The following is a 144,179-nucleotide window of genomic DNA, read 5'->3' as shown; positions in this document are numbered from 1 at the left end:
CTTTACAACAGACACTGAAAGAGGAATTCACCTTTCAGCAGGACAATAACCTACAACACAAGGCCAAATCTACATTGGAGTTGCTTTCCAAGAACACAGTGAATGTTCCTGAGTGTCTAAGTTACAGTTTTGACATAAATTTACTTGAAAATCCATGGCCAGACGTTTGCTGTCTAGCCATGATCCCCAACACCTTGACAGAGCTTGAAGAATTTTGAAAACAATAATAGGCAAAAATTGCACAAACCCAGGTGTGCAAAGACTTACCCAGAAAGAATCACAGCTGTAATCACTGCCAAAAGGAGTTTCTAATATGTATTGACTCAAGGGTGAATACTTATCTAATGAAGGTATGTATATATATTTTTTTTTAAACAATTCTATATATATAGTATTTTGTGTAGATCATAAAAACAACTATCATTAAATCCTGGTTAATCCCACTTTGTAACACAATACATTGGGAAGAAATCCAATGGGGTGAACTCTTATGATACCCACTGTTCCTACTGTATATATTCATTATGCAGTTGTGTTTGTGTGTTCTTGTCCTATTAAGATGGGACAGGAACTTCTAATGTTTGTACAATTGAAAGCCCTCACTACCAAACCTTCACCCCACCACACACACACACACGCACACCAACATTCCACTAGAGAAGCATTCTACAGCTGTCACAGGATTCCCCAATGGCACAGCCAATCAAGTCAAGTCGTCATATCATCTAGGACTCTTGGGCCACCAGCGAAGGCATTGCTCAAATCATTAGAAAGCTACACAGCGTCTCCACGGGATTTCTATCTTGTCTCTTCTCTCTCCTCCACTCTCTTGAGATTCACATTCTCTCTCTCTCTCTCTCTCTCTCTCTCTCTCTCTCTCTCTCTCTCACTCTCACTCTCACTCTCACTCTCTCTCTCACACACACACATTGTTCCTCTTGATATCTGTCCCCTCTTCAAGATCCAGTTGTCATTGGTATGGACTAAGGTGTCACCTCAGTCACCTGTCCAACAGCAAAGCTAAGTAGTTGCAGACTAGGTGAGAAAGTTCACCTTCTCTTTACTCGGCCACAAAAACACACTTCCAAAAGTCAACCTCTGTTCTATTATCACTTTTGAATTCATTAACGGTATATTCATTAACGGAATGAAACGAATGTAATAATATACTACAACACTTCATGACAAATAATCACAGGACAGAATACACCTTTTTGTTGTAAATATTTTGCAGTGTCAGGGGGTCCTATTACTTGGCATGAATATTATTATTTAAGACGATCTGAGGTGGTATGTGAAGTGTGATCCATTTCTCACTTTGCAGCCATAGAAATGTCTACACGCTTCTTCATCCCACTTGAATAAGGGTCAAACAAGACCTCTATTCAGCTCGTTGTAAAAACTCAGCATAGCAATATTTTAGTCCAGGCTCTGCAATAACATGCTATTTCTATATTTGCCTGCAGCAATGGCCTGCCCTACAACATCGAGCAGTCCCCCCCCCACACCACGTTCACTTCAAAAGATGCAATTTTCATTACTCGGGTACACCAAGCTTTTCTTCCTGGAAATCTATGGAAACCTCCACACAGATCTGTACAATGCGTTTCAATGCCACTTTTAGTCTGGCAGACCCTGGAAGATGAGCAGTGTGCAGTTCAAGGGTATGGGTCCACACAAATACATGAAGAGTATATACATTCAAAAGGGCTAGGGAACAAAGAGGCTCTCCATTGCTTGATCACAAATGAAGCTATCCCTGTGGTTTTATTTGGTGTGCTGTATGTAGGCTATTTCATGTAGCCTGTAATGTATGGCCGTGTTCAAGCACAGCAGAAGGGCCCTCTGCATATTGTATGTCCCCAATACTTCAACAGTCTTGTCATTGATAAATTAAATGTATTTCAAGCCTAAGCAAGCTGTACATGTTTTATACACTGAGTGTACAGAACATTAAGAACACATTCCTGATGTTGATTTGCACCCCCCCACCCCCTTTTGCCCTCTGAACAGCCTACATTCGTCAGGGCATGGACTCTACAAGGTGTCAAAAGCATTCCACAGGGATGCTGGCCCATGTTGACTCCAATGCTTCCCACAGTTGTGTCAAGTTGGCTGGATGTCCTTTGGGTGGTGAACAATTCTTGATACACACTGGGAAAACCCAGCAGCGTTGCAGTTCTTGACACAAACCAGTTCTACTGGCACCTACAACCCTGTTCAAAGGCACTTTAAATATTTTGTCTTGCCCATTCACTCTATGAATTGCACACATAACACAATCAATTCCTCAATTTTCTCAAAGCTTAAAAATCTTTCTTTAAATCCACTTCAATCAGTGTAGATGAAGCGGAGGAGACAGGTTAACAGATAACATCAATAAGGAATCATAGCTTTCACCTGGATTCACCAGGTCAGTCTGTCATGGAAAGAACAGGTGTTCATAATGTTTAGTCTACTCATTGTATACGGTAGATACTGTATTCATGACTGATGACACTCAATGTACAGTTGTGCTCATATGTTGGCACCCTTGTACTTTGCAGTGGAGTGCAATGGAGCAGAATGTTCTGTTTAATATTTTCAAAACAGGTTGAATGGCTATTTTTACCCTAAAGGCACCTGCAACTTATATAGTAAACGACAATCAGCTGCTTCCAACCAAATGTATTTAAAATTATTTTGAATTATGAATCATTTAGTCCAGTCCATTTTCTTTTACTTTGAAGTGAAACATCTACATTTCAGTTTACATTTTGGAAATCAAACAAATTCACGTGAACACGAAATTTGTTTTTAATTTCAACTTATTTTAGACAAAATTGTTAATTATATAAAGAAGTGCAAGGGTGTCAACATATTTGAGCTCAACTGTAATCGTCTTGATCCACTTAAGTTATCTACAGCAGGACAAAAGCATGAAAATGAAATGCAGTTTGGTTACAGCAATACCAAGAAAAAGTATAGAACTGCAATGCTTCAAAGAAGTAAAATTACCAATGAAATAGCAATGAAAGGAATTGGATGAAAAAAATCAAAGGTCAAACCGATGGTCAAGTTTGATGACGACAACAGTAGTAGGCCTGATTACCAACAACGATGAGAGGAGGTGAGAGCCCTGGCGGAGTGGGGCCAGGAAAATAGCCTCTCCCTCAACGTCAACAAAACAAAGGAGCTGATCGTGGACTTCAGTAGACAGAAGAGGGAGCACGCCCCTTTCCACATCGATGGGGACGAGTGAAGAGGGTCAAAAGCTTCAAGTTCCTCTGTGTGCACATCACTGACAACCTGAAATGGTCCCTTCACATAGACAGCATGGTAAAGAAGGCACAACAATGCCTCTTCAACCTCAGGAGGCTGAATAAATTTGGCCTGGCCCCTAAGACCCTCACAAACTTATACATATGCTCCATTGACAGCATTCTGTTGGGCTGTATCACCGCCAGAGGGTGATGCGGTCAGCCCAACTCATCACCGGGGGTACACTGCCTGCCCTCCAGGACATCTACAGCACCCGGTGTCACAGGAAGGCCAAGAATATCATCAAAGACCTCAGCCACCCGAGCCACAGCCTGTTCACCCTGCCACCATATAGAAGACAGAAACCGTACAGGTGCATCAAACCTGGGACTGAGAAACAGCTTCTATCTCCAGATCATCAGACTGTTAAACAGTCACCACTAGCCGGCCTCTGCCAAGTACCCTGCCCTGAATCTTAGTCACTGTTCTAGCCGGCTACCACCCGGTAGTACACCCTGCACCTAGAGACCGCTGCCCTATGTACATAGTTATTGAACACTGGTAACTTTAATAATGTGTTTAACCCACTTTATATGTATATACTGTATTCTGGTCAGGGGTAATCCTATATAACTACTTCTATACACACCTTTTCTATTCACATACTGTCCATACCGTCTTTACACACAATTTTATATATATATATACTCATTCAAGGGTTTTTCTTTATTTTGACTATTTTCTACATTGTAGAATAATAGTGAAGACATCAAAACTATGAAATAACACATTTGGAATTATGTAGATAGCAAAAAAGTGTTAATCAATTCAAAATATATTTTTGATTCTTCAAAGCAGCCACCCTTTGCCTTGATGACAGCTTTGCAAACGCTTGGCATTCTCTCAACCAGCTTCACCTGGAATGCTTTTCCAACAGTCGTGAAGGAGTTCCCGCATATGCTGAGCACTTGTTGGCTGCTTTTGCTTCACTCTGCGGTCCGACTCATCCCAAACCATCTCAATTAGGTTGAGGTCGGGTGATTGTGGAGGCCAGGTAATTTGATGTAGCACTCCATCACTCTCCTTCTTGGTCAAATAGCCCTTACACACCCTGGAGGTGTGTTTTGGGTCATTGTCCTGTTGAAAAACAAATGATAGTCCCACTAAGTGCAAACCAGATGGGATAGCGTATCTCTGCAGAATGCTGTGGTAGCTATGCTGGTTAAGTGTGCCTTGAATTCTAAATAAATCACAGACAGTGTCATCAGCAAAGCAACCCCACACCATCACACCTCCTCCTCCATGCTTCACTGTAGGAACCACACATGCAGAGATCATCCGTTCACGTACTCTGCGCCTCACAAAGACACGGTGGTTGGAATCAAAAATCACAAATTTGGACTCATCAGACCAAAGGACAGATTTCCACCAGTCTAATATCTATTGTTCGTGTTTCTTGGCCCAAGCAAGTTTCTTCTTCTTGGTGTCCTTTAGTAGTGGTTTCTTTGCAGCAATTTGACCATGAAGGCCTGATTCACACAGTTGTTTATTTTATTTTTTATTTCACCTTTATTTAACCAGGTAGGCCAGTTGAGAACAAGTTCTCATTTACAACTGCGACCTGGCCAAGATAAAGCAAAGCAGTGCGACAAAAAACAACAACATAGAGTTAAACACAGGGGATAAACAAAAGAACAGTCAATAACAATAGAAAAATATATATACAGTGTGTGCAAACGGAGTAAGGAGGTAAGGCAATAAATAGGCCAAAGTAGGGAAGTAATTACAATTTAGCAAATTAACACTGGAGTGATAGATGTGCAGATGATAATGTGGAAGTAGAAATACTGGTGTGCAAAAGAGCAAAAACAGTAAATAAAAACAATATGGGGATGAGGTAGGTAGTTCAATGGGCTATTTACAGATGGGCTGCGTACAGCTGCAGCGATTGGTGAGCTGCTCAGACAGCTGATGCTTAAAGTTAGTGAGGGAGATATAAGTCTCCAACTTCAGCGATTTTTGCAATTCGTTCCAATTCGTTCCAGTCACTGTAAAGTGGGACTATTCGATGCTAGTTCAGTACGGCACAGGATGTTTTTGTGCTGGTCGAGGGCAGTCAGGTCTGGAGTGAACCAAGGGCTATATCTGTTCTTAGTTCTACATTTTTTGAAAAAGGCATGCTTATTTAAGATGGTGAGGAAATTACTTTTAAAGAACCAGGCATCTTCTACTGACGGGATGAGGTTAATATCCTTCCAGGATACCCGGGCCAGGTCGATTAGAAAGGCCTGTTCACAGAACTGTTTTAGGGAGTGTTTGACAGTGATGAGAGGTGGTCGTTTGACCGCGGACCCATAACGGATGGAGGCAATGAGGCAGTGATTGCTGAGATCCTGATTGAAAACAGCAGAGGTGTATTTGGAGGGAAAGTTGGTCAGGATAATATCTATGAGGGTGCCCATGTTTATGGATTTAGGGTTGTACCTGGTGGGTTCCTTGATAATTTGTGTGAGATTGAGGGCATGTAGCTTAGATTGTAGGACGGCCGGGGTGTTAAGCATATCCCAGTTTAGGTCACCTAGCAGAACGAACTCTGAAGATAGATCGGGGGCAATCAATTTACATATGGTGTCCAGGGCACAGCTGGGAGCTGAGAGGGGTTTATGATAGGCGGCAACAGTGAGAGACTTATTTCTGGAGAGATTCATTTAAAAAATTAGAAGCTCAAACTGTTTGGGCATAGACCTGGAAAGTATGACAGAACTTTGCAGGCTATCTCTGCAGTAGATTGCAACTCCTCCCCCTTTAGTAGTTCTATCTTGACAGAAAATGTTGTAGTTGGGGATGCAAATCTCAGAATTTTTGGTGGCCTTCCTAAGCCAGGATTCAGACACGGCAAGGAAATCAGGGTTGGCGGAGTGTGCTTAAGCAGTGAGTAAAACAAACTTAGGGAGGAGGCTTCTGATGTTAACATGAATGAAACCAAGGCTTTTACGGTTACAGAAGTCAACAAATGAGAGCGCCTGGGGACACACAGGGTCTGGGTTAAACTCTACATCACCCGAGGAACAGAGGAGGAGTAGGATGAGGGTATGACTAAAGGTTATCACAACTGGTCGTCTTGTGCGTTGGAGACAGAGAATAAAAGGAGCAGGTTTCTGGGTTTGGTAGAATAGATTCAGGGCATAATGTACAGACAGGGGTATGGTAGGCTGCGGGTACAGTGGAGGTAAACCTAGGCATTGAGTGACGATGAGAGAGGTTGCATCTCTGGAGGCACTAGTTATGCTAGGTGAGGTCACCACATGTGTGGGAGGTGGGACAAAAGTGGTATCTGAGGCATGTTGAGTGGGGACTAGGGGCTCCGCAGTAAAATAAAACAATGATAACTACCCTAAACAACAGCATACAAGGCATATTGCCATTAGAAAGAGACATAAAGCGAGGCATAAAGCAATCACAGGTGTTGATTGGAAGAGCTAGCTAAGACAACAACAGCTAATCGGCTAAGACAACAACAACAGATAAAATGGCGCTGAATGGGCAGAGAGGGTCAGTTAACTACACACAGGGCCTGAGTTCGAGGCTGGGGCCAACAGATAAACAAAATGGAGTACCGTGATTAATGAACAGTCCAGCAGGCATCAGCTATGTAGCCAGGTGATCATAGGGTCCAGTGAACAGCAATGGATGAAACAGGGAAGCCGTTAGGTAGTTGTTACTACGCTAACAAGCAGGAGACACGACGTTCATAAAGACTGCAGGCCAGGGATAGCAGAAGCGCCTTCACCGACGTCCGGCAAGGGCCGGTTGAGGGCACAACGGACGGAATTACGTCGGCAGACCAGTCGTGATGGATCGGCGGGGCTCCGTGTCGACAAAGGGTCCAGGCCAATTGGCAAAAGAGGTATTGTAGCTGGAGTAATTTCATTTGCTAGCGCCAAGCTCAAGGCTAACTGGTGCTAGCTTCGGGACAAGGGAAGTATACACTATAGCCACTCGGTAGCAGCTAGCTAGCTGCGATGATCCGATGCAAAGGTCCAGAGCTTACGGCAGGAATCCGGTGATGTAGTGGCTTCTAGTCGTGTTAGTGAAGAGTCCGGGAGGCATCAGCTGTGTAGCCGAGTGATCATAGGGTCCACTGAGCCGGCCAGGAGATGGGCCAGGCTCAAGGCTAGCTTCGGGGATGGGCCACTCGGTAGCAGCTAGCTAGTTGATATTGAGATGTGTCTGTTACTTGAACTCTGTGAAGCATTTATTTTGGCTGCAATCTAAGGTGCAGTTAACTCTAATAAACGTATCCTCCGCAGCAGAGGTAACTCTGGGTCTTCCCAATATCTATTACTTGTGTTTCCTGGCCCAAGCAAGTCTCTTCTTCTTGGTGTCCTTTAGTAGTGGTTTCTTTGCAGCAATTCGACCATGAAGGCCTGATTCACGCAGTCTCCTTTGAACAGTTGATGTTGAGATGTGTCTGTTACTTGAACTCTGTGAAGCATTTATTTGGGCTGCAATCTAAGGTGCAGTTAACTCTAATAAACTTTTCCTCTGCAGCAGAGGTAACTCTGGGTCTTCCTTTCATGTGGCGGTGCTCATGAGAGCCAGTTTCATCATAGCGCTTGATGGTTTTTGCGACTGTACTTGAAGAAACTTTCAACGTTTTTGAAATGTTACGTATTGACTGACTTTCATGTCTTAAAGTAATGATGGAATGTCATTTCTCTTTGCTTATTTGAGCTGTTCTTGCCATAATATGGACTTGGTCTTTTTCAAATAGAGCTATCTTCTGTATAGCGCTTGATGGTTTTTGAGACTGCACTTGAAGAAACTTTAAAAGTTGTTGAAAAATCCGTATTGACTGACCGTCATGTCTTAAATTAATTATGGACTGTCATTTGTCTTTGCTTATTTGAGCTGTTCTTGCCATAATATGAACTTGGTCTTTTTCAAATGGGGCTATCTTCTGTATACCACCCCTACCTTGTCCCAACACAAATGATTGGCTGAAGCGCATTAAGATGGAAAAAGATCAACAGATTAAATTTTAACAAGGCACACCTGTTAATTGAAATGCATTTCAGGTGACTATCTCATGAAGCTGGTTGAGAGAATGCCAAGAGCGTGCAAAGCTGTCAGCAAGGGTAAGGGTGGCTACTTTGAAGAATCTCAAATATAAATTGCACCTTTTTGGTTACTACATGATTCCATATGTGTTACTTCATAGTTTTGATGTCTTCACTATTACTCTACATTGTAGAATATAGTAAAAATAAAGAAAAACCCTGGAATGAGTAGGTGTGTCCAAACTTTTGACCAGTACTGTATATAAACTCAGCAAAAAAAGAAACGTCCTCTCACTGTCAACTGTGTTTATTTTCAGCAAAACTTATTGTGTAAATATTTGTATGAACATAACAAGATTCAACAACTGAGACATAAACGGAACAAGTTCCACAGACATGTGACTAACAGAAATGGAATAATGTGTCCCTGAACAAATGCGGGGTCAATATCAAAAGTACCAGTCAGTATCCTGTGTGGCCACCAGCTGAATTAAGTACTGCAGTGCATCTCCTCCTCATGGACTGCACCAGATTAGCCAGTTCTTGATGTTAGATGTTACCCCACTCTTCAACCAAGGCACCTGCAAGTTCCCGGACATTTCTGGGGGGAATGGCCCTAGCCCTCACCCTCCGATCCAACAGGTCCCAGACGTGCTTAATGGGATTGAGATCCGGGCTCTTTGCTGGCCATGGCAGAACACTGACATTCCTGTCTTGAAGAAAATCATCACAGAATGAGCAGTATGGCTGGTGGCATTGTCATGCTGGAGGGTCATGTAAGGATGAGCCTGCAGGAAGGGCACCACATGAGGGGGGAGGATGTCTTCCCTGTAATGCACAGTGTTAAGATTGCCTGTAATGACAACAAGCTCAGTCCGATGATGCTGTGACACACTGCCCCAGACCATGACGGACCCTCCACCTCCAAATCGACCCCGCTCCAGAGTACAGGCCTCGGTGTAAGGCTAAATCCTTTGACGATAAATGCGAATCTGACCATCACCCCTGGTTAGACAAAACCATGAAGAGCACTTTTTGCCAGTCCTGTCTGGTCCAGCGACGGTAGGTTTGTGACCATAGGCGACGTTGTTGCCGGTGATGTCTGGTGAGGACCTGCCTTACAACAGGCTTACAAGCCCTCAGTCCAGCCTCTCTCAGCCTATTGTGGATAGTCTGAGCACTAATGGAGGGATTGTGCATTCCTAGTGTAACTCGGGCAGTTGTTGTTGCCATCCTGTACCTGTCCTGCAGGCAGGTGTGATGTTCGGATGTACCGATCCTGTGCAGGTGTTGTTACACGTGGTCTGCCACTGCGAGGACAATCAGCTGTCCGTCCTGTCTCCCATTTAAACTGAGTTTTTCACAATTCTTGACATTTAATCTGAGTAAAAATTCCCTGTCTTATGTCAGTTAGGAGCACCACTTTATTTTAAGAATGTGAAGTGTCAGAATAATAGTGGAGAGAATGTTTTATTTCAGCTTTTATTTCTTTCATCACATTCCCAGTTGGTCAGAAGTTTACATGCACACAATTAGTATTTGGTAGCATTGCCTTTAAATTGTTTAACTTGGGTCAAACATTTTGGGTTGCCTTCCACAAGCTTCCCACAATAAGTTGTGTGAATTTTGGCCCATTCCTCCTGACACAGCTGGTGTAACTGAGTCAGGTTTGTAGGACTCCTTGCTTGCACACGGTTTTTCAGTTCTGCCCACACATTTTCTATAGGATTGAGGTCAGGGCTTTGTGATGGTCACTCCAATACCTTGACTTTGTTGTCCTTAAGCCATTTTGTCACAACATTGGAAGTATGCTTGGAGTCAATGTCCATTTAGAAGACCCATTTGCGACCAAGCTTTAACTTCTTGACTGATGTCATGAGATGTAGCTCACATAATTTTCATTCTTAGTGATGCCATCTATTTTTGCACCAGTCCCTCCTGCAGCAAAGCACCCCACAACATGATGCTGCCACCCCCGTGCTTCACGGTTGGGATGGTGTTCTTCGGCTTGCAAGCCTCCCCCTTTTTCCTCCAAACATAACGATGGTCATTATGGCCAAACAGTTCTATTTTTGTTTCATCAGACCAGAGGACATTTCTCCAAAAAGTACGATCTTTGTCCCCATGTGCAGTTGCAAACTGTAGTCTGTCTTTTTTTATGGCGGTTTTGAAGCAGTGGCTTCTTCCTTGCTGAGCAGCCTTTCAGGTCATGTCGATATAGGATTCGTTTTACTGTGGATATAGACATGTTTCCTCCAGCATCTTCACAAGGTCTGTTGCTGTTGTTCTGGGATTGATTTGCACTTTTCGAAACAAAGTACGCTCAGCTCTAAGAGACAGAACGCGTCTTCTTCCTGAGCGGTATGATGGCTGCGTGGTCCCATGGTGTTTATACTTGCGTACTATTGTTTGTACAGATGAATGTGGTACCTTCAGGCGTTTGGAAATTGCTCCCAAGGATGAACCAGACTTGTGGAGGTCTACAATTGTTTTTCTGAGGTCTTGGCTGATTTCTTTAGATTTTCTCATGATGTCAAGCAAAGAGGCACTGAGTTTGAAGGTAGGCCTCGAAATACATCCACAGGTACACCTCCAATTGACTCAAATTATGTCAATTAGCCTATCAGAAGCTCCTAAAGCCATGACATCCTTTTCTGGAATTTTCCAAGCTGTTTAAAGGCACAATCAACTTAGTGTATGTGAACTTCTGACCCACTGGAATTGTGGTACAGTGAATTATGAGTGAAATAATCTGTCTGTAAACAATTGCTGGAAAAATTACTTGTGTCATGCACAAAGTAGATGTCCTAACATACTTGCCAAAACTAAAACTATGTATTGTACTGGCCTGTGGCTCAGTTGGTAGAGCATGGTGTTTGCAACGCCAGCATGGTGTGTGTAACGCCAGGGTTGTGGCTTCGATTCCCACGGGGGGCCAGTACAAGAAAAAACAAAATGCATGAAATGAAATGTGTGCATTCATTACTGTAAGTCGCTCTGGATAAGAGCGTCTGCTAAGTGACTAAAATGTAAAATGTATAGTTTGTTAACAAGAAATTTGTGGAGTGGTTGAAAAACGAGTTTTAATGACTCCAACCTAAGTGTATGTAGAATTCCGACTTCAACTGTATGTATATATGCCTTTGGAACGTATTCAGACCCCACATTTTGTTTAGTTACAGCCTTATTCTAAAATTATAAAATCAAAATTGTTCCTCAACAATCTACACACAATTCCCCATAATCAAAGCGAAAACAGGTTTTTTGGATTTTTTGCAAATGTATTAAAGATAAAAACAGAAATACCTTATTTACATAAGTATTCAGACCCTTTGCTATGAGCTCAGGTGCATCCTGTTTCCCTTGATCATCCTTGAGATGTTCCTAGAACTTGATTGGAGTCCACCTGTGGTACATTCAATTGATTGGACATGATTTGGAAAGGCACACATTTGTCTATATAAAGTCCCACTGTTGACTGTGCATGTCAGAGCAAAAACCAAGCCATGAGGTCAAAGGAATTGTCCATAGAGCTCAGAGACAGCAATGTGTCGAGGCACAGATCTGGGGAAGGGTAGCAAAACATTTCTGCAGCATTGAGTCTCACCAAGAACACAGAGGCCTCCATCATTCTTAAATGTAAGAAGTTTGGAACCACCAAGACTCTTCCTCGAGCTGGCAGCCTGGCCAAACTGAGCAATCGGGGGAGAAGGGCCTTGGTCAGGGAGGTGACCAAGAACCCTATGGTCATTCTGACAGAGCTCTAGAGTTCCTCTGTGGAGATGGGAGACATTTCCAGAAGAACAACTACCTCTAGAGCACTCCACCAATCAGGCCTTCATGGTAGAGTGGCCAGACGGAAGCCGCTCCTCAGTAAAAGACACATGACAGCCCGCTTGTAGTTTGCCAAAAGGCACCTAAAGACTTTCAGACCATGAGAAACAAGATTCTCTGGTCTGATGAAACCAAAATTGAACTCTTTGGCTTGGATGCCAAGCGTCACGTCTGGAGGAAACCTGGCACCATCCCTACGGTGAAGCATGGTGGTGGCAGCATCATGATGTGGGGATATTTTTCAGCGGCAGGGACTGGGGGACTAGTCAAGATCGAGGCGAAGCGGATGAACGGAGCGAAGTACAAAATGTGGAAAACATCATGGGGCCGGAATACTTTCCGAATGCACTGTATATATATTGCTCAAAAAAATAAAGGTAACACTTAAACAACACATCCTAGATCTGAATGAAAGAAATAATCTTATTAAATACTTTTTTGTTTACATAGTTGAATGTGCTGACAACAAAATCACACAAAAATAATCAATGGAAATCCAATTTATCAAACCATTGAGGTCTGGATTTGGAGTCACACTCAAAATTAAAGTGGAAAACCACACTACAGGCTGATCCAACTTTGATGTAATGTCCTTAAAACAAGTCAAAATGAGGCTCAGTAGTGTGTGTGGCCTCCACGTGCCTGTACGACCTCCCTACAACACCTGGGCATGCTCCTGATGAGGTGGCGGATGGTCTCCTGAGGGATCTCCTCCCAGACCTGGACTAAAGCATCCGCCAACTCCTGGACAGTCTGTGGTGCAACGTGGCGTTGGTGGATGGAGCGAGACATGATGTCCCAGATGTGCTCAATTGGATTCAGGTCTGGGGAACGGGCGGGCCAGTCCATAGCATCAATGCCTTCCTCTTGCAGGAACTGCTGACACACTCCAGCCACATGAGGTCTAGCATTGTCTTGCATTAGGAGGAACCCAGGGCCAACCGCACCAGCATATGGTCTCACAAGGGGTCTGAGGATCTCATCTCGGTACCTAATGGCAGTCAGGCTACCTCTGGCGAGCACATGGAGGGCTGTGCGGCCCCCCAAATAAATGCCACCCCACACCATGACTGACCCACCGCCAAACCGGTCATGCTGGAGGATGTTGCAGGCAGCAGAACGTTCTCCACGGCGTCTCCAGACTCTGTCACGTCTGTCACATGTGCTCAGTGTGAACCTGCTTTCATCTGTGAAGAGCACAGGGCGCCAGTGGCGAATTTGCCAATCTTGGTGTTCTCTGGCAAATGCCAAACGTCCTGCACGGTGTTGGACTGTAAGTACAACCCCCACCTGTGGACGTCGGGCCCTCATACCACCCTCATGGAGTCTGTTTCTGACCGTTTGAGCAGACACATGCACATTTGTGGCCTGCTGGAGGTCATTTTGCAGGGCTCTGGCAGTGCTCCTCCTGCTCCTCCTTGCACAAAGGCGGAGGTAGCGGTCCTGCTGCTGGGTTGTTGCCCTCCTACGGCCTCCTCCACGTCTCCTGGTGTACTGGCCTGTCTCCTGGTAGCACCTCCATGCTCTGGACACTACGCTGACAGACACAGCAAACCTTCTTGCCACAGCTCGCATTGATGTGCCATCCTGGATGAGCTGCACTACCTGAGCCACTTGTGTGGGTTGTAGACTCCGTCTCATGCTACCACTAGAGTGAAAGCACCACCAGCATTCAAAAGTGACCAAAACATCAGCCAGGAAGCATAGGAACTGAGAAGTGGTCTGTGGTCCCCACCTGCAGAACCACTCCTTTATTGGGTGTGTCTTGCTAATTGCCTATAGTTTCCACCTGTTGTCTATTCCATTTATACAACAGCATGTGACATTTATTGTAAATCAGTGTTGCTTCCTAAGTGGACAGTTTGATTTCACAGAAGTGTGATTGACTTGGAGTTACATTGTGTTGTTTAAGTGTTCCCTTTATTTTTTTGAGCAGTGTATGACATTGCTCATTCTGATATATATATTTTTTTACTGCACGGTTGGAGCTAAAAACACAAGCATTTCGCTGCACCTGCGATAACATCTGCAAATCTGTGTACGCGACCAATAAACATTCATTTGATTTAGTTCCCTCAAGGTCAAGAGTGTGCATCAAGAAGAATTCTGAACGGAATGTGAATATACATGTAAAGTGTATGTATGTGCAGAGGGACATGCTATGATGCCTAGCAGTATTCAGCACATTGTAAAAACTTTGAGGGCTAGATGGGCTGACAACACCCACCCACAACTCACTGGGTTCTTTCACTTGAATACTCCTGCCCACCCGAGCCTTTACTTACCCATCAAATCAATACAATTTTCCCATGGATCAATTTCCAAAATCGGAGAACTCTGTTTTTGGAACTCAGTTGGGTCTAAACTTACTGTTGAGAGTTAGAATAGTACAACAAGGTGTCATTTCTAAATGTGGTTGTGCTTCAGCAGATTTTCTCTTGTTAGTCAGCTAAGAATTTTTTGATTGGTCAGTTAGTCTTTTTATTTTATTATTATTTATTTTTTTACACATTTTTCTCCCCAATTTCATGGTATCCAACTGGTAGTTACAGTCTTGTCCCATCGCTGCAACTCCTGTACGGACTCAGGAGAGGTGAAGGTCGAGAGCCGCGCGTCCTCCGAAACACAACCCAGCCACTCCTTCTTGACACAATGCCCACTTAACCTGGAAGCCAGTCGCACCAATGTATCGGAGGAAACACAGCGTGCATTGTGTCAGGCCCGCCACACGTGTCACTAGTGCATGACGGGACAAGAACATCCCTGCCGGCCAAACCCTCCCCTAACACGGACGACACTGGGCCAATTGTGCGCCACCCATGGGTCTCCCGTTAGCGGCCGGCTGCGACAGAGCCTGGACTCGAAACAGGATCTCTAGTGGCACAGCTAGCACTGCAATGCAGTGCCTTAGACCACTGCGCCACTCGGGAGGCCAGGTAAGTTAGTCTAGCTAGCTATCTAAACGTAGTAATTATGGCAGAATGCCAACCAGGCACGCAGGGCACGTGCCCAGAGGCCCTGACCTGCAGGGGCCCCCAATGATTTTGTTAGTCACTCTCACTTAAATATCATATTAACATGGCATAAGTAATGTCAAAATGTGTAGAATAGCAGGAAATTTGCTTTAAAACTGCAAGAATTTCTCTCCACCCAATGGCAAAATTGTAACGTGTATGCTGGGAGTCGGGAAGCAGGTTTAGGGAGTGTATTTAATGAATAAATGAACATAGAACAAAACAAGAACCACAGGTAGCGTACAGACATGAAACAATGGAGCATTAAAGCCTAGGGAAAGAACCAAAGGGAGTGACATATATAGGCAAGGTAATCAGACAGGTGGTGGAGTCCAGGTGAGTCTGATGAGGTGCTGGTGTGAGTAACGATTGTGACAGGTGTGTGTAATAATGAGCAACCTGGTAACCTCGCGCACCAGAGAGGGAGTATATGTGACAAAAATTTGTAGAATTGCATGAAATTTGCTGACAAATTTCAAAATTTTCTCTCCGCTCCATGACAAAATATGTAGAATTGCAGGAAATACATTTTAAACACTGCATCCCCTCATGAGTAGGGCTGTTGCGGTGACCGTATTACCGTGACACCGGCAATCACGAGTCATGAAGGCAGTCAAATTCCAGAGTGATGGCCTCTACTAAAAAGAGGAGGATCAGCTTTCTATAGACTAGGCCTACTATATTTATTTTTAAACTTTTCTAATATTAAGCACATTGCTTATGTTTACAACAGGAGTATAGCCTACCTGGCTGGCATGAAAATAAACCACGGGGAAAAGCGTCCTCCATTCGCTATTTAAGTGCAGGTTTCAATGCAGGTGCATGATAATGGTCCATTCTAAATCAAAACAAATTTCACACATATTATTTAGTATATGTAGAGACAAGATTAAATCAAGAATAGTCTGATGGGTGACAATATTAGCCTATCGCTTGAATTATATAGCTCATTCTGTTCACCAGCTCTGGAGGTCTACCTCACCGGCCTTCTAGGCGTCACTGAACTGGATTCATTACCACCAAACCTGGACTGTCTAGTCTCATTACGCACACCTGGTTCCCATTTCCCCTGATTAGTATGTTATATATGTGCCTTCTGTTCCCCATTGTCCTTGTTGGTTATTGTTACCATGTCCGTTAGTCTTGTGTGTACCTGTGCTGTTGTATCGGCTTCCATGCTATGTGTATTTGTGCACTTATTTTATGGGTCTCGCCCCGTGTACTATTTAGAGGTTTACACCTCGCTCTCATGTTTGGGTGGAGACAGTAAACCCCCTATTACGTATTCCTGCACCTGTCTCCAATCATTAGACAACGTGACAATGATGTCCATCATAAGAAACAATGGCTTTTTATTGCAACTTTTTAGAATCATAGTCGCACACCTCATGTAGCCTAGCCAATAGGCATATATGTTTTAACCTGTCTGGGCTAGGGGGCAGTATTTTCACGGCCGGATGAAAAACGTACCCAATTTAAACAGGTTACTACTCTGGCCCAGAAACTAGAATATGCATATTATTAGGTGATTTGGATAGAAAACACTCTGAAGTTTCTAAAACTGTTTGAATGGTGTCTGTGAGTATAACAGAACTCATATGGCAGGCAAAAACCTGAGAAAAAGTCAACCAGGAAGTGGAGGATCTGAGAATTGTAGTTCTTCTTTCTAGTCCCTTTCGAAACTACAGTATCCGTGGGGTTACGTTGCACTTCCTAAGGCTTCCATTGGCTGTCTAAAGCCTTCAGAAAGTGGTTTGAGCATTTTCCTGTCACTGGGCAGATAATAGGAGCTCAGTTACTGAGTGGTCTGCCTGGCAACAAAGGGATTGAATATGCACGGTCATGCGAGCACACCGTTCCTTCTTTTTCTTCTTGAATGAATATGCTATTGTCCGGTTGGAATATTATCGCAATGTTACGTTAATAAGGTTTGCATCACAACTACAGTTGTACACCCCTTTTAATCCACTTTACATTTACATTTACATTTACATTTAAGTCATTTAGCAGACGCTCTTATCCAGAGCGACTTACAAAATGGTGCATTCACCTTATGATATCCAGTGGAACAACCACTTTACAATAGTGCATCTAAATATTTTAAGGGGGGGGGGGGGGGGGGGGGGGGTTAGAAGGATTACTTTATCCTATCCTAGGTATTTCTTAAAGAGGTGGGGTTTCAGGTGTCTCCGGAAGGTGGTGATTGACTCCGCTGTCCTGGCGTCGTGAGGGAGCTTGTTCCACCATTGGGGTGCCAGAGCAGCGAACAGTTTTGACTGGGCTGAGCGGGAACTGTGCTTCCTCAGAGGTAGGGGGGTGGATGAACGCAGTGCCCTTGTTTGGGTGTAGGGCCTGATCAGAGCCTGAAGGTATGGAGGTGCCGTTCCCTTCACAGCTCCGTAGGCAATCACCATGGTCTTGTAGCGGATGCGAGCTTCAACTGGAAGCCAGTGGAGAGAGCGGAGGAGCGGGGTGACGTGAGAGAACTTGGGAAGGTTGAACACCAGACGGGCTGCGGCGTTCTGGATGAGTTGTAGGGGTTTAATGGCACAGGCAGGGAGCCCAGCCAACAGCGAGTTGCAGTAATCCAGACGGGAGATGACAAGTGCCTGGATTAGGACCTGCGCCGCTTCCTGTGTGAGGCAGGGTCGTACTCTGCGAATGTTGTAGAGCATGAACCTACAGGATCGGGTCACCGCCTTGATGTTAGTGGAGAACGACAGGGTGTTGTCCAGGATCACGCCAAGGTTCTTAGCACTCTGGGAGGAGGACACAAGGGAGTTGTCAACCGTGATGGCGAGATCATGGAACGGGCAGTCCTTCCCCGGGAGGAAGAGCAGCTCCGTCTTGCCGAGGTTCAGCTTGAGCTGGTGATCCGTCATCCACACTGATATGTCTGACAGACATGCAGAGATGCGATTCGCCGCCTGGTTATCAGAAGGGGGAAAGGAGAAGATTAATTGTGTGTCGTCTGCATAGCAATGATAGGAGAGACCATGTGAGGATATGACAGAGCCAAGTGACTTGGTGTATAGCGAGAATAGGAGAGGGCCTAGAACAGAGCCCTGGGGGACACCAGTGGTGAGAGCGCATGGTGCGGAGACAGATTCTCGCCACGCCACCTGGTAGGAGCGACCTGTCAGGTAGGACGCAATCCAAGCGTGGGCCGCGCCGGAGATGCCCAACTCGGAGAGGGTGGAGAGGAGGATCTGATGGTTCACAGTATCAAAGGCAGCAGATAGGTCTAGAAGTATGAGAGCAGAGGAGAGAGAGTTAGCTTTAGCAGTGCGGAGAGCCTCCGTGACACAGAGAAGAGCAGTCTCAGTTGAATGCCCAGTCTTGAAACCTGACTGATTAGGATCAAGAAGGTCATTCTGAGAGAGATAGCAGGAGAGCTGGCCAAGGACGGCACGTTCAAGAGTTTTGGAGAGAAAAGAAAGAAGGGATACTGGTCTGTAGTTGTTGACATCGGAGGGATCGAGTGTAGGTTTTTTCAGAAGGGGTGCAACTCTCGCTCTCTTGAAGACGGAAGGGACGTAGCCAGCGGTCAAGGATGAGTTGATGAGCGAGGTGAGGAAGGGGAGAAGGTCTCCGGAAATGGTCTGGAGAAGAGAGGAGGGGATAGGGTCAAGTGGGCAGGTTGTTGGGCGGCCGGCCGTCACAAGACGCGAGATTTCATCTGGAGAGAGAGGGGAGAAAGAGGTCAAAGCACAGGGTAGGGCAGTGTGAGCAGGACCAGCGGTGTCGTTTGACTTAGCAAACGAGGATCGGATATCGTCAACCTTCTTTTCAAAATGGTTGACGAAGTCATCCGCAGAGAGGGAGGAGGGGGGGGGAGGGGGAGGAGGATTCAGGAGGGAGGAGAAGGTAGCAAAGAGCTTCCTAGGGTTAGAGGCAGATGCTTGGAATTTAGAGTGGTAGAAAGTGGCTTTAGCAGCAGAGACAGAAGAGGAGAATGTAGAGAGGAGTGAGTGAAAGGATGCCAGGTCCGCAGGGAGGCGAGTTTTCCTCCATTTCCGCTCGGCTGCCCGGAGCCCTGTTCTGTGAGCTCGTAGTGAGTCGTCGAGCCACGGAGCAGGAGGGGAGGACCGAGCCGGCCTGGAGGATAGGGGACAGAGAAAATCAAAGGATGCAGAAAGGGAGGAGAGGAGGGTTGAGGAGGCAGAATCAGGAGATAGGTTGGAGAAGGTTTGAGCAGAGGGAAGAGATGATAGGATGGAAGAGGAGAGAGTAGCGGGAGAGAGAGAGCGAAGGTTGGGACGGCGCAATACCATCCGAGTAGGGGCAGAGTGAGAAGTGTTGGATGAGAGCAAGAGGGAAAAGGATACAAGGTAGTGGTCGGAGATTTGGAGGGGAGTTGCAATGAGATTAGTGGAAGAACAGCATCTAGTAAAGATGAGGTCAAGCGTATTGCCTGCCTTGTGAGTAGGGGGGGAAGGTGAGAGGGTGAGGTCAAAAGAGGAGAGGAGTGGAAAGAAGGAGGCAGAGAGGAATGAGTCAAAGGTAGACGTGGGGAGGTTAAAGTCACCCAGAACTGTGAGAGGTGAGCCATCCTCAGGAAAGGAACTTATCAAGGCGTCAAGCTCATTGATGAACTCTCCAAGGGAACCTGGAGGGCGATAAATGATAAGGATGTTAAGCTTGAAAGGGCTGGTAACTGTGACAGCATGGAATTCAAATGAGGAGATAGACAGATGGGTCAGGGGAGAAAGAGAGAATGTCCACTTGGGAGAGATGAGGATTCCAGTGCCACCACCCCGCTGGCTCGATGCTCTCGGGGTATGCGAGAACACGTGGGCAGACGAAGAGAGAGCAGTAGGAGTAGCAGTGTTATCTGTGGTAATCCATGTTTCCGTCAGCGCCAGGAAGTCTAGGGACTGGAGGGTAGCATAGGCTGAGATGAACTCAGCCTTGCTGGCTGCAGACCGGCAGTTCCAGAGGCTGCCGGAGACCTGGAACTCCACGTGGGTCGTGCGCGCTGGGACCACCAGGTTGGAGTGGCAGCAGCCACGCGGTGTGAAGCGTTTGTATGGCCTGTGCAGAGAGGAGAGAACAGGGATAGACAGACACATAGTTGACAAGCTACAGAAGTGTTGTTTCTTGTAGTATTGTCTCCTGTGTCTTTAGAGAACTGTTTCACTTTGATATCCTTTTTCTTCTGTCCTGATTTTCTCTTTCTTCTTCTTTCTTTACAAGGGGTGTAGAGCCTAACTGGCATACATAAGCAACATGTGAATTTTAAGTTTGGGGGAGATAATTTTCACCATAAAAATGCACCTTTTATAATAAAAGCATTACATGCATAATTGCATTTGCGTCACTTTTGATAATGGTGTTTTCTGCAAATGGAACATTTGCGCTTATAGTCTACTGCCATGTGCGCATTGCTGCGCTTATAATGTGAAGAAATAGACTAATAGTTGATCAACATTTTAAGCTAAATTATCTGTTGCGTCAGCCACATTGCGTAAAAAAGTTTTTTTGAGGTTAGTGGTTGAATTAATTTGGGATCTATCGCATCCCACAACTGTCCCAGACTATGTTTGGAATATTTATTTCTCGCACAGAATAGAATAGGTTGACCTTTGTACTATGGGGGATAGTAGAGTGTCCCCGATGTGTCTGACCCGATCATATGATGGAGCGCACACCAATATGGGAGAAGGGAACAAGGGCCAGTGGCCACAAAAGGCATGGATATTTTTTTGAGTTCATTACGGCCACACAAAGGGGATGTCGCAGTGAAATTCTAGACATTATCAAGTGCTTGTCAAATTGTGAATGAGTGATTGATGTAGTGTGTACAGTATGCCCAAAAAACAAAGCAGAGCTCATGTCGCATCATGCAGCCTTACAATGTATTAAAATCAAAACATATAGCCCAATGTTTGTAGAACAACTAAAGTTACAAAATAACTCTAAATTAAGCCTATAGGAATACCTTTTTTTTGCTAACCGCTCAACCCAGAATAGCCCCATGAGTGCACTCCCTCAAATCGTTCGGAGAAAATATCCTTTCTATTTTATTCAGCTTTTATCAATTGTATTCTTCATACTATAAAATAATACCTCAGAACTCTAAGCAAATCTTGTCTACTAAATGAACTAGTGTAGCTCACAGCCATTTGGCACAGATCAGGACCTAACACAAGGACAACTCAGAGTATGCTATTCTGTTCTTCTGAAATAGACTACATTTTCTTCATATCATGCTTTAGACCTGGATTTATTGTGAAAGTGTAGGCTATATTACATGGATTATTAGACTTTTTAGAATGTAGATGTTCCAAAAGTCAGCATCAGTGGCTTGTAGGCTATGTGTGGATGCGAGGAGATGCTAAATGTGTTTATGTTAATTATCAGCCAATTACCATGAGACCGACAGTTATTAGCTTGACAGTCACCGGCTGATGAAATTTAGTGACAGTCACAGCCCTAATCATGAGTTCCGATTTTTTGGTCCCCCCCTCCCGCTCCCCACCCCTATCAAAGTTGCCCATCCCTGAAATAGAGCAAAAGATTCAGTGAATACAGTACTATATCGTCATTAATGTAGGCCTAGACATAACTTGCTGTTACACACTGGAAGGAAGAGAGCAAGAGTTGAATGATAAGGAAATTGACAAAAGAGATAAATAAGAGAAACATAACAATATACTGTAGACCGCTCTTCCTGTCAGTCATGGTGTGATGCCTGACGGTATCAAACATATGGAAACTACACGTTTAACTCTGTTCCATTTATTCCATTCCAGCTGTTACAATGGGCCTGTCCTCCTATAGTTCCTCCCACCAGCCTCCACTGGTTGTGTATGGGTTCCTAACAAATATGTGCTCTTTAAAAATGGACCATACAGTTCAAACTTGTTTGTTGTGTCTTCGTAGCCATCACTGAATAAAGCCACTTCCCGAGACTTGGAGAAGGAGAGAATCTTCGGTGAAAATGTTATTTCATCAAAACAAGATTTTTCTTTGTTGTCATTTCAAACTGAGCTGTGGGAGTTATTGTCCTTGACCCATCGTGTCGTGGTAAAGTCAAGGGTGGTAATGAGCCTTTTTAGGCGGTTTCATCCAATGCCAAGTCGTTGATGTATTTTATTGTGTTTTTAAACACATTTCCTCGCAAACACTTCTAAAAAGCATATATATATATAAAAATATTTGGGTTTATTGTGTGCCACAGCACATCGCCGGCTCTTGTGAAGGAGGAACACAATGGAGCTGTGTAGAGAACAATGGAGGACTATTGATGCACACGGCTTTGGGAGAGAAGCGCTCAGCGGCGCCGACAAACACTGTTATCGCCGAGTCTCTTCTGACCTCTGCTTACACGTCTGAGACATCTAAGATGACCTTTTATTTAATCATTGGAGCGCTGTATATTTTCAATAAGTATACATAGGATGGATCACAAAGAACATCCTATTTGTCAGAAATCAGGCCCCTTCGACTAAACAAAGTTCTTATTAACTTCAGGTAAAAACATTGAATTTGAGATTAGAGTATATCATGGTTAGAAGGTGGATTTTATTATTCTTTGTTGACCTTTACCACCAAACTCAGGTAAGCAAGAAAGATCATGTCCTGATATGACTTTATTTACATTGACTTTTGTATTTTTACAGTGGAAATTGTGGCCACCATGTCCTATATGAAGAAGACAAAGGACAAAACTGACAACACCTCTCTGTGACTACTCCTTATCCCCCATGAGGCAATTCTTCTTCTTGCCATCTTTATTGTAGCTAACTGATGAACTACAGATGTAGGATCTTAATTTGATCACCCTGTTGCAGGATAACTGCCCTGCAATGCAGGACATTTTAAACTTTCAGTGTATTTGAAGTTTAAAAAGGCTTCTGAAATTTGTAATTTCCATTTAGAAATTGCAGACTTGATTTTACTTTAAGAAAAATATATCAACCCCTACAAAAAAAACATTAATTATAATCCACATAATTCACATTTCCTGTTGCTGCAGGATCATTTTCCTGCTGTAGCAAACTGCCTCAAATTTAGATCCTACATCTGTACAGTATAACCCTCTGAAATCAAATGGATGTATTTAATTTAGCGTCTCTAGGTTGCCTTTAATGAAGCAATGCATACAATGTCAATTATTTCCGATCACTATTTACAAATATCTGCTATGTTTACACTGATCTTAAAGAGAGCCATATCCCACATTGACTAAAGTGAAAACAGATGAGAGGGGCTGTTTATGATGACACAGGAGGGAACCCAACTCCTCTAAAGGTGGGTTTGGGTCAGTTTCACAAAGATTATTCATCACTATTCATCCTCTGCATTTATCAGTGCCAACCTTCTTTAACTCAAATATATTATCCATTTATATTGAACTCTACTTGCTTTTTGTTTGATAAAGAGAAATGCAAGGGTGCAACTCATTTTCATTGTACTTCTTTCAAAATCAAATAGTATTTCCTTGGAAGTAGCAAAGATGATCCTTGCTTTGGTGGTATTTTGAATAGTATATCATTTTTTCCCCCTGCCAAACACGTAGCTACTGATGCATACCCTTAACGTCAGTTTCCCAGACACAGATTAAGCTTAGTCCTGGACTAAAAAGCTATTTCAATAGATTCTCCATTGATTTTGACAATACTTTTTAGTCCAGGACTATGCTTAATCCATGTTTGGGGAAACCTGCTTTTAGTACCTTTACACTAGTGCAATCTTTCATCGAGTTGCTGCACTCACATATTCGATCACAAAAGTTAGACACAGATTGATCTGCACATACTAAGTCGCTTTTATTAATACAGAACTGCATGCTACAGAGACTGTACAGCATAAACATTGATTCATTACAAAAACATGGTTTTGGAACCATTTAAAATAACAGAAAAAAAAGGGAAAAAAATAAAATAAAAATAAGAGCATAAAATAGAACAGGAACATCACAGCCGTTAAGGAAACATTCAAAACTTTTCATCATTAGCATCTTATTAAACCAGAGAAGAAATCGACAGGTTACAGTCGTGTCATGTCAACTACAATGGTACCGAGTGGATGATTCTCTTGTAGCTTTTTTTTACGCCTCTTGCAACATCAACATGCCTATTTTTTCTATCTACCTATTTGTAGTAGTGTACTTAAAAGTGGCAGTTTGTGTATTTTTTTGTAGTTATTTCATAGTTTTTTATGAACCTCCTAATAATATACAGAATTTGGCCCATGTGGGTTTATACAGTATAATGTCTGTCTTTTTATCAGTTGAAATTTAAATTTGTATATTTGACAATTTGCTACCAAACACATTTGTTATAGCAACATTTATACTACATACATAGCAATCTATGTAACGTCACAGCAAAGTATGTAAAAAAAAATAAGAAAATAAAATAAAATAAACAAACACAACTGAAACCCCTACAGCGTGATTAGAGGCAGGAGAGAAAATTATCACAAAATTTGGCACGGAAAATCTGTACACAAATCTACAGTCCGGTAGAGATGGGACTGTGCAATAAAAAAGAAGGGCTTTAGACACTTCCCCAAACTACTGAAGACACGGTACCCACTGTCCCTTGGTGTTTCAAGTTTATTTTCTTCTTTTGTAAAATGGCTTATAGACGCATTTCTTGAAATGAAGTTGTGCATACCTCTGTGAAATCTACACAGTACATTGGGTGGAATCCAGGTTTTCAGTGAAGAAAAAAATGAAGTTTTTATATAGTTGCTTACGTTAAGAAAAAAATATTTATACAATGTATTATGAAAAAGAACAGATTTTAAAATGGACAACATACAAGATACAACAAGCAATCTCTAAAGCAATAAATACTACTGGTCCTAGCGTTGTGACATTTTGTATTGAATACCGTAACCCCCCACCCACCCCAATAGACCCCACCGTCTCCCTTCCAACCCCCCACCCACCCCACCTGACTCCACCCCCAAAGGTAAACAAAAAAAATAAAAAAGACAACGCAATGGAACGATGCACATTAACACAGTAACCCCGCCCCCCCAACCCACCCACCAAATAGTTCTGTACATTTAAAGAAGAACAAGTAACATCACAATTAAAGTTGTTCCTCAGTAAGAGAGGTGTCTCCACGATCCTCATACCCTCCAATGATTGGTTCGCAAGCTCGTATTTAATACAAATAATGAAGGAGAACCAACTCTTTCAAGAAAAGGGGTCATTGAATAGTCATCTAATCTACAATTTTTTATATCTGTCATTGAAACACGTTTAAGTGGAACTAAATAACAATTTTCTGTTTAACACTACAAAATAAAGAGAAGAACAGAAGTTCAGAAGAATTTTGGCAGATTCACAAAGCCATACTCTACAGCTCATTGGATTATTATTTCATTATAATATTTATATTTTTTTTCGATAATGATGGGTCAAATATTGACCAATGAACTTTGATAAAACAGTAACACATTTTCAAAGCCTTATGGCACAGAAACAGAAAAAAAGTTTGAACGAAACAAAGAGAAAAGAATGAAGGGTGCAGAGCTAGAAAAAGGGGAAGGAAGGAGGGAGTGAATGAGGAGGGATCTACTCTATAGACTTGGTAACGAGCGACAGAGGCTGAGGGGCCGTGGAGTTGGGGTGTAGCGAGTGGGAATGACACAGCGATGCTGCCAAGGGCCTGGCCAGGGCGGCGCCCGAGGAGCCCGGCTGCCGCGAGGACGAGACGTCGCCGTGCGCTCCGTTGTGCACTGCGCCAGGAGTTTTGCCCGCTGCAGCAGCAGAGTTTTCCAGCAGAACCAAAGATGGCGGAGGAGGATGCCCAGCCAGGAGGTGCCGGTGCGGGTAGTGGAGAGGCTGGTGGGCCGGTTTCATAGTCAGTGAGAGAGGTTGCATTTGTTCAGTCTGAGGTCTGGACTCTTTCGAGGAGGGGGAGGGGGCCACCGAGGAGGGGGAGGATGGGGGGGAGTCTAGTAAGCTGCCGTCCGAAGAGGGAGGACTGGCACAACTACCTTCACCTTGGATGTAGCGAATGCACTTTTTTTTTCTCCTGGAGATGGGGGACAGAGAAAGACAGTTTTTGTTTAGCATGACATCCCAGAACTGACAACAATCTGCTGGGCAATAGCCGAGCCTTAGCACTCAACGTAAATGCACCATCTTGTTTCACTGGCATTATGCATACCGTCGATGTCTTAAAGATAACATCTAAAACCTATTTCTGGGCGTTACATTATTGTTATTTTCTGGTGCATTTAAGTGGTTGCCAACACTACAGCCTGGCTGAGGATCAAGGCTACATGTGGCCTGCTCAGATTCCCAGGACATACACACAGTACACCAAACAGACAGACAGGATGATGAACGAGGAGAGGCAGCAGGAGGATGAAAATGATGGATGAGAAATGGATGAAGAATAAAGAAGAATGAAGAATGATTTTAGTGGCGAATCTCAAAACAACTCCCTTTATTGTTGCTATTTTCCCTCATCTTTTAAACGTTTCCTCACAGAGTTCTGATCTTTACTCAACCAAAGAGCTGGCCGTGGTGAAGAGCTACTGCCAGGATCAACCTGCTCTTCTGAGATACTAGTCCTCCCTCTCTCTCCCCTCCCTCCTCACTTCCCTCCACTATCCTGACTTCTCTCTCTCCCCTCCCTCCTCACTTCCCTCCACTATCCTGACTTCTCTCTCTCCTCCCTCTCCTCTACTATCCTGACTTATCTCTCTCTCGCTCCTCCACTATCCTGACTTATCTCTCTCTCTCTCCTCCACTATCCTGACTTCTCTCTCTCTCCTCCACTATCCTGACTTCTTTCTCTCTCTCCTCCCTCTCCTCTACTATCCTGACTTCTCTCTCTCTCTCTCCTCCACTATCCTGACTTCTCTCTCTCTCTCTCTCTCTATCCTCCTTCTCCTCCATTACCTGACTTCTCTCTCTCTCCTCCCTCTCCTCTACTACCCTGACTTCTCTCTCTCCTCCACTATCCTGACCTCTCTCTCCTCCCTCTCCTCTACTATACTGACTTCTCTCTCTCTCTCCTCCACTATCCTGACTTCTCTCTCCTCCCTCTCCTCTACTATCCTGACTTCTCTCTCTCTCTCTCCTCCACTATCCTTACTTCTCTCTCTCCTCCCTCTCCTCCACTATCCTGACTTCTCTCTCCTCCCTCTCCTCTACTATCCTGACTTCTCTCTCTCTCCTCCCTCTCCTCTACTACCCTGACTTCTCTCTCTCCTCCACTATCCTGACTTCTCTCTCTCCTCCCTCTCCTCTACTATCCTGACTTCTCTCTCTCCTCCACTATCCTGACTTCTCTCTCCTCCCTCTCCTCTACTATCCTGACTTCTCTCTCTCTCTCTCCTCCACTATCCTTACTTCTCTCTCTCTCCTCCCTCTCCTCCACTATCCTGACTTCTCTCTCCTCCCTCTCCTCTACTATCCTGACTTCTCTCTCCTCCCTCTTCTCTACTATCCTGACTTCTCTCTCCTCCACTATCCTGACTTCTCTCTCCTCCCTCTCCTCCACTATCCTGACTTCTCTCTCCTCCCTCTCCTCCACTATCCTGACCTCTCTCTCCTCCACTATCCTGACTTCTCTCTCTCCTCCACTATCCTGACTTCTCTCTCTTCCCTCTCCTCTACTATCCTGACTTCTCTCTCTCTCTCCTCCACTATCCTTACTTCTCTCTCTCTCCTCCCTCTCCTCCACTATCCTGACTTCTCTCTCCTCCCTCTCCTCTACTATCCTGACTTCTCTCTCCTCCCTCTCCTCTACTATCCTGACTTCTCTCTCCTCCCTCTCCTCTACTATCCTGACTTCTCTCTCCTCCCTCTCCTCTACTATCCTGACTTCTCTCTCCTCCACTATCCTGACTTCTCTCTCCTCCCTCTCCTCCACTATCCTGACTTCTCTCTCTCTTCCACTATCCTGACTTCTCTCTCTCCTCCACTATCCTGACTTCTCTCTCTCCTCCCTCTCCTCCACTATCCTGACTTCTCTCTCTCCTCCCTCTCCTCTACTATCCTAACTTCTCTCTCCTCCCTCTCCTCCACTATCCTGACTTCTCTCTCCTCCCTCTCCTCCACTATCCTGACTTCTCTCTCCTCCACTATCCTGACTTCTCTCTCTCCTCCACTATCCTGACTTCTCTCTCTCCTCCCTCTCCTCCACTATCCTGACTTCTCTCTCCTCCCTCTCCTCCACTATCCTGACTTCTCTCTCCTCCCTCTCCTCCACTATCCTGACTTCTCTCTCTCCTCCACTATCCTGACTTCTCTCTCTCCTCCACTATCCTGACTTCTCTCTCTCCACCCTCTCCTCCACTATCCTTCCTTCTCTCTCTGTCTCTCCTTTGCTTAGAGGGGAGAGTTTGGATGCTGAGGTAAGAGGTTAGGGGGATCCCCACTACGCTGCACCTGCCCCTAAGACATGTGTGTATGAAGGTCACGTTATAATGGTTGCATTTCTGCTCGGGTCATGATTCTCCCCTGTCTGGCACGCCTGCAGCCAACCCATCTCGCTCTGTGGAACGGCCCACAATGCAACTGCACTGAGCTATCACTCAAGGGGGGGGGGGGCTGTGCACGTGCTATGTTCATATGGGGTGCAGGGAGGCAAGGATGGACAGAGGGGGGAGCCTCTGTCCACCTCGATTCACCCTGACATCAACAACTCCTTATCACAAGGTCTGTGCATGCCTCGAGGGCAAATACACTGTGGTTCAGACTGTGTTGCTAGCTCACAGGGACAATGAGCAAGAAGGAGAAAGAACAGAATTGGGAGGTGGGGAGGGAGGGAGGCGGGCAGAAGTGAGTGATAGAAACGATGCTTTGGTTCAGCTAGCCTTCACTGTTCTATCGTTCAATCAAGGGTAAGGCCTGTTTGTCAAGTCATACCCTGCCTGTACTCCTTCAGGTAAAGGGTTCACACAAATACTGTGAGAGAGAATGAGATGGGAAAAAAGAGGGGGGGGGGGTCGATCAGTGAGAACTGATAAGAGGAATGAAGAGAAAGGGAGAGTGCGGAAGAAAAATATATATTTGGACAACCACACATACTTTACACTGATGGCATGCTGGACAAAAAGGCATGCACTTGTGAGATTTAACAATTAAACAAAGAGAACAAGCACACAACATTGACCCACGAGAAAGAGTAAAACCACAGGGAAATGTCAACTGAAAAGCAAGGGAAAGGGAGTTGAGATGTCTGCTTGGCTGTCGAAGACCCTGTATGAGTATTGTGTGGTACTATTATTACTGCCAGTGCCAGCCTGTATCTCTTCCTCTGCCAGTGCCAGCCTGTATCTCTTCCTCTGCCAGTGCCAGCCTGTATCTCTTCCTCTGCCAGTGCCAGCCTGTATCTCTTCCTCTGCCAGTGCCAGCCTGTATCTCTTCCTCTGCCAGTGCTGAAGTGATAACTGCCTGTCAAACCGCTTCAAATGAGCTAATATAATTTTTTCTTTAACAGACATATCGATTGATAGTATGTGCCTGTGTAACATATTGATTTCCCCGTCTCCAGGGGAATTACGCCAGATGCATCTTTCAGGAAATGGAGCCCGGTGGGGTCTGTTAACCTCTCGGCTCCTTAAACGAAGCAGGATTTATCCCTGGCTATTTCCAAGCCCGGCCCACTGACACCCCGCTGCTGCCCTACTCATCATCTACCCGTTACGTTCATAGACTAGATCAGGAAGTATGTCATCCCGATATCAATGTGATCAACTGTTTACGCCTTATTTTCAATCTGGAACAGCACTACTGTAGAAACTGAGTGTGGAGTATTGCTAAGTGAGTTCAGCAGGCCTTGTGGATGACTTTAATTGGATGTTGAATTCAACTGGACACCATATGAAATCAACCTTTAGAATTGGTGACTTGGTAAGATAACTCAATATCTTATGAGCTGTTTTCTTTGAGGCAATGACAAAATGCCAGATAGACTTTCTGTAGTAATAACCACAGCTCAATATTGATAACAAAAAGGAGAAAAATGAAATGTATTGATAGGTCGCATGCCCTGGGTTGACCATGGTGATGCAGAGTATCAAATGGAGCGTCACAATGGTCAGGGTAGAGGTGGGGACACAGTGCAAACCAGACACGGAGAAGGGTATTACTTAACAGAAACAGATACCTACCATGAAAATATTCCCAATTCAAAGACTGCTTGTGTCAGAACAGAAAGACAACAGGTAGGGACTAATTAAGGGTTATTAGAGAGGAGTTTGGAGGAAGAAGAAGAGGAGGAGGTGGAGGAGGAGGAGGAGGAAGAGGGCATAGAAGAAAGTCACTCTGGTGCCCTCTGAGAAGCAGGGCAAACCTTAGCACGACAAGGTTATCAAGAAGGCCAATTCAGACAGACACTTAAAACAGTTAGAATGTCAGGCACTTAAAATACAGCCTGGATAGAAAATGGATTTCAACCTTTCAACTTGCCAGAAGAATAGTATCATAAACCATAAACGTATTCCTTTTTAAAATTACATTACAACAAAAAGGCCCAAAGTTCTCCTAAATTTGATTGTGTACCATGTTGCAACAAGGATCTTCCCTTACAATGTTATAATTGCGGAGGTAGAGTACAAATGACGCTAGTAAATCCATTTTCTGCGACTGGGCTTCTAGTTTTCAACGAAAATAAGTGAAATGACCTGCTAGAAGAAGTTCTAGCAGAAAATCACCGATTCAGGAAAAGGAACAGGTAGAATGACGGTGTCATCAATTAACACATTGAAGGAAACATAACACACATCTGTTTTAGACGGACGTCTTGAGAAGACGTAAGAGAAGGAAGTGATTGTCATTACGGTTGTCCTCCCGTAGATACTACAGGGGTATACCTGCATGGTTTGCACCAGAAACTCAGCTGGTCAAGCCCGAACAAGGCACGACACTTCTTTGGGGCATTTGCGTCTGTTAGCCACACACAAACGATACAAAAACATAGAAAATGGACACGTCATTGGACAGACAACATATAGCCAAGGCTTAGGTTTGGGCTGCCAACACTGGGACCTCCTCCACACAGACCAGGCCATCGCATCTCCAACTCCTCTCAGACCCAGTCTGATGAGTCCTGTCCCTCATTATGAGAATATGCCCTATAGGACCCACCCAACCCCACATCTATATGCTGCAATTTAGACTTGGGTACAGACAAACACCACTCACACCAACACACACACACACACACACACACACACACACACACACACACACACACACACACACACACACACACACACACACACACACACACACACACACACACACACACACACACCCTGTTAGCCCTGTTCCCAAACACCAACACAACTAGAGGCAGGCCAGACTAGCAGGGCTGGGTTGGAGGAAGAGTTGGGAGGTGGCGACAACCTGGCGAAGGAAGGAGAGTGGGAGGCGGGGAGGGAAGGAGGAAGTCCCAGCTCAGAGAGCAGCCGTCACCTGGCCCCCGGCGTTCACGCCAGCACACACCATACACACCTGCACGGGCCACACCAGTTATTCTGCTGATCGAGCCCAAAGCGCGCTCGACACTTCTTAGGAGCGCTCAGGTCTGATGCCACAACAGGGAGGGAAGCCAGCAGACAGGAGGAAGAATAACCAAAAGGGGGGGAAGACAAAGAGGAGAGAAATAAAGGAGAAAAAAAACGGAAACCAGTGAGTCTGTGAGTTTCGTAATCGTGGCATATCTAGCTAATTTCCCCCCTAATTAAAAAGATGCAGTATGTCTTTACAGAAAGGACTGTCAGAAGACACAGTTAGTCTTTCAGACATTAGTAATCAAACCGCAAGCAAAAAGCGAACAAGTGCATAAATGTGCAAAGATTAAGTCAAACGAAAGGATAGTCATTTCCACTTTAATAGAAGGCTTAAGCCAATAAAAAGGATCATACGTATTTGTTAAAGGAGCAGAATATGATGGGGACAATAATGCAGACTTGATTACATTTCTGCTAAGTGCCATTCATAGTTATACTTTTTATCGCCATATTTGAGAAGGAGAGGCTAGAGGTGGTAGGTAGGAAGAGGCAGCAGTATCAGACTGTTACACTAAGTGGAGGTTTGGGTTAGTCTCAGCCAGGGAAAGCATTAAAGGGTTAAACCCTACTGAATGCAGCAAGGGCACTACTACTGTACTTAGACCTGAATTCAAACACCTGACACACGGTTTTCTACCATAGTGGCTTAATAATAAAAATGTAGAGCAAAGTGACAGCTGGGTCAAAGGAGGAATCCTATGGTGAGTAAATCCAGGCCTTAGTTTGAGCAGAGACCGCGAAGAAGGGGAATAGGCAAACTCATTCTGGCCCAGGGAAAGGCACAAGCACAGCTACTGAAGCAAATAGATTAAGGAGGTTTACCCTGACTGACGTAAAATCTCTGGGTCATACTCAACATTAAGATTACTTTAACTTAACAGCCACCACTAGAAATATATACAACATATGGATTTGGCCAAATGGGGAAGATTGTTCTAGAATAAATGGCTTAAACACAGAAGCGTCATTAAATAAATATGTAAGTATATAAAATAAAACATACTTTTGCTAGTACAAATAAAATGGCCGAATATATAAACATAAGAAACATTTTAAGAAAGAAAGCAGCAAACAAAGCATATAACATCCTTCAGAATATTGCATTTAGCTTAGTAAAATGTATTTTAAATATAATATATTTCACATGCATAGATAAATACATCATAAACTAAAAAGAGAGAAAAAAAACAAATGAGTAATTTAAGACTCAAAATGACATTAGCACCTGTAATCGGAGGGAGTGAAAGGCAAGGGTTGGGAAAATATTCTCTGTGTTCTGAAAAAAAGAACAGATGGAGAGGCCTTCAAGAGGGGATCCGTCACGTAAACGAGCGTAAAATACAGTTTCATATGCCGCATTTCTCCTTCTCAACTCACAATATGGAATATCAGAAGAATATGAATATTAAGAATATAAAATGAAGAAGTAACAGAATTAGTAAACCTCCTTAATTTTAAGAAGTGGGTGATTTTTTCCCCCCTTTTTTGGGGTGATTAAAAAGCATGCATGAAAACAAGCAGGGGCGGCCCAGGTTACAGACACACAAGCACAGTCTATCTGCAGGCCACAGGCATTATAACACACAGACACACAACACTGGCAAAGTTAATGTTAATGACTTTCGCAACGCTTCAATTTCACATTCTCAAAACACACATATCAACGTTTCATAAATGCTGGGGGGCAAAGTGTGTTGAGGGGGGGGTCGGCAGGGAGGGGGAGGGGCGAGGCTGGGGAAGGGAGGGGGTCATGCATATTCAACGTTATTAGCTGGGGAAGGCTATGGGAGGGGGTGGGGAATGGAAGGAGGGGGTAACAAGCAAGTCTACCATTTAAATATTGCATTACGTGTAGCATAACTACGTAGTAGAAAAAAACGAGCACAACAACACCAAAATAAAATAAAAAGCAGTAGAGGGAGAAAAAAAACGGGCTAGACTATTATCTTGTAAGATGTCAACACAGTCCTGAACACATGAAGGGTCTCCTAATAGGAGAGAGAACTGCCGCTCACTTACCATTGCCCTCTCCTGGCTGCTTATCCCTTTTCCTCTTCTTCTTCTTGCCCTGTTGGTTAGCCGCCAAAACAAGAGAAATAGACAGGAACCTTAGTTATTATATTGCAGAAGACCTGACACGTGAAATTAAAACGGGCCCATTTTTCTGTTTGTTTATGTATTCATTCATTCTCTCACTCTTTCTCTGCCCGCCGGTTTTAACTGCCACTGCAAGACATTGCAGAATTTCCCCTTCTCCCTTTCTGTATTTTTTTTCTCTCTCTTGTTCTTTTGTTGTAATCTTTTGACTTATTTTCCTCTCGTTTAGTGACCATCGTAGAGGCTTTGTTGGTTTCTAGCGAGGGAGTCAGATTTGCAGAATGCTTTGTGCAGGCTGAGAGGAGTCAAAGTTTCACTGGCCAACCTGACCTTTGCAGGGGTGTACGATGACGCCTGAACTGCTGGACGCACAGCAAACGCTGGGAGAGAAACTTCCTATCAGCATCAGAATTCCAGGGACTTTAGACCCTGTTTTATATAGCCCAGCAAATCTACTGTAAAGTATATTGGAGATTCCATTGGCTAAGGTGTCTAGGGAAGCAGTCAACAGGCATTGCTAGCGAGGTGAGCTCTCAGCTCAGACAGAACAGTAAGAGCACTCATCCCAGACACACGTCCTTGTGGAGGGGAGAAGTACAGGAGGTACGTGTTGAAAACTTAAAAACTTACATAGTTATCTCGTGCGGACCAGCCGGGGTAGAGCTGCATGTGAAGCTGTCGCTCTTTCCTGGCCAGCTCGTAGTATTTCGCCTGCTCCTCTCGTGTTAGGGCGTGCCACTACAGACAGACACGTGGAAAGAGAGAGGGAGGGGAAGACAGGGGGAAGGACATAATAGAAAGAGAAGAGTGCAAAAAGTGTCAACAGTAGAAGAAGACAGTGTTCAGTCAAGAGCAGTGAGAAGTAGAGACAAACTAAGACATGTTTCCCTTGTCTACCAGACCCAGTAGCAGGCCTATAGTCAACTAAACCATACAGCGTGTGGGTCTGTGTCTATGGCGGTGCCGTCTCTCTCTCTCTCACCCTTCGTCCCAGTATCTGGTTAATGGCGGCGCTCTCTTTCAACGTGCACTCGGCCACCACCTTGGCCCTCATCTCCTTCATGTAGAGCATAAAGGCGTTCAGCGGCTTCTTGATGTGGGGCTGCTTCTTCTTCTCGTCCTCCTTTTTCGAGTCCTGGTGTTTCCTGTGGAGCGTGTACAGTATAGTACTGTATGGTTGGCAAATACCCAGAATTGGTATTAAACAGCTTATTGTAATGGTAGAATTTAAAACAACAATACCAGTGGCAAGTTTTCCTCTACTGCTGTTTAGTTTACAATGGTAAAAATAAGCAGAGGTGAGTGTGTGTGTGTGTGTGTGTGTGTGTGTGTGTGTGTGTGTGTGTGTGTGTGTGTGTGTGTGTGTGTGTGTGTGTGTGCAGATGTGTGTACTCACGAGCTGTTGAGGCCGATGTCGCTGTGGGAGGACTCTTGCTTGACGTTGGGCGTGACGATGGCGGGGTGGGGGATTCCGGTCTGGTGCAAACTGTGGTGAGGTGGGACCATGTGGTGAGGGAACCTGGAGGACAGAAAACTGTGTAAATCGTCAGAGTGGACACGTGTGAAATGGAAGATGGACACATGTAGACACAAACAGAGACAGAGTATGCTCACTCGAGCATTCGTACAGACGTGCACTTGTTGGCGTGCTGTATAGGGCCGAATCCTAACTTGAGGTTCGAGCGGGAAAGTTGGATTTTTGTACAAATCTGTCATTGAGATTCAATGCATGACTTACACAAAAGTTTGAGTTTCGCACGCGCACATCAAGAAAGGATTCGGTCCATGAGTATCACAGAATTTGTATCTCACGATCACATAGAAGCAGTTACCCAGTACACACACACACTATACATCACAAGTCATATTTCATAATATTCATTTTAAAAATGAGAGCTGTTTTGTTTTGAAGTGGGAAGAGTTTCAAATGGAAGGACAGGACAGTCATTTTCTGCCAAAATGGCCCATACAGACACTTCAACTGTAATGGGTTTTAACAAGTCCTCGCATGCTTCTATAATTGAGCCAAAATAGTGACTTCCTCCAATGGCAAGTCAGTGTTTAGTGCTGCCACCCTTCTCTGGACTGTGGATGACAAATACAAGTTCCAGAATGTCTTGACCCCTTTACAATGTGGCAAACTACAGGTTTGTGGGGTCTTATGCCAATCTGTAGAGTAAACTGATGTCAAAACTGAGGTCATGTTTAAACATCTTCAGCTCCTAGGCCTTAGCTTTAACCATGGGCAAGGCACCTTTTTCTGTGTTAGGCCTAGGCCTATTCCATTGGGCCTCATGCTAGATTCCATTGGGCCTCATGCTAGATTCCACTGGGCCTCATGCTAGATTCCACTGGGCCTCATGCTAGATTCCACTGGGCCTCATGCTAGATTCCACTGGGCCTCATGCTAGATTCCATTGGGCCTCATGCTAGATTCCACTGGGCCTCATGCTAGATTCCATTGGGCCTCGTGCTAGATTCCATTGGGCCTCGTGCTAGATTCCACTGGGCCTTGTGCTAGATTCCATTGGGCCTCGTGCTAGATTCCATTGGGCCTCGTGCTAGATTACACTGGGCCTTGTGCTAGATTCCACTGGGCCTCATTCTAGATTCCATTGGGCCTCATTCTAGATTCCATTGGGCCTCATGCTAGATCCGGATTACTAATGGTGTTATTCTTTATCCCCATATTCTACATCTTCATAACACTAGTATCATTAGCTACACTGATTGAGGGCAATAACCCGCATCTATGGATTCACTTCACAGAGCAATGAGCAACACAATTGTGTGTGTGATGAGTGAGTGAGAGTAATTATGTCTATGTAAGATTATTTGAATGTGAGTGTAGAGTATATATATGCCTCAGCTACGCATGACCATACACAAATTGTAGAAAAAGAGTGGAGGATGAAGGAGGGGGAAAAAGGAGGAATAATTTATTATTTTTCTTTTTTAACGGCTCATTATCTGGATGTGTCTGGCTGCATGGCTTGGAGCCAGAATATAATGATGAGCATCAGGTCGCCAGGAACAACTCGTTTCTGTTGCAGGCGATCTCTGGGGAGTGTGTTTTCTCTCTCTCTCCCGCTGCTGCTCTTCTCTCTCGCTGCTCTTCTCTCCTCCCTACTCCTCTCTTCATCATTGACACGTTTGTGTTTGTGCCATGTCATCTGCTGTGGGGACAGTGGCTGCAGATCAGCCATCATTAGGCCGCTGCATTTCCCCTACTTTCTCTCTTTTTCCTTCCTTCTCCCTTTGTGCCTTTTTTTATCTTCTTCCTTCTCTACTTTCCTCCTCCTTCCTGTCCCCTCACCTCCTCACTCCCTCCCAACCTCCCTCCCCCCAGCTGCCACCGCGTGGCCCAGGTTATGGTTAAAACATGACGGCCATCCCTTTGATGTGCGGGGGCATCATCCAGCCTCATCAGCACAGAACAGTGCCTTGGCCCAATTTAGCCAACAGAGGGGGAGAGAGAAAGAGAGAAGGAGCCCCCAACCCCCAGGCTCGTACGTCTCAATCTGAAAGACAGGGATGGGGGTGGGTCATTGGCTGCAACAGAGGCCCAGTGTCAGCCAGGGCCGTTTAATTGCCAATGCGAGGCGGTATCCCCGTGCCTGGTTAATGTATAATGACTCGCCCAGCGCACTTTCCCTTCCACACAAAAAAAAAGGTCTGAGAGGTAGCGAGTGAGAGAGAGAGAGGGGTGAGGGAGGAACATATCAAAGGGCAGGGGGCGAGAGGCCTACACTTCCTCCCATGTGTCACACACAGGTCTGCCAGATATGAAGGACCTGTATGGCTCCAACCCCATTATTCAAATCATGTATTTTCATTTGCTCCATCCACTGACTCTGCTCTCTCCTGCTCGCCTTTTTCCTTCCTGAGAATGTATTTTTTAACAGGTCCTGGGGGTAAGGTGCTCATTGAGGGGGTGCAATGTACGAAAGTGAGACTCACCCTCTGCATCCTAATCGGGCCGGTATGTGGCACTAGGGGAATGTTCTCTTGTTAAGATCTGGCTACCCAGTGAAATACAGGACCAGGACATCTCAATCACTCAGGCCTCATGTAATTGTTAAATATTACTGCACTGGGCCTCCCGAGTGGCGCAGTAGTCTAAGGCACTGCATCGCAGTGCTAGCTGTGTCACTAGAGATTCTGGATTTGAGTCCAGGCTCTGTCGCAGCCGGCCGCGACCAGGAGACCCATGGGGCGGCGCACAATTGGCCCAGCGTCGTCAGGGTTAGCGGGGAGGGTTTGGCCGGCAGGGATTTCCTTGTCCCATTGCGCACTAGCGACTCCTGTGGCGGGCCGGGCGCAGTGCATGCTGACACAGTCGCCAGGTGTACGGTGTTTCCTCCGACACATTGGTGCGGCTGGCTTCCGGGTTAAGTGGGCATTGTGTCAAGAAGCAGTGCGGCTTGGTTGGGTTCTGTTTCGGAGGACGCACGGCTCTCGACCTTCACCTCTCCCGAGTAAAATTTGATTTGATCATTAGACAAGGACTGGACTTTATAACTACTGGCTGTCTTGAGGCATATTTAAGCAAGAAAGCCCTTTAAAAGCCAAGACACAATTCCCTAATTCTGTTTAAAAAATGTTGCTTCCGAAACCCTGTCATATACACAATTATCCAAACCTTTCAACTCTGCACCATTTATCTATGCCTTTGACAACCCAAATGGCCATATTTTTTTGTCAAATCCCCCATTGCAGTTTTAACAAGGACGTGCTAAATCCCCTTTCTCCAGAGACGGAGACCTCCACCTATTCAGCTATGCTAATTCAATTAGGTCTCATCAGAACGCATTAGCTCTCCCCAGCCCCACAGCCAATCCCCCTAGCCCCCATCCAGCAGATTCAATTAGCCTCGCTGAAAATAACATGATCACAATGTAGAGGCCGTCATTAGAGCTGAATTAGCTGTCACTTAAAGCACAGGTCCACTAGACGCTGCCAGACCTCGGTTAGTCTGGCTGCCCGGCTCTACCAGAAACCAGAACACCCTGACTGCACCGGACAGCAGGGCAACCAGGGCTGGGCTGGGGAGAGGGGGGCAACGTCTGCTTTAAGGGAGTCGCTGGGAGTGGAAGAGGGATCCAATAGATGGGTAGCGATTATAAATGAGAGCCTTTATAATAACCCTGTTATAACCAGGCTGTGTTACAGTGAACAGTCGCTAAAGCCACGAGCGAGCCTGGATCAACGTGATGATGAAAACGATCAACCTAAATGTGTAAGTGTTGGGTATTAATGAAGAATACATGTGAAGATATACATGTTCAATGTAAGGCTAACCAAGAAAGAGGACAAACTAAGAGCTATTGGCTAACATATCCTCTTTTTTTAACAATGTGAATGTGCTATTCTGCTTTTAATTAAAAGCAGCGTTCAAGATCTGTGTGCGTGTGAGTGAGAGAGCGAGAGATGAGGAACCCGAGTGCACACAAACGTGTTCAATGTCAAAACACTAATGGCGTGAGGTACTATTTCACAACATTAACCTTACTATACCCCATTCGAGGCCTCCCTCTCTCTCTCCTTTCCTCCTTCGCTCACACTTATCCATCAATGTCACAGAGGTTTGAACAGTCGACCCTGCTTTTCCAATCAGCCTGTAATGAAACTGAAGTTTGGCCTGGATCCTAGTTCCAAACTCTCTAGCTGCCTGCACTGAAATGCCTGTGAATACTGCTCTGGGCTGGGGGAGAGGGACATGGGGAAAGAGCAGCCACACAAATCATGGGGTACTTGTCATCCACAGTTAACTCTTCCCACATTCCATTCAATACAGAGTATTGGGAGAACCAGGCCCAGTTCAAAACACATAACGCAGCAACAACAATGCAGAGTAGTATAGCACAGTCCCCGGGGGAACTGGGCCCAGTTAAAAACGTATAACACAAAAACAAACATTTGTGTGTCCAGAGCTCTCCCCTTGAGCTGGACCCTAATGGGCCCAACAAAGAACTAACCGAGTGTCAAGCCCCAGCATGCATCATTCTCTCCTTTTAAGTGTATAGACGTTTATATATCAACGTGTCTGGTTGTTTAAAAACTAGCAGCAAGGACATGCCCCGTCCATTACAGATGTGGCTGACATGCAGCTAGGGTAAATGTTCTTCGGGGGCCTCATTAGCTCGAAAGTGATACATATAATTAATATTTCAACACATTAGTGGGGGACACTGGAGGATTGGCCTTTTGAGCGTGGAGACGGGAGTGTGCACTCTCCACGTCACAGCCTCCTCCTGTGTGTGTGTGTGTGTGTGTGTGTGTGTGTGTGTGTGTGTGTGTGTGTGTGTGTGTGTGTGTGTGTGTGTGTGTGTGTGTGTGTCTGTGTGTGTGTGTGTGTGTGTGTGTGTGTGTGTGTGTGTGTGTGTGTGTGTGTGTGTGTGTGTGTGTGTGTGTGTGTCTGTGTGTGTGTGTGTGTGTGTCTGTGTGTGTGTGTGTGTGTGTGTGTGTGTGTGTGTGTGTGTGTGTGTGTGTGTGTGTGTGTGTGTGTGTGTGTGTGTGTTTATCTCCCAAAGCTCAACTCACCTTTGCATGGATGCGTTGACAGTGAGTGCAGTCGGGTAGGGGTGTCTAAAACCCTGGTAAACAGGTTGACCTTGCCTAGGAGAAGGACAAAGAAGAGAGGGAGGTAAAGAAACATGGTTGATGGAAGTAGAAGAGGTAAAGCCCTCTCCCTCTCTCCCTGATCGCAGGCCTCTTTATTCTCATTTGATCAGGACTAAAATCTAGGGGATTGCAGAGTGCGGATCAAAGGAGAGGCAAACTCCGAACAATTTGAATGCCACAAATCTGATACGAATGGCTAATTAAATTTCATAACCCTTCGCTCGGTGTCGACGGAGAGGGGGCCCCTTCCTCCCCGAGCTGAAACTAGGTGTTTTGTTGTGATAATTAAAGACGAAGCGCAACTCTTTAATGGAGCCATCACGCTAATTGAGGTCAACACATCTAAAGACAAACAATAATGAATGTAAATTTATACCAAAATAAAGTGCAGCAAATCAAAGGGTGCCGCGGCTGCACTCGGGACCTCTCCCGGTATTTAGATTGCGGTGAGAAAACATTAAATTAACAGAGCTTAATTTGTAGCCTTTTGTCATATTAACAAGTGTTGACAAGAGTCACCCAGGGATAGCCCCCATGTGGAATTGTGGGTAAAATACGGGCAATCACGGTTCATTGCTCTAATTGGACAATACAGACATGCAAAATAGCATTCGACACAAAGTTGGGGTTGGAAGGGGGTTTAGGAAACCGCAGTGTGCTTCTGTGGCCCATGAGTCAGTCCATTGCTTGAATGTATAAACTGGAGACACCAGTAGAGAGGGAGACTTAGCCATTCTCTCTGCAATGTGGTCAGCTAGGAGTCAAATAAGTGCCTGATCAAAATTGAGAGGACCCAGTTTGAGATAAGTGGATACAGAGTTTTCCCTATGCATTTACATTTACATTTACATCATTTAGCAGACGCTCTTATCCAGAGCGACTTACAGTAGTGAATGCATACATTTCATACATTTTTTTTTTTTTTTCTGTGCTGGCCCCCCGTGGGAATCGAACCCACAACCCTGGTGTTGCAAACACCATGCTCTACCAACTGAGCTATGCGCTCAGCTTATGATGTTGCCAGTCTGGAAAATACTGAAACCAAGCTATATTAGCATACACAACAAACCAGAAGACATTGCCTCTGACGGATAACTATTTTACGTTATATCTACTACATTAGAGATGCTGATTTTACATCATAATGTACTACAGAACTTAACGCTCTTAATCTACATCTATACATAGTTACAAACAACGACACCAGCGCATGCTTGGAGTACTACAACATGCTTAATGACAGGTATTTGGTATTTTATTAGGATCCCCATTATCTGTTGCAAAAGCAGCAGCTACACTTCCTGGGGTCCACACAAAACAGGAAACACAATACAGAATGACATAATACAGAACATCATAAGACAAGAACAGCTCGAGGACAGAACTACATACATTTAAGGGACGGGTCATTAAGAAAGAGAGTAATAAAATGTTGCTTACTGTGGTACTAACCACCCGAGCGGATGGGGGATCTGGCCTACAGCACCAGGTGAGAGAGGGTAATAGGGAGATATGTCTGGGTGTTGTGGAGGCCTTGGAATTCCTGGAGAGAAAGAGAGAGAAAGGGTAGAGGGACAAAGAGAGGGAGAGGGCAAACAGTTATCAAATTGTTCCCAACATCGCAGTCCCCCCCCCCCCCCCCACAACCAAAATAAAAGTCAGTGTTAAATTAATCCTTTGTGAGTTTCACAATTGAACAAAGTAGACATCACTGGAAGCTGGGTGGGTAGGGAGGAGGAGGAGGTGCGGTTGCGCCCGCATGTTCACAGTGCTAAATCACACGTCCTGATCAAAGCTGTTCCAAGTCAGGCGGTACGGTGGCATAGCGTGTTGAGAGAGACCGAGAGAAAGAAAGAGGGGGGGAAACTACCCCAACATGATCCTGTCACATTAGTCTCCTATTGAATGAGAGGATTAACATGGTGTGATAATTGAGGTTTAGAAGCTAACATAACAAACGATATGTACAGTCTCATACAGATGAAATTGACATCTGTTCCTTTAGAGGGCTGCAGGTAGAGCTTAACTCTAAAATAAACCGGGTCTGACCCAGCAAGTTATCTGACTGTCATAAGCATGAATGAAGTGATGTTATAACCGTCTCTTCGTGTTATTCATGACCAGATTGTTTCATAGCTTGTCGGCTTACCCAATATACTGTGTTACATGTTGTATTAGCCTAGCTGTCTTCAACTGACATAGGCTCTTATGACTGTCTATGACACCTATTATGACATGCCTATGTCATTATCAAGTAGGTCTTATAAATAGGGGCCCTTGGTCTCCTGCTTCTCTTTAGCAGAAGTATTTATGTTCCACTATTCATCTTCATGTTTAACAAAGATGAACAGTGACAGATGTCCTACATAAGGACAGCTCTCGCAGAGGGCGAAACGATCACACGTTTGCCAATGTCGCTTTCACTTACTGTGGCAGCTGACAGAAAAAGAAAACACGCACACAAGTCCCCCAAAACATTAGGTCTCCAAAGGTCTGTCGTAAAAATAACTCGCTCAAGACCAAAAAAGGAGAAATAGAGAAAGCAAAGAAATAATGGCTTTCCCATTTTTCCAGTGTTGAGCGTTAAAACGCGACAAGGAAGTGTTTGAATTCCACTGACAGACAGCATAGCAGAGGAACTTTTATTTTCTCCGGTGTCACGACTTCCACCGAAGGTGGTTCCTCTCCCTGTTCGGGCGGTGCTCGGCGTCACCGGCCTACTAGCCATCACCGATCCTTTTCCGTTTGTTTTGTCTGATTCTTTCACACCTGGTTTCATTTGCCTTAATTTCTGTGTGTATAATTACCCCCTGCCTAGGTTTGTGCGGGATTATTCATGTGATGTTGCTCGTTAACCTGTTTGGGATAGGGGGCAGTATTTTCACGGCCGGATAAAAAACGTACCCGATTTAATCTGGTTACTACTCCTGCCCAGAAACTAGAATATGCATATAATTAGTAGATTTGGATAGAAAACACTCTAAAGTTTCTAAAACTGTTTGAATGGTGTCTGTGAGTATAACAGAACTCATATGGCAGGCCAAAACCTGAGAAGATTATATACAGGAAGTGCCCTGTCTGACAATTTGTTCTCCTTCTAGGGCATCTCTATCAAAAATACAGCATCTCTGCTGTAACGTGACATTTTCTAAGGCTTTCATTGGCTCTCAGAAGGCGCCAGAAAGTGGAATGAGAGCTCTCCAGTCTCTGGGCGAAAAACAGCAGGAGTTTTTGTGAGTGGTCCTGCTGAGAACAATGACACTGGAGCGCACGTGCACGAGACGACTCCATGTTTTTCTTTCAGTGCTTGAATGAATACAACGTCGCCCGGTTGGAATATTATTGCTATTTTACGAGAAAAATAGCATAAAATTGATTTTAAACAGCGTTTGACATGCTTCAAAGTACGGTAATAGAATATTTTGACATTTTTTGTCACGAAATGCGCTCGCGCGTCACCCTTCGGATAGTGACTTGAACGCACAAACAAAACGGAGCTATTTGGATATAACTATGGATTATTTCGAACCAAAACAACATCTGTTGTTGAAGTAGAAGTCCTGGGAGTGCATTCTGACGAAGAACAGCAAAGGTAATCCAATTTTTCTTATAGTAAATCTGAGTTTGGTGAGGGCCAAACTTGGTGGGTGTCAAATTTGCTAGCCATGATGGCCGGGCTATGTACTCAGAATATTGCAAAATATGCTTTCACCGAAAAGCTATTTTAAAATCTGACACCGCGATTGCATAAAGGAGTTCTGTATCTATAATTCTTCTAATTGTTTTTTGTCAACGTTTATCGTGAGTAATTTAGTAAATTCATCTGAAGTTTGCGGTGGGTATGCTAGTTCTGAACATCACATGCTAATGTAAAAGCTGTTTTTTATATAAATATGAACTTGATTGAACAAAACATGGATGTATTGTATAACATAATGTCCTAGGAGTGTCATCTGGTGAAGATCATCAAAGGTTAGTGCTGCATTTAGCTGTGGTTTGGGTTTTTGTGACATATATGCTTGCTTTGAAAATGGCTGTGTGAATATTTTTTGCTGGGTACTCTCCTGACATAATCTAATGTTTTGCTTTCGCTGTAAAGCCTTTTTGAAATCGGACAATGTGGTTAGATTAACGAGAGTCTTGTCTTTAAAATGGTGTAAAATAGTCATATGTTTGAGAAATTGAAGTAAAAGCATTTTTAAGGTATTTGAATATCGCGCCACTCGATTCCACTGGCTGTTGAGTAGGTGGGACGATTTCGTCCCACATACCCTAGAGAGGTTTTAAGGTTAACCACATTACAATGATTATAATTTATATTTTGTTAAAGGAGAGTCTTGTCTTTAAAATGGTGTAAAATAGTCATATGTTTGAGAAATTGTAGTTTTTGCATTTTTGAGGTATTTGTATTTCGTGCCACGCTATACCATTGGATATTGGTGAGGCGTTCCGTCTGTCCCTAACTTAAGGTTGTGCCTTATTTGTTTTCGCGTATTATACCAAGTATGTATAAGTTTAGGAGCGTTTTTTTTGTCCCTCCTTCCGTGAGCACTGGTTTCTCTGTTGTCAAGGGCGTTTATTTTGGTATTGTACCTGACCTGTATGTTTGTGGACTTGCCTATTAAATAACGCATCTTGGACATCTCTGCTCTCCTGCGCTTGACTCCACCTACCTCTAAACACAAGCTCGTGACAGAATCCCGCACCCGTCTTGATGGAGTCAGCAGGAGCTGACGCGCTCCCGACATCTATGGAGGAGCGTGTTCAACACCACACGGCAGTATTACACCATCTGGGGACTGCGATGGATCAGGTGATGGCAACGATGGAAAGATGGGAGAGAGGTGGCCTTCCTACACCTCCACCAGCCACATTCCAACCAGTCCCACAACCCTCTCCTTCATCGCCTGGTCCCAGTGGAATTCGGCTTGCGCTTCCGAGGGAGTACGATGGGACGGCGGCCGGGTGCCAGGGGTTCTTACTCCAGATGGAGCTATACCTGGCAACCGTTCACCCAGCTCCTTCGAGAGGTGAGAGCGTGAACGCCCTCGTCTCCTGCCTCTCGGGCAAAGCCCTGGAGTGGGTCAACGCCGTGTGGAACGATCCAGACTCGGCGAGGGACTACCCAGAGTTCAGGGTGAACTCGGGTGAACGTCTGTTCCATCTAAGGCAGGAGACGAGGAGCGCACAGGACTTCGCCCTAGAGTTCCCGGACCTTGGCCGCTGGAGCGGGATGGAACGACAGGGCCCTGATCGATCACTATAGGTGCAGTTTGCGCGAGGACGTCCGTAGGGAGCTAGCCTGTCGAGACACCACCCTCACCTTGGACCAGCTGGTAGACATGTCCATTCGGCTGGACAACTTGCTGGCGACCCGCGGACGTCCGGATCGGGCCCTGTCAGTTTCATCCCCCAGCCCCTCCGCTCCAACGCCCATGGAGCTAGGAGGTGCTGCAGCGAGGGCGACCGGAGGAGGAGCCCTTTCCTGTGCCAGCTGTGTTCGTAGAGGGCACACTGCTGACCGGTGCTGGAGGGGCTCTTCTGGGAGTCGAGACGCCAGGCAGAGCACTTCTCGTGCACCCCAGGTGAGTCGGCACCAGGCTCATCCAGAGTCCCCTGTTAGTCACATGTATGTGTTGATTTGTTTTCCTGAGTTTTCCCCTCATAAGGCGCTAGTAGATTCAGGCGCAGCCGGGAATTTTATTGACCGCGGTTTTGCGCATAGTTTAGGGATCCCCCTTGTTCAGATTGATAAACCCTTCGCAGTGCACACCTTAGATAGCCGACCATTAGGGTCAGGGCTAGTCAGGGAGGCCACGGCTCCATGAGGAGAGAATTAGTCTCCTCCTCATTGATTCTACTGCGTTTCCGGTGGTGCTGGGGATCCCCTGGTTGGCCTGTCACAACCCTAAGATTTCGTGGCAACAGAGGGCTCTAAAGGGGTGGTCAGAGGAGCGCTCAGGCAGGTATGTAGGGGTTTCCATCGGTGCAACGACGGTGGAGAGTCCAGACCAAATCTCCACCGTGCGCATTCCCTCAGAATATGCTGATTTGGCTATCGCCTTCTGTAAAAAAAAAAAGGCGACCCAATTACCACCTCATCGACGAGGGGATTGTGCGATAAATCTCCTCGTGGACGCTGCACTTCCCTGGAGTCACGTGTATCCCCTGTCACAGGAGGAGACGGTGGCTATGGAGACAGATGTCTCTGAATCTCTGGGGCAGGGGTTCATTCGGCCCTCCACATCACCTGCCTCCTCGAGTTTCTTTTTTGTGAAGAAGAAGGAGGGAGGTCTGCGTCCGTGCATTGACTATAGAGGTCTAAATTCCATCACGGTGGGGTACAGTTACCCGCTACCTCTCATCGCCACGGCGATTGAGTCATTTCACGGGGCACGCTTCTTCCCAAAACTGGATCTCAGGAGCGCATATAACTTGGTGCGTATCCGGGAGGGAGATGAGTGGAAGACAGCGTTTAGTACCACATCCGGCCATTATGAATACCTCGTCATGCCATACGGGTTGAAGAATGCTCCAGCAGTCTTCCAATCCTTTGTAAACGAGATTCACAGGGACCTGCACGGACAGGGTGTGGCGGTTTATATCGATGACATTCTGGTCTATTCCGCTACACGCGCCGCGCATGTGTCTCTGGTGCGCAAGGTACTTGGGCGACTGGTGGAGCATGACCTGTACGTCAAGGCTGAGAAATGCTTGTTCTTTAAACAGGCTGTCTCCTTCCTAGGGTATCGCATTTCCACATCAGGGTTGGTGATGGAGTGTGACCGCATTGCAGCCATGCGTAATTGGCCGACTCCAACCATGGTAAAGGAGGTGCAGCGGTTTTTAGGGTTTGCCAACTACTACCGGAGGTTTATCTGGGGTTTTGGGTAGGTGGCTGCTCCCATTACGTCACTGCTGAAGGGGGGACCGGTGCGTCTGCGGTGGTCGGCTGAGGCGGACAGAGCTTTTGGTCGCCTGAAGGCTCTGTTTACCTCGGCTCCCGTGCTGGCTCATCCGGATCCCTCTTTGGCATTCATAGTGGAGGTGGACGCGTCCGAGGCTGGGATTGGAGCCGTGCTCTCACAGAGCTCGGGTACGCCACTGAAGCTCCGCCCCTGTGCTTTCTTTTCGAGGAAGCTCAGCCCGGCGGAGCGAAACTATGACGTGGGGGATCGGGAGTTGTTGGCTGTCGTCAAAGCTCTGAAGGTGTGGAGACATTGGCTTGAGGGGTCTCAACACCCTTTGCTCATCTGGACTGACCACCGTAATCTGGAGTACATCCGGGAGGCGAGGAGACTGAACCCTCGCCAGGCAAGGTGGGCTATGTTTTTCACCCGATTAAGATTTACTATATCATATAGACCAGGTTCCCAGAACACTAAGGCAGACACACTGTCCTGACTGTATGATACGGAGGAGCGGTCCATTGATCCTACTCCCATACTTCCGGCCTCTTGTCTGGTGCCACTGGTGAGGTGGGAGGTGGACGTGGACATCGAGCGGGCGTCGCGTGTAGAGCCTACTCCGCCACAGTGTCCAGCTGGACGGGTGTATATTCCGCTTGAGGTTCGTGACAGGCTGATCTGATGGGCTCACACGTCCCCCTCCTCTGGTCATCTGGGCATCGGTAGGACTGTGCGATGTCTTAGTGGTAAGTACTGGTGGTTCACTTTGGCCAAGGACGTGGGGGTTTATGTGTCCTCCTGCTCGGAGTGTGCTCAGTGCAAGGCTCCTAGGCACCTTCCCAGAGGGAAGTTACAACCCCTTCCCGTTCCACAGCGGCCTTGGTCACACCTGTCAGTGGACTTCCTGACCGATCTGCCTCCGTCACAGGGCAACACCACAATCCTGGTCGTTGTGGATCGGTTTTCTAAGTCCTGTCATCTCCTCCCTTTGCCCGGTCTCTCTACGGCCCTACAGACTGCGGAGGCCCTGTTTACTTACGTCTTCTGGCACTACGGGGTGCCTGAGGACATAGTTTCTGATCGGAGTCCCCAGTTCACGTCCAGGGTGTGGAAGGCGTTCATGGAACGTCTCGGGGTCTCGGTCAGCCTTACCTCGGGTTTTCACCCCGAGAGTAATGGGCAGGTGGAGAGAGTGAACCAGGATGTGGGTAGGTTTCTGCGGTCGTATTTCCAGGACTGGCCAGGGGAGTGGGCGAAGTTCATCCCATGGGCAGAGATGGCCCAGAACTCACTCCACCACTCCTCTACGAACCTGTCCCCCTTCCAGTGCGTGTTGGGGTATCAGCCGGTCCTGGTACCATGGCATCAGAGCCAGACCGAGGCTCCTGTGGTGGACGATTGGGTGAGGCGCTCGAGGGAGACCTGGGAGGCCGCCCACGGGTACCTTAAATGGGCCGAATGGCGGCAGAAGGCATGCGCTGACCACCACCGCAGCGAGGCCCCGGTGTTCGCACAGGGGAACCGGGTCTGGCTCTCGACCTGAAACCTGCCCCTCCACCTGCCCTGCCGGAAGCTGGGTCCGCGGTTTGTGGGGCCATTTAAAGTCCTGAGGAGAATAAACGAGGAGTGTTATTGGTTACAGCTCCCCCCTTATTACCGTATTAACCCCTCGTTTCATGTGTCTCTCCTCAGGCCGGTGGTGGCTGGTCCGCTTCAAGAAGCTGAGGTGCGGGAGGTCCCTCCGCCCCGCCCTGGACATCGAGGGGGCCCCGGCGTATGCAGTTCGGTCCATACTGGACTCGAGGCGTCGGGTGAGGGGCTTTCAGTACCTCATGGATTGGGAGGGGTACGCCCAGAGGAGAGATGCTGGGTGCCGGTGGAGGACGTATTAGACCCATCTATGCTGAGGGAGTTTCACCGCCTCCATCCGGATCGCCCTGCGCCTCATCCTCCGGGTCGTCCTCGAGGCCTGTCACAACTTCCACCGAAGGTGGTTCCTCTCCCTGTTCGGGCGGTGCTCGGCGTCGCAGGCCTACTAGCCATCACCGATCCTTTTTTCCTTTTCCGTTTGTTTTGTCTGTGGTTATTTCACTCCTGGTTTCATTTGCCTTCATTTCTGTGTGTATAATTACCCCCTGTTGCCTGCCTAGGTTTGTGTGGGATTATTCATGTGATGTTGCTCGTTAAGGTTGTGCCTTATTTGTTTTCACGTATTATACCAAGTGTGTATAAGTTTAGGAGCGTTGTTTTTGTCCCCTCCTTCCGTGAGCACTGGTTTCTCTGTTGTCAAGGGTGTTTCTTTTGATATTGTACCTGACCTGTATGTTTGTGGACTTGCCTATTAAATAACGCATCTTGGACATCTCTGCTCTCCTGCGCTTGACTCCTTCACCCACCTCTAAACACAAGCTTGTCACATCCGGTGCATTCTTTCACAGTGGGCCTGCATGTCGGTGCAGCAGTTTTTGGCTGGTGCCAATATGGCCACAGTGGAACCAAGAGATTTGCAGAGTTCTGCAGAAATTGAACCTGGCCGCATGAATCCATCCACAGCCTGTATGTTGCCGGTGTGTGCCACACCCAGAGCAACAAGGCAGAGCCGGGTATGTGCAAAGCAGACGTTGTTCAGTGACAGATACCTAAAGAATCCTTTGTGCATCCAAAAAATTGAAAAACCCTCACTGGTCTCTAAAAACTCACGCCGAACTAATTGTGAACAATTAGGATTCAAGTAAAAAAAAAAATGCAATCACAAGTTATAGATCGTTAATTACGCATTTGATGCTGAGTCTATAGTTCTATAGACATAATGGCTCTGACTGACACACTTCTCAGAGGAAAGCATTCTGAATGTTGCTCTCCATTTTTATCCAGTGCTGAGGCCTTAATATAGCTGGTTAATTAATTAAACACTAAGCTCAATTAAGCAAGGCCATTAACTGGCACATTAAACAGCAGCAGGGTCGTTATTACTGCTCCTTTGTAAGGACAATCGTAATAAGAGACCATAATGACCTCAAAACCCTAACAAAACAACCAGACACCTTTCAAAGCTACTCAACCACTGTAGGGTCATAATGTTTATTGCAGGTGGACAAGTCAGATGGATGTGGGGGTGTGTAGGAGAGGGGCATTTAGCCGTGTGAGGTTCCACACACCTACCTCCTCCTGTAGTGTCAGAACAGAGAGAGGAAGCAGTGACCCTCCCCTACCTGCCAGAGCATGTGTGCAGAGACACTCAAGAGACTGGGGTCGACAGTTTTACTTCTGCAGGTCCAGAGACACAATAGCACAGGCCATAAAGGAGAGAGAAGCTCTCTGTCACTCTCTGAGTAGCCCTGACTGTTGTCTGCCCTCAAATATCTCAGACCTGGTCACCGGGGATTTCCACGTAACACGATCACTTGGATCGACACACTAGCTTCGCCCTCATGTGGGTGCTAGCAGGCTAGGTAGTGCTAGGTATTAACAGTCAATCCAGAAGGGGGCCGGAATCTATAGTGAGCCTCGATTGGTCAATAGCGCTGCGATGTTGCGGAGTACTTGCATAAAGTTCAGCTTTTCTATACGCTCCCTGACCCATGCTCGCGTCACCCAACGGTCCCCACACCCACTTCCTTCCCCTCCACTGAAAATGATTGGCATCCGAAGTTTCATCGCCCCCTGCCCTGTGATCCACGGTGGAAATCCACTGTCAAAGAAAGCAGGCCCTGCAAAGCTGTACTTTGGGAGGGCTATATCTTCCATAAATAAAATGTGGTGGTGGCTGCATAGGGAACAGTGGTAGCCTTTGTATGTGGACAACACTGACAATTCTTTGTTCTGTTGAAGGTATGTATGGTAATAACTGGTAATAACTAGAATATCACTGTTTGGATTTGAGGACTGAGTGGACTGAGGGGCTGGAGAGTTAATCAGTCTGTCTTACCTGTTTTGGGGTCCACATCTCCCTGTAGGTGCGGAGGGGGGTTGCCCGGTGTGAAGTGTTCATTGCTGTAGGTGATCAGAGGCGTGAGCGGGTGCACGTGGTGAGGGTGCTGTACCACTGGGACCTTATTAGACTAAAGAGAGGCGAGAGAGAGAGAGAGGAGAGAGGAGAGAGAGGAGAGAGAGAGGAGAGAGAGAGGAGAGAGAGAGAAGAGAGAGAGAGAGAGGAGAGAGAGAGAGAGAGAGCGAGAGAGAGAGAGAGGAGAGAGAGAGGAGAGAGAAAGAGAGGAGAGAGAGAGAGGAGAGAGGAGAGAGAGAGAGAGAGAGAGAGAGAGAGAGAGAGAGAGAGAGAGAGAGAGAGAGAGAGAGAGAGGAGAAGTGCATGTTAATATTTGGGGTAGAGCTTGCAGGCGCCTACAGGAGAATTCTAACATGGCTCAGAAAGCTGTTGAAAAACGAGAGCTATCAAATGATCGACCCCCTCGGAGCGCCAAACCGCCAGAGCCGAGTGAAAATAGTGTGGTTTGTAATTAACAACACTTCTGTGGTGACACTCAGTAATGCCATCTCAGACGCAGGGCTGGCATTTTAGATTTGGATTGCGGCTGCATGACAAGGGGGCTTCAACCAAACGCCTGTAAAATCCACAGCCATTGTAACAGCAGACAGCAACACTCCACCATCCAATCCCCCCACTCTCCTTTAGTGGTTTATCCCACTGATTCCCTCTCCTCCTTCTGATCTCTACCCCCCCCCCCTCCTCTCTGTCTCCCCCAGTGTCTGGTTTTGGGGGGTAGAGGAGGAGGGGAGGTAAAGGGGATAGGGGGACGTTGTAATAAATCAATTTCTACATATTTGCTAAATGAGTTTTAGCTATGTAATCTGCTCTTTGTACCACTAAATGACGCAGGCCCCTTTTTCAATTACCAAACGATGATAGTTAAGCTGAGGGGTTCTCCGCAATGGGCCCCGTGATAACCAGAGCTTAGCCCCCTTTTCTCCAGGCACAGGCATACGCACACACACACACACACTAACCAGATTAGTGTTCTGGTACAAACCACTAGCGGTGAGCTGGTCTTGCTCTTCAACCGATATTCTATTCCGTCCCTAGGCAGTCAAAGAGGCATCACTAATCAGGCTTACGATAACATGGCTGATGTGTGCTGGGGAGAAGGAGACAGGGAGCTAGCTGGGTTGTGTGTGTGTGTGTGTGTGTGTGTGTGTGTGTGTGTGTGTGTGTGTGTGTGTGTGTGTGTGTGTGTGTGTGTGTGTGTGTGTGTGTGTGTGTGTGTGTGTGTGTGCGTGTGTGTGTGTGTGTGTGTGTGTGTGTGTGTGTGTGTGTGTGTGTGTGTGTGTGTGTGTGTAGAGAGGGACAGAGTAATAAAGGTGAAACGGGGGTGTGGGTAATGTTCCAGTCTAACAGTCCAAACACTCATTAGCTACCCTAACCATGCTGAAGCACCAACCCAAAGCCTGGCTATGGCAATTTTCCAACAGACTTTGAAATGCATTTAAGGGGGAGAGGGAGGGATAATACATGGACTCTATGCCCATTTAACTATACAAATGCAAAGCTGAGGGCCCTAGGCAAGACACATGTGTGCAGAGCTTAATGCTGAAAAGCCATCATCATCTCCATAGGCTGGCTGAGCCTACTGTGAGCACTGTATGAGATAAATGGCCTATTCTATGTGGCTGACTACCAGACCAACTGACCCTACAATGTTCCATACACAGGGTGGGTGGCAAAAGGGGTTGGTCTGGACTGTACCAGGCTGGAGTGGGAAAGTACCCTTCCAGACCTCCCCTTCAGTGGGGCTGTGAGGGGTAGAGAGGAGAGGGGTAGAGGGGAGAGGGGGAGGGAGCATTCCCCACTGCCATGGTCCCAATGAAAGATTAATGAACCCAGTAGGACTACTGGGAGACATGGAGAGACTCTGGGGACTCATTCAGCCCTGAGCTCAAAAGACTGGAGAGAGAAAGGGGAGAGAGAGAGAGAGAAAGAGGAGAGAGAGAGAAAGGGGAGAGAGAGAGAGAGAGAGAGAGAAAGAGAGAGAGAGAGAGAGAGAGAGAGAGAGAGAGAGAGAGAGAGAGAGAGAGAGAGAGAGAGAGAGAGGGTGGAGGTACACGCCTCGTTAAAATGAACACAAGACACAAATCAACATGTTTCTCCCCCACAGTCCCCCCATCTAGAAATCTAGAATGGAGGGTTCAATAAATATTGAGGGAGATGACAGCTGCCAAACACTGCTGACGAAGGTAGCCATTGAGCAGCGCACTGGTTACCCCAAACGGCCTTCTCTCCTCCTAACCCCCTTCCCCCTCCTCCTCTACCCCCCTCAGTAATGATGTGAAAGAATGTTGTCAATTCTCCCTGTGCTGAAAGGCTTTAGTGGCCATTTAAATGAGTTCTTTTGTCCAGGGCCCTCTCCATTGAGAGACAGTTTAAAATGCCCATCCACTGAGTCTGCATTGAGAGAGAGAGCGAGAGAGAGAGAGAGAGAGAGAGAGAGGGGGGGGGGGGGGGGAGAGATGGAGAGAGAGATGGATGGATGGAGAGAGAGAGAGAGAGAGAGAGAGGGAGGAAGGGAGAGAGACAGCGAAAGAGACGAGAGAAAGAGAGTGAGCGAGAGGGTGAGAGAATGAAGGAGAGACAGACAGCAAAAGAGGAAAAGAAAGAGAGAGAGAGACAGCCGATTTACATCACAGTCACATCAGGGGATAACAGGCCTCCATTTCAGAAGCCCCGAGCAGAGCCAGGTAAATAATAGCCAAGACAAGCGCTCCAGTTTATGTGGCTTCTGGGTCCACGCGGACACTGCTGCTGTTTGGCTACTGTAGCGGCCAGCCTCTCTCTGTGTGACTGAGGGGAGGATTAGAACCCCCCAGGAAGGGAGCAGGCAACAGGGAGGTGTAACGTCACACACAGAGAGAATAATGCAGAAGCAACGGAGGTGTGCTGCCTTACAGAGAAAGCTAGGCTGTATCAAGTCGAAAGAATAAACGCATTCTGAATTCTTTCTAATGATTGTTTCTCCATGCAGTTATTCTAAAACAACTCTCAATGATATGCTTGCAGTAGGTGTGCAGCGAGAGGTGTGTGCGAGTGATTCTCTGCCACTTCCATTTGGGTCAAGTCGACTCACACACCTCTACGTGGCCTAGAGTCCTGGCTTCCCTGACAAGCTCATGAGTTTAGCTTCTGCACACTCACAGAGACAGCAGGTGGGCCATCCCAGACTCTTACACCTACAGTGCAGAGCCCATCTGGACTGTAACACATTCCCAGAGCTCTAGTGGAACTTCCGTGGAGACAAGCAGGATTATTTGTTTTGTTTTACTGGTGTGAGACCAATAAAACCTGAAGTTCAGGCCTTTTTTGCAGGTGCACACCATATCCCTTCGATCAACAATACATTTTTGCTTCTAGAAAATAAAATACAGCCTACACTGTACACACACACACACACACACACACACACACACACACACACACACACACACACACACACACACACACACACACACACACACACACACACACACACACACACACACACACACACACACACACACACACACATCTCTTCCATTCAAGTGACTCCAAGCCCTGCTCTACCTGTGTAAGCCAGACCTCGGTGAAGCGCCTGTTTTTTACACCCTCGGACAACGGGAGCTGACGGAATCACAACACAGCTCCTCAAAACAAGGGGAGCATTATGCAAAGCACGCACACTACACAAAGGAACTATGTGGGAGTATTTTCTCTGTTTCTCTACAAAGGCAGGAGCAAAGCTGACTTCCTGGCCCTTCTGTTTCAATCAATCTCACCACATCCTGCATTACAATAGACAGAAATATATCAGGAGACCAGTCATGAGAGAGCTGTTGAGTACAGTGCGTACACAAACACACACACACAATCCTCTGACTTTGTATACACTGCTGTTCCTTGATGTTAATTTTGAACCAAAGTATCCCGCAGCAATTCCAACTGCTGAATGGCAAAGCTCTTTCCAGAAGACCCGCAGTACTTGCACACACACACACACACACACACACACACACACACACACACACACACACACACACACACACACACACACACACACACACACACACACACACACACACACACACACACACACACACACACACACACACACACACACACACACACACACTACTTTATTAAAATATAGAAAATACAAAAATGATTCACACTGGCAAGAAAGAGCTATGTTTTCCCTCGAAAAAGTGAGTATGTGTGAGAGCGTCCGTGTTGACGTGAGCGTACACATCCGTACGCTGAACCCCATTGGTGCGAGTGACAGCCGCAGGGCTCAGGGTCTTGACCCCTGGTGGTGACCTCACTAGTGTCTGGGCTGTGTGGACGGAGAGAGGGCCTGTGTGTTTGTGTGCAGGCTCTCTGGTTGCCACAGAGAGGCAGTGTCACACTCACTCAGCATCGTCGTCCGACCCCCTGACCCCTAGGCTTTCCCATCAGCCACTCACGCACTGGGGCTGATGTAGGGCGGACACAACTTGACAGAGTTGGTTAGGTACCCTCTTTCTCTAATACTGCCTTGTGCTCTATGATTCAACTGACCATGGTTTTGGATCTGAAAATATCAAGTGGTATTTGACGTTCAAATGGTACGTATGAGTCAGTAACTATGTTTTAATGATGCATTGCTTGTCAATTAGTCTAGTTACAAACTTCTTTAAATAAATAATAGGAAACTAATCAAACGGTCTTTTTTTACTCTTACAACCCACTCTTTTTATTTATTTAACCTTTATTTAACTAGGCAAGTCAGTTAAGAACACCTTCTTATTTACAATGACGGCCTACTGGGGACTTCACCACAGATATGTGGGAATGACAGTTACAAGAGGATGCCCTGTGAGAGACAGAAGGAAAGAGACAGGAGGAGGACAGAGAGAAAGAGAGAGAGGGGCCCTGGAGAGAAAAACCAGGACAGGGAAAAGCTGTTGGCCTTGCATATCCGCTTGGTGGCACCTTGCAGGGCAATTTGAAGACTAAATGTGAAGGTGGCGACCTTGTGGCCCCTGGGGGGCCTAGCGCGTCTCTCCGTCCTTTGTGTCATGATATGATGAGTTGTCACAATGGCTTGCGGGCTGTAATGAGCTGTAGTGGGGATGAGCCGGGGGGGGGGGGGGTAGTTGGGGGGGCTTACATCGTAGTGTTGGATAGGGGTACTCACAGGCCCACAAATTCCAGAGCAAACAGAAGCGGCTGCCAAGGCCCTGTACCGCTCCCAAAATGTGCCAGTTTGCAGAAAACACACACTGTACAAGGGGAGTGGGAGGTAGGGAGAGAAAGAGAAGGAGGGAATGATTGGAGTGTGTGTGTCTGTGGACTTTGATAAGCGCAAAAAAGCAACACACAAACTGATGTCATTACCATGGCAACATGAAATGATTGTCCACAATAACTCTTATTGGCAGGATAGGATCTGTTTTCATAAAACATTCAAGTTTTCCTCAAAGTGCCCCTCCCCGTTCCTCAGAGTGCCCCTTCCCCTTCCTCAGAGTGCCCCTCCCCGTTCCTCAGAGTGCCCCTTCCCCTTCCTCAGAGTGCCCCTCCCCGTTCCTCAGAGTGCCCCTTCCCCTTCCTCAGAGTGCCCCTTCCCCTTCCTCAGAGTGCCCCTTCCCCTTCCTCAGAGTGCCCCTTCCCCTTCCTCAGAGTGCCCCTCCCCCTTCCTCAGAGTGCCCCTCCCCTTCCTCAGAGTGCCCCTTCCCCTTCCTCAGAGTGCCCCTCCCCTTCCTCAGAGTGCCCCTTCCTCAGAGTGCCCCTCCCCTTCCTCAGAGTGCCCCTCCCCTTCCTCAGAATGCCCCTCCCCTTCCTCAGAGTGCCCCTTCCTCAGAGTGCCCCTTCCCCTTCCTCAGAGTGCCCCTTCCAGGCAAAAATATTCTAATCTCCAAGTGATGCCCATTTCCCACCTCTGTTTCCAGTAACTACATTTTCCCTCTCACTGTTAGCAGTAAAAACATTCAGTTAGATCACCATATTGTAGTTAAAACTGGAACATTTCTACAGCATTAAATACATACTTTTATTTACACGTGAAACCAACCTTCACTGTCGTATTTTCACTAAAATAGTATCTGTCAGTAACATTAAAGGATCTCAGTGCTGTGTTGGGAAAAAAATGAAAGAATTTAGGAAGGGCGCCAGGCGATCAGAAATGCTATTCCAGAAAGTGGGGAAAGCAACCCAGCCCAGAGCATCTTGCTCCAGAGACCAAGTCAGTATATTTAAAACTTAATCTATTCACTTTGCTGCATGCTGTTGATCACAAAACCGAACAAAAATGTTATCTGGGCAAAAAGCAGTGGCGGTTCTAGACCATTTCAACTGGGGGGGGCCAAGCTGGGGCCAGTTGTACTGTTAGAGGGGCCAGTTACATTAGACGTTATTGTTGTCATATCGCTTTCTTCACTGCATTGCAGGCATTAGCAGGCAAAAGACCATGTTCATAATCATCATCGTTGCCACTGTCTAATAACGGAAGTAAAAAAAGAACGATAGCAAAAATTAGTTTTGTAAAAATTATTTCATACTCCACATTTAGGGGGGCCACAAGGGGGTCCAAAATTGTTGTCACAGGAGCACTGCCCCCCCCCCCAGAACCGCCACTGGCAAAAAGCCTTTGCTCTCATTCTCCATCTCTCTTCATTCAATCTTTCATACCGAAGTCTTTCATTTGTCAAATTTACATTCCGCAATATATCTTACACAAAACTTTGCCAATGTGATTTTGATAAATAATTGTCTGACATTGATTTGAATGTCTTCAATTTTGAGGTTTATACAAGAGCAACATGAATTCTGTGTGTGTTTATGCTTTCCCATTAAAATGTAAACATCTCTTGAGCTTTCCTACCTGAGTTGAAGAGGTGTCTCGAAGCAGTACAACAGCTACACTGAGTTCTGTCATCTTTTGAAATGCAATCAGCGCCTCACATTTTCAGTTGAAAGAGTCAATTATCATTTTGAATTAGACTGCAAAATGAACAGAGGAATATGATAATTTGTGGGTTATTTCAATTATATTTAACATTTCATGGTTAGACGTGAGCATAATCATGTAATTATTTGTCTAGGAAATACTATTCAGCTGGATAACAAGATATGATATTTTGAGGAATAACCATGCAATATTGAAATAACTATTTAAATGTAAATGTGTTAGTAAATAACTGTTTATAGATTTAAAAACAAAATGGCAAAAAGCACAATTATTTCCAATGCTGCTACTTCCTGTTTTCGGACAGTTTCAGTAAATGTACACTGCTCATTAACATATCCCCACACACACCTCCCATACACACATCAAGATCAAGAACCCCCTCCCCGCACATAAACACACACAGACACCAACAACAAAAAAAGGTTACGAGATATAATATTTGAAAGGAAAAAGCGCTCTTTAAAGCCACTTTAAAGCAGATGACCACCAGCTTGCACTTACAGTGGGGGGAATACCCCCTGCGCCCCCCTTAATCACACCAACCATCATCTGATCCTCAAAGTTCAACGGAAACAAAAAGTGATGAAGCACAGGAATTGAGAAAAAGGGAGATGAAGAGAGACGGAGAGAGGAGGAAGGGGAGTGTGCTTTACTCACCCAGCCACTGAGATTGAGATGCCAGCAGCCAATCTGCTGGAGGAGGGAGAGCCCGGGGGCGAGGACTCCTCCTCTGGCGCCCCTCTCCTCCGGCCCCGCTAAAACGCCATCCCACGGGTACATGACCCCCCGCTCTCCTTTCACCTGCCTCCCACTTCTCCTCCCTTACCACGGCCTTCCCTTTCTTCTTCACCCTCTTTTTCCTCCTCTACTTCTTCTTCTTCGTCTTTTCTTAGACCTCAGTTCTTCTTCCCCCAAAGTACTGGAGTGTGTGCAGCTGGGCATGTGCGTGTCCCTCAAACTGAGGCATCCTCATCGCCACGGTCTATTGTTCAAGGGGTTTTGTGACTGGAGGTACCACAGGCGTATGTCTCTGAAGATCCATGGATGGGGCTCAGGGTCTGTGGCCTAGTGGCCTGCACCCCCCCCCGTACCTCCCCTAAAACAGCCTGAGGATTCCTCAGCTTCCTCCACCACTCGCAGCCTCCTCTCTCAGGAAAGTTTGTGCCGGTCACAAGAAATGAAAGCGAGAACACATACCGAGGCGAGAAAAGAAAAATCAAGTGCTGCTTCCCGGCAGTGCAGAGAAGTGTTCCCACAAGCAACAAACAAGAACAAATATTCACAACAAAATCCTGTTATTACTCAACTCCCAGATTGCACGCTTGTATCTGTGAATATATGTGTGTGTGTATATATGGGTGTGTATGTGTGTGTGGGCTCTGCAGTCCCTCCAGGATGCCCAGAGTCGAACTGGCAGCTTGAAAAGCTTTGGCTACAACAAGGTAAAGCCAGCAAGGCAAGAGGAAAAAGACAAAGAGGAGAGAGGGGGACAAAAAAAAGAACAAGACATGACAACATCCACAAAGGGAGGGTAGGCTCAGCAAAGTGTGGCCAACAGTCACTGATCCGTGTGATACTGACAGTCCCCTGTCCAACCCCACTTTCCAGGGGGGGGGGGGAAGGAGAATACGAGAAAGAAAGGTATTTGTCTTCCCTTTGACACGGACGTGACATCTGCATGAGGTTTTCTTTCCATTTTTTCCTGTCCAACAATACTGAAGACAGGAGGGTGGACGATTCCAGCGTTAACTCTTTGAGACCTCTCAGTGTGAGAAGATCTACCAGGCAAGGCCTAAAGCCTCCACACCCCCTACTGCTCTCACTGTACCCCTTCTCTTAAACGTTATTATCGAGAGATCATTTCCTCTGAATATTCGGGCCCCACAACCATGCTCCTGTCCCCATCTCTTAGCAGACTCTTAGCACATCCAGGGCGTTTGACCAGGGCAAGCATACCGAGGAGACGTAGAAACCAATTAACACGCAGGGTGAATTAACTAATTTGCATACAACCTAATTCACCAAGGTTTAATTAGATATTTTATTTTAAATATAAAAGGTTGGTTTGTAATAAATCTATAATTATATCATTGCAATATTACTTAGTGACAAAAAAATTGGTGGAATTGGCCGACGGTATATTCCAAACACATTGTCACTTAATTTTACCTAGTGATAATGAATCTAAAAAAATATTTAAAATATAGGGCCAACTGAAAAGGTGGTCCAGTATATTTCAATATTTGAGCAACAATAACACAACGGAAACAACAAAAACCTACCGCATGGCTTTTATCCAACTATTTTATTTCAAAATGTTTTTTCACTTTCTTTCTCTCTCTTTTTTTGCCCTGCTCTTCTCTGCCTTCACCAGGCAGTCCTGAGGCCCTTAATGCCAAAACAAAGCCCTGGGAATGTCCTTTACACGGCTCCCACAAAAGCAACGAGGCTCCGGCTTGACAAGTAAATGAGCCCCTCACAACGTGGCGGCTAATTGCCCTCCCTCCCTCCATTCAACTCAGCCGCCACACTCCCGCGACCTCCTTTGTCCCATGTGCACTTTCTTAAGTAAACTGCCAGTTCGCCCGCAAATGATGGACAGCTCCCAATCCGCCGGGCCACAATGGAAACAGTGCGACCAACAAGAGAGACGACTCTGAAAAAAGAGAGAAATAAAAAGACCCTCCATCCCACTCCACTGCCTCCGGCATCCGCACTAGACTAAAAAGTGTGCAAGAAAAGAAATTACCGAGAGGAAAGTCTGTAGAAAGAGAGAACACCGGAATAGGCAACAATGGACAGAGACCGTTACAAATCCCACTCATTTGGACTTAACTTTGAGGAATATAAGACTGGACACTAAATGAAAATTACTGGCATAAACTCCAAGAGATGCTCCTAATCTACATACCATAATAATTGATTTCATAGAAAATTTACCGATAATAGAAATTGAGTTTCATTATTTAAAATTCATTTAAAAAAAAAGCTAAATTATCTGAGAACAATAACTATCAAAATTGATAGAAATAAAAAATATATAAAAATGCATTAGAAGAAACTGAAGAAAAAAGACATGATATTAAGTAATTAACAGTAGTACGGAGCACTTCACTGTTTTCATTACCTTAATCATAATTGTTATGATTTAATATCAATATCAATATGATTATTTTGACAAAATAATACATATAATTTAAGATTAGTGTTGCCTTAGATAAAACCCTGTCAGACTGTCAGACAAAGCAATCAAACACTTCCTTTCAACCTGTCACTTAGCAACTAAACGATTATAAATTGCCAAATGGAAGACATACAATAATGTCAATAAACTCCAATAAAATAGTTATATTTAAAGCCAGATTTAAAGGGCGCTCACATTAGCTGAACAAAGAAAGCACAGGAGGTAATAAATAATGTTCAAGTCTTACCATTTAAAAGAGCTGTATTTGGGATGCTGCTCGGTTCCTGGTTAAAACAAGCATGCTGGCGCTCATGGCAGCGCACAGACTACAACAAGACGCCCATCACCATGTCATCCCCTAATCCACTGGGGGGCAGCACCCCATCTACGACAGCCCCTCGCTAACCAAACGCCCGAGCGGCTGAGTCAATAACACACCAGCCCAAAGAAGAGGGAAAATGAACGGTGGAGCACCAGACAGCAATGGCAAGCACATCCAGGTCCGACAGAGGAGAGAGCAAGCGCCCCAAACCATGCTGCAAACACTCAGCCCCCTCATTCAGACACACACACACACACACACACACACACACACACACACACACACACACACACACACACACACACACACACACACACACACACACACACACACACACTCACTCAGGCAGCCTTGCTCTCCTCCGCATCTGACCAGGAGTCCCTCTCTCCCCCTGGCCCATCTTCATATCCCCCCTAATAAGCTCTTTCGTGTCCATCTCTCTTTCTTTGATAAGTTGCAAGAACAATGAAAAGAAGTAAGAGAAAGAAGTGAGAGATAGGCGGCTTGGCAGACATAAAGATACTTTTCTATAGGAGTTGCCCTAACTTAGCTAAACTCAAGCAGTGGAGTGTCCCTCGTCATGTCATTAATCCCCAACGCTATCCACGCTCCATTCAATAGGAGTCGGACCAAATAAAACGCAAAATAAAAAAACAACACAGGGCAACAATAACAACAACAAAAAAGCCAAAGAAAGTAATCCGATTGGGCAGCGAGTGTGTGGTGTTGTGGCCACGTTGCCCCCCGGTCCTGCCCGCCGATAGCCCCAGATTTTCATGAAGGGACCCCGGAAAATACAACGACACCAAAAAGACCAACCAGACATTTATTAACAAAAGACCTGTCGCACTGTTACAGCTTCGCAACCTCTACTGTCTCCCTGTAATCTCAAAAGACAACCGAGAAGAAAAAAGAGCCCCAACTCCAAAGTCAAACAAAGCCAGAAGACAAGCTAACAACAGCAGTTAACAATAACAAAAATACTAATACATCGAAACAAGCCGGTAGGGTTCCTAGCAAACTGGCAAAAGGAAATGAAGCCCGGCCAACTGGTGGCTTGAAGAGAGGAAGCCCACTCTTAAAGCCGTGTTCAGACCATCCACCATACCACCGCTGTGAGCCTTTCAACCATATCAGAAAAAAATGACTATTGATCTTCAAATGGCGATAATTGAAAAGATCAAAAAGATTAAACAAAAACGAGAATGTGCTGACTTACCATGTTATGCTATTTTTTTGGTTTCAAATTTTTGTTTAAAAAAAATATATTAGCTCAAAGATGTGGCATCGGAGGTGTCAAATTTTTGTAGCCGTCTCTTGATCGTATTACTTCCGCAGTCCTGGTTTCCAACGCGTCTGAACTTTTTCCTTTTCCCTTGTATTTTGTTTGTGGTACCCAGCTTTTTTTTCCCTTCCTTACACTTTAAAAGCATTCAGCTCAGTAAACCAGTAAATTATCTTGCCCCCTTGTGCAGCTCTGATGCTTTGGCTGCTAACTTTGGAAGGCCCTTTACTATTGCTTCAAAATTAGCATTGTCAAAGCAGTTAATGAATATTAATATTGTATTTGTCATTGGACCTGGCCCATTGCTGAACTCCAAGTCATCCATCAGGGACAAGATTAAGCACACAATTATTTCTGACTGACAGGGACCAAATCTGGGAGATTTTTTTTACTCCAACAATTTAAAGAAAAAGACTCAACATCATCTTAAGGTGCCTCCCTGGAGACAAGATTAATACACTTTTAATGAATCCCGATTTCATTGTGCGTGAGCTGGAGGAACGTCAGAAAAATATAAATATTCTGACTAATGATTTTTACCGTTTTTACTGAAAGCACAGAAACCACAAATTACAAATATTTACTGTGACAACATTCCAAAATTATGATTCTTTTTCTCCTTTTGATAGAATCTGAATTATGAGGGACATTGCTCCCATCCTCATGGAACACTTTCTCCTGGGTGATTTTTAACATGAGTTGGAATGAAGAGGAATGCACTGCAGACACGGAATAGTAAATAATTCCTGCACAAATTTGCCATGAAACATTAATCAAAAACCTGGACCTCCAGCGCTCTACTCGGAGCCTGACACAGTGCCGATTGCCATGGACCACACATGCAGCCTTTACCACCACCCGCTACCAACATTTCAACACTAACCGGGAAACCCTTTCCCTAAACCATCAGAACCACCCGCTTACAGTTCAAACCAGAGAACCTTTTCCTACCAGTCTCAAATGCACTACGTACAATCCGGGATGCACATCAAACAACACGTCTGAATAATAACATATTTTCTGATCGAGACTGGCCAGAATAATACCAAGTCGTAATAAAAATGTGTTTTAAAAAAATAATCACCAGCATTCTTACCTTCACCTGCCTCGCTGAGAAATTAGCCAGGCAACATGCCATTTAGTTCAGTCCTACTGTTAATCCAACATCTTTTGAAAAAAAATATTCTGCCCAAAAAATATTTTGTCTTCTCATGCATGAGGCGTAAGATTTTGAACAAACAGAAAGCGAACTCGTTTGATAAAAACGATTTTGACCATTCTGTGACGTGCTTTCGCTGCTTTCATTTTCCAGTTATCAGTCAGCGGGGTGACCAAAGTCTGAAGCTTGTTTTTGGGCACGTTAATACTTTCTATCTTTTCTCTGGAAAATACTACTATGAAATATAGCAAAATGGTGCTGAGGGGGGTGTACGAAAAATGGCAGATGTGGGGCACTAATGCCACCGGCCCGGTGAATTGGTGCAGGTTGGGGGTCAAGCTTTGGGCGCACCTTGGAGTATCGGGCCCCTGCCGACCACCCCGCCGGACACTTAATACCATTAGCAACCCTTAGATGAACATTCTAAATTGGGCTTTTGTTCTCAAGGTGCCGATCCGACCCCAACAGCCCACCAGCACTACCGCCCCAAAATACAGATGGTAGTGTCTTTTATCGAAATGAAGAAAGCAGCTTAGGACCGACAGCTCCATATCTACATTTTTCTGTGACTCGAAAAGCCGTCGCCGTGATTTATTTTTAGATAAGTATAGTATATAGCTGTCATTTTTATAAGAGATGTATTATATTTTACCTCACTTATGGTTAGTGTGAAATATCATATTTTGATATTGCTTTAAAAAAAAAAAATTAACATAGTCAATATTTGTTTTAATCTACTGCTATATTTAGAGTTATACTTTAACATGGGAGAACATTTAGTTCTAAAATGTTAGAATATTTGCCAAACATAGCAGTAATAGTTTAATATATCCTGAATTTTACAACATAATTGTGTGTTCCTCATAGATGTACAGTATTTTGTAATTTTACATCGATATACATGTCTATGAATAATAATAATAATAACAACAACAACAAAATTAGACACTACACAAATATTATTCTTATTGGATAATTCATGTTGTAATTGACACCAACACACAACCCAATTAATTAGGTGTTCACCGGAGTCGGTCTTTAAGAACAGTTATCAGAGAACCCCTCCACATCTTAATGCATGTTGAGAGTTTAAAACAGGTCCAATCTAGGTGAAGAGAAGGAGAGGAGAGCAGGCAGCTCTGTGGCCCAGCGTGATCACATCAGCACTAGTATCAAATTAACTCTCCGACTTTGAAACTTATTGATCTGCTATTAAGACACTAGTGAACTTGATGAAGTGAGTGCTGTAGGTGACTCAGGGACTTCAAAGTCTCGCACCAGCCACATAAAACAAGCCGCTTTGATCCCGCCTCGGATCTGGAGAAGGGGCTTCTGAGGAACCCCCAATTCGTCTCCTCTCTCCTCTACTCTCCTCTCTCCCACTCACCCGAGGCCCGGGCTTTACTACCGGCTCTCTCTTTCTCTCTATTTCTCTCCGGCAGCCTGGCAACCTGGCACACCACTACTGTACAACCACACATACTGTTCATTGCAGCAGATTTAAGGGAATGATTAACATGGAGAATAGAGTAGCTTTTACAGTGGTGCAGATCTCCCTGCTGATTCACACAAACACTCGCATGAAAATACACACACACACAGTTTGACTGCATGCTACGATGAATTCAAAAAAAGTCCCATTCACGTCGGCTTTGCTGCCGCTTCTAAAGATGTCACCATTACAATTCACTGCTGATAATGAGGGGAGTCTCCTGACCGAGTTTACACTATGAAATAGTGTAAGGATAAGAGGAACAATGCAGAATGCTAAATCTAGCAATGCTATTGTGTGGTAAAATCCCCCCTCCTTCTCCCCCCGCCCAAGGCAAGTCTTCACACCCACATTAGATACTGCACACTGCCAGTCATACCTGGGATTTTTTTCTCCTTTTGTGCCACTGGGTGGAGGTAGTAGTTAATGTTTTCAGTTCACACTAAATCACAATTACATACTGAGTAATAAACAAATCCAGACAAGCCCACGGAACACCATCTTTTCCGGGCAAACACTCTACAGAGGCTACTTTCATGAACCTAACACAAAAAAACAGAGTCTAACCCACTCAGGAGAAGTCCTATCTGCTCTCTCCATTCCACTACTAGAACAGCTGGGAAATGGATTTCAACAAGCCCCGCTGTAAACACAAGAGGTACACGATTTCAGGTTCTGCCTCCATTCCTCGACTAACCAAAAAGGGCAGAGTCAAATAAATATTAATGACTAAATGAATCATCAGTAACTCAGTGTTTGTGCTCAGGCTCCAGTGCTAAAGAGGTGTGCGTGTGTGTGTGTGTGTGTGTGTGTGTGTGTGTGTGTGTGTGTGTGTGTGTGTGTGTGTGTGTGTGTGTGTGTGTGTGCTACGTGTGCGTGTGTGTGTGTGGATGCATTGGAGTGCCAGGGCTAAGCTGTGTCTGTTTAATTAAGAGGGGTAAATAGATGACAAATGTGAGACAGTTAAACATTTAATGTGTGTTTATCTCTCCCCTCACGCACTCATTTATTTACTTCAGAGGAGACTCAGAGTGGGTGGTGTTAAAGACTGATGGGAGAGAATGCCGGTGGATTAAAACGCTGCCGCTGCACTACCGTGACAGCCAGCAGGCAACAGAGAGAGATTACCTGCCAATTGTTTTGACATTTTTCACTGTTCAACTTAATTCTGTTTGATAAAAGGAGAGGGATTATACAATGACTTGAATAAGTAAAAAGACTTGTGCTACTATACAGCTGTTGTGAAAGGCAACAATTAAATTGGTTTCGAATTTGATGACATTATGATTTGACAAGTGATTTGACAATGTCAAATATTGCTTTAACGTTCATGACCTCATTCTCCCTGCAAGTAAAATCACCAATCAGCAATGAGAGACGTATTTTTCTTCTGACGCTTCCTATGTTGCACTGATGATGTGCCAGGAGTCAACGTCAAACCCGAGCTGCACTAGAACCGTAGTAAATGCAGAAGGAGCAACGCCTGCGGCACACGCAGCCTTTATCTTAACCCACTCGCACTATCTAGCTAAAAGTTAGCATTTCCATTGTGACAATGTTAAAGTAAAAAAAATATATAAAAAAATATGCATGGGGGGGTGGATAGAGGAAGGGGAGAAAATGCAAAAGAAGAAGAGGAGCAGGAGGAAGGGGGGGGGGGCCCTGTGCCACGAGCATATATAAGAGAACTTTCACCAATTAGTGGGGAGAAACGGGAGAGGGTGCTGCCGCAGCACCGGCACTCAAAGAGCCGTGCCTCGCGGCACGAAGCTGTCATGTCGGCAGGATTGATCAACAGGCCTGCTATTTCTAATGGCATGTTGTCATGAAGCAGCAGCCATGGGGAGACACATGCCTCAGTCCTTGTAGACAGCAATGTGTGTGTGTGTGTGTGTGTGTGTGTGTGTGTGTGTGTGTGTGTGTGTGTGTGTGTGTGTGTGTGTGTGTGTGTGTGTGTGTGTGTGTGTGTGTGTGTGTGTGTGTGTGTGAATTTAAAAGATAGGGTTGGGAGTACTGCAGCAACCATATATACCTATTCTGTGCCCACATATATTTTACTAACAATTTGAGAAAGGCCCTCAATTCCTTCTCCCCTCTCTTCCTTCCTACCTTACCCAAACCTGAAGTGTTCAAATGTGACAGGTGCACCTGTACTGTTTCATTCTCACCTAGTCAAGCCAAGCAAAGCTTGGGTCAGTGCAAAGACTGCAAAAAATGTAATGCATAATATTGTTAAAAAATTTAATAATTACATATACATATATAAATATATATATATATTTATATATATATACACATATATATACACACACACACACACATATATATATATATTAACCGTTCGGTAGTACAATTTGTGAAATTAAAATTCAACAAATAGATGATGCGTTTCAATTGTTTGTTTGATATTCATAAACAATCTTAAGTATCTATTTCATTGAGCAATAAATTATTGTCAATGCTGCATTAAGTTTGCAAAAATATTTCTACTATCATCTGAAAAGAACCTTCATTGATTAAAGCTCATTCACTGAAAATCTAGTCGGTAATTTTTTTTTATAATGTATAATGGAATAATGGAAAACGGTTAACGTAAAAATGACGCAATCAAACAAAGAGTAAAGCATTAGTCACATTGTTCAGTTTTTCAGTAAACAGTAACAAGAAGGCTTGCTTCATTTCTAGCCTTTGCGGCCTCACTGTGGCATCACTAACGATAAAAAGTCAAATAAAAGTTACAGAACTTTCGAGTTCGCTAGCTACTTGGAGTGCATGTCACGTATAGGTAACCTTTTTATCGGGCCTGCCTCTGGTCTCATCAGTCGATTAAATTCTCTGCCCGCGGCAGTGGCTTAGCCGAGGGACACGGACCAATAGAAAAATATTTCATTGTGTTAGCATTTCAAATGGCGAGTTGAGGGCGGGGGGTATTTGGAGGGGTGGGGGAAAGAAGCACTAACCGATCATTGCCAGTGGAATTAATTGGCTATTCCGAGAATAATGTCCCTTACCCACGATCCTCGGAGGGCCTAACGCTAGCGGAGGGCACTTTTTTTTGTTCAGTGTCTTCAAAAAGAGGACCGCTTGGGGGTACTGGCCGTATTCGGGTTTTAGCTCAGTCCCCTAAAGACCAGGGGGAAATAATCTGAGGCGCTGAACCAAACTCGGCTAATCCGCACCCTAATTAAAAACTCTGAAACCCCAAAACACCTCACAGTAATGCCAATCGAAATAAAAAGGGAGTGATAAAAAGGTCGGAACATCGAATTATTCCGAAGTTACAAAATAATAATGACAATAAAGAGAACGAATAAAACGACAAAGGAAAATATACGGAGAGAATTTTTGAACAAGGGACTGCACTCGGCTTTCAGCCAAGGCTAGATAAATGGCTCAAGATGGAACAACCATGGTGGTGCTTCGATCCTTTTATTCAAGGGGATTTGGGTTTGAGCTCTGTTACACATCGCCCAAGCATATGCAATGACCCTAACTGATATCGGTGCATCTTTTAGCCATATCTTAATCTTACCTTTTTAAAGCTCTGTGGCTTTTCAGACTCAAAACAGCATTAAGAATGAGCATTGTTTGGAGCGAGGGGGGGGCCGCCCTGGGAGACGATTCCACAGAATTGTTGGGCCTGGTCCGGGGCAGGAGCCCTCTGGATAAACAGCTGCTTATGCGCACGAATCAGCGACTCCATAGAGCAAAGTGGGAAAACAAAACACAAAAAAAAACAGCTAAAAAAAGAGATCCAGATTAGGGGGGGAACCATCCCAAATGCGCCATCTCTCCATATCGATCGTTTTAGGCCTACAGCATGCAGGGTGTCAATTTCACCCCCCACCCCCCCCCCCCACCCCCCGAAGACGAACGGGCGAAGTCCCCATTACACACCTCCCCTTCGCTCATTGTGAATTCAGTCAACGAAGTCAATCTTATTAACTTCCGCGCTGGTTCACACATGACATTTTCTTCAATTTTCTCGCCAACATCAAAAACATCAATTAGCAGCTGGAAAATGGGAAGGAGCGAATGACAGAGTCTGATAACGGACTTATTTGAAGCTGAGGGTAAATCTATTCTCTGGTTTCTGAATGTGTTCATTACAATTGCATTTACAAAGATGACCTCCAAATAGCAAAGAAATTCAATTTATCTTCTAGAAATGTCCAAAAATTGTTATTTTTATTATCCTGTGTCTATTTCTTGGTCTCAGTGGGCAACACAAAGCATAGTGGTGCCATATTTTCCTTCTCTCATTATAACAGATCACAACTTCTTCCACAGAACTTGAAACCTTGTAACACCAAATCCAACCCAGAAAATGTAACATTTTCCTGTGATGGATTGAGACTCAGATAAAAACCCTTTAACCAACCTATTGTCAAATAAAAATATAGACCTAGGCCTACTGTATAATTACTTAACTTCTATCCTAAAATAGTAATTAAATACACCAGATTTTATATCACTTGACAAATCTGAGGTAAAAAATCTGTTTATTGAGTTTTTACGTTAATCCTATCTTAAATTAAAGTATAAATTAGTTTAGACTTTAATATCCAATATCCACTGTACTGATAAGTAGTCTTGGAATGTAGCCTATGTAGCATGGTATAACACCCACCTCATAGTTAACTTTGCATTTAAATGCTATATTTTTTACCCATTAATGGATCAAGGATACATGATATGCTACACAAAAATACCAAAAAATAATTAAATACCGTACATCAGCTCATTTCAATTGATAATTTCCAGATTTGTACGCATGACATCACAAAGTGTTTTCGAAATATGAACCTGCACATTAATAAACCTTTCTTTGCCCAACTCTTCCCCTTTCCAAACATTGATGAACATGTAACCCAATAAACCTTGGATAGTAACCTTTAAGTAAAAGGCTATTTTCTGCTGATATCAAAACATCGTCAGACGGCTTCCTCATGCTTGAATTACATCTCCGAAGGGGGCCAACAGAAGCAACTTTAGCAGCTGCGGAAAGACACTCGTAATGCGATGGGGGAGATCACATACAGAGACGCGGGGATCACGTTCCTCCGGCCCATTGATTTCTGATCTTTTGACATTATTTAGATGCTTTTTATTTTCTTGCCCGTCTTTTCTTCCACGTCACAAAAGACATGGATGTCCAAACAAGCGACGGTGGGGATATCTACTATCTGTCAAAAGAGCAGGCTTTTCCCGGCACTGAAGCAGTGGAGTGCACTGACATAGTGCCCGAGAATCGGCGGGATGTAAATATCACTCTTTATAATGGGGCTAATCAGATTTCGGATGCTATTTGCCTTCTAGCCAAGGGGAGATGGGTTGTATAGAGCAAGAGGGCTGTAACCAATACACATCCCCTAGTTCATCAGAGTCCATGTCTGCACCTCAAAAATAAGTCATTTACTATATTCATCTGAGGTTTAGCTATAGGCTGCAAATCACACTGATGAAGAAGAACTCAACTGGTGACACATTTATCTAACGTTTTATGTACAACATTCTAAATATGGCTAAAACAAACAAGCAGGCTAAACGCAGAACGAAATGAGTAGAGGTGCATTCGTAATACCTCTGCTAGATGAATGCTGAACATACAGCAGTGATCATTTCCATGAAGCAGGGATTTGATCATCTTTCCCCTGTGCTTTCACAGGCCTGTTGCAGATTAGATCACTGTGAAAATGGTCAAATGGTTCTGTTTATCTCCCTGTAATTATTTTGATGCAGATGACGGAGATTGTTTGAGCGGCGGTGTGTAAGGCTTGATGACGCACACGCACGTACGCTCAGTGAGATAAAGACCTCTACATGGACAAAGCAGAGTAGTGCCTCGAAATACCATTAACCCATTAGATCGTTTTTTTAAAAAACTTACAAAAGGACTTACAGTAAGCGATTTGTTTTAGGTGAAAGAGCAGGTTTGAGCACACACAATGACCATCTTCAAGTCAAGTAATGACTGACAGTAATGTTCTGGTGACGTGACACTAATGGACTTTCAATGAGGTAGAAAAACAGGCAAACTCGACGACCACGGCATGACATTTGCCATGCTAGCGGACAGCGCTTCAATGGGCAATCAGGGCCACCCACACATCTCCTATGGCTTCAATTGTAAAGAAGAATTCATATTTCTTGTTCTTCCCAAAACATAACTATGAACAACAATCCTGTCAAAGATAAAAGTATTTCTTGAAGAGCACTACATCATATTATTCTCATTACCTGCACATTGACAGTTTAAAAGAGCAATAACACACAAGCAAGGTAAAAAGAAAATGAAAGGCAATGTCAGTAGGCCGTAATGTTTTTATACTAACATCTTTTATTCTCCTGAGGTATTATAATAGGTCTTATAATAGGTCATATAAAAGGTCTTATAATAGGTCTTATAATAGGTCATATAATAGGTCATATAATAGGTCATATAATAGGTCTTATAATAAATAGGTCTTATAATGTTGCAATAAAACAGGAACACAGCATTCTGTTTCATCCATTTATCCATTTTACAAAAAAGCAATTCAGCTTTCTTTTGTGTGGCGCAAATGGTGATACCTTATAGCAGGGTTTCCCAAACTCAGTCCTCGGGACCCCAAGGGGTGCATGTTTTGGTTTTTGCCCTAACACTACACTGCTGATTCAAATAATCAACTAATCATTGATCATTTGAATCAGCTGTGTAGTGTTAGGGCAAAAACAAAAACAAAATTGGGAAACCCCAGTCTAAACTCTAGGTCTATATAATCCTGGTGTTTATTTAAAAAACAATGCTCATTTTAGTTAAACGCTCGACAGACGTGCTTATTTTAGTTAAACGCTCCACAGACGTGCTTATTTTAGTTAAACGCTCCACAGACGTGCTTATTTTAGTTAAACGCTCCACAGATGTGCTTATTTTAGTTAAAAGCTCGACAGACGTGCTTATTTTAGTTAAAAGCTCGACAGACGTGCTTATTTTAGTTAAAAGCTCGACAGACGTGCTTATTTTAGTTAAAAGCTCGACAGACGAGTTTATTTTAGTTAAAAGCTCGACAGACGTGCTTATTTTAGTTAAAAGCTCGACAAACGTGCTTATTTTAGTTAAACGCTCGACAGACGTGCTTATTTTAGTTAAACGCTCCACAGACGTGCTTATTTTAGTTAAACGCTCGACAGACGTGCTTATTTTAGTTAAACGATCGACAGACGTGCTTATTTTAGTTAAACGATCGACAGACGTGCTTATTTTAGTTAAACGCTCGACAGACGTGCTTATTTTAGTTAAACGATCGATAGACGTGCTTATTTTAGTTAAACGCTCGACAGACGTGCTTATTTTAGTTAAACGATCGACAGACGTGCTTATTTTAGTTAAACGATCGATAGACGTGCTTATTTTAGTTAAACGATCGACAGACGTGCTTATTTTAGTTAAACGATCGACAGACGTGCTTATTTTAGTTAAACGCTCCACAGACGTGCTTATTTTAGTTAAACGATCGACAGACGTGCTTATTTTAGTTAAACGCTCGACAGACGTGCTTATTTTAGTTAAACGATCGACAGACGTGCTTATTTTAGTTAAAAGCTCGACAGACGTGCTTATTTTAGTTAAAAGCTCGACAGACGTGCTTATTTTAGTTAAACGCTCGACAGACGTGCTTATTTTAGTTAAACGATCGACAGACGTGCTTATTTTAGTTAAACGATCGACAGACGTGCTTATTTTCGACGAAAACTAGTGATCAATCTTAGAGTCGCTACTCTTTATAATCACTTCTATTTTCAGTCCATTAAAGTTTGGCCGTGTCACTTGATTACATCCTTCGTATCTACCTTTCCAATTACTTTTAGAGTTTGGGATTTACAAATGTGCACTTTCATGTCCCGTGTTGGCAGATAAGTCGCTGCTCCTGGCCATGAAAGCAGCGCTTTAATGAGTTGCACTAGGGTTAATTGGTTCGCTAAGATCCCAGAGTCATGTGTCTCAATATGAAATGAAGCCATTTCCCGGAGTTACCACAACTTATTTAATTACAAACACTTCAGCCCAATTTCCATTTTCCACACAATTGAAAAAAAGGCTGCGTTAATCTCACCATGTCTGTTTGTTTGTTTGTTTATTTATTTATTTGTTTGTTTATGCTGGTTGGTCTTACCCTGCTTTCCCATGATTCCTGAACCATCATATGTTCTTCATAGATACCCCATGGTGTACAAAGCTCTCTTTCAGATAAACATCATCCACTGCCATGAGTACGTGCACAAAGCTGCGTTTAGACAGGAAGCCCAATTCAGATTTTTCCCTCCCAGTAATTGGTCTTTTCACATCAGATCTTTTTCAGAGCTGATCTGATTGGTTAAAAGACAAATGAGTGAAAAGAAAGATCAGAATCGGGCTGCCTGTCTACATGCAGCCGTGGGGTGGTGGTAGAGAAAATGGCATGAGTCACCAATACGGTTCGGTCAATTTAGTGTTTCCCCTAGATTTTGGTAGCTTGTATGTGTCATAAGGTTTTAGAAGGAAAAAAATAACATCTCTCCCACCTTTTCACTCTCTCCATCTTACCACATACACACACAGACAGACAGACAGACCCCCCCACACACACAACCAGCTAATCCCTCCTAAACGACTGCACCAGTCACTTGCTATTAGGAACAACACGAGGTGAATCTGTCCGTATAAAATACCTTGTAATTAACACTGGTGCAAATGTGTTAAGGTTACCCTGTGGTAGAAGGGGTTCAGTACTCCTGACAGTGTAATTACGGGTTCCCCACAACGCTCCAACCATCTCATTTAACATTGGTAATTCAATCCATCTTCATTTTCCCGGCACCGCCCCCCTCATTGATGGATAGTTATCATTAGAGGGTGACAAAGCACTGAAACGACTGAGGCGTGTGTTGGGCCTAACGCCCGGGTGCAGGAAGATGGGTCCTCTCAGACACACACTATTGCCGTCTAAGAGTGGTCCTACATTACTGAGGGGTGTGTATGGAGAGATGGGACAGAGGGAATGCTTTGGGTCAGAGAGTAGGATGCATACTGTAAAAACACACACATAAAAGTACACACACACACACAAACAAACACACCTATATCAGCATACACACCACTTGGTTCCCAGTGACCCCTTCACACAGAGAGGCTATGGTTCTGCTCGGCACCCTGTAATAGCATGCTGCTAAGACTGCTGAGAGACAGCAGACAGACACACACACACACACACACACACACACACACACACACACACACACACACACACACACACACACACACACACACACACACACACACACGTCTCGTATTCGCAGTAGTCCAACACTAACCACAGGCCCTGCTTGAGGGAGAGTGGTCTGGTCCTACTCTATGTATTCAGCCCCAGCCTGGCTGTATACATCTTAATTATGTGCGGTGTTTCTTCTCCTACAGGGGAGAGTGGGGCCGGAGAAGAGTCTCCTAGTCATCCCAGGGCAGCAGAAGGCCTCTGTAATGAATCTCTGCTAGACTTTATGGGCTCTGTCTTACCCACCGCATTACCACACAACTCACGGCCTTCTCTAAACAGTGTGTCACATTTAAACAGCCACATGCTCACACACTATACAAGGCCAATAGGCCTCAATAGCTCCACATGAAGCGCCATTTGTTTGCATTGTCGTAAAAATTATAATTCCTTTTATCAAAATCAAGGCCCTACATACACAGTCTTTTAATGACACGCAGTAAACCTATCTCTTCTAACACATGGGCATTTGAAAAACAACAACACAAATCCATTTGGCTGCAATGTGGGGGGAAAGAAATAACTGAGGAGGTGGTGAAGAGGAAGAAATGCCCAGAAAAGCGAGCCCAGTTGACGTGCGACTACAGCAGCCCTGCGCTCAGCTCAATGTGATTATCTCTCTCTTTCCTTTCTGGCCGCAGGTTTCGGGGTCAGCGGCGCCATACACACATGCCTGGCCTTGCCATTTCAATGATTGAATTGCGTCAGGAGCCCTCAATCGATTGTGTTCAGTGGCCCCACAGAGGTCCATGTGGAGAATGCCCACCAACGTCTCACCATCCTGGGGGGGGGGGGGGTGGGGGTGGGGCTATCCACTAAGGAGGAGCCAGTGCCACCGGGAAGAGCAGCTCCAAAATGGCTGCCGCACCAGGCAGCGGTGCTTCAGGTTTTTACCCTGAAACGCGGGTTGGGGGGGGTTGTTTTGTTTTTTCTATTAGCAGGGATTTAAACACCTTTAAACACATTTTGACACCTGGAGTTGTAGACACTTCCACAAAGACATAGACACTCGGTTTTACTGTCACACTCTATTTAACGGTGGCGCACACAGAGGTTCAGTCAGGTGACGCTGCCTGGCTGAATTAGATTCTCAGGCTTGTGCTCTCTTGTTTTCTTGGCTCGTTGTGAGGGAGGAACGCGTTGCTATAGCCTCCAATCTCAGCCTGCACACAAATACAGCACACACACATGCACACACCCTTTTGCGGATACTCACCCATACCGTACACACCCACCTTGCATTCCCAATATTAAATTACCCCTCACATGTAGGTCTATGTACTGTATGCCTCCATAGACATCAGTGCTGGCCTGCCTGCAGACCCTGCAGTTTGTTTAGCAACACTCCATTTGACGACGCCCGAAGGGTGCAATTAAGTCCAATTACAGCCTGTCGGTTTTATTAAGAGGCACAGGCTGGCCAGGCTCGGGGGCAGCACGGGGAGTAGGAGCTGCACTGCACGCAGCCAGACTGGCTGACTGAGGGGAATAGAGGCATAACTCTGAGGAGAAGGGCAAACGGAAGCAGAAGTCAGCAAACCAAAAAAGACAACTGACAGACAACTAGACTAAATGACTCGGCTGTGAATGTAAACAAAGGAGGTGTAGAAAAACAGAAAATTTTTAAAGCTATTCTTCAACCAGGCCGGGGTCAGCAGGTAAGCTGACCTCAGATGCTCTAATGATTAGCCTAAAGTACATCATCAGGGTAAGACCCCGTTTGGCACGTAGAGGGAGATTAGTACTGTAAACAGCTGCTCAGACCACACTGATCATCTATCCTTGAGGTGAAATGGGGTTGGACTAACAGTCAGGTTTAGAGGCAGTACTGTGTGCCAGGCTACGCCATACTGTATTACTGAGTTATCAAACTAGAAAAAGCATGGTATGATTACTTACTTTTATGACCGCTGATTTAACAATTGATCAATAGGGCAACGGAAAATGAAGAAATGTATGAATACCAGCGATGTTGGGATTTTTTTTTATTCAGATCCATTTCACAATATTATTTTGGACGATATTATATCGATACTTTGACTCCAAGTAAAGTACAGTAAGCTAATGCTAGTCAGCTGTACCTGCGGCACAATTGCGGAAATTTTCTTTCAACTTTTTAAATAGTGAGCCAATAAGTTTTCATCACTTTTACTTCCATGACTGATCAAAATTCAAATTGACACCCCTTGACTTACTCCACAATGCTAACCTAATTGGCAGAGTGAAAAGAAGGATGTCTGTACAGAATACAAATATTCAACATGCATTTTGGCAAACTCCAAGCAGGCTGTCATGTGCCTTTTACTGAGGAGTGGCTTCCGTCGGGCCACTCTACCATAAAGGCCTGATTGATGGAGTACTGCAGAGATGGTTGTCCTTCTGGAGGAACTCTGGAGCTCTGTCAGGGTGACCATCAGGTTCTTGGTCACCTCCCTGACTAAGCCCCTTCTTTACCGAGCTCAACGGTCAATTCTTTCGACCTCATGACTTGGTTTTTGCTCTGACAAGCGCTGTCAACTGTGAGACCTTATATAGACAGGTGTGTGCCTTTCCAAATCATGTCCAATCAATTGAATTTACCACAGGTGGTCTCCAATGAAGTTGTAGAAACATCCCAAGGATGATTAATGGGAACAGGTTGTACCTGAGCTCAATTTCTAGTCTCATTGTAAAGGGTCTGAATACTTGTATAAATAAGGTATTTATTTTTATTTTGAATATATTTGCAAATAATCAAAAAAAAATGGGTTTCACTTTGTCTTTATGGGGTATTGGTTTTTGATTGATGAGATTATAATTTTAAAAAAAGCTGTTTTAGAATAAGGCTGTAAAGTAACAAAATGTGCAAAAAGTCAAGGGGTCTGAATACTTTCCAAATGCACTGTATCTTTGGGGCAAATCCAATACAACACATTACTGAGTACCACTCTCCATATTTTCAAGCATAGTGGTGGCTGTATCATGTTATGGGTATGTTTGTAATAAGGATTGAGGAGTTTTTCAGGATAAAAAAGAAACGGAATAGAGCTAAACACCTCGTACAGTCTGCTTTCCACCAGACACTGGGAGATGAATTCACCTTTCTGCGAGATAAATGCACCTTTCTGCAGGACAATAACCTAAAACACAAGGCCAAATCTACACTGGAGTTGCTTACCAAGAAGACAGTGAATGTTCTTGAGTGGCCGAGTAACAGTTTTGACTTAAATCTGCTTGAAAATCTATGGCAAGACCTGAAAATGGTTGTCCTGCAATGATCAACAATTTGACAGATCTTGAATATTTTTTTTATAGAATAATGAGTAAATGTTGCACAATTCTGGTGTGGAAGGCAATTTGAGACTTACCCAGAAAGACTCACAGGTGATTCTGTGGGCGGCAGGTAGCCTAGTGGTTAGAGTGTTAGACTAGTAACCGAAAGGTTTCAAGATCAATTCCCTGAGCTGACAAGGAAAAAATCTGTCGTTCTGCCCCTGAATAAGGCAGTTAACCCACTGTTCCTAGGCTGTCATTGAAAATAAGAATTTGTTCTTAACTGACTTGCCTAGTTAAGTAAATAAAATTCTAACACGTATTGACTCAGGGGGTTTAATACTTATCTAATTAAGATATATACTACATGGCCAAAAGTATGTCTCATTCCAAAATCATGGGCATTAATATGGAGTTGCTGCTATAACAGCCTCCACTCTTCTGGGAAAGCTTTCCACAAGATGTTGGATCATTGCTGTGTGGACTTGCTTCTATTCAGCCACAAGAGCATTAGTGAGACTGGGCACTGATGTAAAGTGATTAGGCCTGGCTCACATTTGGCATTCCAATTCATCCCAAAGGTGTTTGATGGGGTTGAGTTCAGGGCTCTGAGCAGGCCAGTCAAGTTCTTCCACACCAATCTTGATGAACCATTTATGTATGGACCACGCTTTGTGCATGGGGGCATTGTCATGCTGAAACAGGAAAGGGCCTTCCCCAGACTGTTGCCACAAAGTTGGAAGCACAGAATTGTCTAGAATGTCATTGTATGCTGTAGCGTTAAGATTTCCCTTCACTGGCACTAAGGGGTCTAGGCTGAAAAACAGCTCCAGACCATTATTCATCCTCCACTAATCTTTACAGTTGGCACTATGCATTCGGGCAGGTAGCGCTCTCCTGGCATCCACCAAACCCAGATTCGTCCGTCGGCCTGACAGATGGTGAAGCATGATTCATCACTCCAGAGAACGTGTTTCCACTGCTCCAGAGTCCAATGGAGGTGAGATTTACACCACTCCAGCTGACGCTTGGCATTGCGCATGGTGATCTTAGGCTTGTGTGCGGCTGCTTGCCCATGGAAACTCATTTCATGAACCTCCCGACGAACAGTTATTCTGCTGACGTTGCATCCAGAGGTAGTTTGGAACACTGTAGTGAGTGATGCAACCGAGGACAGGCGATTTTTACACACTCCGCGCTTCAGCACTCGGCGGTCCCGTTCTGTGAGCTTGTGTGACCTACCATTTCGCGTCTGAGCCGTTGTTGCTCCTAGACATTTCCCACTTCACAATAACAGCACTTACAGTTGACCGGGGCAGCTCTAGCAGGGCATAAATTTGACACACTGACTTGTTGGATAGGTGGCATCCTATGAAGGTGCCACATTGAAAGTCACCGAGCTCTTCAGTACGGGCCATTCTACTGCCAATGTTTGTCTATGGAGATTGCATGGCTGTGCGCTCAATTTTATACACCTGTCAGCAAAGGCTGTGGCTGAAATATCCAAATCCACTCATTTGAAGGGGTGTCCAGATACTTTTGGCAATATGGTGTTTTAGTGTTTTTAAAAAACATTTTTTACTAATGTTAAAATGTTTCTTCCACTTTGACATCAAACAACGACAATGAAATCCATTTTAACCCCAGTTTGTAACACAACAAAATGTGATAAAAGTCAAGGAGTGTGAACACTTTCTGAAGGCACTATAGAATCGTGAGAATCATTTCTCAGCCCTAATAAATACCACCCATCTGAAATCTGATAGCAAAAACGCCTGAATGCAGATGTCACAAAGCAATTTGGGAGGGGGCTACATACAGTAGTCATGTGAGCTTGCCCTGGGATACTTGTGTGTGTGAATAGCGTAATACTACAGCTGTGATGGAACAAAACACCGGCACATCTTTCATCAGTCATCATCGCATCAAAAATGTGCCTCAAATGAATGCATCGTTTTCCACAATCGCCCCCTTTCTTTCGACCCCACCGCGGGGATGTTTACAGATAGCTATCATTCTGTCTTCTTCACGTTTTGCGTTTGGACACGTTTCAAAAGACCAGGGCTTTTTATCTCGCCTCATGCTGTGAGGAAATTTGCTCCTTAATGGCTTCAAAACAGGAAGCCCGACAATAAAAACTGTAAAATGAGAATGCAGTCCTTTCAGAAGAGGCATTCTTCGCAGTGTTGGAGAATAGTATTCTGAGTGCACGTCACTGTGGTGCCAACTGTGTCAGTCACAATGACCTTCACCTGCCAGCACAACTTAATACTACTACTGGATATAAAATTAAAGTCTGAATACTGTTTATGGCATTTTACTGTAGTATATTTCACAACCCAATCCCCTGCCTCTATGGAATTCATGCCCACTGAGTCTGTCCTGGACATGCCATGAGTAAGCTAGTCCTTCTGTGCACCAACACAAAAAAAGAGACCAGAAAGACAGCTACATGAGCTTCTGCACAGTTGGATAAAATAAACCTTAACCGCACAACTCAACTTCACCAAATGTTCTGAAGTTTTTTTCTTTCTACTCTCCTCTCTCTCTGGGTAAAACAAATCCCTAATTTCCGGCCCTAAAAACACCCCCTCCCCTTTCTCCCTCCCTGTGTGCCCTTTCCGTGTGTGGAAGTGTTCCCTCCCACTGATTCTTCTCAGCCGGGGCCCTTCCTTGACGGTGTCATCTCCAGCTCCATCCTTCCTTTTAACCGTGCTTTACTCTAGTGGCGTAGTGTACCAAACCGTCAGAGAGGAGCGGGTGAAGAAAAGAAAAGCTGATACATGCGGTCCAAAGTTTCATCTATTGATTTCTGTTTGATGAGATGGTGGGGGGGGGGAGGGGGGGGAATCAGTTCAAAGCTGCGGAGATTCTGTTTTGATCACCACTACAGTAGTGGTGTTTGTTAGTAGGGGCAGTAGTAAACAGTAGACAAAGACTGTATATGTGAATTTATTGTGCGTCTGTCTGTGAATTCCTTTGATTCTGCGTCGTGTTTAGTTCACGCCCAGATTCCATGCGGTCAGTAGGTTCATTAAATGTTGTGAAAACATGCAACAGCTTTATGACACGCTGATATACGATCATTAGAATGTGCCAGCACGTGACCTACTGTACACGGCCTATCCCTATGGAGTTGAATGGTAGACGAAGTGAATACATTCGCTCACTCGATGCGCGGTATTAAACTGCAGACACAGGGAGAAACATAAAGAACATCACTACTATTCAACAAATTAAGAGTTACATGAGCTAGGAGAAGGAGATGGTAAGTTATGGAGTGACAGGTAGAGAAAGCTTGACAGCAGAGGGAGAAAGAGAAGAACGAAGGTAGTCTTTGCAACGTCCATTCATTTCCCCCATCATGAAGCAAGATACGGAGAGCCAGGGAAACAGAGTCAAAAGACAGCATGGTCAGAACGCTGGGTAAGGTAGAGACTACAGAAAGGGAGAATGAGATTGCGGGAGTTTTTGCAGTCTCCAGTGCTCCCCACTCTGCTAGTCCTCTCTGTGATGTGCAGCTGTGTCCACTGGGGGCTACAATTAGCCAATCAAACTCATTCCAGCCGAGACTCGGTGCCGCCTCTCAAACCCCCTCGCTCTCTGGAGCCTACTCTTCCAAAGAGACGGGCAACTTGTAAGACTGGGGGAGGTAGCCTTTGAAGTCCCAGGCGCTGCCGAGGCCTCCCTTTTTGCTCATATCAAGGGTGAGGAGACGTAACAATTAAAATGGCAAGAGAGGCAGGCACCACGGCACGCATGCACAGCACACAGGCTTGTGCGCATGCAAGAGAGCTCGTGTGCCGTAAGCACACCCGCTCAGGAGAAGGTGGGCCACAATGGAGGAGAGGCAAGCCAGGCGTTTGCATGGTGGCTAACGGGTTAGCATGGTGGCTAACGGGTTAGCACCGACAGAGACCGTGGTACAAGCGATGAAGGATCTTGACACATATTTCCTAGTAGCGTCTTTTCCATCCATCTCCATTTTCTCTCTGTTGCTTCTCTGTCATTACCTCCCTTTCATCAACACAATTGGAGTTATCTGTCTTAGTGGTAGTTACTAAAACCTGTAACGTGGCCTGTAACGTATGTGACTCCATGTTGCATAAGACACAGCTTTAATCCTCTCAGTGGCAACCTTCCAGGTAATTACACAGCACTGACTACCAGGCCAGATAGAGAGCGCGCACCCACAATCACACACACACACACACACACACACACACACACACACACACACACACACACACACACACACACACACACACACACACACACACACACACACACACACACACACACACACACACACACACACACACACACACACACACACACACACACACACACACCTCCCCTACAAATGAAGAATCAGTTTGACACACAGCCAGTCACAAACCCACATCATTTTAAGGAGGATTACAATGACTTCAATCATACCCTGTTCCCCAGTCCCCATATACTGCGATTCTCCCCTGTCAACTCCTTTGCCTTTAGTCTGTTGTGCTATACCTACAGTATACCAGGACTGACTCTGCTGTACGGTGCAGGGTCATCTATAGTTTAAACAGGTGTGCTTACGCAGATGCAACGGAACATGTGTTCTGCATTAGCTACAGCAGTGGTCACCAACCATTTCCAAGTCAAGACCACTTTCGCAATCAGAAAGCAAGCGGAGATCTACCACTCAGATGTTTTTTTTTTTAAACATGACTTTTTTACATGAACCTAATTAAAACAGTTATGTAGGAATGGGGTTTGTACAGTAGGCCTAATACATTATCACAGCATATTGGCTATATGCCTGGCCTGCCAATATTGTTCTTCTCAGACCATGTTATATTTCAAAACTTGAGCTATAGATCAGTTGGTGAGCACTTGCGAGGCACAGCTGAGCATAAATTGAAAACATTTGCAAATCATTTTATATTTTATTTTACTGGACTGATGGTACCTGCATCTGATGATCATGATGCTTTCGAGACAACTGGGAACTCGGGAAAAAACAAGGTCAAGTCATGACATCAGTGATCCTCAGGTTCGAAAGTTGGAGGTCTAGAAAGTTGCCAGAGTTTACGACTTGGAATTCCGAGTTGGATAACCGTTCAAAGTTATTTTTCCCAGTTGGATCTTGAGTTCCCAGTTGTCTTGAACACTCGGAAGTCATATTTCCGAGTTACCAGTCGTTTTGAACAGGGCATGAACAGAGAAAGTGAAATATTCCTCGATATTAAAGTAGACACGACGTGCTGCTAATAATAATAAAAACGCAGGGCTATCGATACACTTGTCTTCTTATTCATTGCAGATGCAGCACGAGTGGAAGAAGGGAAAAGCATGTTTTAAAAGCTAGTAAATCTTATGTAGACTAGTATTAACATTTTCTGTGGCCGGGGTCGTGGAATCTCTGTAGGTGATTTGAGCTATCCGATTAGTCAGCGCAGCAGGCGCACTCTATTTAGCTACAGATCTCCCGGTCCGCCCGGTAGTTTTTCTTTTCATAAAAATGAAATGGTTCAAATGGAAACACTTTGCTTACCCGGTGCGCAGGGCTTCTGAATCAAGCACACCTACCACCAACAGCACAACACAAACATAAAAAACAAATAAGGAAAGCAAGCCTTTCATAGCCTTTATAGTTGGCTTTTCTACAGAAACATTTGGTGATTGACTAGGAATGCCTTGAAGAGCGACCAGTCGAGCGCGATGATCATTTGGTGACCGCTGAGCTACAGCAAGGAGCAGCAGCCAAAAAGAGCTTAACCAGTGTTTTACTGTAGCATCCGTCAAGACAAGAGCTTAACCAGCGTTTTAGCATCCGTTAAGACAAGAGCTTAATCAGCGTTTTAGCATCCGTCAAGACAAGAGCTTAACCAGCGTTTTACTGTTGCATCCGTCAAGACAAGAGCTTAACCAGCGTTTTACTGTAGCATCCGTCAAGACAAGAGCTTAACCAGCGTTTTAGCATCCGTCAAGACAAGAGCTTAACCAGCGTTTTAGCATCCGTCAAGACAAGAGCTTAACCAGCGTTTTACTGGAGCATCCGTCAAGACAAGAGCTTAATCAGCGTTTTAGCATCCGTCAAGACAAGAGCTTAACCAGCGTTTTACTGTTGCATCCGTCAGGACAAGAGCTTAACCAGCGTTTTACTGTAGCATCCGTCAAGACAAGAGCTTAACCAGCGTTTTAGCATCCGTCAAGACAAGAGCTTAACCAGCGTTTTAGCATCCGTCAAGACAAGAGCTTAACCAGCGTTTTAGCATCCGTCAAGACAAGAGCTTAACCAGCGTTTTAGCATCCGTCAAGACAAGAGCTTAACCAGCGTTTTAGCATCCGTTAAGACAAGAGCTTAATCAGCGTTTTAGCATCCGTCAAGGCAAGAGCTTAACCAGCGTTTTACTGTAGCATCCGTCAAGACAAGAGCTTAACCAGCATTTTACTGTAGCATCTGTCAAGACAAGAGCTTAACCAGCGTTTTAGCATCCGTCAAGCCAAGAGCTTAACCAGCGTTTTAGCATCCGTCAAGACAAGAGCTTAACCAGCGTTTTACTGTAGCATCCGTCAAGACAAGAGCTTAACCAGCATTTTAGCATCTGTCAAGACAAGAGCTTAACCAGCGTTTTAGCATCCGTCAAGACAAGAGCTTAACCAGCGTTTTACTGTAGGATCCATCAAGACAAGAGCTTAACCAGCGTTTTAGCATCCGTCAGAGCAAGAGCTTAGCCAGCGTTTTAGCATCCATCAAGACAAGAGCTTAACCAGCGTTTTAGCATCTGTCAAGACAAGAGCTTAACCAGCGTTTTAGCATCCGTCAAGAATAACATGTCAAAAGGGTGCTCTTTTAGCAGCTTGTCAACAAACTGCATGATAGTGATAGAAACAAAAATAGCTAATGCATAAGTTTGCATTTAATTGCAAACATAAATTGGACATCAGTTCTGAATACATAGCACTGCAAGTCATGCTTCATAAAACAAGGAAGCATTCTGTCTTTTGTCTGTTATTTTAGACTTCTCTAAAGACAGAATCCCATAAAGAAAAACACAACGGCTATGGTCTCAATGAATGCCAGTGAGAATCCACTGAGCCATTCAGGCTGCCAGTTGATTTATCCATGCCTCACTACACACCAATCAGCTTGCCCGGCCGGCCATACCACCAGCCAGTCACTTGTCTGCCATTTCAACACAAGATGGAGACAGTGCCAAAAGTTCTAATTAAAATCTCCATTCACCAAGACGTGTGAGGGAAAGAGCCCAAATGCTGGGCTTTCCAACAAAGTCGAGGAAAACAACAAATTCTGCGGACAAGCCGCATCTTCTCGGTTTCTGCAGAGCACAAAATAAATAAGCATGAAGAGGAGGGGGAAGGGTGGCGACATCTTGTTACGGAGGAACAGAGCATGTAGCAGATAACAGAGCGACAGTGTTCAAAGAGGCAGTGTTCAAAGAGGCAGGCCGGTAAAACTTGAGCAGATACGACATCATCGCCTCACTGTCCCTTAATCAGCATCTAAAGAGCAGCCTGTCGCGTGTCTGCAAAACCACGCCTGTCTCACTCCAATCACAACGCTTAATGGCTTTTTCATTTCAAATCTCACACACACAAACAACTGTCACACAGCCACTCGGGCTGGGCTGCATCCATGCTATTTAAATGAATGAATAAATACACAAATAATGCATTTAGATAATGTTAATAATGTATGAAAAGTAAGCTGCTGTTTTGCTTTTTGACACATATCCCAATGCTGAGGACTTTGATGGTGGGTTCATTATGGTGGGTTCATTAACTCTTGTATGTGCTTTTGTTTACAGTCTGGTAGTGCGTGGTGCACATGGCATTGCTGCTTGCCCATCAGCAGTGTGAAATGTTGCCTGAAACAATATTGTATCCACTAGCTATACTCTATATTAAATATTATAAACTGGGTGGTTCGAGCCCTGAATGCTGATTGGCTGAAAGCCGTGGTATAACAGACCATATACCACAGGTATGACCCCAAAAATATTTGTACGTTTCTAATTACATTGGTAACCAGTTTATAACAGCAATAAGGCGACTTGGGGGTTTGTGGTATATCGCCAATATACCACGGCTAAAGGCTGTATCCAGGCACTCTGCAATGCGTTGTGAATAAAGGCTTCAGCATGCTTCAGTTCTGCTGGCTTCGGCTAGTCAAAACGAGCGCATGTGCTCGCATACTCCATTAAAAGACCTTTGCTTGAAAAAAAATGTTTTGTCCATTTTTAAACGCCGTTGCCAGTATACACTTCCTCAAAATAGTCAGAATGAATCTAAGATAATTCAATAAATCTGTCATGAATTTTGACGTTTGTTTTGCAGAGGAGATCTTAGCCACACAAATTTACATCTAACTAAGATGTTCATGCAGTATTTCTCAATGAAAAATGTGCATGAAAACAAGTCGTCGCTCGTTGAACAACATCAAAGACTTTATTGAAGAATCCCTACAGTTGACCAATCACCGACGAAGGGGTGTTAAATTTTGGCTACCGACTTACGGCTTGCCTCCCCAAAAAATGTTGTGCCCGAACAGCTGAAAAAAACCTTACCGAAGTCCAAAACAAACATAAACGTAAAAAAAATTATTGCTGTAATATATGTACAAACTCTTCCGAACTGTTTCGGCTGGGAAACATGCGGACACCTTAAGAACTGCCCTTAGCCGTGGTATATTGGCCATATACCAAACCCCCTCGTGCCTTATTGGTTAATTATAATACAGGCAGGCACCACATTACTACAAGACAAAATAGCTTGCTCAATCAAGCATGATGGTCTTGTAAATATAAAAGCAAAGCTTGTTTTCATATTCAGTGCCCTCCATAATAAATGGACAGTGAAGCCTTTTTTCTTCTTTTGGCTCTATACTCCAAAAGTTTGAATTTTAACTCAAACAATAACTATGAGGTTAATAAAGTGCAGACTGTCAGCTTTAATTTGAGGGTATTTTCATCAGGTGAACTAGTGAGCAATTACAGAACTTTTTGTACATAGCCCCCCCATTTTAGGGGAGCAAAAGTATTGTGACAAATTCACTTATATGTGTATTAAAATACTAAAAAGTTAAGTATTTGGTCCCATATTCACAGCAGGCAATGACCATATCAAGCTTACTATACAAATTTGTTGGATGCATTTACTGTTTGTTTTGGTTGTGTTTCAGATTATTTTGTGCCCAATAGAAATCAAATCAAATATTTGTCACGTGCCGAATACAACAGGTGTAGATCTTACTATGAAATGCTTCCTTACAAGCACTTAACCAACAAGAAAAAAGAGTTAAGAAAATATTTACTAAATAAACTAAAGTTTAAAAAAAGGGTATATATATATATATATATATATATATATATATATATATATATATATATATATATATATATATATATATATATATAGTAGAAGTCAAAAGTTTACATACACTTTAGCCAAATACATTTAAACTCAGAGGTCACTCCAACATAAGTGTATGTAAACTTCCGACTTCAACTGTATATATATTTATATAAATTTATATAAACAATAATGAGGCTATATACAGGGAGTACCGGTAATGAGTCAATGTGCGAGGATACAGGTTAGCCGAGGTAATTTTGTACGTGTAGGTAAGAGTAAAGTGACTATGCATAGATAATAAACAGCGAGTGGCTATTTGATTAATTGTTCAGCAGTCTTATGGCTTCGGGGTAGAAGCTGTTAAGGAGCCTTTTGGACTTAGATTGGAAATCAAATCAAATCTTATTAGTCACATGCGCCAAATACAACCTTACAGTAAAATGCTTACTTACGAGCCCCTAATCAACAATGCAGTTTAAAAAAAATACGGATAAGAATAAGAAATAAAAGTTAAAAATAAAAGGGAAATAGTCTGGGTAGCTATTTGACTAGGTGTTCAGGAGTCTTATGGCTTGGGGGTAGAAGCTGTTTCGAAGCCTCTTGGACCTAGACTTGGTGTTCCAGTACCGGTTGCTGTGCGGTAGCAGAGAGAACAGTCTATGACTAGGGTGGCTGGAGTTTTTGACAATTTTTAGGGTCTTCCTCTGACACTGCCTGGTATAGAGGTCCTGGATGGCAGAAAGCTTGGCCCCAGTGATGTACTGGGCTGTACACACTACCCTCTGTAGTGCCTTGCAGTTGGAGGCCGAACAGTTGCCATACCAGGCAGTGATGCAACCAGTCAGGATGATGGTAAATAATGCATTGTGCCATTTTGGAGTCACTTTTATTGTATATAAGAACATAATAAGTTTATATACACTTCTACATGAATGTGGATACTACCATGATTACAGATAATCCTGACTGAATCGTGAATAATGATGAGTGAGAAAGTTAGATGCACAAATATCATACCCCGAAAAAATGCTAACCTCCCCTGTTATTGTAATGTTGAGAAGTTAGCATGTCTTGGGGGTATGATATTTGTGCTTCTCACTAATCACTATTCATGATTAATTCCGGGTTATCCGTAATCATGGTTGCATCCACATTAATGTAACAGGAGATGGAGCGTACTGGAATTTATTATGGATGTTAGAAACTGGTGAGTTTTTCTGATGCTAGCAAGCATATATTTGCACACTGCAGTCAGTGCACAGTTTACATGTAACGTTAGCTAGTTTTCTCAGCTACAGTTTGAGTTGTGTCCTGTCTGAGCTTGGAGTATGAATTAGCTAGCTAGCTAGCGTTGCAAAAGCCAATCGCATGAATTGTACGGTAGCAGCGTCACAATTTGCCCAAAGTTTGGTGTTTGTTTTGAACTAATGTACTTGCTAGCTATGTTTTGTGGGAAAATGTAGGACTGCCATTTGGATGTGAGCTAGCTAACATTAGCTAGCTTCTGTGTCAAGGTCAGCTGTTGTCAGCTGTTTTTGTGTATAAATCTTCCATAACCAAAAATAGCTAGCTACCTTTCTTTGCTTGTTCATTAGCAGGCTAGCTTTCAGCTGACTGGTGTTAGCTAGCTACAGAGGTTAGCTGCTGGACTTTGGACAAGTAAGCTAATGTTAGCTAGCTACCTAGCTATTCAAAATATCTGTTTGTATTTGTTGATTAAGCTCAACTGGAATACTACCATGTCGCTAGCTATCTACTGTAGCCTGTGTTTGTTCTTATACTTTTCTTTTGACTGGTATCCTGGTGCAGCTGTGTTGTTGCCGTGCCACCGAATTGCTTGACCTGCTGTTAGAACTCAGAAAAATATATTAGCATTGTCAGAAATGCTACAAAGAAGGTAGCACGTCATTGGCACATGAGTGATAAAGTATACATTTAATCAAAACTCTTGCCTCTACAAACGTATTCAGTCCGAAAAGGTGGCAAGTCTAATGGTCACTTTACGGACGCTTTATTCTCGTTCTTATCCAACGCCTAGATATTGAGCTTGGCCGGGGCAAATGTATTTTATTTTTTCCTAATGCTAACGACCCTGTTCAAAATCTGGTATATGGTTGCAGTGACGGCTAATAACGAGAGCCAGGGAGTTACCTCCAATCGAGGTGATTTGAGAATTTTCATCGACATTAGTGTCATAAAGGGCTCCAGAGTGGCGCAGCGGTCTAAGGCACTGCATCACTACTACTGTATCCCAACCGGCCGTGATCAGGAGTCCCATAGCACAATTGGCCCAGCGTCGTCAGGGTTAGGGGAGGGTTTGGCCGGGGTAGGCCATCATTATAAAATAAGAATTTGTTCTTAACTGACTTGCCTAGTTAAATAAAAGTTTTAAAAATATATTTAAAAAATATGATATGATGGTAAGGAAATTTGAATTTAATATTGAGTTTCAACCAACGCCATACTATTGTAGCGACGACCAGTGCAACAATAATCATGGATTTTCCTTAACAACATACCCATATTTGAATGAAATTGGCCAATGTTTCCCTGACATGTATGGCAATTATGATTAAAGAATGTTCCCTTACTTAGTGCATTTGTGGTATTCTCTGGTAGATTTAAGTGGCACGTTAATAAGCCCTTTAATCAGAGGTGATTCTTGAAGGGCTGGGGGGAAAAAAGACAAAAAAAGAAACGTGCATACTTGCAGAGGTATGCAAGAGCATGCAAATACAATCACCTGCCTCGGTGTGAACTGTCACAAATTTCCACAAACTATACAAAAAAATTGTCTGTCATTTTTGAGGATTCAGGAGACTAAAGAAGAGCTTGGCACTCAGGGATCATTGACTACACTGACTGTGGAAAATAAAAACACAGCCAAACAAATACAGAAAGTTCAGCGATGTCTTCACTGAAACTGCTGAGAAGAACAAAATAAAATAAATTGGAGGTTAGTCTCACTCAGGTTGAAAAACTCACTGAGGACAATACAAAACTATTCAGAAATCAGATACCGAGTGTTCTCAACTAATCCCCCTGACCCGCTCTCACGCCGTACGAGCAGGGAAACTAAACCTAATTCAGGGCAGCTTAAGTGCTCCCTGGAAACAGTCAGCATTCCACCGGCCAACACACACACACAGACAGACACTCAGAGAGAGAGAAGATTTTAAACTTTGACTGCCACAGTGCATTCAACCGTAGCAATAAATTGTTATTTGGGGCTGTGTGGTTCATCGCCTCTCCATAGACCCCCAGCCCACACTACTAAACATCCCACCCAAAATCTCTCACCCCAAACAAAGTGTGGCCACTGCAATCAGGCAAAGAAGCAGGCAGGGGATGGGTGCTCCAACACAAGGGATGCTGTGCCAGTCTAGCCAGTGAATGTGATTCAAGAGGACAGCAGACAGTAACACTATATACTTTTGGAGTCACATTTTAGAGTTGTACATCCAGCTTCCTTTGGGTCCACTGCTATTTGACCCTGACCTTTGGACATCTTTCAGCCAGATACAGCAATACATAGTCATTAAAAGGAGAAGTTTACTTTTTTATAACCAAATCTCTATTGTTTATGTAAATGGCATGTTATAGCTAGAAGGGTCAAGACACTTATTTAGCGAATTTCACTTGTTTTTGAGAAACTCATTCCTGTTGTGCAGTACGGGGGACTCTGAAAAAACAGGAATAAATGCTCCAAAAACACCCAAATATGTCCTTTTAGAAACAGCAACTCTCTCAGTATAGTGATGCAGGTCTTTAGATGTTATACGCATGAAATTGGGTCATTACGAACTTTATCCGCAACGTTATATTCCATTTTGTGCGATTCAAGACGTTTCCTCTATCCAGCTGTTCCATTCTTGGTGTAGCCTGCAGCTAGAATGGTCACTCGAGTCGAAACAAAACGGAATATAACGTTGAGGATAAAGTTCAAAATGACACAATTTCATGCAAGTTTCTCAAAAACAAGTGAAATTGAAAAAAAGTGTCTGGACCCTTCTATAACATTCCATTTACATAAAAAATTGAGATTTTGTTGTAAAAAAAACCCCCACAATTCTCCCTTAATGAGAAATCTTTTAAGACTTTAATTCTAGAGGGATCATCATTTGTTATTTACAGTTTCTTTTCCTTTAACCTTCTGACCAAGTAAGCACTGGCAGTGATTTCATAGAGCGCCAACACGAGTCATGACGCACACACAAACACATACTGTACTTTGGAGGCAAACACTGCTCCAAATTCGACAGGCGACCCTAGGGATATTCTCTAAATTACTTAACCCTACTCTCTCATGTCAAAACTTCCTGGAGTAGGCATTTGTAAAGGAAAAACAAACAGTTTCACAAAGTAATAACGCTGTGTATAATCCCACACAATTCAGTCTGGTAAGAAAGTGAGAACAGAGGGAGTGAGGAAGGATTTCAACAAAAACAAATCATTGGTTTGGCGAACAGATGTGTGTAAAAACACCCTCCAAAGATTGAGATTTTTATCTCCTGAGTCAATCAATTTTGTGTGCTGATGCCCACTTGAGATAGGGTCAATTCAATTGTCTCAATTTTGCAGTAACATTGGCAATAACTGACAGCAAGGAAATAAAACATTTCATGCTTTGTTGGAGGCATCAGGGCTGGACTATAGGCTACTTGTAAAGTTATAGCCTAAATCTTCATGTTAACGCACTGTAATATGTTTCCCTCCTTTGCTGCCTTCCCATCACCCCTCCTCCTATTTCTCCTCCTCCTTGGAACCAGTCATTCCATTCCTCAGCTGAGAAAAGGAGGTCACGTATCGACTTACCCAGCGTCCCTCTCCCTCTACAGCCACAAGACCCTTCAGAAGACCCCCCTCCCCCCATTTCATTCCATCACTCTACCCAACCCGGAACAACACCTCCCCATTTCAATTCTTCCATACTAACCATTCCCTCTCATTTCAATTCTTCCATACCCCCACCCCCGTTTCCCCCTTCCCGCCCAACCATGCCCTCAGCCCAATACTAATTGGTAAATCTGTTGAACCATAGCAGTTCCAACAATGAGACACCTGGAGTTCTGTCAAAATGAGTTTCCCTGTGAAACGCCCTCAAGAACTAATACAGTACACGGTCCCCTCTCCATCGCTCACAGCAGCCCAGCTACAGAATCAGATGCGGGACCTGGGCAGAGGAGGAGGGAGGGAGGGAGGGTTGGACAAGCAGGGGGATATAGAAAAAGTGCTTAATGTTAATGATCATTATTTGGAAAATTCGCAGTGGGATGTTTCACCAGGTCCCTGAATACCAATATGCCAAATTAACGTATCTGTTTGCACACTGTAACATTATTTAAGGTCAAATTTGATGAGACATTTTTCTATCTGACTGCAAAACTAAGCTACTATTTTAAAAAGATCAGTGCCATCACTTTCTCGTCACTTTTCTAGTTTGCTCTCAAGCACAGACACACACACACACGCCTGCAGTTTGTCACAAGGCGTGGTGTCTGTGATGTCATGGGCCATATACAGCGTGGGACATATACAGCGTTCCTCACTGAGTTCCCTGAATTCCTGTCGGACATTGTAGTCATAGCAGATAATATTAAACATTTTGGTGACTTTAATATTCACATGGAAAAGTCCACAGACCCACTCCAAAAGGCTTTCGGAGCCATCATCGACATTGTCAACATGTCTCCGGACCTACTCACTGCCACAGTCATACTCTGGACCTAGTTTTGTCCCATGGAATAAATGTTGTGGATCTTAATGTTTTTCCTCATAATCCTGGACTATCGGACCACCATTTTATTACGTTTGCAATCGCAACAAATAATCTGCTCAGACCCCAACCAAGGAGCATCAAAAGTCGTGCTATACATTCTCAGACAACCCAAAGAATCCTTGATGCCCTTCCAGACTCCCTCTGCCTACCCAAGGACGTCAGAGGACAAAAATAAGTTAACCACCTAACTGAGGAACTCAATTTAACCTTGCGCAATACCCTAGATGCAGTTGCACCCCTAAAAACATTTGTCATAAGAAACTAGCTCCCTGGTATACAGAAAATACACGAGCTCGGAAATGGCGCCACACCAAACTGGAAGTCTTCCGACTAGCTTGGAAAGACAGTACCGTGCACTATCGAAGAGCCCTCACTGCTGCTCGATCATCCTATTTTTCCAACTTAATTGAGGAAAATAAGAACAATCCGAAATGTATTTTTGATACTGTCGCAAAGCTAACTAAAAGCAGCATTCCCCAAGAGAGGATGGCTTTCACTTCAGCAGTAATAAATTCATGAACTTCTTTGAGGAAAAGATCATGATCATTAGAAAGCAAATTACGGACTCCTCTTTAAATCTGCGTATTCCTCCAAAGCTCCGTTGTCCTGAGTCTGCACAACTCTGCCAGGACCTAGGATCAAGGGAGACACTCAAGTGTTTTAGTACTATATCTCTTGACACAATGATAAAAATAATCATGACCTCTAAACCTTCAAGCTGCATACTGGACCCTATTCCAACTAAACTACTGAAAGAGCTGCTTCCTGTGCTTGGCCCTCCTATGTTGAACATAATAAACGTCTCTCTATCCACCGGATGTGTACCAAACTCACTAAAAGTGCCAGTAATAAAGCCTCTTGAAAAAGCCAAACCTTGACCCAGAAAATATAAAAAACTATCGGACAATATTGAATCTTCCATTCCTCTCAATTTTTTTTGAAAAAGCTGTTGCCTTGATGGCCTTCCTGAAGACAAACAATGTATACGAAACGCTTCAGTCTGGTTTTAGACCCCATCATAGCACTGAGACTGCACTTGTGAAGGTGGTAAATGACCTTTTAATGGCGTCAGACCGAAGCTCTGCATCTGTCCTCGTGCTCCTAGACCTTAGTGCTGCTTTTGATACCATCGATCACCACATTCTTTTGGAGCGATTGGAAACCCAAATTGGTCTACACGGACAAGTTCTGGCCTGGTTTAGATCTTATCTGTCGGAAAGATATCAGTTTGTTTCTGTGAATGGTTTGTCCTCTGACAAATCAACTGTAAATTTCGGTGTTCCTCAAGGTTCCGTTTTAGGACCACTATTATTTTCACTATATATTTTACCTCTTGGGGATGTCATTCGAAAACATAATGTTAAATTTCACTGCTATGCGGATGACACACAGCTGTTAATTTCAATGAAACATGGTGAAGCCCCAAAATTGCCCTCGCTAGAAGCCTGTGTTTCAGACATAAGGAAGTGGATGGCTGCAAACTTTCTACTTTTAAACTTGGACAAAACAGAGATGCTTATTCTAGGTCCCAAGAAACAAAGAGATCTTCTGTTGAATCTGACAATTAATCTTGACGGTTGTACAGTCGTCTCAAATAAAACTGTGAAGGACCTCGGCGTTACTCTGGACCCTGATCTCTCTTTTGAAGAACATATTAAGACTGTTTCAAGGACAGCTTTTTTCCATCTACGTAACATTGCAAAAATCATTAACTTTTTGTCCAAAAATGATGCAGAAAAATTAATCCATGCTTTTGTTACTTCTAGGTTGGACTACTGCAATGCTCTACTTTCCGGCTACCCGGATAAAGCACTAAATAAACTTCAGTTAGTGCTAAATACGGCTGCTAGAATCCTGACTAGAACCAAAAGATTTGATCATATTACTCCAGTGCTAGCCTTCCTACACTGGCTTCCTGTTAAGGCAAGGGCTGATTTCAAGGTTTTACTGCTAACCTACAAAGCATTACATGGGCTTGCTCCTACCTATCTTTCCGATTTGGCCCTGCCGTACATACCTACACGTACGCTACGGTCACAAGACGCAGGCCTCCTAATTGTCCCTAGAATTTCTAAGCAAACAGCTGGAGGCAGGGCTTTCTCCTATAGAGCTCAATTTTTATGGAATGTTCTGCCTACCCATGTGAGAGACGCAGACTCGGTCTCAACCTTTAAGTCTTTACTGAAGACTCATCTCTTCAGTAGGTCCTATGGTTGAGTGTAGTCTGGCCCAGGAGTGTGAAGGTGAACGGAAAGGCTCTGGACCAACGAACCACCCTTGCTGCCTCTGCCTGGCCGGTTCCCCTCTTCTCCACTGGGATTCTCTGCCTCTAACCCTATTACAGGGGTTGAGTCACTGGGTTACTGGTGCTCTTCCATGCCGTCCCTAGGAGGGGTGCGTCACTTGAGTGGGTTGAGTCACTGACGTGGTCTTCCTGTCTGGGTTGGCGCCCCCCCTTGGGTTGTGCCGTGGCTGAGATCTTTGTGGGCTATACTCGGCCTTGTCTCAGGATGGTAAGTTGGTGTTTGAAGATATCCTTCTAGTGGTGTGGGGGCTGTGCTTTGGCAAAGTGGGTGGGGTTATATCCTGCCTGTTTGGCCCTGTCCGGGGGTATCATCGGATGGGGCCACAGTGTCTCCTGACCCCTCCTGTCTCAGCCTCAGTAGTTTATGTGTCGGGGGGCTAGGGTCAGTCTGTTATATCTGGAGTATTTCTCCTGTCTTATCCGGTGTCCTGTGTGAATTTAAGTATGCTCTCTCTAATTCTCTCTTTCTCTCTTTCTTTCTTCCTCTCTCTTGGAGGACCTGAGCCCTAGGACCATGCCTCAGGACTACCTGGCATGATGACTCCTTGCTGTCCCCAGTCCACCTGGCCGTGCTGCTGCTCCAGTTTCAACAGTTCTGCCTGCGGCTATGGAACCCTGACCTGTTCACCAGACGTGCTACCTGTCCCAGACCTGCTGTGTTCAACTCTCTAGAGACAGCAGGAGCGGTAGAGATACTCTCAATGATCAGCTATGAAAAGCCAACTGACATTTACTCTTGAGGTGCTGACTTGTTGCACCCTCGACAACTACTGTGATTATTATTATTTGACCATGCTGGTTATTTATGAACATTTGAACATCTTGGCCATATTCTGTTATAATCTCCACCCGGCACAGCCAGAAGAGGACTGGCCACCCCTCATAGCCTGGTTCCTCTCTAGGTTTCTTCCAAGATTTTGGCATTTCTAGGGAGCTTTTCCTAGCCACCGTGCTTCTACACCTGCATTGCTTGCTGTTTGGGGTTTTAGGCTGGGTTTCTGTACAGCACTTTGAGATATCACCTGATGTAAGAAGGGCAATATAAATAAATTTGATTTGATTGATTTGCAACTGTGCTTGACAACCTTGCTTGACCTGACTAAGACCACTAATGTAGCACACAAACAGACACACCTCAAATTGGATTGGGCAACCATACATCTATATCTTAGACAGAGAGACACAGACACCAACACATATGCAGACACACTTGTGCAGACAAACACATATTCAAGACGCACTCACAAAGAAACACAGACATAGACACACCCAACAGAGCTCCTGCCTTACCTAATCAAACAAGTTCTGGCAGACACTTTTTACTGAAGGGAGGGAGGGGGAATGAGGGATATCTTTCTCCACTTGTAAGTAAACAGTGTTTACATTAAAGGTTGTTTCCGAAAGTGTTTTTTCCAAGTGCAACGTTTTTGTTACTGACACGGTCCCGAATGAGTGTGGAAAATCAAGCAATTGATCAGCCGGAGCAACTCAAGCAGGCAACTCAAAAGAATCCGGGGTCCATACAAAGGAGACAACAATTAGTTTTCATCTTGGCTCCTCAATGACAACCCATGTCCCACAGTTCCTCTCACTCCCGTCATCAGGCTAAACGTGCAACCATGAGCCACAATCTAGCCTAGCGCCCAATGATCTGGCAGCAGTCGACAGTCAGCCCTGCAGATGAAGGCTAGCCATTATGTCCTGCTCCATTCAAACTCTGGCCTTTTGGGTACGTCAAGGAGGGAACCATAATTGAATAGTAGTAATATAGAATTGAAACAGGCCCTGACTCTTCATGGTCCGTAGATGGCTCCTGACGACAGGAGAACAATTCAGAAGAGAGAGAGAGAGATTCACACACTCCACTCCCTAGTTAACTTCTCGCTGGCTCTGCATTCAGATGCCGATAATAAAGAGAATCCTCTTCAAGACAGCTGCTAAGAGAAATTGATGAAAAGAGAAGAGAAAGAGATTCTCTCTCCCGGATGGTAATTCAAACACGAACACAGAATACAGTCCTTCAGCAAAAGACTGGAAAACGATTGACATCTCATAATATGTGGCAAAGAATGACCAAAAACCTCAGAATAAATACACTCTACTGTCTGACAGAACCTTTGTGGACCTGAAATCATCAATCTATACCATGTTCAAAGAGTAGACTTAAAGTAAAATACCACCCCAAAATTATCTTTTGGTATTTATTTCATTAGTCTGTTGACATAGTCCCAAAATAAGTACATTTCAAAATACATAAATCATCCCAGTATGATGCATGTTGAATCCGCGGATGATTTCTATAGTTTGAAAGTTTTGGGACCAACAATGGACTAACGAAACAAATATCCCCAAAATATTTTCTGGGTGGAATTTTCCTTAAATTCAATAGACACTTTGGCACTGTTGTAAAGCGAAGGATACAATCCTCTATCGACAGAGACCGTAATGCTACCTCGAGAGTAAACATTCTAAACCATCTGATGTTAGCTACAAAGTACAGTCAGCAAACGGAGCTAGGCTACACCAACTATCACAACGCTAGAGTGGGTTACAAGCCAATTACTTACAAAACACAGTTCACAGTTTTCTAAACCATCTCTGGAAATCAGGGTTGTCAGAGAACTAGGAATGTATGCGTTGCACAAGACATCAGTACATATTTAGTGTGAGAACCAGGGTAAAATGTCAATAGGTACTTGAAACTTGATAAGTATCCCCCAAAATATCTGCACCAGCCCCCATTACAGAGCAACAAAAAGCAAGTCAACAACAAAGCAGCAACAGCACTCAATCAGTAGCAAACACAACAACATAGCATGATTAGGTTATCATTACAATATGACTATTATTATTCATTTTTTTAAATCATCATCATTTGTCAGTTGTTATTTGGCATCATCAACCAGCTAACAAGATACTTGGAATTCAAAGTTCTCACCAACTGAAATTGGTGAAGGCTCAGATCTGACTGTCCGGGGAATTCCAAGCAGAAGGGCCCCTGAAAGGCAAAGACGGACGTTCCCGAGTCACACAATTATATCAGCTCACACACACACACACACACACACACATCATCCTAGCCTACCAGGGACATGAATGCAAAGGAATGTGTTCTCACTTAAGCCTAATGCACCCCCCCCCCCCCCCTTTCACTAGCTAGGCTATTCATTTATTTAAAACTTCTATTTCCTTTCCTTTTCAGTGCCTCAGCTTTCTTTCTCTAGGGTGCCTTAACTCTCCTTATACACACACACATTACACAGAGAGAATATGAGAACATGGGTTGGCTCTGGGTTGGTAACATGGCTGTTATACTGGCTGGCTAGTTGTTAACACTGGAGTAACTTGGCTGTTTCTTGCTGCTGGTTCAAAGACATTGACTTAGAAGACTGCAGCGTGCACTAGGGTGAACATGGGAAGATGTCTTCCTGTGCATGTCGGTAGGTGTGCAGCTAACAGCCAAATCACATTTTAAATCACTCTAAAATCAGGATATGAAGAGCATGGAAAGAGGAAAGGGAAAAAAGAGGGAAAAGGAAGAGAAACAGGGAAGGAGATAGAGTTCATGCATCAGTTTACAAAAAAAACATGCACACTAATCACATTGTGCAAAGTCATTCAGACACACAACAAAACCCTACTGGACCACCTAGGTTAGTGTTTTTCTCCATATACTGAAACCTCATACATTAAGTTACTGTCGTGTACAGGTCACTCTGCACTAAGGTCAATGAGTCAATTCTCGGAACAGGCTTACAGTATTTTCAGTGTTTACACACACACGCACACACATTCTAGATCTCCGTCACACATTCCCCAGGGTGGCCTTAGTTCACAAGGGTTATAACCGCTAAAATACCACTCAGAGGTAAAGAGGACAATGACTAGCCAACTATTCCTGTGAGTTTCAAAGCCGCTATCCACATTTCTCTGTGCAAATCAGATGGCAACGAACGGTGGAGAAAATAGGCTTCCCACTATTACAGGTCCGAATCTGGATGCTACTTCTCTAGAAATTCCTCTGTCGTCTGCTTAGCAGCCTCTGACTGTCGTTGGGGTGTTCGTAAACAACTGGACATTCGGTGTCGTAGAGAAACAATGACTTTGTCTAGATTAGGTTTCACTGAGTGAAACAGCAAACCCCTACTGCCCTCTCGTCACGGTTCCCATGATTGACACACGTCTCCTCTCGGCTGGTCTCACATTTGGCACCTAAGTTGGTTGTGATGTCAGCCTGACAGTGCAATGTCTGGTTGGAGACAGTGGACAGTGCAAAGGCCTGGTTGGGTGCCCATAGGAGGCACAAAGCCCCCTGTCTCAGGGTGAGGCCATGTCTCCTACCAACAGCTCTGGTCTAAAGCACTGCTGCCACAATAACAGACACCATTGAACACATCTGTGATAACGCTGCCACTGACTTTGCTCAGACTAGCCAGAGCTTACAGACTGTAGTAAAGGGGAGTTTCAGAGCAAGGAATAGAGAAGAGAGAGAGACAGAGAGAGAGACAGAGAGATATATAAAGATCAAGAAAGAGAGAGAAATATCGATAGAGAGAGAGAACGTGAAAGAGAGAGAGAGATCTCCTCTCGTAAACAGTGAGGGCAGTGTCTCCAGTCTGTGACCCTGGGGGCGCTCATTAACAGTGAAGGAGGCCAGGATTTCACACCAGGGCTTCCAACCCACAGGGCTATTGTCTGTACAACCCAGGTGCACTGCGATTCAGAGGGAGGAGACATATCTTTATTTAACTTGTCACAACGTACATAAAGATGGACACAGAGTGGACAAGAGGCCACTTCTTTTCTAAGGATGACCGACCAAGCCGTTCAGCCACAATTGGGGACTGAGAAGTCATTGTGGGCATTTCCTGAACACATCTATTCTATTTCAAAATGTAGGGATGGGCACTTAATTTCAAGCCAGCTCCCACTCATTTCTGTAGGTCTTCTTCCAGTGCACATTCTACGGAGAGACAAACGGGCCTGCAACGTGAAAGCCGAGTGTTCATTGGTTAGACAGCCTCAGGTGGGAGGTCTTGCCATACATAGATGTAATGGTCAGGTTCCATCACTTCCTCAAAGCTAATTATCATACACTTGGAATAGGCACACAACAGGACACTACACCTTTCCCTTACTCCCTCGAGTTCCATGTTTCACACTGCTCCTGACACACACACACACACACGCACACGCACACACACACACACACACACACACACACACACACAGACACACACACACACACACACACACACACACACACACACACACACACACACACACACACACACACACACACACACACACTACATGGAGGCCCAATTGGGAAATGGTTAACACTCCAGCCCATCCCCTGTTGCCAGTGAAAGCCCAGAAAACAATGTAGACATTGTCTGGCCTAAACAAGACTCTAACAAAAGGACTGTGTGTGTGTGTGTGTGTGTGTGTGTGTGTGTGTGTGTGTGTGTGTGTGTGTGTGTGTGTGTGTGTGTGTGTGTGTGTGTGTGTGTGTGTGTGTGTGTGTGTGTGTGTGTGCACGTGTACTCTCTCGCTCTCAAACATATACGTATTTCTGCCCCAGTTCCCAGCATGTCAATTTAAGAAACATTGTTAAGAATGTTTGACTTGCATCATAATAGTAAGTCTAAAGTGGTTGCGAAATTAAGGCTATTCATCACATAGCCTATAATTTACTTTGTCAGATGACTGAGTAAGAAGATGACTCAATGTTTTAAAGCCAACAACAAGTGACGTCACCTTTCTTACATTCCCTTACCCCTTTCTAGTCTTTATACAGAGTAGAAATGTAAAGTACTTTTCTTACATTCCCTTACCCCTTTCTAGTCTTTATACAGAGTAGAAATGTAAAGTACTTTTCTTACATTCCCTTACCCCTTTCTAGTCTTTATACAGAGTAGAAATGTAAAGTACTTTTCTTACATTCCCTTACCCCTTTCTAGTCTTTATACAGAGTAGAAATGTAAAGTACTTTTCTTACATTCCCTTACCCCTTTCTAGTCTTTATACAGAGTAGAAATGTAAAGTACTTTTCTTACATTCCCTTACCCCTTTCTAGTCTTTATACAGAGTAGAAATGTAAAGTACTTTTCTTACATTCCCTTACCCCTTTCTAGTCTTTATACAGAGTAGAAATGTAAAGTACTTTTCTTAACTTGAATGTGTTGAGAAATGGCATGACCAGAACACCACCATGTTATGCCTGGCCACTGCTATGATGACTGACTGGGGAACACACACACACACACACACACCACACACACACACACACACACACACACACACACACACACACACACACACACACACACACACACACACAACAAATCCCGTAAAACAAATCATAAATCTGTCTAAAAACAAATCCCACCTCTAAGCTACTACAAAAAGTGGCATAAAACATCAGCCAATGGGTTATCTGTGGTGCACCAATAGTTAAGATGACTGTCATTGAGTTTTGAGACTGTGTTCATGATGTGAAGATACCATTAGGAACTTAAACTGTCATTGAGTTTTGAGACTGTGTTCATGATGTGAAGATACCATTAGGAACTTAAACTGTCATTGAGTTTTGAGACTGTGTTCATGATGTGTCACATGAAGATACCATTAGGAACTTAAACTGTATGACTACGGACTGAGGGTCTATTTTACACAAGATTATCTCGGCTTGTTGACTGTGTGAGGCAGATGCACAATACAAAAATGTCTCTCCCTTGGTTCCTTTCTGTAAAAAAAACACATCAATAGACATATCAATAAATAATAACATTCAGCCAATGGTCTAAAAGTTCAGCGGCAGCGGTTTGGAGGCTGCCCCGCAGGGCGGTCAGACACTTCAAAGGCCCTGGCGTGCCCCCTTTGCGAGTGTGGCGGTGAGGGGCAAACCACACAGCCTCGTAACGACAAGCCCTTGCAAGGTCATTTCCTCCATTCCCTTCATGGCTGATCCTCAAGAGCTCCACCCACTTCTACCCCAGAAACTGACCTACCCAGAGAATCTTCACAAGATAGTCGGTTTTTGTTTCATTCTGTGTCTCTGTCCATCTGTCTTTGTCCTTCCCCATCTCTCTCTGCTCAATTTAGCATTTGTATGTTTAGTTTGTTGTTTAGTTTTATTTACTGTTTCACTGTCTCTCTCTGACTGTTTCTAAGATTGTTGAAGGGTCACTTGTACTTCTCCTTATCTTCGGTGCCTATTGGCTGGCTCTTATCGCTGCAGTGCAGACAGCAAATTCCTAGCCAAAGAGGTCAAGGTGCCCAGGTGTTCTTCCCATTTAAAAGCAAAAAGAAACCACTGTTTACTGCACAATTTATTGATAAGGGGATCACGTAAAGTAACATATAGGCCATGTTGGTTAGGGGGTTGCGATCTATACATTTACACACTGACTGAGATACTAAGGCCCAAGGTGTTGTTATCTCTGACCATACCCATCTGTCTTTACGTTGTTAACACTGGTATGATGCAAACCAGGGAAACATTTAATCCATCTCCACTCAGTCAGAGATAGATGGAGAGGAAGGGCGGGAGGGGAAATAACAACACAAGCTTCATCTCACATTCAATTGAATCACGTACTCTAACAGCAAGTGTGTGCCGGTGTGGTGTTACACCTCTGATCTTACACCCCGGTTCTTGATCAAACAAATCACAGATGGTACCGATCAATCCAAATGAATAATAGAATAAACAATGAGATAAACACGTTTTCTGGCGCAACGAGACGCTAATGTATTCTGAGCACGGGGCATTTGAGCCGCAGCCGTGTGTTGGATGTCATCTTAGGAAAGTCCTCTTCAAGCCCCCGGTACTGAGGAGCAATGGAAGACGCGAGGTGAAGTATTTACAGCCATATGACTCATGGAGGAATACAAACAGAAGTATTTACCTGCAACTTAACTGCCTCCTACCAGCTTAATGATTTCAGAGGAGATGTATGTCTCTTAAAATAACCGTCCAAGTAGGGCCCCCTGAACTTTACGGTATAAAAATAACGCTGGCGTCGCTCGGAGGATAAGGAGGGCCTGTCCGACTGAGTTTGGTTGTTGTGTTTGTTAGAGCACTGTCATCGCCATCTCTTTGTCTTAGCATAACTTTTGACAGGGTTTCTGTTTCAAATAAACAGCCTATTTTAAGCTGTATGTACTTAACGAAACTGGGCAAAAGACCAAGAGGGCTGGCTTGCCAACTTTCTGTTAATGTTGAACTGGAAACCATTTCTGATAGTATTTTTATTGTGGCTCATAAAAACTGTCTATACTTATCAAATACCAACAGTGACGTACGTGAAGACAGTGCCTTGACATAATATATGCCACTAAATGTTCAAGTCTTTGCGTAAAAACTCAAGCGCTAAACAAATGTAGACTACGTGTTAGCTCCATGGGTCAACACAGGGTCAGCTATGTGGTGAACTCTAAATCAATCATGTCAGAGTAGGACTACTGATCTCGAATCAGTTCCCCCGTGTCCATGTAATCTTCTTCGTTATGATCCAAAAGTTCAACCTGATCCTAGATCAGAACTCATACTCTGAAAAGCTTTATGAATACGGGCCAATGGGTCTATAGCGTAGCCTTAACCAAGTATATGTCCGATAATATTGCATATACACCATGTATGAACATTAACGTTGGTGATGTAATTCCAGAAACAATGCTACCCACTATGCTAATTCTGGCCTAAGGCACTTCTTAGTCACCTTGTTAACACTTTTAACATTCCTGGCACGCATCGGACTGATATTCCTCACCATGTAACCTTTACGTTGACCTGTCTTAATAGCCAGGAAAGTGAGAAACAGAACAGTATAACAGAGAACTGGCTTTTTACATTTCAACATGGTCTATTAGACTACAAGGATTCAGTTTTCATGGCCCTATCACGGTCCAATGGTCACGTAGCCAGCCTGGGTGCCAGCCTGGGTGCCAGCCTGGGTGCCAGGCGGTCGTGCTCTTTGGAATGTGAGCAGCGTGGGTTCTTTAACCACGTGGCTAGAACTCCGCCTTCACCGTGCTCATGAAGTCAGCAGAGTAAACCTTCCTTCTCTGAGGTTACGGGTCATCTCCATAGGTTTCCTATAAGGTTCATATCCTTATCCGGCTCCAAACTCTACTGTACAGTAAGGGCTGGGCGGGGCCTTGTGTCGACACACTGCGTCCGAAGCGGCGTGGCCGTCCAAAGAGCAATGGTCACCTGACACTTTGCCAAATCCACTACAGCCAACAGCTTATCCCAAGTGAGCTTTGCCTTTCCCATGATCTTACCACTGGCTTTACGCAATCAGTACAATCAATATAATTATTATAGCCCCCAAAATGCTTTATATAAGCAAGACACCCCTCTAAAAATATGCTGAGTAGCTACCTCTGTTGGTCGAGTTTAAAATATCTTGGCTGGTTAATGAGTGACTGTCATTTCCAGGAAGACAGCCATCTCTCTAGGTATAGCAGTTAGTCACGGACATCCATTCAACAGGTTTTGTGTTGGAAAAAAGAGGGTATACAGAGGTGTACAACAGGATACAGTAGAAGGGTTGTCTTTCCGTCTTAGAGGGAAAAAGAGGTAGAGAAATGTAAAGGACTAAAGCAGGGTGTTACTTACAACGATGTGCGCCGGTGACGGGGACCGGGCATCTTTAAGTGCTTGTCTACTTTGAAGACTTCCGTGGTTAACATCTAGCAGGGGCCATTTCATCTGTAGGTACTAGATGGTGAGAGAGAAACAAAGTGGAGAAAGAAAAAAAACACGTTAACAATGCAAAAAGTAAATAAAAAAAAATGTAACAAAAAAGGAATCAACATTTTAAAAGAGATTACATGAAAGAAAGTAAAAACAAATTTAAATTCAAAACGGTAATCCCAAGGCGGTTACATGTGGTGGGTTTTGCCTCAGGAACAAGTACACGCACTTCATATGGATTGAGAGGAATCATAAAATTGCGTTTTCCGTGTCATATTAATCCCCCCCCCCAAAAAAAATTAAAAACGAGATTAGATTGAAACCATTTATTACAGACTTTAAAAAAGAGAACTACATGTCCTAGCAGTTTGAAGGGGGTACAGTTGTGTTTAATGGCATCCGTTCAAGAATTAGAACTGTTCCAAATCTGAGGTAGGCTAAATCACTGCTTCTGTAAAGGCTACTGTAAGTGGATTATGGGTTTAGAATGACTTAATGCCATAAATGTGACCACTCTGGGATTCCAGGTGACTTGAATGACTTTTATTGGCCAACCTCATAAAACGGTGCACTGTGGAGCCACGGCACGCTGTTATGGGTCTGACTCTACCTAGTGACTGTCCCAGTGAATAATTGACTTGGCCTTTATCAGGACTGAGTGACACACACACACACACACACACACACACACACACACACACACACACACACACACACACACACACACACACACACACACACACACACACACGAGAGAGTGAGAGTGAGCAAGAGTGAGAGAGACACACTCAAGATGTAGATAGATACATGGACGATTTTCTCATAAACTGGGTGGAGCCCTTTAAATCAGATGATATGCCAATCGTTTTGGTGACATAGTCAACCATACTTAGTTTCCCGGACTGTAACACAGAAGGAAGGAGGAAGAGCAGTTGCTCTGAATTAGGAGCACAGGAATCAGGGAGAGCAAAGTCTGAACCATTGCAAGACAAACTTTACAGGGGAAAGAACTTCATAAAGAAGAAGCCTAGCATCTTAAGTATTGTGACCAATGTCTTCTTCGTCAACAGGTCATACTGACTATTTACCTTCAAAGGATTCAAGGATACTCTCAAAAGGGTACTCATATAATGCAATAGTGGAAGTATTCCACTACCCACAGCCGAATGCTTTCCCTTCTAGACCTCTATTTGTTGTGCCTGCTCTTTGACTATAGCTAATGCTCCCACTACATTTTGACACAGTGATCCTTCCGGGGTGACCCTACTATAGACTACTCTTGCCTTACGAATGTCAGGTCTACCAAGTCGGAGGGGGTACAGACTGAGGTCACCTCAGCTGCCTGCCTGCTCTCAGAGAGGGCCCCTAACATAAGTTACGTTACAGGGGGTCAACAGGGTGAAGCAGGCATTTATTGTACGGTGAGAAAAATAGAACTACTAAATATCATGGTAGGGCGCACTGTGTAAGAACCATTGACCTTTCCATACTGCTCACTGACGGAGAGTACATTCAAATAGGTATTCAAACCAATACGTCAAACGGTGACAGGAGTTCCCTGAATTTGCATGCGGGGCTGTGCAAACACTCCTAATGGGAATGAGGGCAGTCAAAATATGAAGGGAAAAATATGCCATAAAAAAGAACTATAAAACCCTGTACAGTTGATATAACATGATCAACAACTAAATATGTACAGGGAGAACAACACAACCAGATAGGAAAACTGACACCAAGAGAATAAGGCAAAAGGAATAAAGAGAGAGAGAGAGAGAAGAGAGAGAGAGAGAGAGAGAGAGAGAGAGAGAGAGAGAGAGAGAGAGAGAGAGAGAGAGAGACAGAGAGAGAGAGAGAGAGAGAGAGAGAGACAGAGAGAGAGAGAGAGAGAGAGAGAGACAGAGAGAGAGAGAGAGACAGAGAGAGAGAGAGAGAGAGAGAGAGAGAGAGAGAGGCAGAAAAAGAAAGGGGGCCGTTAGAGTTGGCTAGTGGAAACACTGGAGGGTTCCGGACTCGTTTCTTAACCTTGGGACCACAGGCCGGCGCATGAAAAACGGATTTGAAGTAAATTCGATATAAAAAAGTAGCACCGTAATGTATGCCGCCTTATACCACACCAGGTCCCCCCAAAAGAAACTTCTGACAAGTCGAGTTGGCCTTGTATCTTGGCCTCTGATGCAATGGGAACATCAACTGCTGGGCTAGGATTCCGTCAAAAAAACTTGGCCGGAGCTAGAATTGGAATGTTGTCATTCCATATACGTCTGTGTCCCTATCCTTAGCCTCTAAATAAAACAATCACTATGGCCCTTCTGCTGCCCGTTATCCAACAGCTCCTTTCCTGTAGCCTATTCAACTACCTCATCAGAGCTACTCTCTGTCCTCTACATAAGGGCCTGTGTGCTAGAAGAAATCTGTACACTTGTGTGTTGCTGTGTTTGTTACTATGTCAGAAAGTGTGTGTGTGTGTGTGTGTGTGTGTGTGTGTGTGTGTGTGTGTGTGTGTGTGTGTGTGTGTGTGTGTGTGTGTGTGTGTGTGTGTGTGTGTGTGTGTGTGTGTGTGTGTGTGTGTGTGTGTGTGTGTGTGTGTGTGTGTGAGAGATGTCTGTATTTGTGTGTGTGCCACAACCCTTCCTGAGACCGTGGATAAATCAGTGGTAATTAGCAGAGGGTTCACTGCAGGGTGCTTTGCTGTGGTTTGTGCTGGAGGGAGTTATTGACTCCCGTCCTCTGCCTGACTCCCGTCCTCTCCCTCAGCCCCTGCAACAAAAACTCAGCCTGGCTCCACAACCACTCATTTATGACCCCAGCAAGGCTTTTACTGCAATGGTATGTTTGTGCGTCAAGGGGTGGAAAGTAGTGATGGGCGGAAAAAAAAATCGATAGTTACATATTGTGATATTATTTTTTACGATATCGCTTTGACAATATCACAATATTACTTTGCGCTAATTGGCTGTACCAGCACCGAAACTATTTTTCACTTCAAAGCTTGTTCATCATCTACTTTTTAAATAGGAAGCCAATTTGTTTTCAGCACTTTTATTTCTATGATTGATCAAAACTCATTTTTATCATGACTCTGTCTTGTTCTTCTGCAGTAGACATACAGTGAGGGAAAAAAGTATTTGATCCCCTGCTGATTTTGTACGTTTGCCCACTGACAAAGAAATGATCAGTCTATAATTTTAATGGTAGGTTTATTTGAACAGTGAGAGACAGAATAACAACAAAAAAATCCAGAAAAACGCATGTCAAAAATGTTATAAATTGATTTGCATCTTAATGAGGGAAATAAGTATTTGACCCCTCTGCAAAACATGACTTAGTACTTGGTGGCAAAACCCTTGTTGGCAATCACAGAGGTCAGACGTTTCTTGTAGTTGACCACCAGGTTTGCACACATCTCAGGAGGGATTTTGTCCCACTCCACTTTGCAGATCTTCTCCAAGTCATTAAGGTTTCGAGGCTGACGTTTGGCAACTCGAACCTTCAGCTCCCTCCACAGATTTTCTATGGGATTAAGGTCTGGAAACTGGCTAGGCCACTCCAGGACCTTAATGTGCTTCTTCTTGAGCCACTCCTTTGTTGCCTTGGCCGTGTGTTTTGGGTCATTGTCATGCTGGAATACCCATCCACGACCCATTTTCAATGCCCTGGCTGACGGAAGGAGGTTCTCACCCAAGATTTGACGGCACATGGCCCCGTCCATCGTCCCTTTGATGTGGTGAAGTTGTCCTGTCCCCTTAGCAGTAAAACACCCCCAAAGCATAATGTTTCCACCTCCATGTTTGACGGTGGGGATGGTGTTCTTGGGGTCATAGGCAGCATTCCTCCTCCTCCAAACACGGCGAGTTGAGTTGATGCCAAAGAGCTCCATTTTGGTCTCATCTGACCACAACACTTTCACCCAGTTGTCCTCTGAATCATTCAGATGTTCATTGGCAAACTTCAGACGGGCATGTATATGTGCTTTCTTGAGCAGGGGGACCTTGCGGGCGCTGCAGGATTTCAGTCCTTCACGGCGTAGTGTGTTACCAATTGTTTTCTTGGTGACTATGGTCCCAGCTGCCTTGAGATCATTGACAAGATCCTCCCGTGTAGTTCTGGGCTGATTCCTTACCGTTCTCATGATCATTGCAACTCCACCAGGGGAGATCTTGCATGGAGCCCCAGGCCGAGGGAGATTGTCAGTTCTTTTGTGTTTCTTCCATTTGCGAATAATCGCACCAAATGTTGTCACCTTCTCACCAAGCTGCTTGGCGATTCCAGCCTTGTGTAGGTCTACAATCTTGTCCCTGACATCCTTGGAGAGCTCTTTGGTCTTGGCCATGCTGGAGAGTTTGGAATCTGATTGATTGATTGCTTCTGTGGACAGGTGTCTTTTATACAGGTAACAAGGTGCGATTAGGAGCATTCCCTTTAAGAGTGTGCTCCTAATCTCAGCTCGTTACCTGTATAAAAGACACCTGGGAGCCAGAAATCTTTCTGATTAAGAGGGGGTCAAATACTTATTTCCCTCATTAAAATGCAAATCAATTTATAACATTTTTGACATGCGTTTTTCTGGATTTTTTTGTTGTTATTCTGTCTCTCACTGTTCAAATAAACCTACCATTAAAATTATAGACTGATCATTTCTTGTCAGTGGGCAAACGTACAAAATCAGCAGGGGATCAAATACTTCTCCCCCTCACTGTATGGTGATAAATATGTTTTGGAATATCGAATCACAGTAAAATCGCAGTATAAAAATCGCAATACGTATAGAATCATGAGAATCGCAATACATATCATATCGGTACCCGAGTATCGTGGTAATATCATATTGTGAGGTCCCTGGCAATTCCCAGCCCTAGTGGAAAAGACGACTTGTAAAGCTCCAGTGATTGTGGTCTTGTGGGTTTTACAGACCCCCCACATTGGGTATTAATTGCCATGAAGGGACGGGTAGACGGGGGCACTTGAGAGTGTGAGGTAACTCAGGACAGCATATACAGTGCCTTCATAGAGTATTCATACCATTTGACTTATTCTACATTATGTTACAGTCTGAATTCAAAATAGATTAAATGTATTTTCTCTCACCCTTCTACACACAATACCCCATAATGAAAGGTGAAAACATGTTTTTAACAATTTTTGCAAATTTATTGGAAATTAAATACAGAAATATCTAATTTATATAAGTATTCACACATCTAAGTCAATACTTTGTAGAAGCACCTTTGGCAGCTTTGAGTCTTTCTGGGCTGTCTCTAAGAGTGTTGCACACCTGGATTGTGCAACATTTGCCCATTATTCTTTCCAAAATTCTGTGTTTGAAATTCACTGCTTGACTGAGGTATCTCACAGACAATTGCATGTGTGGGGTACAGAGATGAGGTAGTCATTAAAAAATCCCAGTAAACATTATTAATGCACACAGAGTGAGCCCATGCAACTTCTTATGTGACTCCTTAACTTATTTGTGTTTTTGCCATAACAAAGGAATTGAATACATTTCAGCTTTTAATTTTTAATTAAATCCAATTTTACATGCTGGGGTATCGTGTGTAGGCCAATAACAAACAAAAACCAAAATCACAATTGAATCCAATTTAATCCATAAATTCAGGCTGTAACACAACAAAATGTGGAAAAAGTCAAGGGGTGTGAATAATTTCTGAAGGCACCATACACACTTAGAAAAAACGGTTCCAAAAGGGTTATTCAGCAATCCCATAGGAGAACCCTTTTTGGTTCCAGATAGGACTCTTTTGGGTTCCATGTAGAACCGCAGGGACTTTTCTGCCATTGAAATCCTGGATGCTAAAAAAATGTGCATTTAGAAAGTATTCAGACCCCTTCCCTTTTTCCACATTTGTTACGTTACAGCCTTATTCTAAAATGTATTAAATAAAAAAATGTCTCATCAACCTACACACAATACCCCATAATGACAAACAGAGAAATCCTTGATGAAAACCTGCTCCAGAGTGCTCAGGACCTCAGACTGGGGCGAAGGTTCACCTTCCAACAGAACAACAACCCTAAGCACACAGCCAAGACAATGCAGGAGTGGCTTCGGGACAAGTCTCTGAATGTCCTTGAGTGGCCCAGCCAGAGCCCGGACTTGAACCCGATCGAACATCTCTGGAGAAACCCTGAACATTTTATTTTATTTAGTTAACCTTTATTTTAAAATAAGATAGCTGTGCAGCGATGCTCCCCATCCAACCTGACAGAGCTTGAGAGAATCTGCAGAGAAGAATGGGAGAAACTTCCCAAATACAGGTGTGTCAAGCTTGTAGCGTCATACCCAAGAAGACTCGAGGCTGTAATCGCTGCCTAAGGTGCTTCAACAAAATACTGAGTAAAGGGTCTAAATACTTATGTAAATGTGATATTTCATTATTTTTTATTTTTTTTACATTTGCTCAAATGTATAAATACATGTTTTTGCTTTGTCATTATAGGGTATTGTGAGTATGATTTAATCCACAAAAACTTCCCATTTTAAAGTGGCCTTTTATTGTCCCCAGCACAAGGTGCAGCTGTGTAATGGTCATGCTGTTTAATCAGCTTCCTGATATGCCACACCTGTCAGGTGGATGGATTATCTTGGCAAAGGAGAAATGCTCACTAACAGGGATATAAACAAATTTGTGCACCAAATCTTTGAGAAATAAGCTTTGTGCGTATGGAAAATGTCAGGGATTTTTTTTATTCCAGCTCATGAAACATGGGACCAACACTTTACATGTTGCGTTTATATTTTTGTTCAGTGTATATATTTATTGTATTTTGTTTTTTATAAATACATTGTATGGATGGAAAAACCCAGTGTAAACCTAAACGCCTAAATCCAGATATAAAGTATTTTTCGAAAAGATAATGGCCCAAATATTTTTGGGATGATATAATCTTTTGAGAGCTCACAATCACCAAAATAAAAGCTAGACAGACGATCAGGGAGAATAGAAATGCTACGCCCACTACCACACCCACCTAAGCCCATTTTTGATCTAGAAAAAACCCTGGAACCCTCTTTGGAAAGTGTTCTACACTTCGGGGACAGCCGAATAACCTTTTTTTGGTTCTAGATAGCACATTTTTTTCTAAGAGTGTACTGGTGTCAGACAGCCTAGTGGATGTCACGTTCCTAATTCTGATTCCAGTCATTGGAAAGTCTTCTCATAGACTAGACTAACCAAATGATTGTCCAAGTTGAGTATTATTGTCCAGATGCACACAAATATCCAGACACAACCGCCGGGAGGCCTTGAGTGAGGGGACGTCCGTTGAGGTCGTAGGTGTTTGGGGGGGGGGGGAGGTTGAAAGGTGACACCCCAGAGTGTGGCGCTGGAGCAGTGAGAGAAGGAGAAGCAGGGGGCACATGCCCTGACAGGCAGCTCCACTTCAGGCTGCTATTGCAAATGTTCTCACATGCTAATCCCTCCTGCAGGTTTTACAAGCATGCCAAGGAAAACGGAGCCCCGGCAAGTGGCAAGCTTTCTGACCCCACCTCCTCCCACTTTCCCCTCCTCCCTCCTTTCCTCCCTCCTCCCAGCGCCTGCTGACGGACGCGCCGCCGGGGCTTGAGTAGGCAGTGACCCATGACCCCTCTCTGACGCCCTGCTCCCCCCCTGAAAAACTATCCTGCTGGGAGGGCCTCCCTGGTAACTCAAGAGCCATTCCAATGTGACAAATTGCTCCGGAGGATAACTCTCTTGCCCCCTACCTCTTCTACCTCCCCTTACCCCCAGCATCTCCCGCCCCTAAGAGCCACCCAGAGCACACACTGTGCATGGGAGGGGGCGTCCCCCTCCCCTTCCTACCCTCCCCCTAACCCTTCGCCCCTCCTCGGCTCACCGGACCAACAATGGGAGCTGAATAACTCAATTGTCTCTGATGAAGTGAAAGACAAGGGAGTCCTCTAAATCCTTACAGAGGGATGAACTCTCTCTCTTCCGCCTGGAGATTTCCCATAGTGACAAGCACACTGGTTAGAAAGTGGGTGAGAGTTAGTGATAGAGAAGTGGTCTTAAAAAATAGCCCCAAGCCCCCACATTTCACTACCAAGGTCTAACTGCTGGACTGTCTGCTGCCATATTTGAGTGACTGATGCAGAAGTTCAGCTTGGCATGGCATGAGCTGCTGAATGTGACCCAGTCATCACAATGCAAACAAGCTGAGGCTAACCCAGTGCCATCCATTATACAGGAGGAGGCCACAGCGGGAGACAACAGAGTACATTGTGAGTGCTCACACATCCTTCCACGTCCACACCACCGGTTGGGCGATAGTACTGAATATTTGACTACTAGAACATTTTAACCTGAAATACTTTGATACACACTGTGTGTCATTAACACTAGTCTAATGCATAACGTTACTAAAGCTTTCCCAAAATGTTTGAATTTCATGAATAAGCTAAGCGTCAAAACACCGACCAAATAAAATAATCTTATGCAATTTTATTAGCGATAAACTGAGTCAGCTGCCCTGAATTGTGGAGACGGTCGATGGTGTAAAACCTGTTGTTATTAAAACCCCATCTAACGTGTTTATCACATCCAATCCAAGCCTCGCCGCAGACCGGCTTGTTAATTTACTTTTGGATTAAGAGTAGAGGCTTTCCCCCAATCAGACAAAGAGGCTTCCTAATGTGCCAAAGTGGCATGGAACACCGTAAATATTCCCCACAGACCAGCGAGAGAGAATGAGGTGAATCCCGGTCGCAGGCCAAATGGGGTCTAGAGGCATTCCGGCCCTGTAAACAACGTGAGAGGGAGATCGGCGGGAGAGAGAAAGAGTGGGAGAGAGAGGCGAGCAGCTCCGGTTTACATATGGAGCCTGGGTCTTACTCTGGAGACCCCAGGCAGATCTCCAGTCCATCTGTGGCCATGGGCGCTGCTGCCTCATTCTACAGCCATGACACAGCCACTGCCAGCCAGACACAAGAGCAGTGGTTGTGTACCACACACACAGAGACACACACACACACACACACAGACAGACAGACAGACAGACAGACAGACAGACAGACAGACAGACAGACAGACAGACAGACAGACAGACAGACAGACAGACAGACAGACAGACAGACAGACAGACAGACAGACAGACAGACAGACAGACACACACACACACACACACACACACACACACACACACACACACACACACACACACACACACACACACACACACAGACACACGCAGATTTTGACATGTAGGCTACAAGGAGCAACATACGCATACACTCAACACAAAGTGACAGGCATGTTCACCACACCACACACACACACACACACACACACACACACACACACACACACACACACACACACACACACACACACACACACCATACACACACACACACACCATACACACACACACACACACACACACACACACACACACACACACACACATCACGCGTTCATCATGTCCAATAAAACCCTGGGGACAGGGGCCTGGGATCAGAATGATAACTCGCAGATAACACCAAATCAAACAACAAATATAAAGAGGTTTATTTGTGTTTGCTGAGACCCATTCAAAAGAGTCAATCCCACTATCCCAGCATCAAGTCTTATTGGGGTTGACTAAGACTAAAAGGTCTAAGAAGGTGTATTGTTTAACTTCACATTCTCCTAAGGACAGCTGCTAGATACAAATTATACTGGAAAATGAATATGTTTCCTTGTTGATATTTGTGTGTTCCTTTGTCTAGGCCACAGGTGCAGGGATAAAATATGCACCCACTTGTTGGGGCGGGAACAGTCATTTTCTGTAATTGAGGGGGGGGGGGGGGGGAGAGAAGAATTATGCAATCCAGACTCTTTGAAATCCCCCAGGTCAAAAGAGAGACTCTTTCCCAATCTCTAGGATGTGTGTGTGCATATGTGTGTGTGTGTGTGTGTGTGTGGGTGCGTATGTGTATGTGTGGGTGCGGATGTAGGCTTTGTCTCCAGAAAATTGCAGATGGGGAGGAAGAAGAGTGAAATAAGCAGGCTAACAGCGAAGGGCAGTAGAGGAGGGAAGAAAGTCCAGCCAAAGCTGAGAGAAAGTTAGTCAACGAGAGAGGGCTCTTCGTGACTGATTTAGTTCTTCTAATACACATTTTATGAGTAAATAAAAAAATATAAAAAAATCCCCACCAGCTCTGATAGCCCGAGGCGTTTTGCACCAGGAAAATAACAGTGGAATATGGGAAGGCCTGGGGTTTGTGTGCCCCGGGGCGGGAAGGGGTCCGCTGGGCCTGCATTTACTCCAAAGCCAGAACCGCTAGGGGGTTCCACAAGGCCCTGACTCCAAAACCTCCCCCCTCCTCACCTCTTACACCCCCACACCACACCGCAACCTCCTCCCCCACCCCTCCCACATCCTCTAAACGTATTCTACAAACTGTCTGAAAACAACGTGGTCAAAGCTGTGCTGGTTTCAAAAGACTTTGAGGCATTGCACTCTTCCATAAACAAAAAAGGTTCATTTTGGAATGGATTATTTTCACTGTTTCCTCAAAATGTGGCCCTGAACCCTTTCCTAATCTGTCCTGTTCTGGATGTTAACTCACAAGATATGTGTGGTCTTGCTACTCCACTATTTACTTAACAGGTGAGGACACATGCCCATTTTAAAACACTGACTTGCAACACAAGTTTCAAAAGACGCGCAACACACATTCAACAACAAAAAATATCCCAAAATGATTGAACAAAAGTTAATAACAGCAGTAAAATTCTTTATTGTAAACATGTCTGTTGGAAAGACAAAATCATCTGAACCAATGATAAATAAACTGAGTGACTGTGGGAGCTGGAGAAACTCAGGTTCAGGAGCTCCACAATACTTTGAGCTAATATTCTATAAGTGGAACAGGAGCTCAAGCAGTAGAACATTTGAGGTGCCGGTACTCAGCTCCCGTGAGCTCCTGCCCAAGTCAAGCACTGATCCCACTTGGAGGAAGGAAGACCAGTCACAGACACACTGGGGCACTCACATCTTCTCCAAGGATATGACATCATCCCAGTGTGACTCCAAACTCTTTGTGGATTTCCAGCATATAGACTCAGAAAGTAAACAGTGTTGTGTTTCTTTAACTCCCCCTGGCTCTACCTCATGGTGTCATTAAGAGTATCTTTGGGTCTTTCTATAAATAGAGCTGGGAGGCTGAGGACTGCAGGGCCTGCTGTTCTTCCGACAGACCAGGGACACTAATAAACAGCACAAGCATCTTTAACATCAGGCTTGGCTGGCTCGGGTCTCAGGTCGCCACTGCTTCTATCTCAGCTTCGGTCTCCAGTTCTCTGACGCTCTCTGGGTCTGGGCCTTTTCCCCAAGACTGTGGTTCCACATCCTCCTCAGTCTATACTTTAAACAAAGCTCTCCGAGGGTCTCTTGGATCTACCGTGGTTCGGAGAACGGTTCTAATTGTTTCAATTCCAGCAAATGCTTAACACACAGAAAGTGTAAAATGCAGGTCGCTTTGGATGAACGCATCTGCTTCATAACTGTACTATTTGTCCACAGTAGCCCAGAGCAGCACAGTGAGTGTGCCCACACGAGTGAGATCAGGGCTGAGGTGAGAAGCTCAAGACAGATCCCAGTCCTGCTTCCGCCGGTGGATTCTCGAGCACACTGACCTACATAGCGGTTACGTGGGCTCAGCATGCTAGCACAGCGGGGCTAGGCGGGGCTACGTGGGCACAGCGGGGCTAGGCGGGGCTAGGCGGGGCTACGTGGGCACAGCGGGGCTAGGTGGGGCTACGTGGGCACAGCGGGGCTAGGCGGGGCTACGTGGGCACAGCGGGGCTAGGCGGGGCTAGGCGGGGCTACCTGGGCACAGCGGGGCTAGGCGGGGCTACGTGGGCACAGTGGGGCTAGGCGGGGCTACCTGGGCAAAGCGGGGCTAGGCGGGGCTATGTGGGCACAGTGGGGCTAGGCGGGGCTAGGCGGGGCTACGTGGGCACAGCGGGGCTAGGCGGGGCTAGGCGGGGCTAGGTGGGGCTACGTGGGCACAGCGGGGCTAGGCAGGGCTAGGTGGGGCTACGTGGGCACAGCGGGGCTAGGTGGGGCTAGGCGGGGCTACGTGGGCACAGCGGGGCTAGGCGGGGCTAGGCAGGGCTAGGCGACGCTAGGTGGGGCTAGGTGGGGCTACGTGGGCACAGCGGGGCTAGGCAGGGCTAGGCGGGGCTAGGCGGGGCTAGGCGGGGCTAGGTGGGGCTAGGTGGGGCTACGTGGGCACAGCGGTGCTAGGCGGGGCTAGGCGGGGCTAGGCGGGGCTAGGCGGGGCTAGGCGGGGCTAGGCGGGGCTACGTGTGCCTGAGCCCTTTACGCAAGGCGCTCGTTCTGTGTTACAAAAAAAGGTTGGGTAATAGTGAACGTTGTGTGTAAATTGTGGTAATATTAAAAGGTATAAAATAAGACGTTGAAGGTTGAGCCCTTGAATGGGTTGAGGCTGATGATGATTGGCCTTGTGATGTCACCCTGACACAACAAGAAGCTTACCTGTTAGGTAACTTTTAGGTAACTACGGTACTATACACTTCCATGGCCGTCAAGTTGGAAAAGGATTTTATTGGAGTATAAAGCAAAGAATGCAGGTTCCTTTAGGAGAAAACTACACTGACCTTGTGAAGTACTAAAAGCCTAGAGAACATGCGTACACACACACACACACACACACACACACACACACACACACACACACACACACACACACACACACACACACACACACACACACACACACACACACACACACACACACACAAAAATGCTCAGAGATCCCACAGCTACGCCTACACGCCCTCAAACAACACAAAAGAATAACACACACACAGACCATTTCTACACACAACCTACAAAAGGTTTTCTACGCATTCGCAAACACTTCCGCACGCACACACATAGACACCTTGGAGCAGTTCAGACTCCATATTCATGAGGCCCATTACCAGGGCTCCAGCTCAAAATGCAGAATGGTTTCAGGACACAGACATAGAGCCTTACTACACCTCCAAGACAGTGAAGACAGTTTGCACTGCGGCAGAAACCCTCCCAGTGGTCAGAGGAATCTGTAAATCTACAACACTCTGTAATATACTGTATCCTAGAGAAAACATCACCATAAGCCTAGTTTAAACGAATCTACTGTTCCTGAGGGAAATGTGATCTTACTGACTGTGATACAGGGAAATATTCCATCCATTTGACTGTGATACAAATATTTTCCATCCATTTAAAACACACACATTATAGCATTGGGAGACTGGATCTTCACTGTCGGGGCTTAATTAAGCAATAACGGCCAGAGGGGGTGTGGTATGTGGCCAATATACCACGGCTAAGAGCTGTTCTTATGTATGACGCAACGCTGAGTGCCTGGATACAGCCCTTAGCCGTGGTATATTGGCAATACACCACAAACCCCCAAGGTGCCTTATTGCTATTATACACTGGTAAGAAATGTTTGGTAATCCCTGTGGTATACGGTCTGATATACCACAGCTTTCAGTCAATCAGCATTCAGGGCTCGAACCACCCAGTTTATAATGAATAAATAAGTCATAAGGATGTGGTTATTAGAGCTCATTAAAATGGAGGACGTTGCTGTGAAAACAGGACTCTGGGAGGGTCAAGGAGCCTCCTACGTGGGCCGGGCTACCCTCTTCTGTCCCTCTGTACCCCACCCCTCACCACCAAATCAACTGACAATGACCCCCTCTCCCACCACCCCACCCCCCACTGTCTCTTACACACACACAGACACACAGACACCTCATGGCTAATTACTGCATAGCTTAATCACTGGGTGATCTGTCTGACTCTGAAAACCCCCTCCTTCACAAGAGACACAAACAAACGTGGGCACACAAGCCAATTACTGATGAATCTTTTATATGGTCTCTACCAACTCCCTGTTTGGTTTTCCTAGGGGTTATCTCCACCGGCCAAGTGAAATGTAGGGGAAAGGGAGAAAGATACAGAGGAAAGCATGACAATCCGCTGTGTGTGACCTTTGTCCTGTATAGCCAACTTTAAACATGCAAACTTGATAGGGGAAAAAAAAATACTTTTGAAAATACACACTCTGTTACGCCCTTCTTCATATCTCTCCGAAGTGCCCCATGAAAACAGACAGAAATCCCAACACCATGATAATACGTCGATAACGAGCTGAGGCAATCTATTGATCAGCTTCATTCTGCATCTCTTAGCTGGGGTGCAACAGCCAGGCTGGATGGGGATCATTACACTGTTCACACACACACACCACACACACACACACACACACACCCACACACCACACACACACACACACACACACACACACACACACACACACACACACCACACACACACACACACACACACACACACACACACACACACACACACACACACACACAGTGACTGACGCAGAAATAAGTTAGAGCTAAACAGCCCGCATTACAGCAGACGGGCTAATGACACGCCAAACGTGTGTGTGAGAAAGAAAGAGAGAGTGCGAGAGAGAGAGGGGAAAGAGAGAGAGAAAGAGAGAAAGCGAGATGAACGAGAGGGGGAGAGAGAGAGAGAGAGAGAGAGAGAGAGAGTGAGAGAGAGAGGGGAGAGAAAGAGTGTGAGAGAGAGAAGGCCACAAGCCTTTTGTAATTGGTGCAGTGAGACAGAGAGAGGACAGACACTATACACTAGCTCCATAGAGTCTCACTACACTAGACCATTAAGCTCCAATATGATCTATATTCTCATCTTTTTTTGATACAGATGATGATAATAAGCGTTCATCATAAGAGCAGTCCTGAGTTGTTTTCCACTGAGTGAACACAATAGCGTGCATGGCACGCCCATGTCAACCCGGGAGCTTAAACAGAAGACGTTCTCCTCCCTTTAACACATTCTGACAGCTCTCTCTGACGGGCAGATGAATACATCGGAGCATGCGTGTAGCAAACAAGACGGAGTAATATCCTCTCTTATGTCAACGAGGGCCAGCACTGAAGCAACCCTCGGCAATATTGGGAGTTTTTCGAGAGAAGAAAGCCTAGGTCCTGGCACCGGAAATCACGTTCACTGCACACCTTAATACACAGCGTATGAATAAACCTATGTATACACCTATAGCGACGAAGATACAGATTCATAAAGGTTGTTTTTTGGTTCTCGTTTTGTTCCAGATAGGTTCCATAAAGGTTAACATCATCTAGAAAAAAATCGGAGCTACAAACTGTGTGTTTCTGTCAGCTGGGGGGAAGCAGTGCAGCGGCGGGAGGAGGAGAGAAAAAAAAGCCCTCAGCCAAGCCATCAAGTTGAACATTGAACTTCACAGTAGTAGCTGCCTTTCTATGCCTCTCCTTTTGATGTTACCTCCAAAGCAAAGGATCAAAGGCTTGGAGTGTGGCGTGGGGAAGTCCCAGGCTCTTAGCCTGCCAGCCTGTGATATATGTAAAAATCTACGCCAAAAAAAAGAGAGAGAGCAAGCTAGGGAGAGACGGGGGAGAGAGACAGGGCGAGAGTCGGAGACAGAGAGGGAGGGAGGGAGACGGAGAGAGAAAGGCAGAGAGGGAGAGACAGAGAGAGAGAGAGCGGGGTGAGTGAGAGAGCAAGAGAGAGCAAGCTTGCAAGGAATGTGGCTAAATAGTAGGTTTCACTCTTAATGGACGGTGGGGATGCAACAGGTTGTTTTAGCTAGAATGGGAGGTTAAAATAATGTGTTTTTGAATCAGAGAAAAGGCATTGGTTTGATACTGAAAGGGGGAGGGGGGGCACCAATCCCCCAAACAGTAGTGCAGTACCTACCCCTTACCCCCAACCCTCCATCGCCTTTTCCAACATCAAGGGGGTGAGGCTGTGTCTTCTCTACATAAATATACAGTGTGCTGTTAAAGTGAGGACTACAGTAAACATAGTGGAGATGAAATGCTGTGTGTGTCTCTCACAGAAACGTCCACACACACTACTGGACATGGACAAACACACACAGCTGGGCCAAATACTGGAGCAGAGGTGTGCTGAAATTGACAAACCTTTGCTATAGACAAACACACACACACACACACACACACACACACACACACACACACACACACACCACACACACACACACACACACACACACACACACACACACACACACACACCACACACACACACACACACACACACACACACACACACACACACACACACACACACACCCTTTCCCCAAGGCTATAGGATTAAGAGGTCCAGCTGGCTGACAGCAAGCCCTTCCTTCCCATGTATCTCGTCGATCTTCCTCCACAGCCCCACACCCCTCCACCCCTGGTCTGCCAGCTAGCCATACCTACGAGGAGGACACACCTGGACTTGACATCGATCGGCCCCAAGCTTTTGCTGCACACACACACACACACACACACACACACACACACACACACACACACACACACACACACACACACACACACACACACACACACACACACACACACACAATCTGATCTAAATAAAGCTGACAACTCCAAAGTGGTGCGAGGCAAAGGAGGTGCACCGTTGAGGATGGAGGTGCTGGAGGTGCACCGTTGAGGATGGAGGCGCACCGTTGAGGATGGAGGTGCTGGAGGCGCACCGTTGAGGATGGAGGTGCTGGAGGCGCACCGTTGAGGATGGAGGTGCTGGAGGCGCACCGTTGAGGATGGAGGTGCTGGAGGCGCACCGTTGAGGATGGAGGTGCTGGAGGCGCACCGTTGAGGATGGAGGCGCACCGTTGAGGATGGAGGTGCTGGAGGTGCACCGTTGAGGATGGAGGCGCACCGTTGAGGATGGAGGTGCTGGAGGCGCACCGTTGAGGATGGAGGTGCTGGAGGCGCACCGTTGAGGATGGAGGCGCACCGTTGAGGATGGAGGCGCACCGTTGAGGATGGAGGCGCACCGTTGAGGATGGAGGCGCACCGTTGAGGATGGATGAGGAGGGTGGAAAACATGTTCGTCCTTTCATCACTTCCTCGATGGGAGGAGACATCCTTGAGAGAACTCGGACAACGCTACCATCCATGCAGGTCGCCATCCTGCCGTCTATAAACCAACTGGCACACGGAATAGCGTAGAAACAGACACATGTACGCAGTCTTACGCCCAACACACAGATCTAAAAGCCCAGCCAGTATCAACGTCCGTCAGGTTTGTTCATCTACCCTTGGGGTCACCGCCACAGCCCCATTCTTCAAGTTACAGATTCCTTAAGAGTCATGGCCTTGAGAGAGGGAGGAGTGGAAAAAAAGAATGGAGGTACGACATAATCAGCCCGTTGTTGGAGGAATAGGAGAAAGAGAGAGAGAAGGGAGAATGGAAAGAAAGAGAGAGAGAAGGGGAGGGGGAGGGACATAAAACATGTCCGGATCTTGTTTCGCAACAGCTGCCAGGTCCTCTGGACTGCCTGCATTTCCACATCTTTGTGTGTGTCTGAGTACAAGTAAGCCTAGGTTATGAGTGGCTGCATGTATACATTATGATAGAACTTGTCGACAAGAACTACAAAAGTATCCCCTTGCTCAAGTGCTATGGTATTGTATCTAAACACAAAACAGATGGGGCACTTCCCAATGTAAATGAATAGTTGAAGGAAAAGATCTGTGCTGCTATTCAGTCGCATACAGCTCCAATATGTCCAATCTATAAGACATTCCGGCTTTCATTGACCTTTAAGTAAATTGTTAGGTTATTGAATTTCATTGGGAAATAGTGCATATTGCATAGAGAAATGCAGCACATAAAAGGTAGATCATTCGATATTGCAGACAATCCCCTTGACAACATAATGAACCCCTTCCCTATGACTAAATTATTTTCTACAAGAATAACAATCCAACATGCCACTTTCTCTATATGAACCTGAGAAAGAAGGCACTTATAAAAAGGTTGACTATACCCTAGTCTTGATTTCAAGGCAAGGATGGCAACACCAGATGAACTGTATCCAGATTAGATGCCGACCGATTAATCGGAATGGCCGATTAATTAGGGCCGATTTCAAGTTTTTATAACAATCGGTAATCGGTATTTTTGGCCACCGATTTGCCGATTTTTTTTTTTTTTTTTTTTTTTAAACCTTTATTTAACTAGGCAAGTCAGTTAAAGAACACATTCTTATTTTCAATGACGGCCTAGGAACGGTGGGTTAACTGCCTTGTTCAGAGGCAGAACGACAGATTTTTACCTTGTCAGCTTGGGGATGCAACCTTACGTTAACTAGCCCAACGCTCTAACCACCTGCTTTACGTTGCCAAGGTAAGTTGCTAGCTAGCATTAAACTTGTAAAAAAACAATCAATCAATCATAAACACTAGTTAACTACACATGGTTGATGATATTACTAGTTTATCTAGCCTGTCCTGCTTTGCATATAATCGATGTGGTGCGCATTCGCGAAAAAGGACTGTCTTTGCTCCGACGTGTACCTAACCATAAACATCAATGTCTTTCTTTTAAAATCAATACACAAGTATATATTTTTAAACCTGCATATTTAGTTAATATTGCCTGCTAACATGAATTTCTTTTAACTAGGGAAAATGTGTCACTTCTCTTGCAAACAGAGTCAGGGTATATGCAGCAGTTTGGGCCGCCTGGCTCGTTGTGAACTGTGAAGACTATTTCTTCCTAACAAAGACAGCAGACTTCGCAAAACGGGGATGATTTAACAATAGCGCATTTGCGAAAAAAAAGCACAATCGTTGCACGACTGTACCTAACCATAAACATCAATTCCTTTCTTAAAATCAATACACAGAAGTATATATTTTTAAACCTGCATATTTAGCTATGTTAGGAGAACTAACGTAGCAGGTTAGGAGAACTAACTTAGCAGGTTAGGAGAACTAACGTAGCAGGTTAGGAGAACTAATGTAGCAGGTTAGGAGAATTAACGTAGCAGGTTAGGAGAATTAACGTAGCAGGTTAGGAGAATTAGGTTAAGTTTAGGAGAACTAACGTAGCAGGTTAGGAGAATTAACGTAGCAGGTTAGGAGAATTAAGTTATGTTTAGGAAAATGGTTAGGGTTAGCTAAAATGAAGTAAAGAAAATCTACTTTTGACGTTCATTTTACATTCTGGCCATGACCAGAAATGGGTGGATGAACTTGAAAATATAAAGGAAATTAGCAGGTGGGGCATGTTTCAGGTGTGATCAGGGCTTGTGTTGCTAAATCTCGACTTCAGTCTGCCTCGGCGTGATGGATAGCTAATGAGCAAGAGAAAAATCCATCGGGTGATACCGCAGAATACCATCCATTGACAGGGCAGATCGCTAGCTCCCTCCCTATCAACGACGGGTTAGGGGGAAGAAAAGACAGGAGGATAGACGAGGACGGGGGGAATAGGACGGGGGGAGTGTGAGAGAGAAAAAACGTCCCAATGATGACACCTAAGTGCAAAGAACGATTAAGGATTTACTTTTCAAAAAGGACTCCCATTGATCTTTTTTGATAGACCTGCAATAAATCTAACTAGATCGACTCACATGAGAACGAAGACTAATCCTTTAGTCAGATCCAGAAGAACTCAAACCAAACCAGCTGTTAATTTAGGCTTTACAAGATAAAGCAGGAGAAATCCAACCTGATATACCCTAGGGCATGGGCTTACATCATCTCTGTAAAGCTATCAACTTATTGCCAGTTTGGAGAGGTAATCAGAGCACACACTGTGAGTGAGAGAGCAAGGGGAGAGGAAGAGTGGAAGAGACGTAAAGAAGAGACACATATAACCCAAGAGGTAGAAAGTACAACAAAACACTGAAAAAGGAAAAAAAAGACGTAAAATCTAGAAACATAGCCCAAATATTGCTACACTGAAAACATATGTTTTTATTTCCTCACATGGTGAACGTCTAGGCCTGCCACTACACAGGTCTATTGACTGAAACACTGACTACGTCAAACAAAGATACTTTGAAGGAAGTGGCCACGTATGTAGGAGTACCTTTCTCCAATTATCGCCGGAGAAGCAATAGTTAGTGGAAAGTGGGAAGAGATGGCAACAGCAGAACTCAGGGATGATAGCTGAAGGGGAGCAGGCAGACAGCTGAAGTGGAGCAGGCAGACAGCTGAAGTGGAGCAGGCAGATCGCTGAAGTGGAGCAGGCAGACAGCTGAAGTGGAGCAGGCAGATCGCTGAAGGGGATCAGGCAGACAGCTGAAGTGGAGCAAGCAGACAGCTGAAGTGGAGCAGGCAGACAGCTGAAGTGGAGCAGGCAGACAGCTGAAGTGGAGCAGGCATATTGCTGAAGGGGAGCAGGCAGACAGCTGAAGTGGAGCAAGCAGACAGCTGAAGTGGAGCAGGCAGACAGCTGAAGTGGAGCAGGCAGACAGCTGAAGTGGAGCAGGCAGACAGCTGAAGTGGAGCAGGCAGACAGCTGAAGTGGAGCAGGCAGACAGCTGAAGTGGAGCAGGCAGACTGCTGAAGTGGAGCAGGCAGACTGCTGAAGGGGTGGCAGGCAGTGGAGGCCGCCAGATCTATTTCTTGCCCTGAGCACCCTGTAATTCCCCTGGAGGTTCGCCCAGTCTCGGTCCCCTATGGCCGGTGCCACCTCACCCGGGCCTGCCATCCACACTGTGGCAGCGCCATAGCAAACCATAGTAATTAAAATGGTTATTTTTGTTCTCTCCCCTCACCGTCTTAGCGGAAGTATTGCAAGACGGCTTCCAGCCCACACTGGTAACATGGTCTAATGTCTTTTTCAGCCAAGCATCCTGTGTGTGTGTGTGTGTGTGGTGTGGGGGGGGGAGTGTGAGTGTGAGTGGTGTGGTGGAGTGTGTGTGTGTGTGTGTGTGTGTGTGTGTGGTGTGGTGTGTGTGTGTGTGTGTGTGTGTGTGTGTGTGTGTGGTGTGTGTGTGGTGTGTGTGTGGGGGGGGGGGGGGGGGGGGGGGGGGGGGGGGGGGGGGGGGGGGGGGGGGGGGGGGGGGGGGGGGGGGGGGGGGGGAGGCTATGTGTAATCATGGTATAGTTGTTTTAGTTCCTTTCCTGATCTGAGTGTGTTACCACAATGAGGGTGCAGAGAATATGCATACCACACACACACACACACACACACACACACACACACACACACACACACACACACACTCACACACTCACACACACACACACACACACACACACACACACACACACACACACACACACACACACACACACACACACACACACACACACACACACACACACACACACGCGCACACACGCGCACACACACGTGCACACACATGCGCACACACATGCGCACACACATGTGCACACACACACACGCATGCACACCCACGCACACACACACACTCATTAACCCCATCTCCTTGTCTTTAATGTCCTGTTTACTACATGCAACAAGATCAAATCTCAAATCCAATTCCAGGTCTTACAGACCCCTTCACGTTGTGGTCTCCTTGTCTATAATGCCCTGTGTACTACATGCAACAAGATCAAATCTCAAATCCAATTCCAGGTCTTACAGACCTCTTAACTTTGTGGAGGAGGGGTGCAAAAAGCAGGCTCTGTAGTCTCTGGACACTGTCCAAGGGAAACTGAACCTCAGGAGTCAAAACAAAACCACACGTGAAAGCAGAGCAAAAACAGATATCCCCCTCGGCCCCCCTCATCCCCCCTACCTCTCCGCCCTCTCGTGGTTACACTGGATGCACACAAGGATCACCAGGACTTTGTGGGGCTCCTCTCTCCCCCTACAAATTGTGGCAGGTTTTGGGGCTTTGACACGGACCAGTACTTGTGTGTATACAGGGCACATCCCATGTAAAGGAGAATGCCACTTTAGCTCCACTCTATTGCCCTGTGCTATATTTACCGCCCTGCTAAACCGCCACTACCCCCACCACCTCTTAAAAGAAAAGAGCCCAGTCCAGGCCTGTGGTTCTGACTGCCCACTGGCACCTCTCACCACGGCCACAAGGTCACACTTTTAATTACACAGAAACAGTAATCTCACCAGACAGATGGCAAGCAGGCCGCCTCTCAATTACTTTATACCCAATCGAATCATTACTGATGTTATTTGCTCAATTATGGCACACAAAAACACCACAAAACAGGATTTGTGCTACAAGTGTGGGGTGGGGAGAGCAGATGTGCCTCCTGCCAAGCATCTGTGACGGAGATCAAAACAGCGTGAAGAACACAAGCGCAGGGCGGTGTTCGTTTTCTAAAATATCTATCTATCTATCTATAATACTATATTCAGGGCCAGTGAAAACAGACCCTTATTTTTGATGAAGGAACAAAAAATCACGGGCCTATGCAAAACATGTCAGCTCCCAACACCCTAGTTTGGTAAACCACATAACAAGAGCAATTTATACTGAACAAGTTACAGTTCATAGAAGGAAATCAGTCAATTAAAATTAATTCATTAGGCCTTAATCTATGGATTTCACATGACTGGGCAGGGGTGCAGCAATGGCAACCAGGCCCACCGACTGGGGAGCCAGGCCCAGCCAATCAGAATGAGTTTTTCCCCACAAAAGGGCGTTATTACACAATTTGGACGTACGGCCAAATTCTATATAATGACATTGGAGGCAGCCAATTGCACGCACAGCACCTCCAACATTGTGTTGTGTTACACAACTGCACATTTTAAAGGCCTTTTACTCCATCCCACCAAAACTGGCTGAAGTTTCACAGTATTGTTCCAACGTCAGTGTGGAAATATATATAAAACACATGTAAAGCCCGTTTTTGACTGCATTGGGCCTTTAAAAGGAGAGAGGGAAGACATTTGGTTTATGGTTTTCTCTGGGCCCAGCAGTTGTCTTTGGGGAACATCCCGGGGCTCGGCTCCTTTCCTAAAAACCCAGCAGTGAGCGAGCTCTGCTCAGTGTCCAACCTGCCGATGCTTCGCTCTTCCTGCCAATGGCTTCTGTGAATAATTAGAGGTTGGCTTCCCAGCGTCTCTGATCACAGCTCCCCAAGCATCTCAAACTCTGGCCAATCAGCTCGAATGTGTTGGCTACTCAGACATGCTTGAAACCAACACTGATACTGATATTGATTTGATATTGATACGATTACAAAATGTCACGGCCAAAACCAATGAAGACACAAATCCTGGTTAGTTTTGGCTAGAACTTAATAGCACAAATATTCCTGCACCGATGCTCGTATAAATACTTGAACTTAGGCTTTAATCGAGCCAACAGAGATAAATGCTTTGGTCTTTCGGGTTGTAAATCCTCTGGCTGATTGGCTGCCCGTTTGGTCATTGGGTATATATCTTGCCCTGATTGGTTGCACCCAGGGGTGTCATGTTCTTCAACATGTATACGGAGCTTCATGCCACTGGGGGCTGGAGCCCAAAAGGCTGGAAGAGGGCTATTAATCTACCCTAACCATCATAGGGACAAGGAGAACATCAATGCAACACAAACGTTTCCCCTCCCAACAAGAACACTATGGCGACTCGCACCTCTTCTCCTGGATTAGAACGGAGCAACATGGGCTAAACCAGCACAGGACCTTCCAGGGGGATATATACGGGTCAAGCTGAGACTGACTCACCAGGTTGTGTCATTTTCAGGCGCGGCCAATTTTGAATCCATATATAATGGCTGTGAAAAACATTTGTCCCCCTCATGACCCTAATAAGACCGACAGCTCCCCGCTAAATGGGAACAGTTGCGTCGAGTGGCACGTCCTCTGCTGTAAAACGACCCTCGGAACATATAAAAAACTTCCAAGCAGTTTCTTTGAGTCGGGGTGAGGAATTCCCTCGGCCTATAGAGCGCGGTCAGCAGTTGCTCTCGCAAGAGGGCGTGTGAGCGACTGGGAAGGAGGGAGGATGGCTGGATGTTACCAACCACATGTCAAATTGAGAAAGAGGGATTCTTCCAGAGCGATTCAGAAAATGTGGAGGTCCGCAAAGCGATCCCGCAGGCCAAGTTACAGGATGAGGAGGAGTAGGGTTGGTGGGCAGAGTTAGTCTCTCACACACATCCACTCCGTGGCCCTGGCAATAAGAGTTCCCCGTTGTAATCTCCAACTCTGCCATGATATCGGCGTTAAAGTGTGGGGGAATAGCAGACAAGTTGACAAAGGGAGATAACATATTCTAATAATATAGGTCATTTAGCAGATGCTTTCATCCAAAGCCACTTCCAGTCATGCGTGCATACATTTTACGTATGGGTGGCCCTGGGAATCGAACCGACGATCCAGCCGTTGCAAGCGCCATGCTCTACCAACTGAGTCATACAGGACCACCAGCTTCTGCTCTGGCAAGCTGGAAGGACCTGAGTCTACAGCTCCAATCACTAGGCCTATACTGCAAACTTGCCCACATCCTTAATCAAATGTCAAAACTGGCCCACATCCTTAATCAAATGTCAATACCGGTCCACATCCTTAATCAAATGTCAATACCGGTCCACATCCTTAATCAAATGTCAATACCGGTCCACATCCTTAATCAAATGTCAATACCGGTCCACATCCTTATTCAAATGTCAAAACTGGCCCACATCCTTAATCAAATGTCAATACTGGTCCACATCCTTAATCAAATGTCAATACCGGTCCACATCCTTAATCAAATGTCAATACCGGTCCACATCCTTAATCAAATGTCAATACCGGTCCACATCCTTAATCAAATGTCAATACCGGTCCACATCCTTAATCAAATGTCAATACCGGTCCACAGGAGTAGCATCCTGTGGTTTACTAACAACACTAAGCAATGGGACTACAGTAGTTTCAGACCAACTGATCCCTGCTGAGATTAGGGTGAAGAATTCCACCGAATGCCGTCTCCTTACCCCCTCACCACAGCCATGGACTCCTGCCCTCCAAGCTGCTGTGTGTGTGGCAGGGTGAGCGCCATGGCAGGCAGCTCTGACACCTGTCTCTGACAAGTCCCAGCATTCACACAGTAACTAAAGCTCGCTGCCTGGAAGGCAGGTGAAAAACACAAACCCTCACCTCCTGACAGCACACACACATACAGTAGACTACACGCACTGCAACATCCTAACCAAGAGGCACTTAAGTGTTATCCAGACCACTTACAAAGCCTCAATACCGTGGCTAGAGATATCCTCATGTCTCTCAGATATACAACCCTTGATTCAATCTGTGGCTTGGAGCTGTAAATTGTTGCTTCCCCCAGTCTCTCGCCCACCCTGCTGTAACCACCGGTTTGTTTTTGCATCGCGCTCGACTTGCGTAACTGTCGAGTGGTTTCTCTCTCGGGAGACAATGACTGTGTCCAGAGCAGGCCAAATCTTTCCATTTTAAATAGCCTAGAGATTGCGAGAGAGACAAGATGATTGGTCCACTGTTTTAAAAAAAATCACTTCTATGAGAGTTGAGTAACATACAGGTAACTGACAAAATAAAGGAAACACCAGCATAGTGTCTTAATAGGGCATTGGGCCAGCATGAGCCCGGACAGCTTCAATGCGCCTTGGTATAGATTCTACAAGTGTCTGGAACTCCATTGGAGGGATGCGACAACATTCTTCCATAAGAAATTCCATAATTTGGTGTTTTGTTGACAGTGGTGGAAAACGTTCTCGGGCGCCACTCCAGAATCTCCCATTGGTGTTTAATTGGGTTGAGATCTGGTGAATGAGATGCCATATGGTTTACATCATTTACATCCTCATTAACCATTCAGTGACCACTTGTGCCCTGTGGATGGGGGCATTGTCATCCTATGGGGGCATAGCCATGGTATCCAAAATAATGCCCTGCCCAGCAATTTTATACATGACCCTAAACATAATGGGATGTTTACTGCTTAACTAACTCAGGAACCACACCTGTGTGATGAAGCACCTGCTTTCAGTATACTTTGTATCCCTCATTTACTCAGAGTGTTTCCTTTATTTTGGCAGTTACCTGTACAGTGCGTTGTTTTTTTAAGGGAACAGTGAGAAGCACAGATAGGTAAGACTGCCTGGGGCTGAGGCCCTGAGCCTTGTGTGCCTGGATTAAACGTCGGAATCCACGCTGTAATTGTAACTTAATTGTAAACTCCCCTGAGTTCACTGAGAGTATCAAAGTCTAGCTGGGTCAGGGAGTGTGTAATTGAGTTGTACAGTCCAACAACAGCTACAACTGACACTGTGAAACCTTCTACTATTACTACTACTAGTGCTTCTATACCCATAATATACTTTATGTGCGCTATATAGGGGGGGTAGTGTTCAGGCTGGGCGCTGGGGCAGAGGACTGAGCCTGATTGAGTGCTGCAGCCCCTGGTATGGAGATGCTGCCGGTGCTCACTCTGCCACATGGCCGACCACCGCCCCTTTCCCCGCCTCATTTGCACAGCAGTCCCGCTTTTCTGCACTCAGTGTATCTTTTTGTCATTTCCCTGCCGAGGGTCCATTTGTATTATCTGCCGAAATGGCAGGCAGAGGGAGGAGGAGGTAGGGAGGTGTGGGTAGGGAGGAGGAGAAAACAAGGGAGTCTTGTCCCAAGGAGACTTGTGTTTTTCTACAGTAGCGCTTCTCATCGCCAACCTCCCCCCGGAACACACACACACGCAGGCGGACGGACACTGAGGCCCAACTCCCTCTCCCTGACTAATGTGCCCCGACACTCATACATCACTATAAATTGGCCAAATGAAATAACCATGACCTCTGCTTAGCGTTACAGGCTTTAAATGGATTTCCCCCTCCTCAGGTCTGGCCAATAATTGCATTTATCCATCTTGTTGAAGCGCAGTTTACACACTTGCTAACATCATGCCAATCCCGGCTACATTTTCCGCTCCAATGGCGGGAGTGAGGGAGATTTGTCATCGGATCATAACATGTCATTCGAACAACAATTAGTCTGATGACTTCACTGTATGTCAATGTCTGGCTGCCCAGTAGGCAAGGCCTTGGTGGAACTATCTATCTATCTAAACCCCTCTCTTTCTCAACTCAAACTTTGCAATTCTTTAATATCAATCACGCAAACCTCAATCACGCAAACAACAGCCAGCCATGGTTGTGGTATGTAGTAAATGAGGGTCGTGAGCAACCACACACAGACAGACGAGGCTAAAGCTGTGAACACTGGTGTGGGTGGGGGTCATCTCTACACTTGTGTAGTGTTTGAACAGTAGTGCATTAGACACTCTGGGGCCCACAGGACAATTCAGCTATGTAAACACAGAGGAACTTCCTTCCCCTCCGGTCCTTCAGGCCGGTACTGAGACGACCCACTGTTTAAACAGCAGAGAATTCCTCCGGCCGCCTGGCCCTACCAGAGCAGCTGCTCTCCACTGAGGCCTCAGTGCAGGGCGGACCAGAGAGAGACTCAGTGTAAAGTCAAAAAGCCCTCGGGGGTCATCCTCCAAAGACAAATACATATTTAAACACATAATGGCCATAACAGGTTTACTTTGACCACTGTGATGTCTGAATGGGTTTTATTTGTTCACATAAAATGCTAGCGTAGTCACATGGGCACAGGCAGATGAGCTAACCAGAATATCAAGAGTTAAAACTGAAATCTTGCCACTCAACACCACCTGTTATGACAAAGCCAGCAATTTATCTTTATTGGTATTTGAAAAATGCAAAGCACGGTGCTCCATAAAGATAGAGGGGAAGTAAAGGGGAAGATAAAAAAATGAGATAAGGGGGAGATAAAAGAAACTCCTCGTTCTAAAGGGCACCGTGACAGACGTCACATGACCCTTCATTGTCCACCCCCGCAAAATGACACGATGGCGACCGAGACGCTTACTGTCGATTATGTGGACCACGTTCAATATTTCATTAAATCACTTAAGTTCTCAAACATCTTCCTTTTTATCTTCTATTATTATGACATCGTGTAAATCCTTTCAATTGACTGTCAATCAAACCTGTTATATCACTATAATAGGCCTAATATAGAAAATCAGAGTCGACTTCCTTTTCCCTGTAGATATCGATCTTAGTGCTATAGGACTGTGAACAACAGGTCATGATTTAAACCCAAACCTTATTTCAACCTTGCTGAATCTAATTGTCCTCCACTTCAACAGGGCAAAATTCCCTCTGCTTTTCAGTTGATTTGGTCCTCAGTCCGCATCCATCGCCTCTGGCTGACAGCGAAGGCCACTCATCCCACCTCAGGCCAGTTGTCCAAACAGACACTCAATTCACTTTGACCCCTTGGGGAGCCAATTGACAATTCACTCAGTGCTGGGAGTCAATTTCCTCACGTTTGCAATTGACCCTAAACACTGCTGCCCCCATTCCTCAGTGGAGCAGAGTGCATTAGGGAGATTTAAACCTATGCTTTTCACACAAACGACCCCACCCCACCACCCACTCAAACACACAGACCACAACATACAATTATATCCCACAACAGAATGAGATGTGGTATTCAATCTACTCTACAGCCTACTAGGAGCCCACCATAGCATGTGCCCATGTGACCAGTACTTCTCATGATATGTTATCTACTGTACCCAAAGCTGTCCTTTTTAAGAGGGGCAATATTATCATGTGCAAATAGATTTCTAATGGGCAGCAAAAGAGTGGACACTGGAAATTTGCTCTTAATCTATTGGGAAATTGGTGCACAGACCCGGACAATCTCTCAGTATTCCACATTGCGTGTGTGCAAAGGGCTTAAATTTCATTAGCCTTGTGCATTTTTACATACAGTAATCTCCGCAACATTTTGTTCTAAATCCCAGAATAATCCGGAGATTAGTAGATTAATTTATTTCTGCTGTGGCTCTAAAACTCCCTCACCTTTTCAAGCAGTTATGAACCAACCTTTAACAGCAAAAAAGCTAACAATCACCTCATTAGTGCGCACACACACACACACACACACACACACACACACACACACACACACACACACACACACACACACACACACACACACACAGCACTCCTCAGAGCTTATCCTCCCACATTTAAGAGTTTAATTAGAATATAAAAAATGCATCGTTTTATCACCTTTCCCTTCTCAATTATGCGTTTAATACAAAACGGTCCCTCACATCTCAAAAGGTTTGGGTCCAGATTATCCGAATAAACAAAAAATTGCAATCCCAAACTGGACAAGGATGTCAAATTATCTATGCTCTTTACAAATACAGAAACCCTTGACATTTGTGAATACATTAAATACGGCAGATAATCATCATAACAGGACACACTGGTAAGACTGATGCATCTTTTAACGCAGGACCTAATATTGTAATGACAATGACTTTATAGATGCAATTTCTTTTCCCTTTCAAGGTAAAAATACACTTATAGGTTTGTTGTAGTTCATAACAATGTTGAGATGCTACAGGGATGAATAAGTCCTAAAGGGTTCACATATGTTCTCCAAACATTCATAATCACTTCTCCCAAAACACCAAGCCCTCCTGAGTGAGATTTCCGCACCGTGGAACATTCTAGAGCGTTCTACCACATCCATAAAAGGCAGGCCTACCACAGGTGATCGCTGCACATTGGCACGGCTAGTTATTATATAGCCCAACATGATCATTAGGGGTTGTGATAGTGTTACACAAACCGCAGACACACAGGCGTGCGAGCTGCGCACACACACACACACACACACACACACACACACACACACACACACACACACTCAACCACTCCTATCCCTCGTCATAAAAGGGTGAGAGAGGCAGCTCTTTTCCCAACAGAAAGCACTCTGCACTTTAACCCTCCCCAAACACACTCCAGTCCAAACATATGCCTGGCACCACCAAATTCCCCCACTGTCACACAATCCTCTCGCCCACCAACGCTTTTAGGGCGGACATTTTGATGATGAGACGTGGACACAGGAGGAGGTAAATACTGTAGAGAACTGGCCAGATTCATTAAGAGGAAAAGCCACACACATGGCCTGTCCATCAAGCTCCCCCCCCCCCCCCCTTCTCCTAGTCCCGCTGTTTTTTGGGGGGGGGTAAATGTGAGGCCTGGAGGCACTATTATTTGGACATTAACCAGGAACTGTCGCTGTTCTCATTGCCCGGCATTAACAGCAATTATGCGCCCTATTCAACCGGCCTTTGTGCGACCCCCCCCACCACCCACCACCCACACACACACACACATACACACATTGCTGAACGCATTTCCCGCTTTTCTTAACTCCCCCCCCAACCCCCCCACCCAGCGCATTCTCTCCCACGCCGCTGGTAAACTCCTTTCGCTGCTGGGCTTGAATGAATGACTTTATGGAAATATGCACACAGACAAAAAAGAAATATACCTAGTCTAAATGTTATCAATAATAGCATCAATCATTATTTCCCAAAAAAACATACAGTAAAACACCTTGCACATGCATTTCAAAACTGCAACACACTTAATGATACAGTTTTTCCCTATAAAAAGGTCTATGGTATGATGATCATGAAATGATCATTAAACAGACAATCAATACTACAGATGTACCACAGAGCTATTTGTGGACACAAGAAAGAGTAGCTGCTGATATTACAACAGATAATGGGGATCCAAATACCCCAAATATGGTATCTTTGTACTGGTGGCAGTGCAAAACCCCAGCTCTATTGTAAAGGAATACAACACCTTGCTACCACCTGCTCTAAACGATATTGATTCTAGAATTGATGGAAAGAGAAAAGAATCTTTGAGCTTCAGTAGAATTACAGAATAAAGGGGTGAGACTGTCTATGTAAGGAGTCATTGCCTGCGAGGTAAGCCTTGACATCTCGACTAGCAGTCCAGGGCTAACTCATCCGACGCTCCCAACACGTGCATTTGTATCAGAACAATTTAAAGGTATAAGGACAATACAACAAAGAACCATAAGAACTGCTCCTTGAAATTCAGGGAACATCCATGCATTTTACATGTGTCCGATCTAGGGAGCATAGAACATCAAATATATGAGTGCATATTGCATGCACATACTGTGCCGTACATATATGGGACACACATGCAAACACACACACACACAGATAGGCAGTCATTAGATTTCCATGTTTCAGAGAGCCCCAAGCCCTGTGGGCCGGCAGCAAGACTATATGTAAGAGATGACAAAAGTTGCATTCCAGATGTACAGTGAGATCTTTGTGTTGAGCTTTATGGAAATGCATGGGAGACAGAGACAGAGAGATAGAGGGAAAGGGAGAGAGGGGGTGAGTGGAAGGGAAGAAGAGGGGAGCACCAGTCCACAGCTGCTAAGCCAATGCTGTTTTTTTTAAACAGAATAGCATACAGCGGTATGGCCCAGCGATAGGGAAGTGGAAGGTTAGGGGTGAAAGTGTTTTGTCGGTAGTCTATGCAATTTGCTTTACCAGCCGCAGTTCTATTGAGGAAGAAACATTGTATATTTCAGTTATAGATCTATTACAATTGAATGAAATCCATCACCTTTTAGATAACCTTAGATTTAGAGTTCTATTACACAAAGACCCATCGCATAGGTTTGATAGGTAAACAAAAGGGGGGAAAAAGAAGCGTGAACTCTACCCAAACCTTATTCACTACCCGTAGGGAACTACTCCCATCACAGTATTTAACCTTATTCACTACCAGTAGGGAACTACTCCCATCACAGTATTTAACCTTATTCACTACCAGTAGGGAACTACTCCCATCACAGTATTTAACCTTATTCACTACCAGTAGGGAACTACTCCCATCACAGTATTTAACCTTATTCACTACCAGTAGGGAACTACTCCCATCACAGTATTTAACCTTATTCACTACCAGTAGGGAACTACTCCCATCACAGTATTTAACCTTATTCACTACCAGTAGGGAACTACTCCCATCACAGTATTTAACCTTATTCACTACCAGTAGGGGACTACTCCCATCACAGTATTTAACCTTATTCACTACCAGTAGGGAACTACTCCCATCACAGTATTTAACCTTATTCACTACCAGTAGGGAACTACTCCCATCACAGTATTTAACCTTATTCACTACCAGTAGGGAACTACTCCCATCACAGTATTTAACCTTATTCACTACCAGTAGGGAACTACTCCCATCACAGTATTTAAAAACCCACGTTAAAAACACGCCCACAAACATGTTGGACTGACTTATTTTTTCTGTGTGTCGTTTCAAACCAGCCGATGGGAGAGTTTTGTATGCTTTCACACAGCTTAGCCTGCCAACATCATCAGCATAAGACAATTAAGCCCTGCCAACGAGGGGGGAAAAAAATCTCTGTAAATATTTACAGCGCAAATCTTTTCCATTCATTCACCAGGCGCTAACAAAACCTTACTGTACTCTCCCTCTCTAACCCCCCCCCCCCCTTTCTCTACATCTGCGATTCATTGACTTTACAATTTACCACATGTCGAGATGGGAGAGGTCGAGACTCCATCTGAATCACGGCACAAATATGCGAGTGATTTATTGTTTTAAAAGCCGTGGGCCGATTTAGTGCAACTCCACTTTTCCTGAGCATTACTCCTATTGGCAGACCATGAACAATTACAGTTTGGACTAATTAAGCTGAGAGAATGTGCTGTGCGCCGCTAATGTCTAGCAGGCCCCAATTTTTGTTTAATGGTGCCAAACTTTGCTCCCCAACTTAACTCCCTCAAATCCAAAACAGATTACACTTTTTATGGGTGTTTATCAAGCTCAAGAAAAATAAAGATGTTTTATTTTCCTTACATGGGATGAGAGGAACAGAGAAGTGGAAGGGGGGGAGGAAAGATAGAGAGAAAAAGAGAGAGAGGGGGAGAGAGAGGGGGTCCTGCTTCCACTATACTTTGTAAACAAAAGTGATTTGCAGGACAAAAGGATCACAACCTTAATAAATTCGGAGTGCGCTTTGCGAGGTGAAACACAAAATGTGGATGCATAGTGCCATGAACCCCTGCGGATAGCAATTAGCTCCTATTAACATGTAAAGCCGATTTGATAAGGTTTGGGTCTATCCTCTAAATCCACATGAAGCTATCTTTCCTCACCTCGCAGGGACAAGCCATTCAGAGCTGCACCAGAACACACATAATCCACATCATATTCCATTGTTATGCATATGCTCCTAACATATTTAAAAAGATACTGTCTGTGTCAATTCTAAAATATTGGACATACCATCACATCTACATAAACACAAAGGATTACACTAGGTGCTATTTCCAGGCTGATGTTCAACTGCTAAATCGGATGTTAATTGCAATAATCTTGCCACAAATCCACCATTCCCCCCAAAAACATGTAAAAATGGCATGTCATTAATTGTGAAGGGAAGTAGTATTCTTTTTTTTAAATAGGTGGGTCTACCACAATAGGAGAGATACTGGTGCAACAATACAAGTGAAACAAAGAAAAGAGAGAAAAAAAGCTATTGGTATAGCTAACCACACAACGCTTCTCGCCAGGCTTGCTGTGGAATCGTCACGGGTTTCGGGAGTGTCTTTTTTCCCCCACTCTAAATAGACCAGTGGAATCTTGGTGTTGTGTTCTCTCTCCCTCTCTCTTTTTTTGTTCCTTTTTAAAACTAATCGGAATTATACAACGAAACCCAAAACCCCAGCCAAAAGCCTGCTTGCCCCGGGAATTATGGGGCCAGGGGTGGCGTCAAATATCTTAACATTCAAAAGTCTGAGAGGCAGTAAATAAAGCCAGTAGATTTATGGCCCTGCAGCCCTATGCCAGAGTTCCTGCAACCCCGCTCTCTCGCCTCTCTGCAGACCTGTTGAGGTGTGACATTAGCCCGTAGCACTGGAGCTAACCCATCGCCTTTTCAGAAAGACCCATGTTAGCATTAGCATCTGCACAATCGCAGAGAGAGAGAGAGAGAGAAAGAGAAAGAGAGAGCGAGATGTGCAAGAAATAGTATGGCACCGGGGGTTAGCTGGCCAGGCCACTTCACCAATTCATCCTGCTCCTACTGAACCAGCAGACCTTTGTGTGAGGTTGAAAAAGGAGGGAGGGGAAGGAAGTGAGGAACGAGGGGAAGAGGGAGGAGAAGAGGGCAGGAGGCCTAACACCCTAGGCACAACGTCATGTCAAATTGCTAAATGATCCCAAATTGTACAGCTTTTTAGACTTAGGTGGTTGGAAAAACAAACTCTCGCTCATTATAGCTCTCTGAGGTCAGACAAATTATAGTGACCTCCACACACACACACACACACACACACACACACACACACACACACACACACACACACACACACACACACACACACACACACACACACACACACCTTCAAAAAGACATGCAGTAACGGAATCACAGGAAGCATAGAAAGCATGCCGAAAATGTTACGATCACAGCCAGCTGACAAAAAGGAGAACTCAAGTGGTAAGACCGTAGCATCACTAACATCACAATCATATCACATTGGACCAATAAATGCCTAAAGGTATGGAAACAAAAAACTAAAATGTGCACACACACACACACACACACACGAATTACAAAAATAGTATTGCATCGTCTGCACCAACGAGACCGGAAATCGATTAAATTAGAAAATTGGACTACCGACGACGCCTGCTATGGCAAAGAACCGTAACATAACAATGGAGTGAGCTAGCCATTTCCAATCACAGACACAGTACTAGTCATATTCTGCAGCCTTCATTACTAGTTAGGAAGGAAGACAGATAATCAATGCCCAGGTGAATTATTGATGCTATACATTTATGAATACAACGAACACAAAACATCAAAGCTCTAACGGCTGGACACACACGGTGCAAAAAGGAGGGTTGGGTTAGTGCAGTAGGTAAACCATCATCAGCCTAAAAAGGTATGATGTACTCTCAGGGCAGGAAGAATAAAGCTGTCCTGCACATTTATAGTGCAGTTCTATTTGTGCAATAAAATGATATCACGTGTACAATGTAGCCTTGCTTTGTAAACCAATTACAAAGCAAACACGGTTCACTAGGCATTTCTGAAATGTTATTTTTGCAGATGATCTTATTCTACATACAGGTAGGTGATGGGGAATGACAGTGACCAAAAAGGCTAATATGACAACGTTCCTGATTAGGAATGACCTCTGAACTAATGGCCAATAGGAGGAAGACTGTACACAGACCCGAGATCAGATTGAGACATGTACAGCAGCATCTTCTTACAGTGCAAGGGCATTCCATGACTTTATTCTTATCAGCTGAGTACATACGTTACGTGTGCTAGTGCTGAACCTGGGTTTATAGTGAACAAAAAGATACTAACCCTTGCCCGTTAAAACAAGAAGCCAGCTTAAAGTGTGTGTGTGTGTGTGTGTGTGTGTGTGTGTGTGTGTGTGTGTGTGTGTGTGTGTGTGTGTGTGTGTGTGTGTGTGTGTGTGTGTGTGTGTGTGTGTGTGTGTGTGTGTGTGTAAAGGTAAAGAATGGCAATTGGTCTCAAATATGCACGAGACACACATTTAATAAAACACCAAATCATAAAATATACAAATAGCAAGATAATTCAATAAGATGTAAAAAAATAAAAATAAAACAACAACAACTTAAATAGCTGTGCAGTTATTTGGTAAACATGTTATAAGACGCTTAAAATGTGTCACACACAAAAGGATGCATTGCACTGCGTATCACATGTGTGTTGATTTTCAAGGTGTGCCTGATGCACTAAATTGAGGAAACAAATATTAATTTCATTACCAAAAGGCGTATATGGAGGTAAGTTCATATTTCCTAATGCCTGTTTTTTTTTGTTGCCTGAACCTTGTAAAATTAGATGACAGGTCCTAAAGCGAAGACTTGTAATTGCAACCATAAAAAAAAGAATGGTTTAAAAAATGATCCCGCTTAAGCATTGCCCAGTGGGACTTGGAGGTGGCGAGTAAATGAGTAAGTTTGCATAATTATAGCAAAGCTGATTGCCTCTAATAAATAAGATGAATTTATTCATAAATAACGTTTTACATGGCACATGCTTTTAAGAGCGATGGTTTACCCGTTACAAGCTAGAGTGGTATGCAAGCAGTACATAGGCTGCAACACTGCGGCATGTAAAATTCTAACATTATTTCCAGCCTATACATCAATTATTTTAGATTTAAATGTTTGATGGAAAAATATGAATGTCTGCATATTCAAAGTAACTGTCAATGATGGGCCTCTTCCAGCTAATGTCAATGCCATTAAACAGATGCAAGTTTAATAAACTAATCAACACATTGGTTTTGTTTTTATAAGGTTCCTTCTCAATGCTTTTCTGAGTTTCCTTTATGTTGATATATTTATCTAAACATACTTGTGTTAGGTGTTATTATACAGTACTAAGAACGTTTAAATGGGTCATGAAGCATTAAAGTAAAAAAGGTTTTCAATGATGTTGTGAAAACAACGTAGCCAAGGCACAGTACAACATTATATTAGGGGGCAGTATAAAATCAAAGCCAAAAGTAGCCTATCTGAAACTCACATAATAATACAATAACAAGAAGAACAAGAATCATTTTTAATTGTACACTATAAACTGAAATGTTTTTATTAAAATTAATGTATATGTGTTGTATTATAATTTGATCACAGGTGAACAATAAATATATTATTCATCCTATGCACATGACCTTGCATACAATAGTTTTTATTTGAGGTGATGGAAACGCATTGAGTATCCCTACTCCTACAGAATGCTATCGGCTTCAGAGAAACATGCAGGAAGACTGTGTTGCAAGCGACATGCATGCCATTGTACAGTTCATAAGTTGTGAAACTTCTGTCTACATTTAACAACTAAACACACCTAGCTGGGTGACAATGCGCGTTGACTCTAGGGGCTACTTGGGTTGTGTCCACTAATGTATAGGTGTAAATAAACGAACTTACTGTGCGTGCTGTTGGAGAAAGTGATCCATTCGGAAGGTACGGGCTTGTAAGATCGGGGATCATTATAAATGGATAGCCCGGGTACGGTGGGCTCTTGAACAGCCCTCCATCTTGCCTTTTCGCAGCTAACATGGCGGGGGAAAAGAATAACTTTTATAAGTGCCTTGAAAACTTTGATGCATCTGAGATTCCAGAAGAAACTCATTCGGTACGCTCATATAGCGCCATTGTGTAAAAATCTAAGAGACAAGAGCGTGAACGGAAAAGCAGAAACTCACCCTCCTCTAAACTTTCTCTTGTTTTGTCTCTGAAAGTTTCAGATCTAGGCGGAGGCCGTCTTTCCGCCTTGAAATGCAACGAAACACAGGGGTTGCATTAAAGAAACACATAGGGAAATCATTACTTTTTAAATACCGTGGTTTCACTGCACATTTCGCGCACAATAAGTAAATGGTTGCAAACTACCGAATGGACAATCGATTACGATTATTTCACTTACCTCCGAATCCGACGAGCTGTTTTGATTTGTTTCTGATTCATTTACAAGAGAAGATTTGACATCTGCTAAATCCCTTTCTGCTGATAAATTCTCCGAAATTTTTTCCTCCTGCTCCCCTTCGTCTTTGAAGGAAATCATTTCATCGTTCGCACCCAAATCGTCCCCTCCACCGCCGTTCAGCTGCGGCATTTTCCCGAGCAATTTTGGGGGGCAAAAACACAAAGTTTTAAACCCTTGATCTTGGTGATCTAGAATCCGAGTTAAAGTTTAGAGTCTGTATTGGCGTTTTCCAAGCACTGGCGGTTAGTACAAACTAAAAAGAAGAGGGATCTTGGCAGAAAAAGAAGCCGGAGATGGAGCTGAGCCGCTCGGATTGAGTGAGTTGAAGTTGGTCGGAGTGGTTTTCAGTTCAAAGGCGGCGCTGATTGACAGATAGAGAGGGATGGAAATAGAGAGAGTCTGGATTCAGGATTATTGACAGGGAGAAACACACAAGAAACTAATGACATTCAAAAAGGGAGGGACTTGAAGTGACGTTTTTATAAATAGGGAGAGAGAGAAAAAAGGCTGGAGGAAGCCGGCGGACGAGTGTGCAGTTAGAGAAGGCAGTTTGGGTGAGGAACGCAGGACAGTGAAGCGCCGGTTTGCTTTTGTGCTGGAATAGCAAAATAGGCTGAAGTAGCCTACTTGTAAATGCGGATTCAATATATGGGCGGTCTCCCACTGAAAATGAATAGAAAGCACATCCTTATTTTCTCCAGTTTCAAAATGTAGCAATTTTGAAAAGCCACGGCATAGGGGCCAAAAGTTTACTGCGCATGCTTTCCAGGATAAACTTAAATCAATCTAGGTTATATCAACATTTGCTTCCTCGGGTAGGGGCAGGTAACATGAAGCAGTATCAATACCATGTCGAGTACTATGACATCTTGAGCCCGTTCCTTTTTGTTGTACATTTCTCATAACATATTGCATCATTTTATATTTTAGACAATATCCTGAATTAGGTTGCATCTATAGTTTATGTATTTGCTTTTTGAAATACAAAGGACACAATGATGGGCGCACAGACGTGCTCTGTCTGCACACGGTTGGGGAGAATACAGGCAGAGGGGCTAATGAGGCCGGGTTTTAGGACTAACCTGTAGCCTATTCATTCTGAATAATATAACAGGGGCTTGGTACATTTGCACTGTGTTCTTTTCTCCATCTGACAGATTTCTAAAGCACAAGAAAAAATGCCACCAATAAACTTTTCAGCTCATTTGTGTCATTGATGCAAATTATAAACGGCTCTCGAAAAAAATAAATAATTATGGAGCAGGTTTATTTATAATGGACATCGAGTGGTGCTGGAATAAAGACATTTTAATTAGACGATAGGCTCGATTTTTTTTTGTACGACAATTTAATGAATAACACACTAAAACCTACTGTTTGCGTCAAATTATGTAGCCTGTCTAAATATTAATACGCTTAATTGACTCCTTGACAGCTCTACACCAGGTGGTCAGTCAGGTCACGATCAATTGACAGCAGCCTAGTTGTAGGCCTGCCGAGCTAGAAGACCAGTATCTA

The 144,179-nt window shown here is 44.7% G+C and overlaps 1 protein-coding gene across 35 annotated transcripts; it reads right to left on the bottom strand.

The window, feature by feature from the left end:
• Positions 1-25,119: 25,119 nt before the first annotated feature.
• Positions 25,120-143,249, bottom strand: tcf7l2 (transcription factor 7 like 2). Of its 35 annotated transcripts, none has more exons than XM_082965812.1 (16): positions 142,602-143,246; positions 142,381-142,447; positions 142,103-142,227; positions 105,265-105,366; positions 98,575-98,634; positions 51,206-51,338; positions 41,810-41,912; positions 40,289-40,363; positions 35,142-35,279; positions 34,728-34,914; positions 34,376-34,483; positions 33,668-33,731; positions 32,874-32,924; positions 31,590-31,662; positions 30,947-31,019; positions 26,018-26,148 (listed from the first exon to the last, which is right to left on the bottom strand). In XM_082965812.1, the coding sequence occupies exons 1-15, from the start codon at positions 142,788-142,790 to the stop codon at positions 30,977-30,979; spliced, it is 1,518 nt and encodes a 505-aa protein (XP_082821938.1). In that variant the 5' UTR covers positions 142,791-143,246; the 3' UTR covers positions 26,018-26,148; positions 30,947-30,976. The 35 variants fall into 35 exon arrangements, with proteins under 35 accessions (XP_082821939.1, XP_082821945.1, XP_082821920.1 ...); XM_082965811.1 differs by lacking the exon at positions 30,947-31,019 and adding an exon at positions 30,245-30,305; XM_082965817.1 differs by lacking the exon at positions 30,947-31,019 and adding an exon at positions 30,245-30,269.
• Positions 143,250-144,179: the final 930 nt, after the last annotated feature.

This window comes from Salmo salar, chromosome 19 (genome assembly GCF_965601325.2).
Source record: "Salmo salar chromosome 19, fSalSal1, whole genome shotgun sequence".
NCBI lineage: Eukaryota > Metazoa > Chordata > Actinopteri > Salmoniformes > Salmonidae > Salmo > Salmo salar.
This window is presented reverse-complemented; position numbering and strand designations above follow the sequence as displayed.

Coding starts and splice junctions, on each gene's coding strand:
- tcf7l2 (XM_082965794.1), bottom strand. CDS start 142,790: ATGCCGCAGCTGAACGGCGGTGGAGGGGACGATTTGGGTGCGAACGAT. Junction 34,915..35,141: donor GACATCGGCCTCAACAGCTC/GTGAGTACACAC, acceptor CCAACCATACAG/TACTATACTGTACACGCTCC. Junction 32,925..33,667: donor GCAGCCAGGAGAGGGCAATG/GTAAGTGAGCGG, acceptor TCTTTTTTTCAG/AACACAGAGAATATTTTCCC.